At 44.3% G+C, this 144,179-nt stretch overlaps 2 protein-coding genes and 1 pseudogene across 5 annotated transcripts; 2 read left to right on the forward strand and 1 right to left on the reverse strand.

Annotated features, from left to right (window-relative positions):
* The first annotated feature begins 9,243 nt into the window (after positions 1-9,243).
* LOC130361063 (uncharacterized) lies at positions 9,244-14,301 on the forward strand. The gene is made up of 6 exons (XM_056563625.1): positions 9,244-9,351; positions 10,531-10,589; positions 11,582-11,718; positions 11,907-12,185; positions 12,302-12,432; positions 14,113-14,301. The coding sequence occupies exons 1-6, from the start codon at positions 9,244-9,246 to the stop codon at positions 14,299-14,301; spliced, it is 903 nt and encodes a 300-aa protein (XP_056419600.1).
* A 6,614-nt stretch (positions 14,302-20,915) lies between these two features.
* On the forward strand, positions 20,916-102,054 carry RRBP1 (ribosome binding protein 1). Of its 4 annotated transcripts, XM_056567607.1 has the most exons (25): positions 20,916-21,051; positions 48,637-49,593; positions 49,642-49,882; positions 58,083-58,231; positions 59,498-59,620; positions 61,775-61,927; positions 63,987-64,105; positions 65,643-65,796; positions 66,987-67,125; positions 69,482-69,669; positions 72,933-72,976; positions 75,139-75,229; positions 77,678-77,770; positions 79,844-79,936; positions 81,339-81,428; positions 83,141-83,230; positions 83,880-83,972; positions 84,515-84,586; positions 89,655-89,750; positions 90,710-90,793; positions 90,940-91,005; positions 93,028-93,096; positions 94,700-94,789; positions 99,559-99,702; positions 101,606-102,054. In XM_056567607.1, exons 2-25 carry the CDS (start codon positions 48,658-48,660, stop codon positions 101,642-101,644), a joined length of 3,456 nt encoding a protein of 1,151 aa, XP_056423582.1. In that variant the 5' UTR covers positions 20,916-21,051; positions 48,637-48,657; the 3' UTR covers positions 101,645-102,054. The 4 variants fall into 4 exon arrangements, with proteins under 4 accessions (XP_056423582.1, XP_056423581.1, XP_056423585.1 ...); XM_056567606.1 differs by having other exon boundaries at positions 48,637-49,882; XM_056567610.1 differs by lacking the exon at positions 99,559-99,702 and having other exon boundaries at positions 48,637-49,882.
* Positions 102,055-109,898: 7,844 nt separating this feature from the next.
* Positions 109,899-109,990, reverse strand: LOC130363216 (U2 spliceosomal RNA; annotated as a pseudogene).
* Positions 109,991-144,179: the final 34,189 nt, after the last annotated feature.

Genomic DNA, 144,179 nt, shown 5'->3' on the forward strand with positions numbered 1-144,179 from the left:
ACGATCTGATTACATTCCAGCCGCAGCGCCCGAAAGAAACCCCGGCCGCAGCGCACAACAGCAACCCCCCCCCCCCCCGTGAATACAAGACGTCCGTAGCACACCGAAACAACCGCCCCCACCCCCCTGTTATCAGAAGCCGGCCAGCAGACAGAAGAAGGGCGGAAGTGAGCCCATGCAGGCTTCAGCTGATGTCACGCCTGCCGGGCCACTCCCCCTTCATCTCTCAAAGAAGGCAGGGGACTGAGCAACAAACTGATAATGATGTAGGTAGGATCTTTACAAAATTGAACACAGGCTGAAACCAGCCTTAACCCCTTAAGGACTGAGAGCATATCCATATGCCCCCATTTTAGAATCCTTAAAGACTGAGGGCATATGGATACACCCATGGGAATTCCGGTCCCCGCCACTAGCCGGTTGGGGACCAGACCAGGATGCCTGCTGAAATCATTCAGCAGGCATCCTGGCACATCGCTGAGGGGGGTCCTGAGACCCCACATGTCGGTGATCGCCAGAAATTGCCGGTCAATTCAGACTGCCGATTTTCGGCGATTCCGGTTACCGTCGCATGCCGGGCGGGGACCGGAGCCGGATTCCTGTTGAAATCATTCAACAAGCATCCTGGCAAAGTGCCGAGGGGGATCCTGAGGATCATCCATGACGGCGAATGCTGCAGATCGCCGGTAAATACTAAGCGTCAATCTGTGGCGATTCCTGGTCACCTGGGTCACGTGTGACCCGATGACCTGGATAAAGATGAGGATCGGTGGTGTAATATACACCACCAATCATCATCCATACTGTACTGGGAGGTGGCAGTGTTGCCACCCCCCAGTACAGCTGTGATTGGGCAGCCGTAGTGACCGCACCAATCACGGCAGTATGGGGAGGGGGGTGAAAGAGCATGTTTCTCCGTTCTGCCCACCATTACTGTGAGATCTGGTGTGCAGGACAGAGCCCCATGCTGCCATCTCCCCCCCTCATAGTAAAAAAAAAGTCCCCCCTTGCCCCCTTTTTCTTGCCCCTTGGCACAGAAAGCAGTCAGGGACAGTTTAGATTAGGTAGGTACAGTTAGGAGTTAAAAAAAAAAATATTTTTCAGCGTACTATCTGTAGGTGTCCGCAGGTCCACAGCACCTTTAGCTGCGTGACTCTGGCCCTACAGGGTCGCTGCGGTCTGCTCCCAGCATTTTTTTGAGGGCGCAGACCGTACTGGCAAACTTGTCTCGACTCAGGAATCAAGATTGACATTGTCGGGTTCACTGAAATGGACTATTTCAGTTTTTTTTTCAGTGACAACTTTGTCAATCTGATGGTTGGCCAGACAAACCTGTACGCCCAACAGTTCATCGCCGCAAACCCGGGCTCATTTTTAGCTAGACCCAATGAGTGGTACCCAGTCAATGCAGCCGAAATGAGGACCTTTTCGGGCCTCGTGCTGCATATGGGTCTGGTTAAAAAACCCAGTGTCCGGCAATACTGGAGTGGGGACGTCCTCTACCAGACCCCACTCTACAGTATGGCCATGGCACGTCCCCGTTTCGAGACCATCTGGAAATGTTTGCATTATGCTGATAATGCGGCATATCCACCCCCGAAGTTATCCCGCCTATGACCGCCTGTATAAAATCAGGCCGGTCATCAATCGCTTCGGGGTTAAATTCTGGGAGGCCTACATCCTTAGGCGGGAGGTCACTATTGATGAGTCTCTCATCAGCTTTAAGAGGAGTCTCAGCTTCCGGCAATACATCCCAACCAAGCGAGCACGGTATGGCGTGAAGATGTATAAACTTTGCGAGAGTACCTCAGGGTACACTTGCAAGTTTATGGTGTATGAGGGACAAGATTCCCATTTTGTATGAACCCCCTGAATGTCCCACCACTCTGGGTGTTATCGGGAAAATCATTTGGGGCCTTTTGCACCCATTGCTAGATAAAGGTTACACCCTTTACGGAGATAACTTTTATACTAGTATCTCTCTCTTCACATCCCTCGCTGCCAGATCCACAGTCGCTTGTGGGACAGTCCGGAAGTATCAAAGAGGCCTTCCGCCCCATCCCCTACATGCTCTTATCCCCCAGGGTGAGTCTTTTCCCGTGCCTTTTCCCATGAAAACCTGTTGCACGTCAGGTATAAGGACAAGAGGGATGTCCTAATGCTCACCACAATTCATGGGAATGCCAGCACCCCTGTCCCTGTGCGAGGTACTGCGGGACCGATCCTCAAGCCCCATTGTATTCTGGACTAAAATGGGTATATGAGGGAGAGTTGATCTTTCTGATCAAGTCCTCAAACCATATGATGCCATATGGAAAACACGGACATGGTACAAAAAAGTTATGGTCTACATGGTACAGGTTTCCATGTATAACTCTTTTGTACTGTTCCCGCACGCTGGCAACACAGGGACATTCCTGCAGTTTCAAGAGGAAGTTCTAAAGGCCCTCATCTTTGGTGGCCGCCAAGGAGTGGGTAAGAGCACCTCTGGAACTGTGGGCCCCCGGATCGCTCCGGCCAACACTTTCCAGGTGAGGTCCCCCACACTGGAAAGAAGGGACGATCCCAGAAAAAAATGCAGAGTGTGTCACAGGAGGGGGATTCGGAAGGACACCACCACATGATTGTCCCAATCATCTGAGCCCCTGCATTAAAAACTGCTTCAGTGAGCATTACACTTCCATGGAGCACAACATTTTTAATCTTTTTCCCTAATTTTAATTCCCCAGAATTATACCCCAATGTACCAGTCCAGAGTAGTCTTCAAAATTTTAAAACCAAAACAACCCCCCCCCCCAAAAAAAAAAGACAGCCACACACATCACATTCCCAGAACAATGATTCAGAGCATAGGGTTTGGGGCGGGCATCATTTTTACTTTTGGCTATACTTTGGGTCATCATTCTGGGAATTGGCATATCAGTATTAAAATTGCAATTTTCATTCCCGCCCTTCCCCCCCCCCCCCCTCCCGGGTACACTTCATCCATTCCTGGAAAATAAATTTAGGGAACGCCCGTTTGTTCGAACTCTCCACTTCCCCCCTATACACCTTCCCAAGGGGGTGTACTGTCTGTAATAGGCCCACATCTGGGTGTTCCTTACTTGCATTTTCCTCTGAATGTATGTAACTGTTATGTCTGTAAGAAACATCGGCCTCCAATGCGAAGAGTTCTCGGTCTTGAGCAGAGCATAGGTTGAAAGTTGCAATTTTCAAAAGCTACCCTTCATCGATTCCCGGAAAAAAAATTTAGGAAACAGACGTGAGTTCAAAATGTCCTCTTTACCCCTATACCCATTCCTCAGGGTTGGTACTTTCTGTAATGGTTTCTTTTTTGTATTTTCCTCTGAATGTATGTAACCGTCAGCTACTGATATGCCATAGGCCTCAAATGCAAACAGACCTCTATGACTTCTGAGCCCTGTTTTGCCCCCCCCCCCCCAGCACATTACCCCATATGTGGTTGTGTTTCCATCGTCAGGAGAAAAAGCCCTCCAAAATTTGTAACCCAATTTCTCCAATTACCCCTTGTGAAAATGTAAAAAATTGGGTAACCCCAGCATTTTAGTGTAAAGAAAAATCAACATTTTCAATTGATGGCCCACTGTGCAAAAAACCTGTGAGGTGTAAGTACTCACTGTACCCATTGTTAAATTCCTTGAGGGGTGTAGTTTCAAAATTGTGGTGATTTGCCAGGGTTTTTTTTTTTTTAGATTTTATGTCAGAACCTCAACCATTGCAGTGTAAAGCACCACTTTAGGCCTCAAATCTCATCGGTGCTGTCTCACTCCTAAGCCCTGTTTTGCACCCGCTTTACCGCCATATATGGGGTATATCCTTATTCTGGAGTAATTGGGCTACAAATGTTGTGGAGCTTTTTTTCTCCTACTACTTGTGAAACAAAAATATTTTGGTTAATACCAGCAATTTAGTATTAAAAATATTTTTTTTTACTTTTGCAGCCCACTGTTCAAAAAAATCTGTGAGGAGTAAGTACTCACTGTAACCCTTGTTATATTCCTGGAGGGGTCTAGTTTCCAACCCCCCAAATGGTGTCACATGTGGGGGGTTTCTGCTGTTCTGGCATCATGGGAGGTTTGAAAATGCACATGGCCCCTGATTTAAATTTCAGCAAAATTCTCTCTCCAAAAGTCCAATGGCGCTCCTGCTGTTCTGAGACCTGTAGTGTGCCAGCAGAGCACTTAACATCCACATATGGGGCATTTTCTTAATCAAAAGAAATTAGTATTTAAATTTTGGTATCCATTTTCTCCCATTACCCCTTGTGAAAAAGAAAAATATTAGGGATGTAAGAAAAAATCGATTCTCGCGATAATCGCGATTTTTCATTTGCCGATACAGAATCGATTCAAAATATTTTTGAATCGATTCTTTTAGGGATGTGGAATTTTTATCTGCGGACGCCCGGAACAGCATGTCATGTCCTGGGCATCAGGAGATAAAAGTTCCACATTTGTGGAGGCGGGCAGGCCGGATCTGACACGGCTATGGAGCGGGCTCCGACTCGTGCCCACTCCGTACTATGCGACCCCCGGCTGATTTCAGTAGCCGGGGGCCGCCGCTAATCGCCAGCATGCGGCAATCGCCGCGGCTGGCTATTAAAGGAGTATCCGGTGCACACTTTTCTCATTTTATCCTATCCAGGCTGCAAAATAAAACGCACTTTATCTTACCTGCCAACGAGCCCCCGGAGCTCCGGTACAGGTGTTCGGTCCCCGGGCTGTATTCTTCTTACTTCCTGTTAGTCCGGCACGTCACATGGAGCTTCAGCCTATCACCAGCCGCAGCGATGTCCCGCCTCCGCTGGTGATAGGCTGAAGCTCCATGTGACGTGCCGGACTAACAGGAAGTAAGAAGAATACAGCCCGGGGACCGAACACCTGTACCGGAGCTCCGGGGGCTCGTTGGCAGGTAAGATAAAGTGCGTTTTATTTTATTTTGCAGCCCGGACGGGATAACATGAGAAAAGTGAGCACCGGAGTACTAGGTCGCCGCTGTCAAAGCTGACAGCGGCGTCTATTGGGATCTATGAATGCTTCCAGGTGGGCGATATATTGCGATATATCGCGATGTATCGTCACCTAGACGGTATCGCGATATATCGGGATATATCGAATCGCCACACTGGTATCGCGATTCGAATCGAATCGCCAAATTCTTGGCGATTCACACCCCTAAAAAATATGGGATAACACCATCATTTTAGTGTTAAAAATAAAATTTTCCATTTTCACGTCCAACTTCAGCGCAAAGTCGTCAAACACCTGTGAGGTGTTAAGGCTCACTATGCCCCTTGTTACGTTCCTTTAGGGGTGTAGTTTCCAAAATAGTATGTCATGTGGGTTTTCTTTTTTTGCTGTTCTGGCACCCTGGGGACTTTCTAAATGCAACATGCTCCCCAAAACCATTTAAGCTAAATTCTCTTTCAAAAAGCCATATTTTGCTCCTTCTCTTCTGTGCATTGTAGTGCGCCAGCAGAGCACTTAACGTCCACATTTTCGGGCATAATGGGCATTTTCTTAATCGGGAGAAATTGGTCTTCAAATTTTGGTGTCCATTTTCTCCTATTACCCCTTGTGAAAAAAGAAACATTTGGGGTAACACCATCATTTTAGTGTTAAAAATCTAATTTGTTACATTCCTTGAGGGGTGTAGTTTCCAAAATAGCATGCCATGTGGGGGTTATTTTGCTGTTCTGGCACCATGGGGTTTTCCTAAATGCGACATGGCCCCCCAAAACCATGACAGCAAAATTTATTTTAAAAAATCCCACAGTTGCCCATTCACTCTTGAGCCATGTTGTGAGCCTGCAGAGCACTTTATATCAACATATGAGGTATTTCCATACTTGAGAGAAATTAGGCTACAAATTTTGGCGGCTTTTTCTCCTTATACCACTTTTAAAAATGAAAAAAAAAAATGGGGCTACCAGAACATGTTAGTGTAAAAAATGCAGATTTAGATTTTTCTCCTCCACTTTGCTGCTATTCTTGTGAAACACCTAAAGGGTTAACAAACATTCTGAATGACACTTTGAATACTTTGAGGGGTGTAATTTCTATAATGGGGTCATTTATGGGGTATTTCTCACAGAAAGTCCCCTCAAATCCACTTCAAACTTAATTGGTCCTTGAAAAATTAAGATTTAGAAATTTTCGTGAAAATTTGGAAAATTGCTGCTATACTTTGAAGCCCTCTAATGTCTTCAAAAAGTAAATACATGTCAACTTTCTGATACAATCATAAAATAGACATATTGTATTTGTGAATCAATATAAAATGTATTTGGAATATCCATTTTCCTTACAAGCAGAGAGTTTCCAAGTTAGAAAAATGCAAAAGTTTTAAAGTTTTCATGAAATTTGGGGATTTTTCACCAAGAAAGGATGCAAGTAACAACGAAAATTTACCACTATGTTAAAGTAGAATATGTTTAAAAAATAAACAATCTCGGAATCAGAATGGAAGGTAGCGTCCCAGAGTTATTAATATATAAAGGAAATACGTTTTTTAAAATATTTTCTACATCATGCAACTACTTAAAACGTAAGGACTAGTCTAGTGTAAGTGTAAGGCCGGCAAGTTGACTCCAGCCGATAGAAGCACCCACCCGGTTGTAAACCCCTATATTAAAGGGACAATGAAGCAGGAAGTGATCCATGCTTTCCAGCGTGTCCCTGCACTCTTCTCAGGGACATCCCCGGTCATCAGAGTTCCTGTACTTCAGGTTGTCCCTTACATATAGCTTCACCTGAAAGCAGCGCCAGGCCAAGTCCCAAAAATTCTGGGGGATCCGTTTCATGTTCAAAAGATAACACCCCACCCTCAGATCCCGACCTGGGCAGTCCCTGAACGCCAGAGGCTTCTGGAAGTGGGTCAACAGAACCCGTTTGTCAAAGAACTGCCTTGACTGGGTCCTGATCTCCCACACTCCCAGACCCCACCGACGTATCACCTTCAGAGTCAGGGTAGCGTAAGCCGGAAGATATCCATGGGGTGTACGGAGGTCCTTCACTCGCCCTCCTCTCTCCCATTCCTGGAATAATGTCCGAAACCATTCCCTGCAGGAGATTACCCACAGAGGAGCCCTCTCCGACCAGAGGTTTGAGATGTTGGCTTTCAAGAAGGTGTTCGTAAAGAACACCACAGGGTTTACCATAGATAAACCCCCTAGTCTCCTCGTGCGATATGTAACTTTCCTCTTGACTAGGTTCAACCTGTTCCCCCATAACAGTTTGAAAAACAGGCTGTAGACCCTAGTGTAGTAAGCCTCTGGCAAGATACATACACTGCCCAGATAGATAAACAAGGGGAGCAGGTACTATTTGATCAGGTGTACCCTTTCCCTGAGGGTCATAGACCAATTTTTTCCACTGGTCCACCTTCTGAGTGGCATCCTGGAGCTTACCATCCCAGTTTTTGGTGGGATAATCATACTGGCCGAATGTGATGCCTAGTCGTCTCTTCTTTCTTCCTTTTACTTCTCCTCTTCCTCTTGCCCTTCACCTCAGTTTCTGGACCCAAGTCATTTCCAGATAAGAAGTTCTTAAAGTGGGTTGGAGATTCCTGGAGCACAATTGCCCTCAGCAACCCACCACCACTTAACCCATTGCTGCTGCTGCTGTTGTCGCTGTCGTCCAAACTTTCAGGTAGGGCTACCTGAGCTGGATTTATATATGCACTTTGTGAAGTGTCCTCCTCCATTTCACTCTCTTCTGCACCACCATCTTCATCCTCTTTACCACCTTCCTCAGCACTGTCTTCTCTTTCTCCCCCACCATCCTCCTCTACACCATCCTCCTCTGCACTGCTTTCGCTTTGACTGACCTCCTCCTCCTCTCCTTCTGGGCTCTGAGTTTTTCCCTGAAAATGCCAGCCCCTTCCACGATCTCCATCCTCACCCTTTCTACCTCCTCGTCCTCTTTTTTCAGAGTGCGCACTTTTGCTGCATGCACTGACATCAGATTCCTTGAAGTGTGTTCGGCCTGGTAACGGGCAAATTTCAAATCCTCCCTTGGGCCACGAAGAGTTTTGCCGAGACGCTCATACTCTGCCATTTTAGCTTGGAGTCGGGACCCGAAAGTGGCCAAAGACTCCCTAGGACCCCTTACCCCCCATTGCTGGGGCTCAGAGGTACCAAGGGAAGTCCCTAATGGTGAAGTCTTCCTGTGCTTTTCCTCACCTCCATGCAGGCCTTTTCCTGCAGCCTTGTTAGTAGCCTTGCTTGTAGACATGCTTGCAGCCTCGCGGCTTCCAGCCATGGATGGGGGGAGTGGGCTCCGCATTGCTGCGGACCCTGGTGGACCTCCTCACCCCCTCCTGGGAGTTGGCCGTTGAAATGTCTCTTCCACCCCCCACCGGCCTAGTATGGGTGGTGGAGGTCTGGCGCTCCTGGGGCTCCATGCAGAGAGGCCCTTCCCCAAAGGCTGCCACAAACCTGGGGAAGGGCTGAAGGAAATCCTGCTGTCTGGAAGAGGAATGATAGGGAAAGCCATCTCCGGGCCCGGCTCTAACACAGGGAATCTCCGCAATAGCACAGCGCTTGCGGCGGGCCTTTTCCCCGGGCTGGGGTCGGGCAGGGGTGCTAAAAGAAAAAACTCAGACCACGTCCTAATGGACAGGCCGGTCAGTCCGCCCCTGCACACAGCTGAAGGCAACACTGCTGTAAATAATAGTTATACAAACACTGTACCCACCTACCCTTGTTCCGACCTTCCCAGGATTCCTTGCCCCATGTCCTCACATGTGGATCCGCCATTATAGATGCCCTGGAGCCTGGACCGGACTAAATGGAGCAATGTATCACATGCAAACGCATATTAGTATCTAATATTTTTTAGCCTTTTTCGCTGCTAAAATTGTTCCGCGCAAAGAAGGAACATGTTCATACTTTGTGCGGAAGTCCGCGAGCACTGTATAGCCATCAATGGTGACGGCGCAGTGCCACGAGATCCTACTGCTGAAGTATTTTCGCCCGTGGTTGCCAGATGGAATCTCCGCCTGCAGTATTCTGCGAGCGGAGATTCCGCAGTGTGTATATGCCCGAAGTTGTTACTCTTCATTGAAGTGAATGGGGGTTCCAGTAGCCTGTGAATGAGAGTTCTTGAAGTTTATGTAACTTGTGTGAATTTAAATATAGTGTGAAAATGTTAGCTGCCAGTCCTAATGTTTTGTTTTTGCTGAGCCATAGGAATAATTAATTAAAATGATAATTGTTCTAAGATGATGAGGTCCCTCCAGCGTCAGAAAAGTCAGAGATACATTTTTGTTATTAAAGACAAAGCCTTCTACTTTTATGGAATTCAGAAGATGTTTGTGTTTGCAGCCCCGGTATATGGCCAACTTTTCATTTTGGAATAGGACCAGTGTTCGATCCATAACGCCCTGGTGGTAATGTTCTATAATAGGGTCGGACAGGGGAAGTAGTTCTGGAAGGAAAAGGTTAGTATATTTTTATTTACTATAGAAGTTATAGCAGCAACAACCAATTGTCACCAGAGGGGAATCCATGGCCCATCCTTGGCAAAAAATCTATCACTGGTTCTTTTTCATAAGACATCCTTAATGCACTAAATATGAAACATTCTCTTGGTAATGCTTGATGTTTTCTTATGTCATTGTGTTCCAGCAGTACTATCAGAGTATGTTCACACATGTATATTTTGGTTCAGATTTTCCGCAGTGGATTTTGCTACCTGTTGAGGCCATTAGATAGAAAATTAGCTACAGAAAATATGCAGGAAAATATGCACATGTGAACGTACTCTAAATGGTTTGCGGCAAATAGCACATAGATGAGAGGGCAGTAGGCTGTAAAATAGCATAAAATACCAGGGGTTGTAAACTCAGTAACAGTCTTGCAGGAAAACATACCTTTTTTTTATCATGACAGCTTTAAGAAACATTAAGTTAGCCCTTGGGGGGGAAAGTTTTAGTATTTTAAGAATGTTTTCAGAACAGAGCCTATGAGGGAGATTTATCAAAACCTGTCCAGAGGAAAAGTTTCTGAGTTGCCCATAGCAACCAATCAGATCGCTTCTTTCATTTTGAAGAGGCCTTTTCAAAAATGAAAGAAGCAATCTGATTGGTTGCTATGGGCAACTGCACAACTCTTCCTCTACACTGGTTTTGAATAACAAAATGTATAAGAGAATAGAAGTAGAAATGATGGTCCTGATTTACTTAGGTTGCTGCATCACAATTTCATCTTCAGAATTTTGGTGCACACCAATTAAGGCACATTTATTATGAAAAGAACAAAAACTGCTCCCAACCTGACAAGGGTGTGGGGTTCATCGAGGAAGAGGGGTGCTTTGGTATGTTTTGATGTAAAATAAGCTCAAAATTGGTCTAAACTTAGATGAGAAGTGCAAATTTAGACTGGACAATCTACAGATTCATCAATCAGCCTGAGACACTTAGATACCTTTTCCACATTTGAAGACTTCGGGAGTAAATCATCAAGGTCATGCACCTTTTTTGGCATAATTTTGACACAAATGTTTGCAGAATTTATTTTATTCTCAAAAAAATATTGACTTATGGAACACAATGAAGGAAATCATATAGTAAGATTCGCTTTGTTGCCTATAGCAACCAAAGTTCAGCTTTCATTTTGCCAGAGAAATATGAAAAATGAAAGCCGAGCTGTCATTGGTCTCAGACAAAAGACAAAATTTGATTCAATTTTTAAATAGCCTCAACTTCAGAGCAGACTTAAATAGCCTCCTCTCTTAGTTTGCACTGTTTTAGCAGTGGTTTAACTTGAAGACACTAAGCCCCAATGCAAAGACTGTTAAAGGGTTCCCAGCTATAATGCATCATTTCTATCACTTGTTTACTCCTACAGGAAGGAGAAACCTTATGGGCCCCTCAGGCTCCTGGGAAAGGATGGAACAGCACCATCTGTATCCCCTAAAGTAACACCACTTGGAATTAGAAATTATTAGTAAATATGGGCCAATATTTCTGGTCTCTATGAATGGCACATCCACAGAAGGGGAACTATTGGCTTAAAGAGTACTTGTCATCAAACCATATTGTCTAAACTTTACTAATCCTGACACTCTCCTGCCCTCTTTTTCTGAGATTTTAAAAGCTCTGTATCATACCTTTCCCCTTGCTTGCATTGTGTGAGCTCCTAGCAGGAGAAAGTGGGCGTTCTCTATATAAAAACAACAATTATTATGACCCTTCAAGACACTGTGCCCACTGTGAATAAACCCTGCCACACACTGCGCCCCTTAATATAACCCTGATAAGTTATCCTACAGACTCCTCTGTTCCCAGACCCCTAAGTCCTATCCAGGCTCCTCTGTTTCCCTCCCCCCTTCCCCCTAAGTCCTGCTCCTGACATCTCTGCCACCCTCCCCCTAGGCCCTGCTTTTGGCATCTCTGCCCCCCAATGCCCCTAAGTCCTGCTTCTGTTATATCTGCCCCCCCCCCTCGCAATCCCCTAAGTCCTGCTTCTGACATCCCCTCCTTTCCCCATCCCCTTAATTCCTGATTCTGGCATCTCTGAGTCCCTCTCTAGTCATTGGCTGCAATCTTCTTCTTTCAGTGATATCCTGCCTCGACCAGTAGGACACTCTGGGCCCCAACATCACTCTGGGCCCAAGCGTTACACTTCAACTCAGGTAGAGGATCCCAGCTGGGGACCAATGCAGGACACCGAAGGGCATCATGAAAGCTCTGGTGGTTAGTAGATGTTTATTATTATATACTGTAGAATGTGCATTCTTTGCCCTCATGCCCCCCCCAGGATAACCCCCTTTAAGGCTAAGTTAATGTTTGGTAAAGATACAGTGACATGCAGTAATCAATGGTAACTAAGAGCTTGTTTAAAGGGGTACTAATGTCTCTACTGACACCCCTGTCCATTTTAGGAACTCTCTGGAGGAGGATAGGCTTGCTAGAGGGGGAGCATCCATTACTGTACCCCCATCAGTCAACTCCAAGCCGCTGCAGCACTTCAGCAATCACCTTAAAAGGGAAAGCACCTTATTCGGCGAAAGCGACAGTTCACTCAAAACTCAACAAGATGTCAGAACCCAGCTCTCCATATCAAACAGGCGACAGTGCTGCTTCATCTCCAGCAGCGAGGTCATCACCTGCATCTACCTGCAGTCAGCATCAACAGTCCTGGTGTTCCTGCGTCTGCACCGGTATTCATGGGAAACCATGTCCTCCTTACCTACAATGGAGACCCCTTTACCCTGAGGGATTTCAAAGAGAGAATCCAAAGTTTGTTTGTCTTTTACTTTTTCCTCCTAATCTACAGGTGCAATTGCTCACAGGACAACTCCAGGGACCAGCGCTAGAGGAAGTCTGCACCTGGCCAGCCTCCGAGAAGGCAACTGTAGAGCAGTTGAAGGACTGTATCAGGTATTTGAGTCCCATTCTCCATCAGCGGTACGTCTCCGGCTGTATGAAAAGCGACAAAAGCCAGGTGAGACCTTGAGAGCATATGCCGTAGCCCTACAGAATGCCCCAGAGACTGTCCCAAACTAGATGGTTTAACTCCCGAGCAGGACAGATTTATTGATGGGGTTCATAATAAGTGGGACAAAGCCCAGCTGAGAATGTTAGTGGTCCAAACCCCCAACATGTCATTCCCCGCTTTCAAAAGACTGTCTGTCCAAGGGATTGAGTCCGGAACTGAGTTAGAGGAAGTTTGTACACCCCTTACACCCATTCCAGAGCCACTAGGGACAGTAGCCAGACCTATACCACCACCACCACCACCGCCGCAGCATCAGATTAGAGTGTTTGGCAGGACATTGAACAACTGACTAAGGCTGTGAATGAGCTTGCCACCTGGGCCGCTCCACCAGACCGTTAACCACCCCTTCCTAAGAAACCTGCTCCTTCTCTTGTTTCCCGCAATTACTGCAATCCTCCGCCCAATAGACCCTCGGGGACTCAAAGACCCTTTTGTACTTACTGTAATAAGTCAGGACATTGGAAAATGCAGTGCTGGGATTTAAAAGGATTACCCCTGAGGTCGGGGACTGGCCCTCAGGAAAACAGTCATCAGGTCCAATCCCCGAACGACCTAAGTCAGGACTCTCACTTTATGTCACCTCCTGCCCCTATGTAAAAGTTAGAAGATGAACTGTTGGAGGCGTTGATAGATACAGGGTCATAAGTGTCTTCTATACCTAAAAGTGTTCTATCAGCATTGGGATGCTAGTTTATTGTGTGAGTCTGATGATGTCAACTTCCAAGTAGTTGCGGGTAATGGGCAACCAGTCCCCAGACATACTGGGAGCCAACCATTCAGTTGGGACAGCATGTACTTAGCGGGCAGGGAGTGATTGTAACTAATGTGACAGATAAGGGGTCTGCTGAGTTTATCTTAGGGATGAAAATTATGAAGACTTGTTTTGATGAAATATATTAGATGCCTTGCATGCCTCTCTTCCCCATCTGTCCCCTTCAGGCCAGCGGGCTGCGCAGCACCACTTGAAAGTCCTACAGGCGGAGCAGAAGTTTGCCAACAAGCAAGGAGAAATCTGCAGAGTACGAGTTCAAGACATCAGGTCGATGACCTTACAACCCAACACAGAAACCATCATCTCGTGTGCACGTCCCGGAGTCAAGAATAGGGACTATCAAGCCCTGCTGGAACCTATGCAATTGGAAGGTCATCCTCTTGTTCAAGCTGCAAGAAGTCTTGTCACTGTCACGAACGGGAAAGTCCTGGTGCGGTTAGTAAACCTGTCTGATTTTGCTACTGTCAAGTGGCTGAAGGATCCGGTACAAGTCCTCCAGAGTTGGAGATGAAACTACCCCAAGCGACCAAGTCAGCTGAATCAATAATGTTGCCAAGAGGTACCATGAGGCTTTCAGCAAGCACCCCTCAGACTTTGGGCAGACTTCAATGATCTAGCACCGTATCCTCACAGGTGACAGCCCACCTATCAAGGAAAGAAACCACCAGGTCGCACCCGGCATGTATCAGACTGTCAAGAAGATGCTGGCCGACATGAAAGAGGCAGACGTGATCCAAGAGAGTCAGAGCCCCTGGGTGGCGCCACTTGTCCTAGTCAAGAAAAAGGACAGAACCATACGCTTCTGTGTCGACTACAGGAAATTGAACAATGTCCCACACAAGGACTCTTATCAATTGCCAAGGATCGAGGAGTCAATCACCGCCATCGGGTCAGCTGCTTACTTCTCCACCCTAGACTTAACCAGTTGATATCGGCAAGTGCCTATGGCCGTGAAGGATCGGGAAAAGACCGCCTTCATGACGCCTATGAGAGTGTTCGAGTTTAAAAGTATGCCATTTGGGCTGTGCAACGCTCCTGCTACATTACAGCGTTTGATGAAAAGGTGCCTGGGCCATCTGAATTTTCAAAGTGTCCTATTGTACCTAGATGATGTAATTGTGTATTCCAAGTCCTACCAGGAACACCTCAGTCATCTTTCAGACGTCTTCCAAGTCCTCATCAAGCATGTGCTGAAGATCAAGCCGTCAAAGTGTCATCTGCTTAAACATCAGGTTCTCTACTTGGGTCATGTTGTCAGTGCCGAGGGAGTCCAGCCCAATCCTGAAAAGGAATTGGAAGTTGTCAAGAACTGACCTACCCCGCGCACAGTGAAAAATGTCAGGAGCTTCCTGGGATTTTCCGGCTACTATTGCTGCTTCATTCCCCACTTCACCCAGATTGAAGAAACCCTCACAGCACCCTTATGGGGTACGGCGAAGGAGAACTACAATGGAAGACTACCTATTGAATGGGCCGAAGAGCAAGAGACAGCATTCCGAGCTCTTAAACGTCTGCTGATAGAACCCCCATCTTGGCGTATCCAGACTACAGTCAGCCGTTCCAGCTATATATTGATGCCAGTTTTGAGGGTCTGGGAGCTGTCCTGTCCAAGTCCAAGAGAGGCAAGAGAGAGTAATTGCCTACGCCAGTCGCAACTTGCGAGGGGCAGAGAAGAACAATGCAAATTACATCTCATTCAGGTTGGAACTTCTCGCCCTGGTATGGACCGTGACCAAAAAGTTCAAAGACTATTTGGCTGCCACGCCCTTTACTGTCTATATGGATAATAACCCGTTGGCCCACCTAAACACTGTCAAGTTGGGTGCAATCAAACAGCGTTGGGCTTCAAGATTAGCCAATTACAGTTTCACCATCAAGTACAGAAGCGGCAAGTCGAATGTCAATGCCGACGTACTGTCTGGGATGACCCCTGGTGAAGAACCCCCTGACAAAGATGTGTGGGGAGACGTGAAGATGCCCCCATTTTACCAACGTTTCGTGAACCAGAATGTTGTGACCGCCCTTATGGATGGTGAACCCGGGCCTGAAAAGGTTAAAGAAGACCTTTACACCTGGAAGACTCTTCAAGATGAAAGTCGAGTCATGGGGGATCTGTTGGACTACCTTCTGGTGAAAAAAGTACCAACCCGTCTACGGCGGGCTCAGTGTGACTATGAGCTGAAACGTCTGTGGTGACAGAGGAAGTGACTGTTTGTTCACAAAGGACTGTTGTACCGAAATTCTTTGGATCTGGTCTCTGGTGATCGACTTCATCAGATTCTGGTTCCCGAAGAGATGTGGCGATGGTCCTCAATGCATACCATGATCAGTCAGGACACGTTGGAGTCCACAAGACCGAAGCTACTCTCAGGCGAAGATTCTATTGGATCGGAATGCGGAGCAACATTGAAAAATGGTGCAGTGAATGTGCAGTCTGTAACATCACAGAGAATGTGACCAAGGATGCAAGAGCACCCCTCCATTCCATCCAGAGTGAAAGGCCTAAGCAGTTGGTCACGCTAGACCATGACAAATTGTCTCCTACCCCATCCAGGTACAGTTATGCTCTCACCATGGTGGAACACTGCTCCAAATGGGTTGTCGTTGTACCTATCAAAAATCTCACAGCCAAGACAGCGGTCCAGATGTTCTACTCCAATTGGGTGCAAACCCTTGGGTGTCCGGAGTCTGTCCTAACGGACCGTGGAGCGGCCTTCGAGGCCCAACTCTTCCAAGAGCTGTGTCAATTCCATGCCTGCAAAAAACTCCAGACTACTGCTTACCAGCCCTAGGGGAACGGGCTCTGTGAGCGCATCAATCAAGTCTTTATCCACATGTTGCAAGCAGCTTCTGTCTCCAGACATGAAGAGTGGCCCCGGTTGCTGTCCGAGCTATTGGAGATCTATAATAACACTCCATTGTTCTATGGGGTACACCCCATTCTACTTGATGATGGGGCGACATGGGAAGCTGCCTAAGGACCGAGCATTTGGTCTCCAAGCTCCATTCAACAACTCTACGCAAGCCTGCCTGGAGTGGGTCTCTGACCACCAGAGAAGAATCCAAGAAGCCCAAGAAATTGTCTGAAAGAAGATGGGCGAGGCTCAGCAAAGACAACAACAGAACTATAATTGCCATGTCTCTGCCAAAGCACATCAATTGGGCGACAAAGTATGGCTGCGGAAGTTTCCAAGAACCCATAAGTTAGACTCTATCTGGGAGACAGAACCGTACATGGTGACAGCCATTCCCTATCCAGATTCCAATGTGTACGAAGTACAAAAGCATGGGTAAGAGACGCAAGTTGTTCACCGAAACCGAATCAAGTTGTGTCTAAAAGAAGATCTACCAGTGCTCCCAGCACCATCTCCTCCAGCCATCAGACCTGTGAGAGAGTAAACCCCAGGTGAAGAGATCCATCCATCTATGGATTTGCCCAAATTTATTCCGAGTCAGCCTGCGATCTTCTGTGTCTCACCAACCTCGGGGCCGGTCCAACTGACACTAATCTCCACACCCCAGTCCCGGTCTTGTCACCGTTGGCTCCAGGTTATGCCGCCGTCTTTTGTGTGCCAACCCTGTCACCAGTCTCTCCACCACTGCTGGCAGCGACTCCGAATCCAACTAGTCCTGGACCAGTACCAGCTCCCGAGTTCGCTGAGGAAGAGCCAGCTGCTGTTCCAGAGGATCCAAGAGCTCCCGAAGACAAAGGCGTTCCAGACTCTCCAGAAGTGGTATTGTGCAGGTCCCAAAGGTCAACACAAGGACAAATTCCCGCAAGGTACAAAGATTAGCTCACAATATGGTGTATAAGGTTATGTACCACACATAATCAGATCATATGTAAACACTTAAGTTAGGACTGTAACATTACTTGTAGTCCCAGTCCACAAATGTCCAGTGCATATATATCTGTCCAACATTTTTCTGTCCTTGTGTACAGGGTCCTCTACTGGCCAGAGAGTTCCCCTGAAACTAAAAGTAAGATACATATGGAGGCAGAGTACATTATGTAGAGGTAAAATAGTTATATAGTATCACACTACTTGCTGAGTTCTGGGGAGAAGTGTTAGGAACCGAAGGGGCCCCAGCAGCCAAAGCATTGGGTAGATAGCCTCCGGCAGCCCAAGCAAACTTGTGTGTATTATGGTCTAAAATGTGTTCCTAGAGCAGTTACAAAGCTCATTAATCCCACATGTTTACATAACCAAAGAGCATGTATGGACATTTATGGTCTATTCAGATGTACAGTATTCTGTGCAGATTTGATGCACAGATTTGATGCACAGGATTTTCTGCTGCAGACTTCAATCTACACTGAATACAGATTGAAATCTTGCGCATCAAATCTGCACAGAATACTGTACCTGTGAAAAGACCCTTACAGTGCTACATGGACTTGTTTCTACCTTGTTCTATAACCAGACCTGTGACATTTTGCCCAAGGAACTGTCACTAGGCTCCAGTGGCCACTTCAGTCCTCCGCCCTCCAGGACTGGGCATCAAGGACAACTGCCCAAACTTTTGGAGACACCATTTTTTAGTTTTCTGTTATTTTGGAAGTGTAAATGATGGAAATAAAATCTAACTTTTGTTGACATATTATAAGAATGTCTAATCTGTAATTTGATGCCTTTTGGAGATTTTCCATCTTTCCTTGGCTTCTTTATGCACATTAATACAAATTTTTACCTTGGGTGCCCAAACTTTGATCCCCACTGTATGTTCTGCAGTGAGGTATTGCATGTAATTGTTACCCAGGAGGTACCAGTGACCAGGTGATCCCAGGGGTGACCTATGGGCTCCCTGCTAGTCTCCCCCATATAAGCCCTGGGAGGAGTTTACTCTCTCTCTTTCCTTACAAGTATTTGCTGAGGTCCAGTGCAGTCGTGCCTAGTGTGTGTGTCCAGAATCCTCAAAGTCAATTCCTGCAGCCACCATCATTTCAAGTAAGCTAAAGTCACAGCTTTATGAGTCAAGTCAAGTCAGTCCTTGTCATCTGTCAAGTCAGCGTGGTCTGCACTCAATTGTCCAGTCCTACTACAAGTCCCAGCAAGCCCTTAAAGGGGTTATCCAGCATAAGGTGATTTTAGTACGTACCTGGCAGACAGTAATGGACATGCTTAGGAAGGATCTGCGCTTGTCTTGGGGCTAAATGGCTATACTGTGAGATTACTATAACACTGTGGCTAGCTTTTTGTGAACTGGTATTTCCTGCTTGACTTTTTTTTTTTACTACAGATCTCACAATTACATTTTCCTCCCTCCCACACATCAGCCACCCCACCCATAGAAACATAAATGAGCTGCATCCATTCAAACCAGTGTGGTTTTCAATCAGGGTGCCTCCAGCTGTTGCATTAGTTGCAGATTGATCTCTCCACCCATTGAAGCAGACAGGCTTCCCGTCATCAGCTGACTAGTGAGTCAGGTCTCGGCCGCATTGCAAGCTGGGAAAAAAGACAGCAGTCATTTTGTATGCTGGTAAAAATAAATATTGGAGTGAAAATCACAGAAGAATTGTGAGAAAACCGTCACACACAGGTACAAACACTATATTATGAACTGCACTAACTTTACAGCCCCTGTAGCATAGTCAAATAAAAAAAATCCTGGAATACCCCTTTAAGGTCTCTGCGTCACTGGTCACCTCCTTGGGTCCTGGCTGAACTGTATAGACTTTACCAACTGTCTACCCTCATTAAAGCTGCCGTTGCCCGTAACTTGGCGTCGTAGTCTTTATACGGGGACATTTATCAAAGCACTTAGTACGTTTTTTTTGTTTAAAATTGGCACAAAAAAGTCGCATGTGCTACTACTCTATTTTTTGTGCAACTTTTTGATTGTGCAGTGCCCTAAGCAAAAAGAAAAAAGAAACTTGCTTACTAAAGCAAAAAGTGATTTCTGACTTGCCATGGTCGCATTGCATGAAAAAACCTACAAAATTTACTCCAGCTTAGCCATGGAGCAGAAAAAGTCACTACCAAAGCAAAAAAAAAAAATTGCTTACTTGAAAGAAATGTATCAACAGGCTGAAACCAGTTGATAAATAAGTTGCACATAAGCAAAAAAATTATAAGGATAAAAAAATAACAAAAAAAAAGTAATAAATAAGCAAACATTGATAAATGCCCCCCATAGGGACAGAAGGTTGATCCAGGGATTTATTCTGATGCCATATTTGGAGTCGGGAAGGAATTGTTACCTCTAGTATGAGAGTTTTTTGCCTTCCTCTGGATCAGTTCAGTAGGGACTCATTAGGGTTATAGGTTGAACTTGATGGACTCTGGTCTTTTTTCAACCTTATGAACTATTTAAAAAAAAAAAATAGTTTGAACATTTACGCATATGTTAAATATGTTTTTTTTGTCAAATGGGAAAATGAGGGTGATTGCATTCACTCAGGCCCGGCGCTTGCATCAAGCAGACCATGCGGTCGCTTAGGGGCGCACGGAGCAGGGGGCGAAAAAATCAAGGACTTTTTCTTTTTTTAAACTGTGTTGCGCCGCCCGCTGCGCATCATGAGCAGGCCTGCAGACTTCATGGCTTCAAGTCTGTGCAGTGGCGTAGCTCCGCAGCCCCCCCCCCCCCGTCCTCAGTGGTCCTCAGCTTCCCCCCCCCGGTCATGGGCGTAGGCATTGGGGGGGGGGGGACACACACATCCCCCCCAGAAAATCATACGGGTAGGACAGATTATGGGAGAATCCCCCCAGGTCTGCCCGTGCGGACCGCACCAGGTTACACCATAACCCATGTGCGCCTGTGCATGACAAACTCCCCGCCAAAATGGAGCTTCGCTTGTGTAACCAGAAATCCTTGCACCGGCCCTGCATTCACTTTATAATGCTCTGCCAAACTACATCAGTGAGTCGGCAATCGGTAAGAGGACCTTTCTCCGTCATTTTACCTCACAGATCCCCCGCAATCACGTTGCAGGGTTCAGTGAGTTCCTTTGAGCTTTCTCTTTAGAGGCCGTGATAGGCATTGATCACAGCGTCTAAAGGGTTAAAAGTCGGGCAGCGGCTGTTGGCTGTTCAAAGATGCTGGGGGTTGTAGTTTTGCAACAATGGCATACTAATGTGTAACTAAGGGTACGTTCACTCTATGGAATTCCGCGGTGTGAACTTAACATTAGTGTGAATGGGTCTCCGCGAGTCCCGATCACACTGCGGAATTTCAGCGGCGGACAATTCCTCCGCTAAAACTGTTCCGCGCAGAGAAAAAGCATGTTCATTCTTTGTGCGGATTCCGCGAGCACTGCATAGCCGTCAATGGTGCACCGCGGCCCTAGCGCTGAAGTATTTCCGGCGGCGGCCGCCAGACGGAATCTCTGCTCCCTGAATCCAGCGAGCGGAGATTCCACAGTGTGAACGCACCCTAATAGTACTAATCCAGGATCCACAGCAGTGGTCTACAAACTGTGGACCTCCAGATGTGTCAAAACTTCAACTCACAGCATGCGGAGTTATGGTTCTGCAACATCTGGGGCTCACTTGGGTTTCTTTTCCTTAGCAGTGCAGACATGATAGCCTTTATTCTCCCCGTTCACATTCTTCAGCACTTTTGTCCGCACACTTGTACAATAAAGTTTCATTGAAGAAAAAAAAAAGGGAGTGAAAAGAAAAGTGCCACGACTCCAGAGAGTCAGTGTAGAGGCTGAGCCGGCTCGGAGAGAGGAGTCACTGGCTGGAGGGATCCCGGCGGCACATTGTCACAGGACGGTCAGTTCCCAGCACGTCTGTCAGCTCCACAGCAGGTAAGTGTGTGCAGGAGACGCATAGTGTGCACGGTGCCGATCAGTGGGGGGCACACTCAGGCTGCAACCATCTGCCAGCGGTCACAACGATCGCACCGATTATTATCACTGGATATAGCCATAGTATGTATATATATATATATATATATATATAGCTGCCCCATGCTGACAGTGCCGAGCTCCGATCACATCTGTCTGCATCTGATTTCCGTCTGTCTAATTAGAACAATCATTCATTGCAGCATATAAATCTGTGTAGGACTACAAGTAGCAGCATGTCAGGGAGATTGCATTTACAGGGCATGCTGGGAGCTGTAGTTCCCCCAGTTCAGTTCTTTTTATGGGTCTGATCAGTTTAGGGATGAGACTGGGTGGGGGGGATATATTGCTAGGACTTCATAGGGGGGGATCATGTATGAATTTGGCATGATGTGGAGCAGGGAGGGGGTGGTGTCTGCTCCCTCTACGTGTCAGTCTGGGGAGATCCCCCCCCCCCCCCCCACAAACAAAAATGTGCAGAATTGAATCGATTGATCTGCGACTTTTTGAAAAGTTTTTAAGAATCTTCTGAAACGTCCATCATCTCTGTTTATTATTTATCTTTCTGTATTTGTATTTCTGTACATTATTGTATCTCTAGTCAGAATCCGATGTGTGACAGACTAGATCTGCAGATCACATGAAGAAGATCTGATTGTAGCTACTTTACATCTGTTCATAGAAAGTCTGAGGAAGAGTTCAGCTCTGGAGGAGGCTTACGTGTCCACACTGTGAGGGACACGTCTGCTTAACCCATCTAGCGGTCTGGAAAGATCCTGGTAATCTCCACCAGAGCAGTCACAGCCGGGGGCTGGGCCACATTACCATAGGGGCTGGGCCACATTACCATAGGGGCTGGGCCACATTACCATAGGGGCTGGACGAGCCTTCCAGATGAGCCTGCACTGATTCCCATCAGCTTTCATCTCCCTTTCCCCTCATATGGAGGAATTGCTGGGTTTTCTGAGTATCTTTGTGGCTTCCCTGCCTCAGGGTTCAGAGGATTCCTGATTTCTGCAGACTACCTTACTCTTCCCCCTAAATCATATATGGCTTCACACTACAGAAATCAGACTGGCTTTACCTACAGGAAGCTGACATTGTGCTGCACCTCACACCTACAGTATACATGCTATTTAGAATACATAGACAGTGGTCCCTCAAGTTACAATATTAATTGGTTCTGGGACGACCATTGTATGTTGAAACCATTGTATGTTGAGACCAGAACTCTATGGTAACCTGGTAATTGGTTCTGAAGCCACCAAAAGGTCATCCAAAAAATAGGAAAAAGTGAGGATTAAAGAAAAATAAGTAGAGAACTAATATAGATAAAGCAAATCCTTATATATAAAAGTAATAAAGATCTGCTGGGAGCTGTAAATCACGGTCTATGTCAGTGTTTCCCAACAAGGGTGCCTCCAACTGTTGCAAAACTACAATTCCCAGCATGCCCGGACAGCCGTTGGCTGTCCGGGCATGCTGGGAGTTGTAGTTTTGCACCCTGGTTGGGAAACAATGGTTTATGTAGAGGACAGGAGCTTCTTCAGGGTCCTATACAGTACACACAGTGTCCCAAATGGAGCCGCCATTACTTGGTGTCCAAAAGGAGCAGGTAACCCTGGCACAGGTAAGGAGTACAGAACATGTAATACCTCCCTGGACTGTACCAGACAGCCAGTCAGTGCATGCACTTCAGTAATAGAGGTGATTTACCAGTGAATGCCCATTCTGATTGGTCAGTTCCTCCAGTTGTGACACGTTTCACAGATCTGGACTGTCCGTAGCATTGTATGTTGAGTCTGGTTTCAAGTCACGATGGTCCAGAAAAGAACATTGTATGTTGAAACTATTTGTATGTTGAGGCCATTGTAAGTTGAGGGATCACTGTATTTTAACAAAAAATCATTATACAGTTGTAAAAGGGCATACGTGTAGCAGGATTCTTAGGCAAGTGTCTAGAGATGAGCGAACTTACAGTAAATTCGATTTGTCACGAACTTCTCGGCTCGGCAGTTGATGACTTTTCCTGCGTAAATTAGTTCAGCCTTCAAGTGCTCCCGTGGGCTGGAAAAAATGGATACAGTCCTAGGAAAGAGTCTCCTAGGACTGTATCCACCTTTTCCAGCCCACCGGAGCACCGGAAAGCTGAACTAATTTATGCAGGATAAGTCATCAACTGCCGAGCTGAGAAGTTCGTGACGAATCGAATTTACTGTAAGTTCGCTCATCTCTACAAGTGTCTAGTATGTCTTTATTCCTTGTACCATATGGCACTGACACAAAATGCTTCTCTATGGGGCAGCTTTACCTGCAATGTCACCAGCAGTACTGATCATTTTATTATAAAAGTATTCAGCCAGTGCTCAGTTACATTCTGCTGAGAAAAGCTTTAAAATTAAATATCATAGTTATAAAAAAAAATTAAAAAAATTAATGAAAAAAAAAAAAAAAAAGAAATATATATATATATATATATATATATATATATATATATATATATATATATATATTCAGGGATCCCTCAACTTACAATGGCCTCAACATACAATAGTTTCAACATACAATTGTCTTTTCTGGACCATTGTAAGTTGAAACCAGACTCAACATACAATGTTACAGACAGACCAGATCTGTGAAACGTGTCAATGGCCGAAAGATCTGACCAATCAGAATGGGCAATTTACTAGTAAAACCCCAGTATTATTGAAGCGGATGCACTGACTGGTGTCTGGGAGCGCCCTCTACAGTACAGGGAGGTATTCTGTACTCTTTACCTGTACCAGGGTTACCTGCTCCTTTGGACACCAGGTGAGGGCGGCTCCTTTTTACTTTTGTAGGACACTGTGTACTGTACAGGACCCTGAAGAAGCTCCTGTCCTCTACATAGACCAGTGTTTCCCATAGAGGGTGCATCCAGCTGTTGCAAAACTACAACTCCAAGCATGTCCGGACAGCCAACGGCTGTCCGGGCATGCTGGGAGTTGTAGTTTTGCAACAGCTGGAGGCTCCCTGCTTGGGAAACACTGAAATAGACAGTGATTACAGCTCCCAGCAGATCTTTCTTACTTTTATATGTAAGGATTTGCTTTATCTATATTAGTTCTCTACTTATTTTTCTTTAATTCTCACTTTTTCCTATTTTTGGATGACATTTCTGTGCCTTTAGAACCAATTACCAGGTTTCCATAGAGTTCTGGTCTCAACATACAATGGTTTCAACATACAATGGTCGTCCTGGAACCAATTCATATTGTAACTTGAGGGACCACTGTATATGTGTGTGTATGTGTATATATATATATATATATATATATATATATATATATATATATATATATATTAATTTATTTATTTCTGCATTGCATACAGGTTATGCACAATGGGATGATCATTTTGCACGGGGCTGTCTGATTAAAAATAAAATAAAAAGTCATGTGAACAATCCATTTAGAAAGTTTTCAGACCATTTTACTTTTTCGCATTTTGTTATGTTACGACTTTGTGCTAAAATAAAGTTCCCCCCATCATTGAACCCCATAATGTCAAAACAGAGTGTTCGGGTCTATTCACACGGCGGAATTTCGCCTCAAAAATGAAAGCCCAATACACTTCTATGGGATTCCGCACTCCCAATCACATTTCGGAATTTACCCTAGTGTGAATGGGAGTGCAGAATCCCATAGAAGTCTATTGGGCTTTCATTTTTGAGGCGAAATTCCGCCGTGTGAATACACCCTTAGGGGGGAGATTTTTCACAACCAGTACAAGGGAAAAGTTGCCCATAGCAACCAATCAGATCACTTCTTTCATTTTGCAGAGGCCTTTTAAAAAATTAAAGAAGCGATCTGATTGTTATGGGCAACTGGGCAACTTTTCTTTTTTCATTTTTTCCTCCTCACCTTTTAAAAATCATAACCCTTTCAATTCTGCACCTAAAAATCCATATTATGGCTTATGTTTTACGACACCAATTTTACTTTGTAAGGACATCAGTCATTTTACCCAAAACGGAAAAAAAATTATAATTGTGCGTCAAAATTGAAGAAAAACGCCATTTTGTAAATTTTGGGGGCTTCCGTTTCTATGTAGTAAATTTTTTGGTCAAAATAACACCTTATCTTTATTCTGTAGGTCCATACGGTTAAAATGATATCCTACTTATATAGGTTTGAGTTTGTCGCACTTCTGGAAAAAATCATAACTACATGCAGGAAAATTTATAGGTTGAAAATTGTCATCTTCTGACCCCTATAACTTTTTTATTTTTTCGTGTACGGGGCGGTATGAGGACTGTTTTTTTTTTTGTGCTGTGAGGTGAAGTTTTTAGCGGTACCATTTTTGTATTGATCGAACTTTTTGATCGCTTTTTATTAAGTTTTTCATGATATAAAAAGTAAGCAAAAATACGCTATTTTGGACTTTGGAATTTTTTTGGCGCGTACGCCATTGACCATGCGGTTTAATTAACTATATTTTATAACTCGGACATTTCTGCACGCGAAGATACCACATATGTTTATTTTTATTTACACGCTTTTTTTTTTTTTTTTTATTTATTTTTTTTTTTTTTTATGGGAAAAGGGGGGTGATTCCAACTTTTATTAGGGAAGGGGTTAAATGATCTTTATTAACTTTTATTTATTTTTTTCCCTTTATTTTTTTTTTGCAATGTTATAGCCCCCATAGGGTAGGATAACATTGATCGATGATTCTGCCGCTTGACTGCTCAAGCCTGGATCTCAGCCACTGAGCAGTCATTTGGCGATCGGACACCAGGAGGAAGGTAGGGGGACCCTCCTCGTGTCCTACAACTGTTTGGGATGCCGCGGTCCCGAACAGCCCACTGAGCTAGCCGGGAGCAATTTAGTTTAACTTTAGACACGGCGATCAACTTTGAACGTTGCGTCTAAAGAGTTAATAGCACGCGGCACCGCGATCAGTGCCGTGCGCTATTAGCCACGAGTCCCGGCCGTTGCTAGGTGCCGGGCCCAACCCTCTATGACGCGGGGCCACGCCGTGGCCTCGTGTTATAGAAAGGGAGCGGACTCAGGGTTTACACGTAGGCCCTGTGTCCTTAAGGGGTTAAAGGGTACTTTGGTGGAGAATATATATATATATATATATATATATATATATATATATATATATATATAATTTTTTTTTTTTTTTGTAAATTAACTGCAGATAGAAAGTTAAACAGATTTGTAAATTACCGGTACTTCTGTTTAAAAATCTTAATCCTTCCAGTACTTATCAGCTGCTGTATGCTTCTAAGGAAGTTCTTTTCTTTTTTAATTTATTTTCTGTCTGACCAAAGTGTTCTCTGCTGACATCTCTGTCCATGTCAGGAACTGTCCAGAGCAGGATAGTTTCTGACATAGACAGAGGTGTCAGCAGAGAGCACTGTGGTCAGACAGAAAATAAATTCAAAAAGAAAAGATCTTCCTCTGTTGTATACAGCAGATAAGTACTGGAAGGATTAAGATTTTTGAATAGAAGTAGCCCCGCGTTATAGAAATGGAGCGAACTCAGGGCACACAGATACGTCCTGTGTCCTTAAAGGGGTTCTCCACCATAAGGTGATTTTAGTACGTACCTGGCAGACAGTAATGGATATGCTTAGGAAGGATCTGCGCTTGCCTTGGGGCTAAATGGCTATGTCATGAGATTACCATAACACTGTGGCTAGCTTTTTGTGAACTGGTATTTCTGTTTGACTTTTCTTCTTTTTTTTTTTTATTTATTTTTTTTACTAAAAATCCCACAATTCCATTTTCCTCCCTCCCACACATCAGCCACCCCACCCTTTGAAACATAAATGAGCTGCATCCATTCAAAAAGACCTGTGGTTTTCAATCAGGGTGCCTACAGCTGTTGCATTAGTTGTAGATGGATCTCTCTCCCACCAAGCGATCCCTCCCCCCATTGAAGCAGACAGGCTCCCTGTTATCAGCTGACTAGTGAGTCAGGTCTCGGCCGCATTGTAGGCTGGGAAAAATCTGAGACAACAATCATTTTGTATGCTGATAAAAATAAATATTGGGGTGAAAATCACAGAAGAATTGTGAGAAAACCGTCACACACAGGTAAAGACACTATATTATGAACTACACTAACTTTACAGCCCCTGTAATATAGTCAAATAAAAAAATCCTGGAATACCCCTTTAAGGGGTTGACACTTTTTTTTTTTTTTTTTTTGTATAACTTTAACGGCCGTTCTCATAACGAGGTGCAACGGGCAACAACAAGTCCCGGCGGCTCCCGTTTACTAGTATGGGGGCTGCTGGGACCCATTGTTTGTTGATGGGTATTGCAGGAGAAAGACAGCTCTTGCAGTACTTTTCTCCCTGACGCCTGCCACACTGCCATGTCGTAACGTGTAGCCTTAGGGTACATTCACACATCCCGCATCTGCTGCAGATTTCATCCTGTGTTCAACTATTTATTTGTATTAAATTTAACAGCATGAAATCTGCAGCAGCAAATCCGCAGCTGATAGGGTACATTCACACAAACCATATCTGTTGCAGATTTTCTGCTGCAGATTTCATGTTGTTAAATTTAATACAAATACTTAATCAAACACAGCATCAAATCTAATCTGCTGGGGATCCGTGGAACCTCATGTATTTGTGAAAATCTTTCGATCTGCTGCAGATAAGTAGCAGATCTGCAGTGTGAATGCATCCTTAGGCTATGTTCAGACGGTTCCGGCTCTAGGAGTGCTGGGAAATGCGCTATGTTGCTGCGGAATTCTGCACCAAAATTCTGCCATGTGAACATACCCTTTTTGAAGTCAATGTGGGAAATCTGCTCCTATTCTGTAGCATTTCTGCAGCATAAATTGACGTTCTTTTTAATGCTATTTTGATAGTATTTGGGGGGAGATTTATCAGAACCTGTGCAGAGGCAAAGTTGCCCATAGCAACCAGTCAGATTACTTCTTACATTCTTAACAAGGCATGTGAAAATTGAAAGAAGCGAGCTGATTGGTTGCTATGGGCAACTGGGCAACTTTTCCTCTGGACAGGATTTGATAAATCTCCCCCTTCATGAGCATTTTTTTTTTTTTTAACTTTAACACATCATGTGAATGAGACTACGAATCCATCCATTTTGCTATTAAAGGGGTACTCTGGTGAAAACCTTTTTTCTTTTAAATCAACTGGCTCTGGAAAGTTAAACAGATTTGTAAATTACTTCTATTAAAAAATCTTAATCCTTCCTGTACTTATTAGCTGCTGAATACTACAGAGGAAATTCTTTTTTTTTTTTGGAATGGTCTCTGATGACAACACGAGCACAGTGCTCTCTGCTGACGTTATAATAATAATAATATTATTATTATTATTAAGTCTTTATTTATTTATTGTTGTCCTTAGTTGGATTTGAACCCAAGGCCCCAGCACTGCAAGGCAGCAGTGCTAACCACTGAGCCACCATGCTGCCCTTAGCATACATCTGCTATGCACGGTTGCTAAAATGGACAGCGATGTCAGCAGAGAGCACTGTGCTCGTGATGTCATCAGTGTTCCAAAAAGAAAGGAATTTCCTCTGTAGCATTCAGCAGCTAATAAGTACTGGAAGGATTAAGATTTTTTAATAGAAGTAATTTACAAATATGTTTAACTTTCTGGCACCAGTTAATTTAAAAGAAAAAAGGTTTTCACCTTTTCGATCTCGCGGGCGTCCGCCATTAACCCCTCAGGTGCCGGGATCAATACAGATCCCGGCATCTGCGGGAGTTCGCGATTTAAATGAACGATCGGATCGCCCGCAGCGCTGCTGCGGGGATCCGATCATTCAGAACGCCGCACGGAGGTCCCCTCACCTTCCTCCGTGCGGCTCCCGGCGTCTCCTGCTCTGGTCTGTGATCGAGCAGACCAGAGCAGAAGATCACCGAAAACACTGATCTGTTCTATGTCCTATACATAGAACAGATCAGTATTAGCAATCATGGTATTGCTATGAATAGTCCCCTATGGGGACTATTCAAGTGTAAAAAAAAAATGTTAAAAAATTTAAAAGTAAAAGTAAAAAAAAGTGAAAAATCCCCTCCCCCAATAAAAAAGTAAAACGTCCGTTTTTTCCTATTTTACCCCCAAAAAGCGTAAAAAACATTTTTTTATAGACATATTTGGTATCGCCGCGTGCGTAAATGTCCGAACTATTAAAATAAAATGTTAATGATCCCGTACGGTGAACGGCGTGAACGAAAAAAAAATAAAAAAAAGTCCAAAATTCCTACTTTTTTTAATACATTTTATTAAAAAAAAAATTATAAAAAGTGTATTAAGTTTTTTATATGCAAATGTGGTATCAAAAAAAAGTACAGATCATGGCGCAAAAAATGAGCCCCCATACCGCCACTTATACGGAAAAATAAAAAAGTTAGAGGTCATCAAAATAAAGGGATTATAAACATACTAATTTGGTTAAAAAGTTTGTGATTTTTTTTTAAGCGCAACAATAATATAAAAGTATGTAATAATGGGAATCATTTTAATCGTATTGACCCTCAGAATAAAGAACACATGTCATTTTTACCATAAATTGTACGGCGTGAAAACAAAACCTTCCAAAATTAGCAAAATTGCGTTTTTCGTTTTAATTTCCCCACAAAAATAGTGTTTTTTGGTTGCGCCATACATTTTATGATATAATGAGTGATGTCATTACAAAGGACAACTGGTCGCGCAAAAAACAAGCCCTCATACTAGTCTGTGGATGAAAATATAAAAGAGTTATGATTTTTAGAAGGCGAGGAGGAAAAAATGAAAACGTAAAAATTAAATTGTCTGAGTCCTTAAGGCCAAAATGGGCTGAGTCCTTAAGGGGTTAATAATACTCTGCAGGTTATCTGCCTGTAAATCTGCTGTGTATAATGTCCTCACCATATCTGCCCTGTAGGAACATACCCAAACAACTTTTTTTAATTTAAGTATTTATTTAAAATAGATATTCTCATTCTGGAAAGCGGCAGCATACTGTGAAAATTAAAGTGCAATCCCATTGCCTGAGATTAGCAGCGAAACTCGTGATCAGACGGACTCTCGGACGTCCCATAGATTTGAATGGGACATTCAGGAGGAGACTGCATGACGTCCGATTGAAGCCTATGGGTCTTCTAGGATGGGGGTGTCCTTTTGTCTAATTTCCATACAGCACCACCACAGGGAAAATGCAGCATTTACAGTCGGAGAAAAGATGGCGCTTATTCTTCCATAGATACTCTATGTGCTACCGGCTCTGTTTAATTGATGGAGGTCTGAAATGATTTACTTTATCAATATATACGCTGCTCAAAAAAAATAAGGGAACACTAACATAACACATCCTAGATCTGAATGAATGAACTAATCGTATGAAATACTTTTATCTTTACATAGTTGAACAACAAAATCACGCAAAAATGATCAATGTACATCAAATGTATCAACCCATGGAGGTCTGGATATGGAGTCACGCTCAAAATCAAAGTGAAAAACCACATTACAGGCTGATCCAACTTTATATAATGTCCTTAAAAAAAGTCAAAATGGGGCTCAGTAGTGTGTGTGGCCTCCACGTGCCCGTATGACCTCCCTACAACACCTGGGCATGCTCCTGATGAGGTGGAGGATGGTCTCCTGAGGGATGTCCTCCCAGACCTAGACTAAAGCATCCACCAACTCCTGGGCAGTCTGTGGTGCAACGTGGTATTGGTGGATGGAGCGAGACACGATGTCCCAGATGTGCTCAATCGGATTCAGGTCTGGGGAACCTCGTCTTGCATTAGGAGTAACCCAGGGCCAACAGCACCAGCATGTGGTCTCACAAGGGGTCCTCTACATCTTCTGATGTACTGGCCTGTCTCCTGGTAGCGCCTACATGCTCTGGACACTACGCTGACAGACACAGCAAACCTTCTTGCCACAGCTCGCATTGATGTGCCATCCTGGATGAGCTGCACTACCTGAGCCACTTGTGTGGGTTGTAGACTCCGTCTCATGCTACCACTAGAGTGAAAGCACCGCCAGCATTCAAAAGGGGCCAAAACATCAGCCAGGAAGCATAGGAACTGAGACGTGGTCTGTTGTCACCACCTGCATAACCATTTCTTTATTGGGGGTGTCTTGCTAATTGCCTATAATTTCCACCTGTTGTCTGTTCCATTTGCACAACAGCATGTGAAATTGATTGTCAATCAGTGTTGCTTCCTGAGTGGACAGTGTGATTTCACAGAAGTGTGACTGACTTGGAGTTACATTGTGTTGTTTAAGTGTTCCCTTTATTTTTTTTGAGCAGTGCATACACTGATTGTATATAGCTAGGATATGCCATCAATTTGTGATCGGTGTGGGTCTGACATCTGGAATCTGTGTCATAGCATAATAGAGAGTAGTTGGTTTTGCCCTGTGATTGGCCAGACAAGTAAGGGCAAGGAAGTGCTTTGTTTGTACTGGTGGCATATGTCATGCAGCCCCAAAACTAGAAAATATAAGAAATAGATGTGCATCATGGAAAGGACTCTGTGGCTGAATAACAGCATTAAGGGCTTCAATATCACCTTGTAACCACTATGATGGGTTAATATAACAAAACTATGCAGATCTTTTGTAATTACAGGTATGTGTAGAGGTTTATATGATTCTGTTCTACAGTTATTGAGCGAGGGCAAGGGAATAGATATACTCATATTAGAATAACTTCTTTAGTCTCTTTTATGGAAGGATGGGCCCTTTTCAAAGTAGTAAAACCAGAAGAGAGAATGTGATTCCAATTGACAAGTTGTGGAGGAGTCTGACTACATGGAATTAGAACCACGCAGCTTGATGCAGTTGCACTGGTGTCTCTAAATAATAGACTTTACTTTTAGCCTAAAGCCACTTACAGGAGTTGAAGAAGATGGTCACATAAGTCGCACATGCCCCTAAGCATTTTTTTGTGCGACTTTTGTGTATAAGCAAAAAGTTACAAACAGCCTTACCTAAGCAAATTTCAGTGTTCACTTTGCAGTGATCAGGTATTTATGATGTGCGAAAGTCGCAAGTCTGCTCCAGGTCTGCCCAGGAGTACAAAACTCCCATGCGTGAGCAAATTCAAAAAGTCACCGCCGATCATCCCTTTGCCCCCCCCCGTTGCTCATTTCTCCCCCCCCCGTTGCTCATTTCTCCCCCCCCCACTGCTCATTTCTCCCCCCCCCCACTGCTCATTTCTCCCCCCCCCCCACTGCTCATCCCCCCCCCCACTGCTCATCCCCCCCCCCCCACTGCTCATCTCTGACCCCCTGTTGCTAAACTACAACTTCCATCACGGGAGTTGTAGTTTAGCTACAGGGGGGCCTCCAGCTGTTGCTAAACTACAGCTCCCATCATGGGAGTATTAGTTTAAGAATGGGGTGCCTCCAACTGTTGCTATACTACAACTCCCATCATGGGAGTTGTAGTTTAGAAACAGTGAGACTCCAGCTTTTGCTAAACTGGAGGCTCGCTGTTGCTTAATTACAAATGATGGGGGTTGTAGTTTAGCAACAGTTAGAAGCTCCTTGTTTGGAAACGCTGGTTTATGGTCGTTTCACTCCGGTCGGCTCATTGAAATACATTACATATGGGCCGCCTAAAACGTGATGTGAACCCAGCCTTATAGACGGAATCCATTACTAAGCCGGGGCTTAGTTAGCCCCAAAACCAGCTAGTGATAACTCTCATTTATTACCCTGGTACCCACCGCCACAGGGGTCCTGGGAAGAGCCAGTACCAACAGGCCAGGAGTGTCAAAAATGGTGCTCCTGGGCCTAGGCGGTAACAGGCTGGCGTTATTTAGGCTGGGGAGGGCCAGTAACAATGGTCCTCGCGCACCCTGGTAACATCAGGCTGTTGGTATCTGGCTGATACTGAATATACAGGGAACCCTATGCGTTTAAAAAAAAAAAAAAAAAAAAAAACGCATAGGGTTCCCCCTTATTTTCATTCTTAGCCAGATACAACCAAGCAGCAACAGCCTGATGTTACCAGGGTGGGCGAGGACCATTGTTACTGGCCCTCCCCAGCCTAAATAACGCCAGCCTGTTACCGCCTAGGCCCAGGAGCTCCATTTTTGATGCTCCGGGCCTGTTGGTACCGGCTCTTCCTGGCACCACTGTGGCGGTGGGTACTGGGGTAATAATTGGGGGTTAGTGCTAGCTGTTTTTGTGGCTAACGATAAGCCCAGCTTAGTATAAGACAGCTTCAATTAAAAAAAGAAAAACGTTTAAAAAACTTTTATTCCAAAAAACACTCCCCTACAAGCCCTCGTTTTTTAATTAATTTTAAACAAAAAAAAATAAAACGCAAGTCATCATAGTCCACCAAATCTGAAGAAGTCCACAGGATACACTGATCTGAAATGAGAAAAATATAAAAAAATTAAAATAAAAAAAATGGGTTAGTAATGGTATTCAAAATAGATTTCTTGGTTTTTGCTTATATAAGCCAAATTTATCAACCCCCTGTGATAGTATAATAAATACGTTGCACATAAGCAAAAAAAAAATAAAAAAAATGCCTACAGAACTCTCTTACCAAAGTAGCGATGATAAATGTGCCCGATAGACTTTACTAAATCTCGTAATAGCTGAAGGAAATTGAGAGATGTCATGTAAACTAAATTTTTGCTGTCTATTAGACTGCCTGTAAAAATCTAGGCACTCGATTATCGACCATCGTAAAGACTTTTAGAGATCAGTGAGGTAAGTGTTACATAACCAAACTCTACAGCAGTGCTTCCCAACCAGGGTGCCTCCAGCTGTTGCAAAACTACAACTCCCAGCATGTCTAGTATATCCTATTAACTTAGATCAGTATTTTCCAACTAGGGTACCTCCAGCTGTTGCAAAACTACAACTCCCAGCATGCCCGGACAGCCAACGGCTGTCCGGGCATGCTGGGAGTTGTAGTTTTGCAACAGCTGGAGGCACCCTGGTTGGGAAGCACTGCTCTACAGATTGCACGTCAGGGTATGTTCACACTACCTAATTCCCGCGGAATGCCGCGAACGGAATTACGCGCTGTGAACATAAACATCAGTGTGAATGGGTTTCCGCGAGACCCGTTCACACTGCGGAATTTCAGCACAATTCCGCCGCTAAAATTGTTCCGCGCAAAGAAAGAACGTGTTCATTCTTTGCGCTGAAGTCCGCGAACACTGCGTCAATGGTGATAGCGCAGTGCCGCCCGGTCCTACCACCGAAGTATTGCGGCGTCTGCCGCCAGAATGGAATCTCCGCTCGTGGAATTCTGTTAGCGGAGATTGCGTTCATATGCGGAAATGCGTAGTGTGAACATACCCTTATAGAGCAAGAGACTCTCTATGGTTCATGCATAGGGGTCTGCTCTGAGCTGTATCTGACCCGTTAGCTTTATGCAATGGGAAATCACAAATGGCGTCACAGTACACATGTTGCATGGGCGTTTAGCTTCTCTTAATATGGCAATTGCTTTTTTTCGTTATAATTATTATTATTATTTTTTTAATCCATGATAATATTGAAACTCAATAGAGAGTTTTTATTTCATCCAACACCGTGGCCATATAAAATAACTGGCACAAGTAGGGGTAGAGCCAGTACCGGGTATAATGTAATGTTCCAGGCAATTGTTACGTTAGTGAAAGGGCCCCCAACAAAGGCCTTCAGTCTGCGCAGCACGCTTAGTCTAACGTTGCCTTCATATATATTGCCAGTCTCCTTGGACTCATTGGGACGTCTCCTGGGTTTTCCACCTGGTGACAGTAATGTCGTACTGCTGCTGTAACCTAAAAAAGAAGTAAAAGGGCATGTTCACACGGTGTGTTTTTGCGGACGTTCCACTGCAGCAGAGTTCCTATGGACTTCAAGGTGATTCTGTTGCACTTTTCACAAGGCAGAATTTCTGTCCCAAATGTTTTTGCTGCAGAAATTCTGATTCCGGTGTTCGCCGAAAGAATAAGACATGTCTATCCTTTCTGCGGAGTCCTCAAATGCATTGCTGTCTATGAGATGGCGCATTACCGATCGGTCAAATGTGTGGAATGTCCGCACATTTTCGGCTCAACCTAAATTTTTCATGTAACAGCCATTTTTTTTTCTTTTCTTCTTTTCTTGTGTTTTTTTTTTTTTTTTTTTTATAATTTTTTTTTAAGTCCCATATATAAATTCATGAATCAATAGATTGATTCATGAATTTTCTTTTCATTTTTTATTTATTTGATAAAAACTGTTGTACATTGTTGCACAGATGATCAGAACTTTTAAAGGGGTACTCCCACCCTAGACATCTTAGGCCCTATCCAAAGGATAGGGAATAAGATGTCTGATCGCGGGGGTCCCGCCACTGGGGACCCCCCGCAATATTGCATGCGGCACCCACCTGTTTCTTGTCCGGAAGCGCTGGAGGGTCTCGGTCGCGACCACGGGAACGGAAGTCATTGACGTCAGGACTCCGCCCCCGTGTGACGTCACGCCCCGTCCCCTCAATGCAAGTCTATGGGAGGGGGCGTGACGCCCCCTCCCATAGACTTGCATTGAGGGGACGGGGCGTGACGTCACACGGGGGCGGAGTCCTTACGTCACGTCCCCCTCCCATAGACTTGCATTGAGGGGACGGGGCGTGACGTCACACGGGGGCGGAGTCCTTACGTCACGTCCCCCTCCCATAGACTTGCATTGAGGGGACGGGGCGTGACGTCACACGGGGGCGGAGTCCTTACGTCACGTCCCCCTCCCATAGACTTGCATTGAGGGGACGGGGCGTGACGTCACACGGGGGCGGAGTCCTGATGTCACGGACTTCCGTTCCCGTGGTCGCGACCCAGACCCTCAAGCGCTTCCGGACAAGGAACAGGTGGGTGCCGCATGCAATATTGCGGGGGTCCCCAGCGATCAGACCTCTTATCCCCTATCCTTTGGATACGGGATAGGATGTCTAGGGTGGGAGTCCCCCTTTAAGTTAAAGTGTTTAAAAGGAAGTAAATATCACAATGTAATGCCTGTACACTTGTTTGCATAGACATGATCATATTGCATAGAAATGAACGATCCCTTGTCACGTAATAATTGTTCCTTGAGGAGCGTTCAGAAAGATAATCTGCGCCTGTAAACATGAGTCAGTAGGTGTAAGATGGGCAGGATGGGAGATAGGAGACTGCTATGGACCTTCCGACATGGAACTTTACTATATTCTAACCTATTTACTTCTAATAGATCTAAGACACTTGTTTGACTTTTATAGTTTATTATTTAACAGTCAAATAATTAATTTTTACATTTCAGTTTGACTAATTCTATAAAGGATTTAAATAAAATTATCAAAAAAAAAAAAAAATCACAGTGAACGTGGCCTCATGCACAGTCTGAGGCCATGGTGTAGTCTCATGTATTTGCTGCTTTAAAGGGGTACTCCGGTGGAAAACCTTTTTTATTTTTATTTTTTTTTAATCCACTGGTGCCAGAAAGTTAAACAGACTTGTAAATTACTTCTATTAAAAAATCGTAATTCCTTCCAGTACTTATTAGCTGCTGAATACTACAGAAGAAATTATTTTCTTTTTGGAACACAGAGCTCTCTGCTGACATCATGACCACAGTACTCTCTGCTGACACCTCTATCCATTTTAAGAACTGTCCAGAGTAGGAGAAAATCCCCATAGCAATCATATGCTGCTCTGGACAGTTCCTAAAATGGACAGAGATGTCAGCAGAGAGCCCTGTGTTCCAAAAAGAAAATAATTTCCTCTGTAGTATTCAGCAGCTAAGAAGTACTGAAAGGATTAACATTTTTTAATAGAAGTAAGTTTTCCACCAGAGTACCCCTTTAAATGGGAACTGACAGCCGGTTCACCCGCATTAAAGGACAAGTATCATTAACAAAAAAAAAAAGATCCCCTTTCCGAAGGATAGCGCTGAGGCCCCCACGATCTCCTGTTTAGAACCCCAGCTCTCCTATACATCATTACATCACGACCCCCACCTGAAGCTGGGACCACCACGCCCCCTCTACTATTATAGTTCTATGGGAGAGCAGAAGATTGCCTAACTACTCTCCCATAGAGCTATATGGAGGGGGTGAGAGTTGTGACGCGTCACTGTATAAGAGAGCCGGGGCTCCAAACAGGAGATCGCGGGGCGCCCCAGCACTTGGACCCCCTGCGATCTAAAACCCATCCTTACCCTTCGGATAGGGGATATGTTTTTTAACATGATGCTTGTCCTTTAACTGCGAAATTACGCAGAAGAATTTGCCAAAACTTACTGCCCATAGACATTAATGGGATTCTTCTGTGGAATTCAAACAGCGAAATTTCTTTGGCCACAATTCTACTGCGGAAAGACCTGTCTTTAAAGGGGTATTCCAGGCAAAACCTTTTTTTTATATATCAACTGGCTCCGGAAAGTTAAACAGATTTGTAAATTACTTTTATTAAAAAATCTTAATCCTTCCAATAGTTATTAGCTTCTGAAGTTTTCTGTCTAAGTACTCAATTATGATGTCACGTCCCGGGAGCTGTGCATGATGGGAGAATATTCCCATAGGAACTGCACAGCTCCCGGGACGTGAGTCATCAGAGAGCAGTTGGACAGAAAACAGCAACTCAACTTCAGAAGCTAATAACTATTGGAAGGATTAAGATTTTGTTAATAGAAGTAATTTACAAATCTGTTTAACTTTCCGGAGCCAGTTGATATATAAAAAAAAGTTTTGGCCTGGAATACCCCTTTAATTTTGTGGAATTCCATTGAAGTCAGTGGGGCTTCAAATTTCAGTTTTGAGAACACAGATTTCTCCTGCAATTCCACTGCAATTTTGCCGCAATACTATTCCGCAATTCTGTTGCAGAAGTGTGGATATTTAGCCGTGTGAACATAGCCTAGGGCTATCTTCCCCTGACAGCAAAACACTGGCAGAACATGCTGGCGCTAGGGCCGCTCAGAAAAGATTAGAGTCAAAAACTGCAGGAACTGTTCACATTGAGAAATTGACGAGCAATCATGTCGATCAGGTAATTCATCAAATCTACTATCTTCTGCTAGGCGCGGAATTTAAAGAGGATTTTGACACACAATTTTGAAGGGGAAATCTGGAGGAGGATCAGTACTACAACCACCAATGTGTGGCGCTGAATTCTCCTATAGAAAATTCTGTGTAAAAATTCCTCATCAATTCCACTTCAAACTCATTTCGTCAGAAAAAATTAAGTCCCATTGACTTTAATTTCTGAGCGGTCCTAGCGCCGGCATGTTCTACTGGCGCTAGGACCGCTTAGAAATGTGCTGTCTCATAGACAGCAATATATTTTTATGCGGACCACGCAGAAAGAATAGACATGTCAATTCTTTCTGCCAACACCGGAAGCCAGATTTCCGCAGCAGATGTATCTGCTGCATAAATTCCACCGTGTGCACAGAGCAGCAGAATCCTATTGATGTTTCTGCGGAATCTCCTTGCCGAATTCCGAATGAAAATTCCATTGTGTGAACATACCCTTATAGTGCAGGTGATCCTGAATAAAATGATATATAACTTACCAAAATTAACAGTTTTTTTTTAGGCTATGCTCGGCTTGTGGGAAATGTCTGCCCAGAAAAAAATCCCATCCTTTGGCTGGAAATGGACTTAAAATTTTTGCCCAAAAATGCCATAAATTTGTGTTTTTTTGTTTGTTTGTTTTTTTTTTTTTGGTCCTAAAATTGCGGCAGCCAGATCTTAATTAGGGGTCAATAGGGAAATAATTCTTTTTGGCATTTTTCGTCCGATTCTGTTCACACTGAGGAGTTTCCTTGGACAAAATTCCGAGGTGGAATTGTATTTTGCCAGAAAATTGAAAATGTTTTATTCCTTTGGGGGAATCCTCGGGTAAAAGCCCATTAAAGTCAATGGGACTTTATTTTTTCTGACAAAATGAGTTTGAAGTGGAATTGATGAGGAATTTTTGCACAGAATTTTCTATAGGAGAATTCAGCGCCAACACATTGGTGGTTGTAGTACTGATCCTCCTCCAGATTTCCTCTTCAAAATTGTGCATTAAAATCCTCTTTGAATTCCGCGCCTAGCAGAAGATAGTAGATTTGCTGAATTACCTGATCGACATGATTGCTCGTCAATTTCTCAATGTGAACATACCCTTGCAGTTCCTGCAGTTTTTGACTTTAAAGGGGTATTCCAGCCATAAACACCTTATTCCCTATCGAAAGGATAGGTAATAAGATGTCTGATCGCGGGTGGCCCGCCACATTGGATAAGGGATAAGATGTCTATGGGAGGTATACCCCTTTTAAAAAATGCCTGATTTACAGATCATCTTGGTTCGGTGCATTCACCCCACTTTATTCAATACGGCAGCCAGGAGAATTTTAAAAACTGTCCGCTGCTGCGCCGCACCCTATTCTTTTCAATGACTGCCGTTTTCAGTCCGTCAACAAAACCACATACGGTCCAAAAATGAGCCGACCGGAGTCACTATCTGACTGTCCGGCTCATTGAAAAGAATGGGGTGCGGCAGTTGGCAGTTTTCCAGGAGAATTTGTAAAACTGTCCGCTGCCGCGCCGTACCCCATTCTTTTCAATGACCGCTGTTTTCAGTCCGTCAACAAAACCACATACGGTCCAAAAATGAGCCGACCGGAATCGCTATCTGACTGTACGGCTCATTGAAAGGAATGGGGTGCGGCGTGGGTCCGGCAGGGATACAGCAGTTGGCAGTTTTCCAGGAGAATTTTAAAAACTGTCCGCTGCCGCGCCGCACCCCATTTTTTTTTCAATGACCGCCGTTTTCAGTCCGTCAACAAAACCACATACGGTCCAAAAATGAGCCGACTGGAGTCACTGTCTGACTGTCCGGCTCATTGAAAAGAATGGGGTGCGGCAAGTTGGCAGTTTTTAAAATTCTCCCGGCTGCTGTATCCCAAAAAAACGTAGTGTGAATGCTCCCTTACACAGTCATAGGAAATGTAGTGCACGCTAGTGGTATTAAATGGGAGATCGCTAATTCTGTTACGCTTTGTGGTTACCACAGGATGAACTTGTCTTTTGGTAAAAATCTTAAGACAGTATTCTGTATTATTTATAAATAAGTTGTGTCATGGGGGGAGATTTATCAAAACTTGTGCAAAGGAAAAGTTACCCAGTTGCCCATAGCAACCAATCAGATTGCTTCTTTCATTTTGCAGAGGCCTTGTCAAAAATGAAAGAAGCAAGCTGATTGGTTGCTATGGGCAACTGGGCAACTGATGAATCTCCCCCATTGTGTCTAGTATATCCTATTAACTTAGATCAGTATTTTCCAACTAGGGTACCTCCAGCTGTTGCAAAACTACAACCCCCAGCATGCCCGGACAGCCAAAGGCTGTCCGGGCATGCTGGGAGTTGTAGTTTTGCAACAGCTGGAGGCACCCTAGCTGGGAAACATTGACTTAGATCATGACGTCTTATTACCTAAGGTTTTTATGGAATTAGCATTAATCTGCTGTATGCAGCATAGCCAAGTTATAGGGTATGAAAATATTACTAGCCCCATCTTACATAGTCAGAGAGGCTGCTGTCCTCCGTCATGGCGGATCTTTCTCCTCTGAGCTGCATATGATGCTAGGTGACTAATTGAATATAAAGCGGCGTAAATCACTGGAGACTCCTTAATTACCAGGGCGCCGCTGCTCCAGTGTTTACAGACTGCGCTGGAGATCATAAAAGGGAAAGTTAGCGGGACTTTATAGCCTTATAACTCACACATCATTATTGTCGCCCGCCTCTGTGGAAGTCTTCATAGCTGGTGATTAAAGGGGTTATCCAGGAAAAAAACTTTTTTTTCATATATCAACTGGCTCCAGAAAGTTAAACAGATTTGTAAATTATTTATATTAAAAAAATCTTAATCCTTTCAGTACTTACGAGCTGCTGAAGATGAGTTGTTCTTTTCTGTCTAAGTGCTCTCTGATGACACCTGTCTCGGGAACTGTCCAGAGTAGAAGCAAATCCCCATATCAAACCTCTTCTACTCTGTGCAGTTCCCAAGACAAGCAGAGATGTCAGCAGAGAGCACTGTTGTCGGACAGAAAAGAACAACTCAACTTCAGCAGATGATAATTATTGGAAGAATTAAGATTTTTTTTATAGAATTAATTTATAAATCTGTTTAACTTTTTGGAGCCAGTTGATATGAAAAAAAAAAAAAAAAGTTTCTTCCTGGAATACCCCTTTATGGACAACTGCATGAAGGAATGCAGATCACAGGTCCATGCAAAAACGGGACATTTGAGGTTTAATCCATTGGGATTTTGTATTGATGACTATTGAGGTTCGCAACATTGATTTAGAAGTAATATTCTGTCCAGTATGCGGTTGACATTGGTGGATAAGATTGCCTGTAACTCACAAAAGACAATTATTGTAAATGCATTAAAAATAAATGAATAATAAAAAATATATAACTAGATGAGATTCAATCAGCCAAATAATGAGCGCTTGCATGGACTTTGAATAGGAAAATGCATGAAAATTACATGTATGAATGGACACCAACCACTGCCACTTAAAGGGGTTATCCACCATAAGGTGATTTTAGTACGTACCTGGCAGACAGTAATGGACATGCTTAGGAAGGATCTGTGCTTGTCTTGTGGCTAAATGGCTATGCTGTGAGATTACCAGAACACTGTGGCTAGCTTTTTGTGAACTTGTATTTCCTGTTTTCAGTTTTCTTGTTTGCCTACAAATCCCACAATTCCATCTTCCTCCCTTCCACACATTAGCTCCACCCATTGAAACACAAATGAGCTGCAGACCTGTGGTTTTCAATCAGGGTGCCTCCAGCTGTTGCATTACTCGCAGATTGCTCTCTCCACCCATTGAAGCAGGCAGGCTCCCTGTCATCAGCTGACTAGTGAGTCAGGTCTTGACCGCATTGCAACCTGGGAAAAATCCGAGACAGCAGTCATTTTGTATGCTGTTAAAAATAAATATTGGGGTGAAAATCACATAAGAATTGTGAGAAAACAGTCACACACAGGTACAGACACTATATTATGAAGTACATCAACTTTACAGCCCCTGTAGCATAGTCAAATAAAAAGAAATTCCTGGAATACCCCTTTTAAGTGCTTCAGCAGATTAGGCTTAGTGGAGTCTAGCGAGGTAAATTAGTTCACCAGGTGCAGTGATGAGACTCCATACCCTCTCTTCTCAAAGGCAGAGGATTCATGGGAAATGTAGTCAGAATGGCTGAAAATTCAAGCCAAATCAGCAAATCTGCTATGTTCTACTTGGAGTGGAATTTAAAGAGGATCTTGATACACTATTTTGAAGAGGAAATCTGGAGGAGGATCAGTACTACAACCACCAATGTGCTGGCACTGAATTCACCTTTAGAAAATTATGTGCAAAAATTCCTCATCAATTCCACTTCAAACTCATTTTGTCAGGAAAAATAAAGTCCCATTGACTTTAATGGGCTTTTACCCTCAGATTTTACCAGAAGAATAAACATTTTCAATTTTCTGGAAAAATACAATTCCACATCGGAATTTTGTCCACGGAAATTCCACAGTGTGAACGGAATCAGCCGTAAAATGCCAAAAATAATTATTTCCTTATTGACTCCTAATTAGATCTGACTTCAACAATTTTAGGTCCCAAACACAAATCTTATGGCATCTTTTGGCAAATAATTTATGTCTATTTCCAGCCAAAGGCTGGGATTCTTTCTGGGCAGACATTCCGCACAAGCTGAGCATAGACTAAGAAACAGTTCATTTTTGGTACGTTATACATCATTTTATTCAGGATCATCTGCACTATAAGGGTACGTTCACACGCTCTTTGTTTTTGCGGGTTTTCCGCAGCGTATTTGAAAGGGGCGGGCTCTTCTCGGCTGTCCATAGCAGATTGTATGCGGCGGAATTTGTGTCCCTACTGACTTCAATGGGGCTTGCGGCGGATTTTTCGCAGCTTAAATTCCTCCGTGGAAAATCTGCTGCGGACAGCCGAGAAGAGCCCGCACCCTTTCAAATACGCAGCGGAAAACCCGCAAAAACAATAAGCGTGTGAACGCACCCTTAGGGTATGTTTACACAATGGAATGAGTAGAAGTGCCCCGGGAGTGGTGACCCCATGTGCTGGAACATACTGCTACGGGATTTTGCTATGGGAAGGCACTTTACATGCACTTCTGATCAGGGTTGGGTCAAAGAGTAGGGTCAAAGCTTGCTGAATAGAATTGGGGCATTACAGCCAAATTTGCCGGAATTTCTGTGTTCCACAATTACGCTACGTTCCGTGTTAATACACCCCAATGGGATTCTGCCGTGGAATTCTGCAAAATACAAGACTGGTCTTATATTTTGCTGAATTGGATAGCGGAATCCCCCCTCATTGAAGGGAATGTACAGAAGATTTTGGCGGAACTCTTCCGCAAAATTCTGCCGTGTGAACATAGCCTTACTTTCATTTCATGAATTTACTTCTTAAAAGTCAGTACTGTATATTAAATAGTCACTCAGAGCATTCATAACCCAGTCAATAGATGAATATTAATTTAAAAAAATGTTCCTCTCAAACTATTTTGTTCTTATATGGCCACCCAGGGTACAAAGTAGCACCTACTGAAAGAGGAAAATATTTAGAATATCTATAATCTCTGTAAAATTAGAACCGAAGACTTAAAAGAAGAAAATACTTTAATGCGGAGGCCATGCTTCATTTTGTTTTCAAGTCTCCAAATTTCATTTTTCTTCGATTGCCTTGAAAAGTGAAAATATATTAAATATAATTGAGTGGCAGGTAGAGGTCCATGTAAAATAGCATGTGTCTGCTTTGGCGGCATACTAAAACAGGCCGGTGTTGGCAGACATGTCTGCTTCCAGACAAGGCACAGTGCACCTAGTGTTTCCATTTTCAGGAAAAAGTCCGGGGTTTTCCGGTGTAGGTCAACATTTCCCTGTCCAGGAAAAAAAGAAGAAAAGCAAGCCTTGAAAGTGAAGAGACTGATGTGCTGACCTGGTTAAACAACATAGACCCTGTCATTGACCTGGAGCTTGCTTATAGACCAGTGTTTTCCATCCAGGGGGCCTTCACCTGTTAAAAAACTACAACTCCCAACATGCCCGGACAGCCGTAGGCTCCATGTGAATTACAAGGGTCTGTGTTGTTTAGGCTTGGGTCTGAATGTGTATTTGAGGATATATATATATATATATATTACAGACCACACGTTTGGACACACCTTCTCATTCAGAGTTTTCCTTATTTTCATGACTATGAAAATTGTAGATTCACACTGAAGGCATCAAAACTATGAATTAACACATGTGGAATTATATACATAACAAAAAAGTGTGAAACAACTGAAAATATGTCATATTCTAGGTTCTTCAAAGTAGCCACCTTTTTGCTTTGATTACTGCTTTGTACACTCTTTGCATTCTCTTGTTGAGCTTCAAGAGGTAGTCACCTGAAATGGTTTTCCCTTCACAGGTGTGCTGGTGTGGAGGAGGGGTTGTGATGGTGTGGGGGTTCTTTGCTGGTGACACTGTTGGGGATTTATTCAAAATTGAAGGCATACTGACCCAGCATGGCTACCACAGCATCTTGCAGCGGCTGCTATTCCATCCGGTTTGCGTTTAGTTGGACCATCATTTACTTTTCAACAGAACAATGACCCCAAACACACCTCCAGGCTGTGTAAGGGCTATTTGACCAAGAAGGAGAGTGATGGGGTGCTGCGCCAGATGACCTGGCCTCCACAGTCACCGGACCTGAACCCAATCAAGATGGTTTGGGGTGAGCTGGACCGCAGAGTGAAGGCAAAAAGGGCCAACAAGTGCTAAGCATCTCTGGGAACTCCTTCAAGACTGTTGGAAGACCATTTCAGGTGACTACCTCTTGAAGCTCATCAACAGAATGCCAAGAGTGTGCAAAGCAATAATCAAAGCAAAAGGTGGCTAGAACCTAGAATATGACATATTTTCACACTTTTTTTGTTATGTCTATAATTCCACGTGTGTTAATTCATAGTTTTGATGCCTTCAGTGTGAATCTACAATTTTCATAGTCATGAAAATAAGGAAAACTCTGAATGAGAAGGTGTGTCCAAACTTTTGGTCTTTACTATATATATATCTCAACAGAAGAATGCAGCAGCACACTGCCAGCACAAGGATATAGGTGAAACATAAAAATGCAGATAAACCATGGAGAGCTATAGAGCTATGGTATAATAGATGCAAATGTGAAACTATGAGATAGTGAGGCACTTAGCTCGCAAATTTGTCTCCGCCGGCGGTCAAATAGCTTGGACCGTCCCACCGCGATAAGGTGGCCTCATTGGGACGGACCCTACACTGTGAATATGCCTCTGTGTGAACAATTCAGTAAGCATGGCAGGGTCTGGAACATCCAAGACACCTTATATACACACCTGATAGAGGTGGGTGGGGTGCAAGGCCAACATGGAGGTAGCCACTCCCCCGTATGTGCAATACAGACAAAGAATAAGTCAGCCAGCACACTGCCAGCACAAGGATATATATATATTATAATATAATTATATAAAATTTATCATGAATTGCTGCACCCAAGGGAGTATGTGCCATAGGAACAGACCATGCAGCTGCTATGGGGCCCTTAGAGAGCAGAGGCCTAACCCTGGTTGGCACAATTCCTTTAGCTACTGATGGAGAAACTATGCAGGACTTTTTCTCCCCAGGTAATGGGGTATTTATCTAAGGGTCATAGGGGGAAATTTTTCAAAACTTGTGTAGAAATGAAATAAGCAATCTGGTTGCTATGGGCAACTGCACCACTCTTCCTCTACGCAGGTTTTGATAAATCAACACCGAAAAAGCCATGATGAAAAAAATGACAAAAAAGCACAATGTGAACACAGCCTTAAATGGGCACAGTCAGATTCGAAAACTTTCATGTTTTACATCTTGGCAAAACATTAACTTTTCTAATATACTTCTGTGGTAATGGTGGGGTATGTGGTGCAGGGCAGATGTTGTTACGCTAGGGGCAGATGGTATTAACCTCTTTTGTTTGTGACGCCAGGTTTAGCCTTAACCACCTGTGCCCAGAGCCCTGCTTGTCCTTGGTGCCCAGAGCCCTGCTTGTCCTCGGGGCCCAGGGCCCTGCTTGTCCTCGGGGCCCAGGGCCCTGCTTGTCCTCGGGGCCCAGGGTCCTTCTTGTCCTCGGGGCCCAGGGCCCTGCTTGTCCTCGGGGCCCAGGGCCCTGCTTGTCCTCGGGGCCCAGGGCCCTGCTTGTCCTCGGGGCCCAGGGCCCTGCTTGTCCTCGGGGCCCCGGGCCCTGCTTGTCCTCGGGGCCCAGGGCCCTGCTTTCGTTACTTCCGTTATAAACGTCTGTCATGAAAATCGGCCGTTAAACGGTCATTAGAAAATCCCATTATAGTCTATGGGATTTTTCTAATAGCCGTTTTAACCCATTATCGCCAGTTATTAATAACGGCCATTATTTTGTGACTGACGAATGAACGGGAGAAATAGTGCATGCACTTTTTCTCCCTTTACTATCTTCCGTCACAAAATAACGTCCGTTATTAATAACAGGTTAAAACAGCTATTAGAAAAATCCCATAGACTATAATGGGATTTTCTAACGGCCGTTTAACTGCCGATTTTCAAGATTTTTATAACGAACGTTTCTAACGGAGGTATTTTTATAGTGTGAAAGCTGCCTAATAGTTGGAGGGGAAAAAAATTACACATTTTTGTACAAATGTATATTACAAATATACATATAATGTTATCTGCATGATATAAAAAGTTTTAGCAAAAGACAGGTACACTTTTTAAACCTAATTTCGAGAACACAGTGAAGCATGGATCGTTGATTCTGGAGGACACCATAAAAACCTCAAATCTCCTGAGGATCTAACAGTGAATGAACTTGTATTTGCGTATTGTGCTATCTGCCAGTACAGTCGGATCATACACATGTGCACGACACTCCTATGACCATCTGTACACACGTGCACGACACTCCTATGACCATCTGTACACACGTGCACGACACTCCTATGACCATCTGTACACATGTGCACGACACTCCTATGGCCATCTGTACACATGTGCACGACACTCCTATGGCCATCTGTACACATGTGCACGACACTCCTATGGCCATCTGTACACATGTGCACGACACTCCTATGGCCATCTGTACACATGTGCACGACACTCCTATGGCCATCTGTACACATGTGCACGACACTCCTATGGCCATCTGTACACATGTGCACGACACTCCTATGGCCATCTGTACACATGTGCACGACACTCCTATGGCCATCTGTACACATGTGCACGACACTCCTATGGCCATCTGTACACATGTGCACGACACTCCTATGGCCATCTGTACACATGTGCACGACACTCCTATGGCCATCTGTACACATGTGCACATGACGTTCATATGACCAGCATTCTTCTGACTAGCATTGGGCTTGTATACAATATGGGAGTAAACCAATACAATTTTCTCATTTACTTCTGCACATTGCACAGTATTTACATATTTACCTATTGAAATGAATTGGCAGGTGTCCTATCATTATGTTTTATGCCGTCGCTTATACAGCAATGTGTTTTAGTGTTCTCATGCAAATGTGAAGCTCTTGCAATGTTAACACTTGCTGTCGAAACATGCCAGCAGATGTGTGCTGCAGTATTTATGGAAGTGATGCTATGAGTTTGTGCTTTATAAGTAAAAAACACACAACCCCCACAAAATAAAAAAAACACCAAAACACCACTGCCCAGATTCCCACCATACATGAAATATCAGCAATCACTGGTCACACATGCACAGTTGTTCGCAAAGTCATTTCAGCAAATCCTCCAACTGTGTGTGCGTTGTAAATGAGAATTTGGGGTGTAATGGGAAATGTAATCATTACGGTAATGTATGGTGTATAGTCAGGCCTTGCCGTCAAAATGCTTTTATATTTGCTGTATTATCTAGATAAAAAATATCAATAAAGATGTAGTTTTTGAAGACACTGGCCAACTCTTAAAATTGGCAATGTCACTAGGAAGGACTTTTGACATGTCCCAGACATAGTTTTATCACCCTCTAAATGTTCTTAACGTAACTGCCTCATTTTCCTGGACTATCAGTAAACTTAATAAGAGATGCCCTCAGTCAAGTGGCATGGCTTTAGGATTTCTACTACTAAAAAATATATATATATATATATATATTAGATTAGAAAATTTGGGTTAAATTTTATTTTTAATAAAATATACAAACCTCACCTTTGCCATACATAGTTTCCAGATGCTTCTTTTTAGGAGGCAACATGTGCAAAATGCTTACTTCTGCATAGTGTAAATTCTAATAAAATACCAACCCGCAAATGACCTTTAGTTAGATCAGTTTAATTTCCTGACATACAGAGTGCTCCGGGCCTTGGAATGTTCAAAAATTTGAATGCAGGCTAAAAACATATTTATTAAATCTCATATTAGCATATCTTGATTTCCCCCCCCCCCCCTCTTTATGACTGTTTTACTGAATTGACTCTCTTTCTGTTTAAGGTATCCTAAAAGAAAACCAAAATGGATATATATGATCCTCAGACGTTAGGGGTGATGGTGTTTGGAGGCTTCATGGTTATATCTGCCATCGGTATGGTCATGGTGTCCACCTTTTCTATGAAGGAAACATCTTATGAAGAAGCTTTGGCCAAGCAACGTAAAGAGCAAGAGAAGAGCCAACCCAAAGTAGATAAGAAGAAGAAAGATAAACTCACCGAAAAGAAAGCAAAGTCAAAGAAAAAAGAGGACAAACCAAATGGCAAATTACCTGTGCATGAGCCTACTGGGGAGTCTGGTGAACAGAAAAAAGTTGAATTAAAACCTCAAGTTGTGGTGGAATTGGTTAAAGCTCAGAAAACCCCTGTAACACAAGTTGTGGCCCCAGTTCCTGAAAAGGCTACAGACACTTCCTCTCCTAAGGACAAGAAGAAAAAGCAGGATAAGAAGGTCCAGAAAGTTGAACCATCTCAGGCTCAAGTAGCCAAGGCTCCTTCATCTCCTGCGGCCAAGGGTGCAGCGGCTCCAGCGGCCAAGGGTCCTGCATCTCCGGCGGCCAAGGGTCCTGCATCTCCGGCGGCCAAGGGTGCAGCGGCTCCGGCGGCCAAGGGTGCAGCGGCTCCGGCGGCCAAGGGTGCAGCGGCTCCGGCGGCCAAGGGTGCAGCGGCTCCGGCGGCCAAGGGTGCAGCGGCTCCGGCGGCCAAGGGTGCAGCGGCTCCGGCGGCCAAGGGTGCAGCGGCTCCGGCGGCCAAGGGTGCAGCGGCTCCGGCGGCCAAGGGTGCAGCGGCTCCGGCGGCCAAGGGTGCAGCGGCTCCGGCGGCCAAGGGTGCAGCGGCTCCGGCGGCCAAGGGTGCAGCGGCTCCGGCGGCCAAGGGTGCAGCGGCTCCGGCGGCCAAGGGTGCAGCGGCCCCTGAGGCCAAGGGTGCAGGGGCCAAGGGTGCTGGCGCCCCTGAGGCAAAGGCTCCTGCGCCTCCTGCGACCAAGGCTGCAGCAGCACCTGTGACCAAGGTGGTTTCAAAACCTGCAGCCAAAGAAGTGCCTGTGGTTGCTGTCTCTCCAGTTGGAGCAAAGCCAAGCACAAAGACTGTTCCTCCGGGTGGAACAAAGTCAAACACAAAGCCAAGCACCTCAATTCCTAATAATCAGTCTCAGCCTCCTGAAAAAGCTGAACTTATTGTAAACCATGAAGAGCACAAACAAGAGCCAACTCCAAAGAAAAAGAATGTGCCAAAGAAGAAATCTGAGCCAGGTGAGTGACAACGTGCTGATTTCCTTAAAAGAACCTTTCAGGTCCCTTGTGCCCACTCATTGACCCAAGGACCAGACAGATAATGAGAACAGCATTATTATCTAAGTGATGCTGTAAACTGCAGTAAAAAACTTTGGTGCGTGCACCATATGCCAATGACCGGTAACCAGTTACTGGGAAGTAGACGTGTCGGGAATTTAGGTGCACTACTGTGGTAGATGTAAACAAGGACATTGGCTAACCCTCCAAACTGATGTTAAAATTGAGACATTAGCCAGTATATCCTTATGTGAAGGACATACCTGAGCCCGCACACCAACGCCAACGTTTCTCAAGTGGCACTGGACCTAACACTAACCTACCTGTGCATGATAAGTAAAACCAGGGGCCAGTGGGCAATTACAGCAGCATTAGGTCTGACTGACATCCTACTCCCAGGTTACCTCCAGTGTGGCTGCGCACACATACAATGGGAGGAGGGAGGCAGACTATAAGCCCCACCCAAGTTGGCTGATATGTTGCCGGCCTCACATGTGGACCTTAATGCTGCCTATAATAGTGATCAAGACGCATTAAATGTGGAGTTTATTCCCCTCCAAGTATAAGATTTAAACAAAGACTTAGTCTCAAATGGCAGGAGTGTGGATGTGTAACAATTAGAATATAAAACACATCCACACTGTCTATCTGGTGTAGGATGCCATTGTGGCACTTGTGGTCTGCTGCAGCCATCCCCCATTGTATGCATTTTATGTTGGGAATTGCCCTTTGCAACAGACTACAAGGGCAGGATCTGCTCCCCCAGTATAAATTAACAACTGCATTTGGGGTTGAGCACCTCCTGCCATTTGAGACCACGTCTTTGTTGTTGAGTAGACGTGTCGCACATGCCACACCACACCCCCTGGTCTGGCTTTATTCGCAGCTGGATAGCCGCAGTTTGCAGCATCACAAAGAAGGTAGGAACAAAGTGAGAACTCTGTTTTCTACTCTATGAAGTCCAAGGGATGGTGTGTGGGTGAAGGGTATAATTGTTTATTATTTAAATTGTCATTTTATTTTGTATGTGTACTGGGGATCGACCAATTATCGGTTTGGCCGATATTATTGGACGATATTCACAATTTTGGGCGTTATCGGTAAAGTAATTACCTTGCCGATAATGCCCCGCCCCCGCACCGCGACCGACCAACCCCCACCGACCCACCGCATCGCCTCCCACAGCACCGCGTCGCACACCCCCACCGCCCCGACCCCATTGCCTCCCCCATCCCTGGTATTATAATTACCTGTTCCCGGGGGCCGGGGTCCACGCTACTTCTGGCTCCTGCTGCATCCTGCGTTACGCTGTGCGCAATGACGAGTGACATGAGGTGACATCACCGTCAGTGCGCACAGTGACAGCTCAGGAGGACGCCACCGGAGCCAGATGTAGAGTGGACCCCGTGCCCCGGGAACAGGTAATTATAAAACATGGGGTGGGGGAGGCAATGGGGCCGGGGTGGTGCGGTACGGTGGTGGTGGGGCTGGGGTGGCGCAGCATGGTGGTGGTGGTGGTGGGGGGGCGATCGCGGTGGCGGTGATAGGATTCAGGAGGACCCCCGGACAGGCAGGGGGAGCGAAGCGGGTGGCTGCGGCCTATGGCACCGCAAAAGCCGCTGCAGTTCATTGATTTAAAGCGCCCGCTTTAAATCGATGATCTGCAGGGGTGTCGCGGGGGGGGGGGGGGGGGGGGGGGGGGGGGGATATAAATAGCCGATAATTTATACCGAAATATCGGTATAAGTTATCGGCTATCGGCCCTAACCTCCACAGAATATCTGTATCGGCCCTAAAAAAAATCGATATCGGTCGATCCCTAATGTGTAAATGATTTTCGTGTAGGTATTTGATACATCTGACATAAGGAATAACTACAGAGTGGGCCATTTATATGGATACACCTTAATAAAACGGGAATGGTTGGTGATATTAACTTCCTGTTTGTGGCACATTAGTATATGTGAGGGAAAAACTTTTCAAGATGGGGGGTGACAATTAGGGGTGTGAATCGCCAAGAATTTGGCGATTCGATTCGAATCGCGATGCCAGTGTGGCGATTCGATATATCCCGATATATCGCGATACCGTCTAGGTGACGATACATCGCGATATATCCCGATTCTGCCTAAAAAACAATGTCTTTTACACTTTCATTAAAACTTTATTTTTATTTTATTTTTTTTTATACATTTTATTAGTCTTTTAGGAATCATTAGATTCCTCAGACAGATGAATAGATTCTATTGAACTCCCATTTATCTGCGATCCATTGATAGAGCCTGGTCCAGCGAGGTAAGCCCTCCGTCTACCTCCACAGTGGATCGCCCGCCCGCAATCGCGCTGCGGGGGGGCGGTCTAGCCCACCAGGGAGCATACACATGTCCCTTTAGACGCCGCTGTCAACTTTGACAGCGGCGATCTAAAGGGTTAATAGCCAGCCACGGCGATCGCCGCATGCTGGCTATTAGCGGCGGCCCCCGGCTACTGAGAACAGCTGGGGGCCGCAGAGTATGGAGCGGGCACGAGTCGGAGCCCGCTCCGTACACCCAGAGCGCCGCAGCCGCGTCAGATCCGGCTGACAAAATGTGGAAGTTGTATCTCCTGATGCCCGGGACATGCTGTTTCGGGGATCAGGAGATACAAATTCCACATCACTAAAAGAATCGATTCAAAAATATTTCTAATCGATTCAGTATCGGTAAGTGAAAAATTGCGATAAGCGCGGGAATCGATTTTTTTCTTACAGCCCCAGTGACCATGGCGGCCATTTTGAATCCAACTTTTGTTTTTCAATAGGAAGAGGGTCATGTGACACATCAAACTTATTGGGAATTTCACAAGAAAAACAATGATGTGCTTGGCTTTAACATAACTTTATTCTTTCATGAGTTATTTACAAGTTTCTGACCACTTATAAAATGTGTTCAATGTGCTGCCCATTGTGTTGGATTGTCAATGCAACCCTCCTCTCCCAATCTTCACACACTGATAGCAACACCGCAGGAGAAATGCTAGCACAGGCTTCCAGTATCCGTATACACTGCTATATACTACTATATACACCGCAGGAGAAATGCTAGCACAGGCTTCCAGTATCCGTATACACTGCTATATACTACTATATACACCGCAGGAGAAATGCTAGCACAGGCTTCCAGTATCCATGTACACTGCTATATACTACTATATACACCGCAGGAGAAATGCTAGCACAGGCTTCCAGTATCTGTATACACTGCTATATACTACTATATACACCGCAGGAGAAATGCTAGCACAGGCTTCCAGTATCCATATACACTGCTATATACTACTATATACACCACAGGAGAAATGCTAGCACAGGCTTCCAGTATCCGTATACACTGCTATATACTACTATATACACCGCAGGAGAAATGCTAGCACAGGCTTCCAGTATCCGTATACACTGCTATATACTACTATATACACCGCAGGAGAAATGCTAGCACAGGCTTCCAGTATCCGTATACACTGCTATTTACTACTATATACACCGCAGGAGAAATGCTAGCACAGGCTTCCAGTATCCGTATACACTGCTATATACTACTATATACACCGCAGGAGAAATGCTAGCACAGGCTTCCAGTATCCGTATACACTGCTATATACTACTATATATACCGCAGGAGAAATCTCTGTTATTGTATGGCTAGCTTTGGTTATATACATTATAATGGGCTAAGAGCATCTGCCATATAGGGTTATAGTACAGAGCTCCTATACAGCAATTTTTCGAACCTCCCTGTCTACACTGATGATGCTCATTGGTGAATTACAGCAGGGGCAGACACAGACAGCAGAGGACCCCTGTACAAAGAATGTGCCTGCCCCCCCCCCCCCCCCCCATATACGTCAATTGTTCAGGAACCCTTCCCTTCATATGTCACTCAGGTGGACCCCCATATTTCTCTTGCTCAGGAGGGCCCCCACCCATATCAGTTCATCAGGAGACCCCCCCCCCCAATATAATTTATTTATTTAGGCCCCCCCACATTAGGTAGCATAGTTTCCACACATTAGGTAGCATAGATTTCCCCACATTAGGTAGCATAGATTTCCCCAGTTTAGGTAGCATAGTTCCGAAAACACATAGACAGACACACACCTGGGCTGCGCAGCACTTCTCCTCCCCGGTGGCGGCCTGACGAGTGACTTCACTGATGTCCTGCTGCACAGGTAAGCCGAGGTGCGTCACTTACCCGATGTCCCTCGTCAGACGCCGGTTGGCCAGCTGCAGACTCACTGTCTAAAGTGCCTGCTGTGCTATTATGTGCCACGGCCGCTTTAGAACAGTGAGCAGCAGCGGCAGGGCCGGCCCTTCCATAAACCTATTAGGCACAAAAGGAAAAAAAGAAGGGGCAGCAAGGTGCTGCTTCTAAAAAGTGCCACCTGAGACCAATGGAAAGGGACCTGGAAAGGGCAGCGGGCCCCCTCACACTCTGGGCCCCTGTGCAGCTGAACCGGCTGCACAAGCAATATGTCCGCCCCTGAATTACAGGTCCCAGACTTCAGGCTTCACAAAATGTTTCATTTTTTTTATTTATTTTTTGTTGCATCAGTCTTAAGTCCCTTGTTCTACATGGCGTATATATAACCAGGGACAGATGGGAACTTCCTTTCAGGACCATGACAGGTCAGCAGAACCGGCCAAGCGTTCCTGTGTGAATGCCTTGGCCCACAATGTTCTTTCCTAATATAAATGAAAAGCTATTTAGGGACAGATAGAAGCCACGCATTAATGTGTTCTATTTACAGATCATTTGACTCTATATTTGGGTTAATTAGATTTTATTACAATGGTCCCTTAAGACTTTGTGCAAAAAAAATTATGTTTTTTCAACCTGTGACCTTTTTTGACATTGGATGGAATTGAAGACCATAAAGTGATACATTGTGTTCAGGAATATAAAGGTATAGTGTCAACCTCAACAGGTAGGTAGACCAAGAGCAGGGGTGTCACATAAAATTAAAAATTGTTTGAATATTTTTAATTTAATTTTTTAGAATTTTTTTGAATCAGGATTTCTGACTTGGCGGAACAAAATGACTAACATTGTATGTTCCTACATAATTTTCCTCCCCCGTTTCCAGCATATAAGATTACACATGTTACCTAGACAATAATTCAGGGTCTGAGACGGTTTGCAAAAACATAGAAGCCTTTCATTACTAAAAAAAAGACCAAGCAAGAAGTGGAGTGTAATATTTGCGACATTGTAATTACCTAACAACTATTTTCAGTGCTACATTGTATTAACCCTGAAGCAGCACACGTTTGTGGTGCATTATTTTTATTTATATTTTACTTTTACGGTGTCAGCTAAACAAGCAACCCTCAAGTAGTCAAAATATTGCAATGTGTGACCAGACAGAAAGCTGAATATGCGACTGCAGGTTTTAGATTTCATGACACGGTCACAGCACTAGCAGTTTCAACATCACGTTGGTGCAATGCAAATTCAGCCTTATTCTGTATAAATCCAGACACAGCGAGAAGACTTTCATCACATGGTTAATGTATTGGATTATTAAAATGATTTAGACACCAACAATGTCTGAATGGCCTTATGCTGGGAGAAATCATTGGTTTGGTATTGTGGTTACCGTATATACTCGAGTATAAGCCTAGTTTTTCAGCACGATTTTTCGTGCTGAAAACGCCCCCCCCCCCGCCCCCCTCGGCTTATACTCGAGTGAACTCTCCGCCTGTCAATCTCTTATCAGTGGTCTTCAACCTGCAGACCTCCAGATGTTGCAAAACTACAACTCCCAGCATGCCCGGACAGCCATCGGCTGTCCAGGCATGCTGGGAGTTATAGTTTTGAAACCTCTGGAGGTCCGCAGGTTGAAGACCACTGCTGCCTTCGTCATCATCCAGACCCCCCTTTAGTTTTCTACTCTCCTCCCCTTGGTGGGAAGGAAGGGTGAGCTGGTCCGGGCCATCTATGCTGCAGCGACTGTCCGGTGGGGAGGGTTAGTCGTTCTGGGCTGTCCATCTTCACCCGGGGGCCTTCTTCTCCGCTCGCTCCGGGCCGGCCCCGGAATAGTGACGTTGCCTTGACGACGACGCACAGGGCCCGGAGTGCGGAGAAGAGGGCCCTCCCGGTGAAGATGGACAGCCTGGAACGACTAACCCTCCCCACCGGATGGTCCCTGCAGCATAGATGGCCCGGACCAGCTCACCCTTCCTTCCCACCGAGGGGAGGTGAGTAGAAAACTAAAGGGGGGGGGGTCTGGATGATGACGAAGGCCACAGTGGTCTGCAACCAGCGGACCTCCAGAGCTTTCAAAACTACAACTCCCAGCATGCCCGGACAGCCGATGGCTGTCCGGGCATGCTGGGAGTTGTAGTTTTGCAACATCTGGAGGTCCGCAGGTTGAAGACCACTGATGAAGGGATTGACAGGCGGTGATGATGACGGGGGTCTGGATGATGACATGGGGGGATAATGTATTTCCTACCCTAGGCTTATAGTCTAGTCAATAACTTTTCCTGGGTTTTTGGGGTGAAATTAGGGGCTTATACTCGAGTATATACGGTAATATGATGTATTAGGATGTGTTTGCAGTCACTTCAATCTCTAGTAGAAGATATAGAGCAGTTCATCAGATCAACCTGTCAGGCTGATGCTTTAGTCGCACACTGTACTTGCCTCCTCCAGGTTCCATCTAACCTAAGGTCGGCCCACTGTGTAGGGCAGGGATTTCTGTTGTCCTTACTATAAGGATATATTAACATCTTTCAGATTTGTTGTAGACATTTTTTAAACTAATCTGCCTCGTGTGAATGTACTTTTAGGCTGTGTTTCCACCTGGCGTTTTTCTGGAAAATTTCTATCATAGTTCTTGAGCCAAAGCCTCATAGATCCGCTTCACACATATCGTATCTGCTGCAGATTTGCTAAATAATACAGATAAATACAGATAAGTAGTTGAACACAGCAAAACAAATCTGCAGTGGATCCAGCGTGTGTGAATATACCCTAAAGGTGGCACCTTCTGCTATATTCTGGGGCGAAAGAGAACCTAAGTTGTGAAGCAAAGATTCAGAAGCGAATTTGCATTAAAGGAAATCTGCATTGTAAGACACTTATCCCATATCCTCAGGGTAAATGTCTGATCATGGGAGGGCTGAACGCTGGGACCCCCTGCAATCTCCTGTATGGGGCCCTGGCTCTGTGTACCTCTATGGGAGAGGCGGAGATGCAGTGTTCATGCATCCCCGCCTCTCCCATAAAGCTGTATTTTTTCTGGAGTTCTTTTAGAGGGGTACTCCACTGGTCAGCGTTTGGAACATTTAGTTCCGAACGCTGTGCTCACTGCGGGGGTTGGCCACAAGGGGGAGAGACTGACCCCCGCCGCTCGAACACAGCGTTCGGAACAAAATGTTCCGAACACTGGCCAGTGAAGTACCCCTTTAAGTCTGACCACAGTGCTTTCTGCTGACACCTCTGTCCATATCAGGAACTGTCCAGAGCAGGAGAGGTTTGCTATGCGGATTTGCTTGTACTCTGGACCGTTCCTGATATGGACAGAGGTGTCAGCAGAGAGCACTGTGGTCAGACTGGAAAGAACTCCAGAAAGAAATACAACTTCCTGTGTAGCATACAACAGCCGATAAGTACTGGAAGGATTAAGATATTTAAAAAGAAGTAATTTACAAATCTGTTTAACATTCTGGTTAAAATTGTTTAGTTTTCCTCTGGAGTACCCCTTTAATGAATGCAATGTAGTCAGCCAATGTTTGCGCTCAGACCCTAAAGTGTGGATTGCTTCTCTTTCAGCGTCCGAGTAAAAACACGTATACAATTAGAAAATGACCTGAACATAGTTCCTAGCTGAGTCCATGGGTCCTGTGCCTATCTGTGCTCAGATACATCCGCTTCCTATTTTGATAGGTTGGCAACATATATATGTGCCTCAGAAAACACAATCCGAGTGTGCACTTGGCCTCCCCAAGCACAGCCACTACACAACTGGTGGAGTTCCAGGTGTCCGCACCCTAATAATAAGAGGACAGGCAATCAATGAAGGTCCCAGGAAAACCCATTTTATACCTCGTAATCGAATGTTGTAATTTGCAAGTTGCTGACATCCCTTTTTTTGATTTTCCATCTCCTTTGTCTTGCAGTTTCCAATGAACTGGATGGTGCTCTTTACCTTCCATACAAGACCCTTGTTTCTACCATCAGCAGTATGGTGTTCAGTGAAGGAGAAGCGCTGAAGCTTATCGAAATCCTGACCGAGAGAAACGGCATCAAGCAGGATACCTGGCACACAGTACTGATCTTATTTCCTATATTATACTGTATCCTAGTATTAACCGAAACCTATCTGAATATCTTAGGGAACTGCATAAATAGAGTGATATTTTATTAGTTGCTTATTTAAAAGGGTACCTTTCATCAAAAAAACCTTTTGATATACTATAGATTAATGTATGCAGAATAACTTTCCAATTGCATGTTATAAAAAAAAAATATTCTTCTTTCTACTTAATTTTCCACTTTGAAAAAAGACCACTAGAGGTCTCCCTACCAGTCCTGGCTGCAAACCCTTTTTATAGATTTCGGAATCATGCTGGAGTCATAAATCTCAGACTGCAGCCGGGACATAGACGAGCTCAGCTCTTCTCCTCTCGGTTTACAACTGCAAGAAGAAAGATCGGAGCTCAGATAGTAAAATGAATGAGGGCATGCAGTCTGATTGACAGGCAGGGAGCAATGCTGAGCTTGTCTGTGTCCCAGCTGCAGTCTGAGATTTAGCACTCCAGCATGAGTCTGAAATCTATAAAAAAAAAAAAGGGCTTGCGTCTAGGACTAGTAGGGAGACCTCTTTTGGGGGTATATTTTTCAAAGTGGAAAATTAAATAACATGCAATTGGAAAATTATTCTGCATACATTAATCTATAATATATCAAAATTGATTTTTTTTTTTAAAGAAAGGTACCCTTTAAATTTTGTGCCCCTGGTCTATTAGCGATGGATAACATTTTGTGGAATTATTGTAGGGGTATTCCTAACTCTCAGGGTTATTCCAAACTAATTTGTGGGGATCTCCAAGTGGAGAAAACTAGTCTGCGGAATAAGGGCACCATGCACGTGCATCCAGATCTCAGTGTTTGGCGATGTTCTGAAGACCCATAGTGAATGAATGGAGCGCTGGCCTAGCACACGCAATGTGCTCTATTTATTCAGGAAATAGTGTTCCTCCATTCTTGGGATTGGTGGGGGCTTCCAGTGGTTGGACCCACTTTGATTGTGCAGCTTGTTTTCCCCTATTCTAGGATAACCCATTTATTTATACTAGCCATATCCTCATGTAGTCTTTACAATGGGTTGGGTATGGCCTCATTTACACAATGCAATTTTGGTTAGTATTTGAATCCGTTATTTTAAGCCAAAATCCTTAGTGGACACAAAGAAAAGAAGTATAAATCTTTCCATCATCCAAAATGTTGCACAGTTGTCGAGTTTTTTTTTTTTTGGTAAAAATTGTCATAGCCTGAGATCTGTATAGGCCAATATCTTCTGATCCTATTTTAGGCCACTCAGAAGGGAGATCCAGTTGCAGCTCTGAAAAAGCAACTAGAGGAAAAAGAAAAATTGCTGTCGGCCGAGCAAGAAAACGCAGCTGCTGCTAAGAATAAGCTGCGCGAAATTACTAAGGTGAGGTCTGTGTACGGCATTGGCACCCCAAATGTCATTGTTTCTGAACTATAGAAGAACATTTAAATGGGCACTGTCATATTTAAAACATTTTAATTGTAGATAATAACATTATATGTATATCTGTAATATACACTGGTTAAAAAAAGTGTATATTTTTTGGTGAAAAAATGCTGTCCCTGCAGCTATTGTCTGTGTAAAGAGGACAAGCAGGGCTCTGTACACTGAGGACAAGCAGGGCTCTGTACACTGAGGACAAGCAGGGCTCTGTACACTGAGGACAAGCGGGGCTCTGTACACTGAGGACAAGCGGGGCTCTGCGCACGGAGGACAAGCAAGGTCCTGTGCAGTGAGGACAAGCGGGGCTCTGCGCACGGAGGGCAAGCGGGGCTCTGCGCACGGAGGACAGGCGGGGCTCTGCGCACGGAGGACAGGCGGGGCTCTGCGCACGGAGGACAGGCGGGGCTCTGCGCACGGAGGACAGGCGGGGCTCTGCGCACGGAGGACAGGCGGGGCTCTGCGCACGGAGGACAGGCGGGGCTCTGCGCACGGAGGACAGGCGGGGCTCTGCGCACGGAGGACAGGCGGGGCTCTGTGCACGCCCCTGGCTCACACAGCAGGCTGATTTACAAGTTAGGAACCTGCACATTGCCCTGATTGTCCCGCCCAGACTTTCTGTATTTTGTCTCTGTACAGAGACACAGGCAATAGCTGCAGGGAAAAGACAGCGAAAAATTCAATTTTTTTTTAAACTAATCTATAAAACAAATACATATAATACCTAGATATGTTTTTTTTTTTTTACAAATGACAGGTACACTTAAGTAGTAGACAGGCAGATGACCCTTAACCGGTTGCTTTCTAAGGATGAGCCGGCTCGTCCTGAGATGGCAACCGTTGTATGGTGCTGGCTCCTGACTCAAGCCTGCGCCATACAGGCCGGCCCCCGCTGATTCCTGTAGCTGAGGGCCGGCGTTAATAGCCGATTGCCGCAGCCAGCTATTAACCCTTTAGAAGTTGACAGCGGCGTCTAAAGGGACATTTAAACCATCCCTGGTGGTCCAGTGTGGTGGATGGGGCCCCCCTGCTGCGTGATTGCTTACCTCAAGTCCTGTGCTGGCTGCAGGGCTGTGAATGGTAAAGCAAAGATCAATGTGGTTCTATGAATCCACATTGATCTGTATGGGGAATCTAAAGATTTAAAAAACATTCATTAACCCCTTCCTTATTAAGTTTAAATCGCCCACCTTTTCCCAAATTCCATATAAAAAATTTCACCATAATAAAGATAAATATGTGGTATCGCTGTGTGCGTAAATGTCAGCTATAAAATTATATTGTTAATTAAACCGCACGCACAATGGCATACGCGCAATAAAATTCCAAATTCCAAAATAGCGTATTTTTGGTCCCTTTTTATATAAAAAAAAAAAAAAAAAAACGATCAAAAAGTCTGATCAATACAAATATGGTACCGCTAAAAACTTCAGATCACGGCACCAAAAAATGAGCCCTCATACCGGCCTGTACGTGGAGAAATAAAAAAGTTTTATAAGGGTCAGAAGATGACAATTTTAAATGTATACATTTTCCTGTATGTAGTTATGATTTTTTCCAGAAGTACGACAAAATCAAACATATATAAGTAGGATATCATTTTAATCGTATGGACCTACAGAATAAAGATTTTTGGGTAAAATGACTGTCATTACAAAGTAGAAGTGGTGGCGCAAAAAATAAGCCATTATATGGATTTTTAGGTGCAAAATTGAAAGGGTTATGATTTTTTAAAAGGTAAGGAGGAAGAACGAAAGTGCAAAAACAGAAAAAGGCTCTGTCCGTAAGGGGTTAAAACAGATTGGTCAGTCATAGAACTGCCTGCCTTGTAAGAAAATATCAAAATGCGACTTTGCTATTGAAAATAATGGAACAGTGACATCTAGTGGTTGTATGCATACATTACCTCCTGCAGAAATATATGTATTGTTTAACTAATGTATATCAAGCTTCTGGTTTAATATTTATTAGTATTGTTTGTTTATTTTATTTTATCAGTAGAAATACAGTCTACTTTCTTGCTGCATTATCATTGCCTGGTTGTTTGATCATCCTTCTAGTTCTCATTTATAGCATTCTGTATTTGTTTCTTATTAGGAGTTGGCCGCAGAGAAAACCAAAGTGAATGGCGTCGAAGCCAAACTCAAAGAGCAGATCGTATCTCGGGACCAGGAGATCAATGCTCTGCAAGCCCGAATGCAGGCCAGTTACAAAGATCACATGGCGGAGATCCAGAATCTACAAGGAAAGGTATATACTTTATAGTCATACAGTCACTGTGTGTTGTGTACTGGAACATTCCTATAGCCAGATACCCATCTGTGTTATTAAATATTCTGGACTGTGACACTGTGAAACCATATTACAAGGTCCCAACACTCTATTCCAGTGTTTCCCAACCAGTGTGCCTCCAGCTGTTGCAAAACTACAACTCCCAGCATGCCCGGACAGCCAAAGGCTGTCCGGGCATGCTGGAAGTTTAGTTTTGTAACAGCTGGAGGCACACTGGTTGGGAAACACTTATCTATTAGATGTATAATGTGAATTTATGGTTTTTGATGATGAATCGCACCTTTCTGCAGTCTGCTGCTCTACAGTACGTGTAGTACGGTGGGGATTACCTTAAGTTTCATTTCATGTTTTCTGTGCACTGCTTCCTGGTCTGGGTGTGGCTGAAAATAAAGTAATGGAACAAGTCCTGACATTGACGTAAATAGAGATAAATGAAAGAGGTGAAGACAGGTGCATTTCAAGGAAATGCAACTGGTGCACAGTTACGCATGTGAAATATTCTGGGCGTGAGTGATTAGATGGCACGTAAACCGCACCCGGGGTCACTTAATGGGGTACTCCCCTGGAAAGCATTTTTTTTTTAAATCAACTGGTGCCAGAAAGTTAAACAGATTTGTAAATTACTTCTATTAAAAAAATCTTAATCCTTCCAGTACTTATTAGCTGCTGAATACTATAGAAGATATTATTTTCTTTTTGGAACACAGAGCTCTCTGCTGAATCACGACCACAGTGCTCTCTGCTGACACCTCTGTCCATTTTAGGAACTGTCCAGAGTAGGAGAAAATCCCCATAGCAAACATATGCTGCTCTGGAAAGTTTCTAAAATGGACAGAGATGTCAGCAGAGAGCACTGTGTTCCAAAAAAAAAAAAAAAGAATCTCCTCTGTAGTATCCAGCAGCTAATAAGTACTCGAAGGATTAAGATTTTTTAACTTTATGGCACCAGTTGATATGGGGTACCCCTTTAAAGGAGATATCCAGCGGTGGAAAAACGTATCCCCTATCCGACAGCCCGCGGGAAGGGGGCGTGTTGACCACCGCACAAAGCGGCGGCTGACACACCCCCTCAATACAATTCTATGGCAGAGCTGGTGCGCTGCTTTCGGCAATCTCCGGCTCTGCCATAGAGTTGTGTTGAGGGGGTGTGTCAGCCGCCTCTTCGTGCGGTGGTCAACACACGCTATCTGACCCCGTACAGGAGATCGCAGAGGGCCCCAGCGGTCGGACCCCCCCGCGATCTGAAACTTATCCCCTATCCTTAGGATAGGGGATAAGTTTTTCACCACTGGACTACCCCTTTAAACAGATTTGTAAATTACTTCTATTAAAAAATCTTACTTACCAGTACTTGTCAGCTGTTTTATGCTCCACAGGAAGTTCTTTTCTTTTTGAATTTTTCTGTCTGACCACAGTGCTCTCTGGTGACACCTCTGTCCATTTTAGGAACTGTCCAGAGCAGGATAGGTTTGCTATGGGATTTGCTCCTACTTTAGACAGTTCCTAAAATGGACAGAGGTGTCAGCAGAGAGCACTGTGGTCAGACAGAAAGAACATTTCAAAGAGAAAAGAACTTACTCTGGAACATACAGCAGCTGATAAGTACAGGAAGGATTGAGATTTTTAAATAGAAGTAATTTACAAATCTGTTTAACTTTCTGGTACCAGTCGATTTAACAGAAAAGTTTTCCAGGGGAGTACCCCTTTAAGAAATACACGGCTACAGACAAGTGTAACCAGTTACTTTAGACACAAATAAGTTCTAGAAAAAAGCGCAGCAGCTGCGGAGCTAGTGCCCTCCTGATATTACATACTGAAGATATAAAATTGGTCTCTATTTATGAAATGTATAGAAGGGATATTCTGCTGTAATTCTCTGTACATGCAGCACAGGTGCAATATAATGGATCGCCATATGGAAATGTATTCCGTGCGGACATGAGGCTCAATACCAGGGTATGATGCCAGGTTCGCTTGAGGACATTCTTTCAAGTTTTTTATGTATTTTTCTAAACAGATCCGGACTCTGCAAGATGAACTTGAAAATGGCCCAAAAGCACAACTTGCCCGTCTACAACAGGAAAATTCTATTCTTAGGGATGCACTAAACCAAGCAACAAGCCAAACTGAGAGCAAGTAAGTCTTCTTTGGCTATCTGTACATATAATGTTTGTTTGTTTATAGTAAAAAAAAAAAAAAAAAAAATACGCACTCGGGCACAAAATACAAAATAAATTCCTGCTTAGGCTGGGTTCACACTACGTTTTGTCCCATACGGGACCGCATACGGCAGGGGGAGCTGAAAACTTGCGCTCCCGTATGCCTTCGCACGCGGTCCCGTATGTAATTCATTTCAATGAGCTGACCGGAGTGAAACGCTGACTCCGGTCGGCTCATTTTTGCCCCGTATGTGGTTTTCCCACAGCACCCAAAATCGTGGTCGACTACGATTTTAGGTCCGGTGGAAAACCGCATACGGGGCAAAAATGAGCCGACCGGAGTCAGCGTTTCACTCCGGTCAGCTCATTGAAATGAATTACATACGGGACCGCGTGCGAAGGCATACGGGAGCGCAAGTTTTCAGCTCCCCCTGCCGTATGCGGTCCCGTATGGGACAAAACGTAGTGTGAACCCAGCCTTATCTAAATGCTATCTGTACAATCTATCTTCCCTATCTATACAGGTGGCTTACTACCAGCCACCCAACAAAACGGTCATTACAAACACTTGTCAAAATGTCCCCAAGATGTCAGGATTCCACCTCCTATTGAGGTACAGGTTCCTCTTAGCCTGCAGACTGAGTTATTCCTTGTTTTAAAACCCAATTACCAGCTGTCTTCAGTTACCTGTGCTGATTTGGGCCACTCTGAATGCCTTTACTGGTCAGGAAGGTGATACAAGGCCCCATTGCCAGCCTGACTTTCATTTTATAAATATCCAGGCAGGAACATGGACTTTAGAAGACTATAACTGCTAAGGAACCTTTGGTAAAGATTTAACCTGGATTCCCCATATGTTTCCCAGCTTTTCCAGGATGAGATATGCGCTTCCTGGTTGCGACAAAACACAGGTATCTTGGGGAAATATAGCGATCCCTGACTTTTCTGTCACTTCCTCACAATAGATGAGAGAAAAAATAAATAAATAATATATATATATAAGAGATGGTCGCAGCACTCCAGATAAGTGAAAAAATGGTGGCTTTATTCCATACAAAAAACATCAGCAACGTTTCGGCTGCTCATGCTCGAGAAAGGCTACACAGGCTTCATTGCCGCTGTTTTTTGTATGGAATAAAGCCACTATTTCTTCACTTATCTGGAGTGCTGCGACCATCTCATTTTTTCTCTGTATTTGGGGTCCGTGACCAGGACCAACTGGACGCTTGCACCCAACTTCACTGCACCTTTTGCCTGGTTGTGCTGCTTATCCACTATTTTTCTATATATATATAATGTATACTTTAGATTTTTTTCATCTGTAGCTGAATACATTGTATATTGCCTGTCTGGTTTACTGTAGCTCAGTTCCTATTGAAGTGAATCATGGAAGTTGTAGTGTTGCAGGTTATGAGGAGCACTGCCATATTCAGTGTCCACCTATCGTCATGATGTATGTCTTCATTACATGCTGCAATATATCACAGTGGCATTGTTCATATTGCTGCTTGTAGGCAGAATGCAGAACTGGCCAAGCTCCGTCAGGAATGCAGCAAACTGTCCAAAGAACTCTCTGAGAAGACAGAGGTGCTGCAGCAGGAGGAGCAGAGGAGGAAGAGTGTGGATGGGAAACTCTCTGCCTATGAGAAACAAGTGTCCCAACTGCAGGTACAAACGAAACCACTCACCATGCTACATAATACTATTTTTAGTTTTCGATTTAGCTTTTTCAGCTTATGGCAGTAGTGGATGAGTGGATTTGATAGGAACAGGAAATATAAAGGACAGACTTCTACGTCTCCATACTGCTGCATCCACATCTGGCTTTGGCTTAAAACTGCATCAAAACTTTAGTGCCACTACCCCTGACCCCCCCCCCCCCCCCCCCAAAAAAAAAAAAAATGTAAAACTAGGAACGACTGTGTGGGAACCCACCCTTATAGAGTTATTATGCTCTGTACATCTCATGCAGGGTTATCTATCACTATCGTTTCCTGATACATTCATTACTTATAGAGTTGCACACAATTTGTTGCATTATAATACAAGAATTCTTTTGGGATTATTATATGTTTACTGTACTGAATGTAATCTTCCTAAAAACAGTGTGTTTGGTGCAATATGAGACATAACTCAAGTACAAAGAGAAGTTGCCCCTTAGACCTCCTTGGTTTCTGCTAAGATAACTGTTTCCCAATGAGGGGGCCTCCAGCTGTTGCAAAGCTACTCCCAGCAAAAGGCTGTCCATGCATGTTGGGAGTTGTAGTGTCGCAACAGCTGTAGGCACACTTGTTGCAAAATACTGTCTTACATGGTATCTAGCTTATTTATTGCGCTTCATGTACTTGTATGCAATAAGCATAGGCTAGAGGGGTCATATGGACTTTGGTTAGGGCTTAAGGATTTATTTTAGGATTTATTTTACTCTCAGGACACCATGCATTGGTTTATAAGGAAAGGTTAAAGGGGTATTCCGGCTTTCTACATCTTATCCCCTATCCAAAGAGGATAAGATGTATAAAGCCGGAATGTCACGCCTCCTCTCATGGGCATGAATGACATAGTAGGGGGTGTGACAGTGATGTCTTGGAGGCAGCGCCCGACACAGAATGCCGGGGGGCTTCACCGATATTACGGGGGTCCCCAGCGGCAGGATCCCTGCGATCATACATCTTATCCCCTATCCTTTGGATAGGGGATAAGATGTATTAAGGCGGAATACCCCTTTAAAGTAGCAGGTGTGGTACATGACATATTAGTATTGCGGTTACCAAGAGCTTGTTAGTTCCAGTTGCTAGCATATCATCCTGCATTATTTTTTTATTATGTTATTTAAAGTTTTTTTTCTTTATTTTTAGACCCTACAACAGGAGAGTGAAGCTACACTACAAAAGAGACTGGATGAAGTTAGTGAAGAGCTGCGCAAGTCACAAAATACTTACAAAACACTACTTTCAGATACTGAAAAGGCCAAAGGAGAACAGACGAACGTTGCAGGTAAAACTAGCTAATGGATTTCCCTGACTTCATAAGAGTTCATAAGCCTCTTAAGGATGTATTTACACGGAAGCGCATCCGCAGCATATTTGACATTGCGAATGCGCTGCCAACACACACAGAGTTATGGCAGCTCTGTGTGTCTGCTCTTGAGTACTGGCAGGAAATACTCATCACAAGCGCATGGATGCACACAGAGCTGCAGCAGCAGGGAAATCGCTCTGCCGTAACTGTGTGTGTGTTAACAGCGCATCCGCGGTGTCAAACTATACTGTGGATGCGCTCCCATGTGAATACACCCTAAATAGATATTGCCCCTGTCCAACCCACCACCCTCTTTCTTTTTTTTTCTGTGTATTGTCACATATTAACGCTGTATAGATAAAGGACTAAGACAATAATCCATCTATCTTGTTATGTTACTATAAAGACTTAAAGCCCATGTAATGAGGATGTTACATTTAGACAAGATTGTGTTGGGTATTTACCTACCCCATTAGTATTTCTATATCTAAATGTCCTGTTCATGTTTCCTAAAGATATTGTTGGTTAAGGTGCCAGCAAGTTTTTTTTTTCTCCACACAAACTCAGCAGCTCATACAAGTTATATCCAAAAAGTGACTTAGTGCCCCCTCTTTGCATTGCTGTCAGCAGCACTGATGTCCTGAACTACAGAATGAACTACTTCATAAATGGCATGGAAAAGAAGGGAGGGGGGGACACTTCCAGGATATACTTGTACATGAGATTGGAGCCGGTGTTTCTAGCAAATCAGAGGTTCCTGATGCCCAAATGTCCCTGAAAGCATTATCTAACATCAGCCCAGCCAGTTGTGCCAAAACACTGTGCTATATTTAAAACCATTCACACTTACTGACAGGCTGCACCCCCTCGACAAGCAAGGTGCAAACACACCAAAGTCTCTAAAAAGCACATGCATGATCTTAGCCAGTGTATTCTGCCTTGTGCTGGGTGAGATGGGATGGTAGGTGACTTTTGCTATTTACTAAAAATGTCTTCCGGGCCATCTCTAACCGGTTGCAGCCACCAGAGATGGTTGAGATAAGGAGTCAGCTGTCTTGCGCAATTTGTCAAACTTTACCACATGGGAAAACACCTTTTAAGGATATTCTTCTTGCTTTCAGTCCCCATGTCATGCATCTCTGCCTTAATCCTACAGGTATAACATTTGCCAGTCTGTTTTGTTTGTAATGTTCCTTTTACAATCTACTGTATTAAATAAGCAGAGGTGGAAGGAATTTACATAAAAAGCCACAAATATGTATTACTAGTATGTAGTCAATGGCGAACATAGAAAATATAATCTGGGTGAAGAATTTATCAGCTCTGTTTCTTGGTATTCATTTAGCCTGAACACAAATCGGACTTTATTTTAGTAGGTTGAAAGGGGTACTCCGGTGGAAAACTTTTTTTAATCAACTGCTGCCAGAAAGTTAAACAGATTTGTAAATTACTTCTATTAAAAAATCGTAATCCTTTCAGTACTTATTAGCTGCTGAATACTACAGAGGAAATGTATTTTCTTTTTGGAACACAGAGCTCTCTGTTGAAATCATGACCACAGTGCTCTCTGCTGACACCTCTGTCCATTGTCCAGAGTAGGAGAAAATCCCCATAGCAAACATATGCTGCTCTGGACAGTTCGTAAAGTGGACAGAGATGTCAGCAGAGAGCACTGTGGTCATGATGTCAGCAGAGAGCTCTGTGAAAATAATTTACTCTGTAATATTTAGCTGCTAATAAGTGCTGGAAGGATTAAGATTTTTTAATAGAAGTAATTTACAAATCTGTTTAACTCTCTGGCACCAGTTGATTTAAAAAAAATATATATAATAATAATAATTTCCACCGGAGTACCCCTTTAAGTACTTTATTGCTCTATGTAATGCCCCCTATTAGCCTTTAATGCCCTTTTAAAGGGTGGTCTGACAAGATGAACATATAGGTTGTCTTTATGCTTTCCTTCTTCTTTTCATGTAAACTGTCTGCTCTGGTATCTTCACCCCAAAGTCCTGTCCGGTGTATATCCTGTAAGGGACTTTCTCTTCCTATTTACAGGACACTCTAGCCAGGAATGCAGCCAACTCTATCTTCTTTCCTAAATGTGGGAGGGGTTATTGTCAAGAAAGGGTAGTAAGATCCAATGTTGTTATGGTTCTACATCAGTTAAGGCCAATTTCTCATCCTTTTTTTTTTTTCTTCATCATGAATAGCATGAAATGCAAATTAATGAATACAAAGAAAATAAGAACATTTTTTATTGTCTATGAAGAGTAACTAAATGCCAGCTTATATTTTTATCTGTTGTTTTTTTTTGTTACTATTGTTCTCAAAGATCTTCAAACTAAACTGATGTCCTATGAAGCTGAAGGCAAACAAAAATCAGAAGAGCTAGAAAAATCAAACCAAAAACTGCAGGAGGTCACCAGTGAAAACACAAAGCTACTGGAAAGGATAAAATCCATTGAAGCTTTGCTGGAGGCAGGACAGAGCCCTGATGGAGAGAAAGAGAAACTGCAGCAGGTAGGTGATATGGCCCTGGACATGTGACTATTAAAAGTACTGTCACACGATTACATTTGTAAGGGTATTCCTGTTCCATAAAGTGATAATTATTGCTAGGATATACCATTATTTTGTGATCGGTGGGGGTCCAATTGGGACCCCCACTGTTCCTGAAAATAAATTGGTCCCTTTACAGTCCTTCTCTGCACAGTGGCCCCCGGCTGCTTACGGAGCGAGGAACTGCAGCTCAGGTCCATTCAAGTGAATAAGGTCAGCAGCAGTCTCCTGCACAACATGACCCCATGACTCCTCAAGAGACCTGGGACAGCATCTTGGGTAAATGACATGCAGGCACACTACATTAGAAGTTCTTTGTTAAGCATAATACAGTGGTCCCTCAAGTTACAATATAAATTGGTTCTGGGATGACCATTGTATGCTGAAACCATTGTATGTTGAGACCAGAACTCTATGGAAACCTGGTAATTGGTTCTAAAGGCACCAAAATGTCATCAAAAAATAGGAAAAAGTGAGAATTAAAGAAAAATAAGTAGATAATTAATATAGATAAAGCAAGTCCTTACATATAAAAGTAAGAAAGATCTGCTGGGAGCTGTAATCACTGTCTATGTCAGTGTTTCCCAAGCAGGGAGCCTCCAGCTTTTGCAAAACTACAACTTCCAGCATGCCCGGACAGCCAAAGACTGTCCGGGCATGATGGGAGTTGTAGTTTTGCAACAGCTGGGGGCACCTTGCTTGGGAAACACTGGTCTATGTAGAGGACAGGAGCTTCTTCGGGGTCCTGTACAGTACATGCAGTTTCCTAAAAAAGTAACATGGAGCCGCCCTCACCTGGTGTCCAAAGGAGCAGGTAACCCTGGTACAGGTAAAGAGAAAATGTAATACCTCCCTGTATTGTAGGGGGCGCTACCAGACACCAGTCAGTGCATACGCTTCAGTAATACAGGGGTTTTACCAGTGAATGCCGATTCTGATTGGTTGGTTCTTCCGGCCATTGACATGTTTCACAGATCTGGACTGTCTGTACATTGTATGTTGAGTCTGGTTTCAACTTACAATTGTCTTTTCTGGACCATTGTATGTTGAAACTATTGTATGTTGAGGCCATTGTAAGTTAAGGGATCACTGTACTAACAATACATGATACATCATGTCATTTGATAGGGACATGTTTAGAAAGCTATAGAATAGCAGTATAAGGATTGGTTACATTTATTTTGTTGTCTAAAATCTAATGACTTGTTCTTTTTAAAAATAAACTGTGGTCAGTCTTAACAATGGTACATTTTTACAATGGCAGCTTCAGCTTAAAGTGATCCCTAAAAAGCCTCCGAGAAGGGGAAAGCACTCATACCTTTCTTCTTGGTCATGCACTTTGCCTTACCGAGGAAACTGTGTTTGAATGTCCTTGCTGCAGCTAATGATAGGTCCAAAAGAGGCTCTTTTCCCGGGCTCCCTAAAAGACGGACAACTCCAGCATCCAGACAGAAAACCGCTAGAGCTGTCAATCTTCAGGGAGCCCAAGAGAAGAGCCGCTTCATGGACCAATCAGCAGCTACAGCCTGGACATTCAAGCACAGTGTTCAAAGTGCGTGACTGAGAACAAAGGTATGTGCTCTGTCTTCTTTCCAGTGGCTTTTTAGGGCTTTTACCGGTTTTGCTACTACAAGTCTGGTGACAGATTTACCGTATATACTTGAGTATAAGCCGACCCGAATATAAGCCGAGGCCCCTAATTTCACCCCAAAAACCCAGGAAAAGTCATTGGCCCTCATTTACTAAGAAAATCGGGTTGTAAGTCTATGTTGCTTTCTTACCCGATTGCTTTTTTCCCCTGGTATTTATTATTATGTCGCATCCTGTTTGTCGCACGTGGGTTTTGTAGGTTTTGGTTTCCAACTCCTCTGAGCTGTCGGGAAAAAATCCACAACAATTCAACAAATTCGGGTTGGAAACCTTAATAAATACGTGGGAAAGCTCAGAAATGTCGGGTTACGCCCCTTTTTCGGGTTTGGGAGAATCCACATCGGGTCTGTCGGGAAGAAATGTCGCATAGTGTCGCAGACTGGCGCACGGTGTCTGCGACATGGCGCAGACAAAGATGCGACAAAAAAACCCGACAAAAGAGGTCGGGTTTAGAATAGTAAATGAGGGCCATTGACTTGACCTAGGGTGGGAAATACATCATCCCCCCCCATGTCATCATCCAGGCCCCCGTCATCATCCAGACCCCCGTCATCATCACCGCCTGTCAATCCCTTCATCAGTGGTCTTCAACCTGCGGACCTCCAGATGTTGCAAAACTACAACTCCCAGCATGCCTGGACAGCCATCGGCCTTCGTGAAGACCACTGCGGCCTTCGTCATCATCCAGACCCCCCTTTAGTTTTCTACTCACCTCTCCTCGGTGAGAAGGAAGGGTGAGCTTGGCCGTGCCATCTATGCTGCAGAGACCGTCCGGTGGGGAGGGTTAATCGTTCCGGGCTGTCCATTTTCACCGGGGGGTCCTCTTCTCCACCCTTCGGGCCGGCCCCGGACTAGTGACATTGCCTTGACGATGCACAGGGACGTTCATGCACAGGCTGCGAATGAACATCCCTGTGCGACGTCAAGGCAACGTCACTAGTCCGGGGCCGGCCTGGAGCGGAGAAGAGGGCCTCCCGGTGAAGATGGACAGCCCGGAACGACTAACCCTCCCCACCGGACGGTCCCTGCAGCATAGATGGCCTGGAACAGCTCACCCTTCCTTCCCACCGAGGGGAGGAGAGTAAAAAACTAAATGGGGGGGGGGGGGGGGTCTGGATGATGACGAAGGCCGATGGCTGTCTGGGCATGCTGGGAGTTGTAGTTTTGCAACATCTGGCGGTCCGCAGGTTGAAGACCACTGAGAAGGGATTGACAGGCGGAGAGTTCACTCGAGTATAAGCCGAGGGGGGGGGGGGGCATTTTCAGCACGAAAAATCGTGCTGAAAAACTCTGCTTATACTCGAGTATATACGGTACTTTAAAATATTTATTATCGTTTAAAGTTATGTTGGGTAGGAAATGTCAAACATCTAATAGATATGGCTCCCATTTCCAATCCCCCACCTGTTTAGACCGGGGTCCCGTGACCCCCCATTGTTTCAAGTAAAATGGTTTATGGTGGCTGAGTTAGGGAAAAGAAGGAGAGAGCTGTCTTATAGGAATAACAAGAACGTCATAACTAGAGCTAAAAGACTAAAAACTGCTGAATTAATCTTGGATTTTTCTTTTTTTAGGAAAGTAAAGAAGCAGAAGAAGTAAAGAAACAGTTACATGCCAGGTAATAAACTAAAGCAGAGGGATGCTCAAATACAGGAACACTAAACATAAATTTGGGAATGTATTCATCCATGTATGCCAGTTTTTGGTTTTCAAAATAGGATGGGGCTTGAAGGTGGTGTTCCTGCCCACTGTCCGACACACCTTCGAAAATTCATACCAGAAAATTGGCATCACACACCAGAAATCCACGTCGGCTCTTAGCTGGCTCCTTATCTGACTCCTTTATTATTAGACCTGTGCCTTTTACATTTGAGGCCTACTCCAACATGTTTTCAATAAAGACCTGGATGCACAGTGCTAGTTTTTAATTCATTCTCCCCACAGCCTAGATAAAGGTCAGTCCTAGTCACACACATGTATATAAATATTTCTGGAGATATATGTAGTAAAAAAAAATAATAGTCCTCATAGTTGCAGATATTTATCTTGACATCTTAGGAACACAGTCAGCAAGAAATATTGGACAACTAACCAATTGTGCCAAGAAGATGCATGGGGCCTTATTACACATGGTGATTATTAGTCAAACAGGCTGATATCGCTCTGGGTAATAGGTCCAGTGATCAGTCGATTTGTACAAATACTTGTTCATTGGGTGATTTGGTTGTTTTGACCTGTCAGGAAAACCATAGCTCAACGGCCGAATGTGGCAAGAAAGGGCTGCATAACAATACACTCATCGTTTGTGCTGCCCTGCGCAGTGGTCAGACCTTGTAATGGGTGCCAATCTAGGAAATCAATGCTTGTTAACAAAGAACATTGGCAAATTAATACGACACCAACACACATTTGTAGGTTGACAAGAAGTTGAGGACAAATTTAAGCCAGGATCAGACTACACTGTGGTTGTTTGTAGTCTGTCACTATGGAGACTCCCGATTGTAAGATATATTGTTTAGTAATTAAGACCATTTATTTGCCTTATTTATTGTCCTTGGATACATTGAAGCAGTAAAACATTTTGTTGCAATGCTTTTTATGCCGATTCTCAGTATTGTAATCCCTTAAGGAATTTAGCAAAGTTGTTTAAATTAAAGGAAAGTCCCCATCAAGGAAAATTAAAAAAATCCTGTTCTTTAGTCTCAAAAGCATTTTATGAAGTTACATCAGAAATACTTCCTTTGTAGGGATCGACCGATTATCGGTTTGGCCGATATTATCGGCCGATAATCACAATTTTGGACATTATCGGTATCGGCAATCACCTTGCCGATATGCCGATAATGCCCCACCTCCCGGCCAGAGACGACTGTCGCCGCCCCTGCCCCATTGCCTCCCCCCATCCTCTGGCCACATGCCGCTGCCCCATCGCCTCCCCCTCCCATCCTCTGCCCACACACCGCCGCCGCCCGCCCCCCATCCTCTGCCCACATACCGCCGCCGCCCCATCGCCTCCCTCCATCCCCGGTGTTATAATTACCTGTTCCCGGGGGTCCGCGATCCTTCTGGCTCCTGCGTTATTGCTGTGCGCTGCGTAATGACGAGTGACGTCCCCAATGCGCACAGTGACAGTGCAGGACGCCGACTGAGCCAGAAGGATCGCGGACCCCCGGGAACAGGTAATTATAACACCGGGGATGGGGCGGCGGCGCTATGTGGGCAGAGGATGGGGGGGGGGGGGGGGCGATGGGGAAACTGTGGTGGTTAGACTGAGAATCCCCCCCCCACGGCTTCTGTCCCACCGGGGGGGGGTTTGAAATAGCCAATAACTTATACCGAAATATCGGTATAAGTTATCGGCTATCGGCCTGAAAGGTGACAGATTATCGGTATCGGCCCTAAAAATCGATATTGGTCGATCCCTATTCCTTTGTTGTAATGAACAGTACATTTATAGAAACAAAGGTTTTATGGGTGTTTGTGTTGTACAGTATAGGAGCAAAGGCGAAGCAATCCCATCATAGTACAATGACATTTCTTTGAAAAGACCACCCAACATTGCATTGAAAATTGCATTGGTCTTTATTAGGGTGGTCTTCTTAAAGTTAAGGGCCTCTATCCAAAATAAATGGTGAACTTAAAATCTGAATAGGGGGATGGTCTTTTTCAAAGTGGTTTTACTGTATGGATTATAATACCTTTTTCCAATATGAGGCACAAGTTCTTTGCAGAGCAGCTACTTTTCGATATTCATTCTTTGTTTCCTTTTTTTTTCCTCAGACTTCAAGAAAAAGAAGCTCAGATCTCCTTACTGGAGAAAGAGGCGGTTGAGTTAAAGGATACGATTGAACAACAGAAAAATAAAAACAATGTAAGTCTCTTATCTCCCAGTCATTCATTTGTTTAGCTAAATTCCTACTAACAAACCTGAGGGGAGGATGTATTACCACACGACAAAGGAACCTTAACTGTTACTACATTTTGGTTTATTTTACATACGGTTTATACGTATTATAAGAGTTTTCCTCAGGAGGTACTGAAGAACTACCGTATTTTTCGCCGTATAAGACGCACTTTTTTTCTTCTCCAAAACTGAGGGGAAAAGTTGTTGCGTCTTATACGGCAAATACCTGTCCTATCGCGGCGGTCCCTGCGGCCATCAATGGCCGGGACCCGCGGCTAATACAGGACACCACCGATCGCGCTGATGCCCAGTATTAACCCTTCAGATGCAGCGATCAAAGCTGACCGCCGTGTCTGAAGCGAAAATAACACTAACCCGACTGTTCAGTCGGGCTGTTCGGGACCGCCGCGGTGAAATCGCGGCATCCCGAACAGCTTACAGGACACCGGGAGGGACCTTACCTGCCTCCTCGGTGTCTGCTCCGTGCTGGGATCCCCTGCATTATCCCCTCTCCTTCGTTGTCGTCGCGCACGCCGTCCCGTCATCCAATAGGAGCGGCGTGCGTAGTGACGTGATGGCGGCAACGGAAAGCAAGGATACCGGGCAGCAGAGACGTTCCGGAGCGACGGGGACACCCCGGGGACACGGTGACAGCGATGGAGGGCGACATCCAGGGTAGTGGTGACGGGTCCGGAGCAGTGGGGACACGTGAGTACTACCTCCTATACCAGTGGTCTTCAACCTGCGGACCTCCAGATGTTGAAAAACTACAACTCCCAGCAACGGCTGTCCGGGCATGCTGGGAGTTGTAGTTTTGCAACGTCTGGAGGTCCGCAGGTTGAAGATCACTTTCCTATACTTTACATTGTATTTGGTTCAGAATCTTTATTTTCTAGATTTTTAGCCTATAAAATTTGGTGCGTCTTATATAACGAAAAATACGGTACATAATACTATGTAGGGAACAACGTCTTGCAGTATTTTGTCTTTGTTCCTAGTAAGGGAGCACAGCATACCTAATGCACCATTCTGCCCGTCACTTGTGCTAAAAGGCTGCCTAATGTTGTAAGCAAGTGTGAAATTAGTTTACTACTCAGATGGGTCTCACTAATCTATTAATGATCTAATAAATACCCAATATACCAGTATGCTTTAAACAGCCGATACCACCAATATTAAAAACAGACTGCAGAGATAAAGTATTAAAGGGGTAGTCCAGTGGTGAAAAACTTATCCCCTATCCTAAGGATAGGGAATAAGTTTGAGATCGCGGGGGGTCCGACCGCTGGGGCCCCCTGCGATCTCTCTGTATGGGGGCCAGGCTCTCCGGCCAGATATCGGGTGTCGATCTCCGCACGAAGAGTCGGCCGACACTCCCCCTCAATACATCTCAATGGCAGAGCCGGAGATTGCCGAAGGCAGCGCTTCGGCTCTGCCATAGAGTTGTATTGAGGGGGCGTGTCGGCCGCCGCTTCGTGCGGAGGTCAACACGCCCCCTTCCCGCGGGCTGTCGGGGCTCCGTACAGGAGATCGCAGGGGGCCCCACCGGTCGGACCCCCCCCGCGATCTCAAACTTATCCCCTATCCTTAGGATGGGGGATAAGTTGTTCACCACTGGGTTCATCACTGGACTACTCCTTTAAATATAGCTTTTATTTATAGATTATAACTTTTTATTTATTTGCTATGTGAAGGCAAAAATATGGCGCACACACAAATAAAGGTAAGGACAAGTCTACATAGTGCATATATTGCTAGTTATACACACCGTGCGACATCCCTCCCAAGGGGCAAAAGAGACCTGTTTCACGTCAGCTGTGTCAGAAGGGATATCTGTTTCTTATGTGGAACTCTTTATATAACTAGCAATATATTCGCCTGAACATATCAGTAGGGCTAATAGTTTGCATGCAAAAGACTGCAAAAACACGTATGGCCCTTCTAAAATAGACATAATACACCTATAAAAAAAATAAAGAAAATGAGAACACTATTTACCAAATGTCGAAAGAGAACAAGTCCTTATTGGAAATTCATAACAACCAGGAAATTAAATATTCATAATTCATTGCTAAATGTTAATTCCCTGGTTATGTTCTTGTAATAAAGGGTTATTAACTTTTACTACATTTAGAGACTCGTGGTTTCCTTTTCTTTTTTTATAGGTGTATTATTCTATCTAAGCACAGCCACAGGGCCTTGTTTAGCACTTTTATGATTCATAGCGGAAGGATATATATTCCTAACTACTGTACGTGTATTAAAGGATAATGAAACCAGTCTATGCCAACCCCAAATGGAAGTTTTCACTTGTATGTCTATCAGTGTAGTCAAGCTGCTTCATGCATTAGTAAGACCCCGATAAGGCACATTCTAAAGGAAAAGTTTGGTCATTGGGGAAATTGTTTTTTGCAGGAACTGCGAGAGAAAAACTGGCAGGCTATGGATGCTTTGGGCAAAGCAGAAAAAACATGTGAAGAGAAGCTGAGCTCCGAGAGGAAAGCAAAGGTATTGTCCACCATGTTTGGGCTTGTCATAACATATTAACTTTTAACATTTAAAATGTACCGTATTTTTCGCCGTATAAGACGCAAAACTGGGGGTGGGGGGGGGGGAAAGTTGGTACGTCTTATACAGCGAATACACACCTATCGGGTCGGTCCCTGCGGCCATCAACAGCCGGGACCCGCAGCTAATACAGTACATCACCGATCGTGGTGATGCCCTGTTAAAACCCTTCAGACACAGCAATCAAAGCTGAACGCCGCGTCTGAAGTGAAAGTCGGGCTGTGGCGTCCCGAACAGTTTACAGGACACCGGGAGGGACCTTACCTGCCTCCTCGGTGTCTGCTCCGTGCCGGGATCCCCTGCATGGTTGGCGCTCTCCTTCGACATCATCACGTCATCGCTCATGCCGTCCCGTCATCCAATAGGAGCGGCGTGCGTAGCGACGTGATGACAGCGACGGAGAGCGTGGATCCCGGGGAAGAAGACGTCCGGAGCGTCGGGGACACCACGGGGACGCGGCGACAGCGATGGAGCAACATCCAGGGCAGGTGACAGGTCCGGAGCGGCGGTGGACACGTGATTACTACCTCCTATCCAGTGGTCTTCAACCTGCGGACCTCCAGATGTTGCAAAACCACAAGTTGTAGTTTTGCAACATCTGGAGGTCCGCAGGTTGAAGATCACTGTTGGGTGCAGAATCTTTTTTTTCTAGATTTTGCACCTTTAAAATTGGGTGCGTCTTATATGCCGGTGCGTCCTATAGGGCGAAAAATACAGTACATGGCAAATAGGGAAATCCACTTAAAAAGGGGTTTGTCCTGTTATGAGGGTTTGTGTGACTTTTGAGCGACCTCCTAATGTAGCTTTTCATATGATGTCAGACGATAACTTGAGGGATCTAATACCTAACACAGTCCTTACTATACAGTTACATTGACAGGGGGCCCCATCCCTCATAGACAGATTTTTATCCTCTTGAAGTAAACACTGAAGGTTCTAATAGACTGAACTTGTATTTGTTAAAACTGTAGTACCCCCTTTAAGTCGACCTGTCAGGAGGTTTTTAGGGTATAAAGTAAAGCATGGCTGTATAGGGCTTTTGAGAATATACTGGTACAGTATTTGGCTCACCTCTAAAGGCCACTGTGCATGGACCTGCACTGGCTAGATCCGTGGGACTTCATATGGCTTTTGGCCCTGACCCTGCAAGCTTAGGCTGGGTTCACACTACGTTTTGTAACTACGGTTCCCGTATACGGCTGGGAGGAGGGGTGGGGGGGCTTAATCGCGGCGCCCGCACTCAGCCATATAGGGGAACCGTATTTAATGCATGTCTATGAGCCGACCGGAGGGAACCGCAGCCTCCGGTCGGCTGCTTTTTCGGCCGTATGCGGTTTCCCGACCGTAGGTAAAAACGCGGTCGACCACGTTTTTGCCTGCGGTCGGGAAACCGCATGCGGCCGAAAATGCAGCCGACCGGAGGCTGCGGTTCCCTCCAGTCGGCTCATAGACATGCATTAAATACGGTTCCCCTATATGGCTGAGTGCGGGCGTCGCGATTAAGCCCCGCCCCCTCCTCCCAGCCGTATACGGGAACCGTAGTTACAAAACATAGTGTGAACCCAGCCTAAGCTTTGGAGCCAACTTGATGCCTGCTAAAGTCCAGCAAAGTTCAGTCCTTAGTGGCTGTTAATCAGGGGTGGTCAATGGTGTGACCAGCGCACAGAGGGGAGTGATGAACTGGTGAAGGGGTTGAACTTTGAGGGGGGAGCTGGTCTATTAACTAATAATAGGTATATAGGGTTTGAGGGTCAAAAGCCCTTCATAGCCAGGCCCTTACATGATACCTTAAAAACCTGCTGACCGATCAGTTTTGAAGAAAGCCTATCATAAAAATGCAGTTAAATCTGTCAGCGTCATCTTATGGAGCAAAATTTTCTGATCAGTTTGATTATATAGTTTTGTGCTATAAGATTATGTATTACTTGTGACTTGTTCATTGGAAACCAACCCTGAAGCATGCCTTTTTTTTTGTGGAAAGCACATGACCTTTTTATGCTCTGGTTATTACAGGATGATCTGGGACAACAGCTCAGCCAAATTCAGACTCAGGCCAAAGAAACCCTGATGACCCTTTTCCCACAAGTGTCTGTAGAGTCTCACCAGGTACAAGTCTTGAATCTTCTATATATATTAAGACATTGACCCTGATCAATCAAACTTTGTGACAACTGGAGAGATTGTCCCCCAACAACCAATCACAGCTCAGCTTTCATATCTTAACATGCTCTGGTAAAGTGAAAGCGGAGCTGTGATAGGCTGCTGGGGGAAATCGTACCCAGTTTGATAAATCTGGGCCATTCGGTCATCATGCCCTCACACGTAAGGCTAAGTTCACATCTGCATTGTGTCATCCCATTGGAACTGATCCATTAAACAGAAATAAGTACTGTGTGCCACAGTTTCACATATTTTAGCCGTTCAAAAAAAAAATGGACAACAGACGGAACAGATGCACCCTGAGATAAACTGATACAAAATACAAAAACTATTGAAATCAACGTGTTTTAGATTATTACCATTTTTCTGATGCTAGAAAGAATTAGACGAAGGGGAAATGACAGGCACAGGTGTGAACACACTGTTCTAGCTTAAAGCGTACCCGTCAGATCCAACAAAAAAAACTTTTTTTTTAAATACATCACTCAGTACCTAATCCTGACCATGTACATGTAATTGTTATGTGTCTATCACCTTTATTTATTTTTGATTACACTTTTAATTTAGCTCACTAGTCTGAATTCCTCTCAAAGGGAGGGGGCGTGGCCTCACTGTGCAGGTCTCCGCCCCCTCTATCAGTATGCTGTCTGCTCACATCTCCCCTAGCATTAGCAAAACTACAACTCCCAGCTTGTCCTCACTGACAGTAGCGGGACACAAGCTGACAGTGGGAGGATTTTTCCTCTAGCTCTGAGCCCTGCACTCACAGCTGTCAATCAAGGAAGTGTGTCCATGACATAGGTGATGATGCATGGACACAGCAGGACTAGTATGTGTCCAAGCAGGCAGGGGGGGGGGGGTAGTTGTTTGACTGTATTTTTCAGTATGAAATACTGAAGATTTTCTAATGAAAGAAATTGCAAAACCTATTGGTTATACATGCTTTACAACATATCAAAAGGTTTTGTATCTGACAGTGACCATTTAAGTGAGGATTTGACATGGTTTTCGGTAAAACTAGAGCCACCTGCTTTCAAGTACAATTTGTTTTCATATATTCGTGATGTGTGACCTAACCCTTGTTGAGTGTTTATGGGAAAAATTGTAAGATCTCTGATAACAAAAACATTGTCCACATGGTGCAATATTTTCTGCTTTTGAGATACTTTAGAACACTGACGGCATATAAAAGGGAGGGGGGGGGGGAGTTCATTGTGAGTATTGCACATCTTTGAAATGACATGTTACTAGCGCCAAGATGCATGCTCATAGAAAACCACTCCGAGACATGTCACTATATGATACATTATGACAGTGATTGACAGATTTCTCATCCCTTCCTTTCCAGCTATACGGGGAATGGCTTCAGGAATTCAGAGAAAAGTCATCAGATATACTTAAACAGCTGAGCCAGCCGTCAGACCAGACAGATTCTGCAGTAAGTATTCTACTAGCTCCTGTAGACGTAGATGCTGCTAGTAACCAATTTGCGCAATCTGATATGGGGGATGAGATGGCAGAAATCCACATTGTTACAAGATGACTAGTCTGTTTAATAGGAAGGTACATTTTTACAAAGCAACCAGCCTTGTCCAAATGCTATATATACCTACAGTACGCCAAAGCGTAACTCATGTGCCCCAATGAATAAATAATAAAATATAATTCGATATATAAAAAAATATATATAATTTTATTAAATTACAGGACATCAGTCTAAAAAGTATGCATAGTAGACAGAAATAAAATACACAACCAATATATCTAAAAAAGGTAGTAGTCAAAAAAAAAAAAAAATAAAAAAAAAAAAATATATAAAAACTCATCTCAAAGTACAACAAATAGTTGATGCAGCAGGATACAGAGGAGGGGGAAGGAGATCCAGGTATATAGTAGGAGTGCCACACAATAGATACCCGTGCAAGGTAGCCAAGTGAATGTGGTAAACAGTGTAACACTGCAGGGGATCGCCCCTCTGGGTTAAATGTCCCTTTAGATGCTTTGACAGTGGTGATCTAAAGGGTTCTAATAACGCCGGCCCACAGATACAGAAATCAGCTGGGGGCCGGTCGGTAGGACGCGGGCTCGAATCGGGAGCCCACGCCATACAACGATTTCCCTCTCAGGATAAGACAGCTCGTCTTTAGAAAGCAACCGGTTAAATATGCTTAACGGAGAACAGGGGATACTGTCATCTGCAGACAGCAGGGGTGTACAGCTATTTTGTACTTGGTACTTCGATTGACCTTCAAGGCCTGTCTAAGTACTAAGAGGTACGAAACAGCTGTAGCCACTGTTCTGCATACAGCAGGGGTGTACAACTGAAGACTGCATCCCCTGTACTCTGTTATGCAAATTTGATGTAATAAAGTGGAACAATGAAGGATGGTGAGTGCCGCTATTTCATTTCTCTCATTTTGGATTCCTGTATAGTCTTATCCTGCAGTCAGATCAGTCTCGTGGGTATTCGTAAGGAATACCATTTTAAGCAAATTAGAACAATAAAACGGATTGGCTGCAAAGGTGAATCATTCCTTTGCATAGTTAGATAGTATAGAGTATAATTTCTGTGGCTACATTTTTTCATTCCGTACAAAGTAGCCGTCTGGATTGGAAATTAGTTCAACCAGAAATCAGCTCTTGGGAGCCACAGGCATGTAGTGAAGATCATTCATTGATTCTCAATACAAAGGCTAATTTTTACCCTTTGGTTCCACCTATGACCAATGACAGCTGTGGCTCCCAGCAAAAGAAGTCAGCCTGTGGGTGACCCGTGAGCCAGACAGCAGGTGGCGCCCTTTGCACAAAACTTATAGGAACTTTTTTGCTTAAAGATGTTGTCAAGGGAAAGAATAATTGTTAAAAAATAAAGTAAAAATCAAATAAAGGATACTTACCAGCCTTATCCCCTTCTGCTGCCGATCTCCTGGCTGTTTACTGCTTCCTGGTGATGTCCCTATTGGGCATTGGGCTTTGGACATTTTACACATTAAAAAGTAACCAGAAGGCAGTGAGCAGTATAGATCAATATAATATTGGAACCACAACAAACAAATTATTATTGACCTTTTACATTACATTTTTTTTTTTTTTTTTTTTATGTTAAAATTTTCTGTTTATAATATTTTTTTTTTTACCCTTACTTTTTAGGATTTATCAGCTAAATTAAAAGAAGCAGAAGAAGCACAAGCCTCATTGCAGGCAGAATGTGAACAATATAGAACTATTCTTGGGGAAACAGTGAGTTGTACTTTATTGTTTTTATTTCTATAATCTAGATTCATTATCACATAAATGGTGGTATGACGTTAGCGTTTTCATTTTAACCTCTTCCTGTCACTTGGGCTTAGTGATTCACTTCAGATAGTGTGGGGTGTAATGTGCAGTCAGCGTCCAGCTCTAATGGTTAGGATTTGCTATAATTCCAATCCTAGATGTTAAAGGGGTACTCCACTGTCCAGCGTTCGGAATTAAATGTTCCAAATGCTGTTTTTATGCTGCGGGGATCGGCCACACCCCTTGTGGCGTCATGGTAATGCCCCCTCAATGCAAGTCAATGGGAGGGGGCGTGACGGCAGTCACGCCCCCTCCCATTGACTTGCATTGAGGGGGCATTACCATGACGTCACAAGGGGCGTGGCCAACCCCCCGCAGCGCGAAAACAGCATTCCGAACGCTGGCCAGTGGAGTACCCCTTTAAACCGCTACGGCTGTGGGCAGTAGTAACTGTGGCACCTAAGAAGTTAAACTCAGTGGGCCCAACGACTGGTAACTCAGCCATGTTTTTTTTGCATGAAATGGTAGAGGCTATCAGTAAGTATTACTGCATGTAACTAATTGTATACTAATGTATACTAGTACTATAATGGTCGGTGTGTTTTAATAATAGGAAGGAATGCTGAAAGACCTACAAAAGAGCGTAGAAGAAGAGGAGCAGGTGTGGAAAGCCAAATTGGAAGTATCTGAGGAAGAGCTTAAAAAGGTGAGTACTATTTAGGTTTTCTACCTTTTTCCACTGGCAGTTGTATTAGGGCTTATTGTGGGACAAGTTGTTCTTTAAGTGGTATTTTTTCGGGGGGTTCACCATGCTGTTTACTTTTAAAAAATAAAATAAAAAGGAAGGACTACGGTTTCCAGCCAACGGCATGCTGGGAGTTGCAGTTTTGAAACAGCTGGAGGCCCACAGGTTGGACGCCTTAGAACTATAGTCTGTGTCGGTTGTGTCCCATCTGTGCTGTTATGTGGCCCTTAGATCATTTGTCATGTATTCATAATAGCGTAGCAACGTGTCAGATGTCTTCGTTTATTTGCTACGAATGGCACCAACTGTTTTGGCCTCGTGTACCTTACATGGCGCTGAGCTTGGCTATATTTTAAAGGCATCATAGAGAATGAATACATCTGTGGATTGGGGATAACTTTAAATCTTGGGATCACCAGTTTAAAACAAAGAAATATCACTAGCGTTATAGTTACTACTTATGTACCATTTTTTTTATTTATTTTATTTATTTATTCTTACAGTCACACATTCAATTGAAATCTTTAGAGGAGATCGTGGAAAGACTGAAATTAGAAGTCCACAGTACTGACCAGGTATGACTGATAACTGGTGCAAGCATGAAGCACTAGGGCCGACATCTATCATTGTCTTTAGACTGTTTTTTTGTGTCTAGAAAAGGTGCAAAAAAGGCGCAAGCAGGGTTTATTTGCGCCTTTTTTGCACCTTTTGCTTTACACATTTCTGCTGATTTTGAGTTGTAATCCACTGATTATGGCAATACACATGATATAGAAGGGATTTATGAACTGTGCCTTCTTGTGAAAAGGCACAAAAAAGGCACAAAGCCACTGAAAAGTCTCTAAAACTACACCAGCCCAGACTTGCCTTAGCTTTTTGGTGTATGTGAAGATTGAAATTTCAGAAAATGTGATCTGCACAAAATTTATCAAAGGCTCTGCGACCATTTAATAAAGTTGGTGTTCCTAAACATTACCAGCACACAAAAAAAAGGTGTAGAAAAATGCTTCACTTACACCTATAATGATACATGCTTCACTTACACCTACAATGATAAATGCTTCACTTACACCTACAATGATAAATGCTTCACTTACACCTACAATGGTAAATGCTTCACTTACACCTACAATGGTAAATGCTTCACTTACACCTACAATGGTAAATGCTTCACTTACACCTACAATGGTAAATGCTTCACTTACACCTACAATGGTAAATGCTTCACTTACACCTACAATGGTAAATGCTTCACTTACACCTACAATGATAAATCCCGGCCTATATGCTCTGGATTTAGTCACACAACAGTCTTCCATATTTGGTTTCTGTGACAGTGGTATTTAAATATGTTGTCTTTTACTGGTATAGATTTGTTGTACATATGTTGTGTATAGTTTTGATGTATACTTTGTTGTGTACATGCAGATTGTGTGTTTGTTTATTTTCTTTAAACTTTTTTGGTATAGTACAGTAATGCAAATTTTTACTATGTAAGCAGTGCAGTATTTACAGTCCATGCTATCCTAGACACTAGGTCTGAAAATAACCCTCTGTTAAAGGCATTTTTGAGCATGTTAGTCATGGATTAAATGCCCCCCCCCCCCCCCCCACCACACACACACACACTTTATCTTTGTGGAAATCCAACACTTGATCTGTCTTTCACAGCCAGGAGGTTTTCTTCCCTCTACTTTAGAGCTAGGTTTACCTGGTGTTGTTTTCCTAGGGAAGAATATGCTGTGCAATGTGTGGCAGACATTGTTAGGGTACCGTCTGATTGTAGTAGCTGTCACTGATGCAGATTAGTCCCATTCAGTGGGATTGACAGCAGATTCCTGAGCTCAGGTGTGTATTCCGATTGAAAAAAATGGTTAGGTTTTTTGTGGTGTATCATGCGAAATGCTTAGTGAGAGGGCTGAAAGCAAATTTTCTAGGGTATTCCTTTAACCCATCCCGCTATAGGACTAACATACGTCCCAGCACCCGACACGTTCGTGCGCTGGGACGTGTGCATATGTCCTAGCGATCTCCTGCACTGCCGCGGGATCCGGCGGTCAATCACAGCCGGTGTCCCGCTACAGTTGTCAGGGCCGCGATCGCGACGGTCCCGGCAGCATTAACCCCATAGATGCTGTGATCTATGGTGTTGACAGGGGGAGCATGCTTGGTTACATAGTTACATAGTTACATAGTTAGTATGGTTGAAAAAAGACATACGTCCATCAAGTCCAACCAGGGGATTGAAGGGAAGGATGTAAGGGGATAAGGGAAAGGGATGTAGTTTTATAATTCTGCATAAGCATTAATGTTATTTTGTTCCAGGAATGTATCTAACCCTGCTTTAAAGCTGTTAATTGTTCCTGCTGTGACCAGTTCCTGAGGTAGACCGTTCCATAAATTCACAGTCCTCACGGTAAAGAAGGCGTGCCGCCCCTTTAGACTAAACCTTTTCTTCTCCAGACGGAGGGAGTGCCCCCTCGTCCTTTGGGGGGGTTTAACCTGGAACAGTTTTTCTCCATATTTTTTGTATGGGCCATTTATATACTTATATACGTTTATCATATCCCCCCTTAAACGTCTCTTCTCAAGACTAAACAATTGTAACTCCTTTAATCGCTCCTCATAGCTAAGATGTTCCATGCCCCATATTAGTTTAGTCGCGCGTCTCTGCACCCTTTCCAACTCCGCAGTGTCCCTTTTATGAACAGGCGACCAAAACTGAACAGCATATTCCAGGTGAGGCCGTACCAATGCTTTATAAAGGGGGAGTATTATGTCCCTGCCCCTCGAGTCCATGCCTCTTTTTATACATGACAATATCCTGCCGGCTTTGGAAGCAGCAGCCTGACATTGCATGCTATTTTGTAGTCTGTGATCTACAAGTACACCCAGATCCTTCTCTACCAGTGATTCTGCCAGTTTAATCCCCCCTAAGACATACGACGCATGCAGGTTATTAGTACCCAGATGCATAACTTTACATTTATCCACATTGAACCTCATTTGCCAAGTGGATGCCCAGACACTTAGTCTATCCAAGTCATCTTGTAACTTATGCACATCCTCTATAGACTGTACCGTGCTACAAAGCTTGGTGTCATCTGCAAAGATAGAAACAGAGCTGTTAATACCATCCTCTATATCATTGATAAATAAATTAAACAGCAGCGGGCCCAGTACTGAACCTTGGGGTACACCACTAATAACCGGGGACCAATCAGAGTACGAATCATTGACCACCACTCTCTGGGTACGATCCATGAGCCAGTGTTCAATCCAGTTACAAACTAAAGTTTCCAAGCCCAAGGACCTTAACTTACCTGTCAGATGTCTGTGAGGGACAGTATCAAATGCTTTGGCAAAATCCAGAAACACTATATCCACAGCCATTCCTCTGTCAAGGCTTCTACTAACCTCTTCATAAAAGCAAATTAGATTGGTTTGACAACTTCTATCCTTAGTAAACCCATGCTGGCTATCACTTATAATACTATTATCCCCTATGTATTCCTGTATGTAATCCCTTATAAGTCCTTCAAACAATTTACCCACAATGCACGTTAGACTTACCGGTCTATAATTGCCTGGCGAAGACCTAGAGCCCTTCTTGAAGATTGGTACCACATTAGCCTTGCGCCAGTCCCTTGGCACAATACCAGACACCAGAGAATCTCTAAATATCATGAACAAGGGTACAGATATTACTGAACTTACCTCTCTAAGAACTCTTGGGTGTAGTCCATCCGGCCCTGGAGATTTGCTTACATTTACTTTACTTAACTTACCTTGTACCATCTCTACATTAAGCCAGTTCAATACATTATATGATGTGTTACCAGCACTGACCTGACCAATGTCAGCTCCTTCTTCCATAGTATATACAGAACTAAAGAACCCATTCAGTAGCTCCGCCTTCTCTTGATCGCCCGTGACAACCTCCCCATTATCATTATTAAGGGGTCCTACATGCTCTGTCCTTGGTTTTTTTGTATTTATATATCTAAAAAAATATTTAGGATTAGTTTTGCTTTCTTCGGCCACCTGTCTCTCATTTTGAATTTTTGCTGTTTTTATTACATTTTTGCAGATTTTATTAAGCTCTTTGTACTGTTTAAATGTTATAGCTGACCCATCAGATTTGTATTTTTTGAAGGCTATTTTTTTGTTGTTTATTGCTCTTTTAACCTCATTTGTCAGCCATGTAGGATTTAGTTTTAATCGTTTATATTTGTTCCCCTTTGGTATATATTTAGCTGTATAGTTATTTAGAGTAGATTTAAAGATGTCCCATTTACCTTCTGTATCAGTATTTGATAACACCTCCCCCTAGGTTGCTAGGTTAGATCATGACCTCCTGTCTGCCTGCTACAGAAGCCTGTGAGATCCAGCAAGAGACTGCAGTACTTTTATTGAAGAACTTTTTATTAAATTTTTTACACTTTTTGCAGGTTTTTGCACTTTTTGCAAAAAGTGTAAAAAATTTTATAAAAAGTTCTTCAATAAAAGTATGAAGTGTAAAAAAAAAATATAAAAAGCCCCTTTCCCAATCAAAGCCCTGTAATATCACCATAAAAGATCAAAAACACAAATCATATACATAATAGGTATTGCCATGTCCGTAATGACGTGTTCTATAAAACTATAATGAAAATTATCCCGTACGGTGAACACTGTAACAAACAAAACAAAAAAAAACCCCGCAAAACTCACCAATTTTGGTACAAATAGCGGAATAAAAAAGATCAAAAGGTAGCACGTATCGCCAAAATGATACCAATGAAAAGTACAGCTCATCCCGCAAAAAATAAGCCCTTACTAACTGGCGTCAGACAAAAAAATAAAAAAGTTATGGCTGTTGGAAAATGAATGGCAGAAAAAGAATTTTGCTCAGAAATGGAAAAAGAATAGAAAACTGTATAAAATGGGTATCGCCATAATCGTACTGACCCACAGAATAAATATAACTTTTACCGCACAGTGTACACCATAAATTTTTTTTAAAAAGCCAGAAATTTTCCAGTTTTTCACAATATTTTGGAGTTTTTCACACACAATGCTGCATGTTTCAACAAAAAATGCACCACTTATATAAAGTACAATATGTCACGAAGAAACAATATCAGAATTGCTCCTCTCAGAAAAAGCGTTTTACAGTTATTACCATTTAAAGAGACACATGTCAAATAAAAAAATAAAAAAAGATCCTGGTCATTGAGGTAAAAAATGGGTCCGTTCTTAAGGGGTTAATATCCATTATGGTCCAGTAGAAAAACAGCAGAGGAAGCCTAATGACAAATCTGATCCCACTTTGGGACAGTTTTGTGACCTCATTTGTGTCACTGGATGTGTCCTAAAAGAGGAAATAAAAGTTGTGCGGAACATTTCTCTGTGCACTTGTTTTCAACTTTGTCACCGGTTGTGTCAAGTTTCGGCATAAAACGAATGACTGGACACAACCTCATATATGTGAACGCAGCCCAACGCTAAGTTCACACATCGAAATATTTACCAACATATTTTATTCTACACACACACACACTTTCATCTGTAATAAGCAAAAAGGGACATTTTTACGGACATAAATGCACAAGTAAAATAAAATAAATGTTAGAAGAATTGTCTTATCGTTTTGTCTTTTAGTTGAAGGAATGTATCGCACTTATGGAGGCCCAGCTGGAAACCCAGATGAATACATCCAGCACAGAGTGTCAGACGTACTCTAAAGAGGTGGAGAGTGTATGTATCCTGACTATATAGACCCCCTAGACCAGGGTTTCCCAACCAGGGTGCTTCAAGCTGTTGCAAAACGACAACTCCCAGCATGCCCGGACAGCCTTCGGCTGTCCGGGCATGCTGGGAGTTGTCGTTTTGCAACAGCTTGAGGCACCCTGGTTGGGAAACACTGCCCTAGACCCCTTACTTGCATCCAAAATAATTCATCCTATATCCGACAGTATACAACATATCAATTAGAAAGGGAGGAAAAGGAAAAAAAGATGCGGGGCGCTCTCTGGCGTAGTAAGTTTTGTACCTCTTGAATAGAAGAAGAGAGATAGAAAGGACCCCACCACCACACCTGTGCAGTGGTACTGACCTCTAAGAGCAGTACGGCATATATGGCGCTGCTCTGGAGTAGTGTGGGGCGGGTTATTACAGCTTGCTGCTTGGTACCCCCTTGTCCGTTACGTCCAGGGCAGGGCAACGGAAGAAGCTATACGAAAGGAAGTACAGAAAATGCGGGGGTTCTGTACCCAAGCGCTACTGTAAAGTAGAGTTGGTAGGCCAATAGGTACACAGGAGGTTTTTTATTTAATTCGTACATTAAAAGTACAACTGGACAACGCGTTTCGGCGTGATCTCGCGCCTTCCACAGGTCCACAATATAAATTTTGTGGCGTCCTGTGAATGGGTACCTGTGTCCTGGCGGGTTGCCGCCAGGACACAGGGCGCCACAAAATTTATATTGTGGACCTGAGGAAGGCGTGAGAGCATGCCGAAACGCGTTGTCCAGTTGTACTTTTTATGTGCGAATTAAATAAAAAGCATCCTGTGTACCTATTGGCCTACCGACTCTACTTAACAGTAGCGCTCGGGTACAGAACCCCCGCATTTTCTGTACTTCCTTTATATATAACATATAAATTGGAGTCTTCTTATTGGTTTTTAACAATTTTTTTCCATGTTCGCTAATACAGTTGAGGCAGCTTCTGTCGGAATCACAAGAACAGCTGGAATCTACAAAAGCAGAAGCCAGAAAACAGAGCAAAGAGCTTTCTCTGGTAAGGTTTACAATGACATTTAGTGATGATTGCAGTTAGAGGAACAATCTGTAACTCCGAGGAGTTCGGCTACTGTGGTCATACTACATTGTGATGTCCATGTCTTACTACACCAAGCCTTATACTGGATCTCCTTTGTTATACAGCTCAGGCAGCAGTTAAGTGAAATGCAGAATCATGTACATGACTCTCACAGCTCAAATGGTCACCAGGTTAGTAAACCGCAAAGAACTTGGCAAACAGCATAAAAAAAAAAATTTAATAAAAAGTGCTATCACTGTCCTTGTCTATTTTTTATTATTATTTTTTATTTCAAATAAAGAGAACCTGTCAGGCAGCATAAAACACAGGCACTGATCTATTAGGCCATGTTCACACAACGGAATTCCGCGGTGTGAACTTAACATTAGTGTGAATGGGTCTCCGCGAGACCCGTTCACACTGCAGAATTTCCGCGGCTGAAATTGTTCCGTGCAAAGAAAGAACATGTTCATTCTTTGCGCGGATTCCGTGAGCACTGCTTAGCCGTCAATGGTGACGGCTCAGTGCCCCGCGGCCCTAGCGCCGAAGCACCGTCGGCGGCGGCCGCCAGGCGGAATTCAGCGAGCGGAGATTCCGTAGTGTGAACGCACCCTCATACAAAAAAAAGATTCAGCTCACCACTATAGCAGAGTAGAGGACTGTAAATTCACTTCAGGTATGGAGAGCAGGGCAAGCAAGCAACGGGCCTTATCCTGGCGAAAGATATTGAAGAGGGCAGAAAAACAGGGACCTCCAGCTGTCCAGAAGATAGTGATAGAAAGGTGAATTAAAACTTCACTTCAATTCAATTCATTAAGTTAAAACCAAAGGATATCCATGGAGAATAAAAGAACACACACGAAACACTGATGCGTTTCGAGCCGTAGGTGGATCTATTATGCCTTCTGAATGGCTGCCATGTCTCAAAGTAGCCGAGCTCTGAGAGGTCCGCGGGCCTGACTTACAGGACAGGGACTGCCTTGTTGACTTGGAGTCCAGGTCCTTGCCCAAGTTCTAACTAGGACTGCTTGGAGAGGGTACAGCTGTTCCGAGTACACAATAAATCACTGTGTACCTCTAATCCTGCTGTAGGATATATCCAGAAATGTTATGGCGGCTTCTGATCGTATGACTGACTTACAGATTATCGCAATCTGGAGATGGAATTGCCAGAAGTCACCTAAAAGTCTATGGCACTGCCGGCAACTCCTGTCTCCAAATTGCGATAGTCTGCAAGCAAGTTATGGGATCAGAAGCCGCCCTGATATTTTTGGATATATCCTGCCAATGGAAGCATGATTAAAGTAAAGGTACCCTTTTAGCGACAGGTTCCCTTTATTTTTATTTTTTGTTTTGCTTTATCTATATTCGTTTTCTACTTATTTTTCTTTAATTCTCACTTTTTCCTATTTTTGGATGACATTTTGGTGGCTTCAGAACCAATTACCAGGTTTCCATAGAGTTCTGGTCTCAACATACAATGGTTTCAACATACAATGGTCGTCCCAGAACCAATGAATATTGTAACTTGAGGGACCACTGTATATTGGCTGTCAATGATGAGGGAATCTCATAACTGCTTTTACCTCTACATTCTGCACTGTATACTTCTACTTTCTTTCACCATTTAAAGGGGTACTCCCGTAGGAAACTTTTATTTATTTTATTTATTTATTTATTTATGTTTAAATCAAGTTAAACAGATTTGTAAATCACTTCTATTAAAAAATCTTAATCCTTCCAGTACTTTTTAGGGGCTGTATACTAAAGAGAAATACAAAAAAAGAAATGCATTTCCTCTGATGTCATGAGCACAGTGCTCTCTGCTGACCTCTGCTGTCCATTTTAGGAACTGTCCAGAGCAGCATATGTTTGCTATGGGGATTTTCTCCTACTCTGGACAGTTCCTAAAATGGACAGCAGAGGTCAGCAGAGAGCACTGTGGTCTTGACATCAGAGGAAATGCATTTCTTTTTTGGATTTCTCTTTAGTATATAGCCTCTATAAAGTACTGGAAGGATTAATATTTTTTAATAGAAGTGATTTACAAATCTGTTTGACTTTCTGGTACCAGTTGATTTAAAAAAAAAAAAAAAAAAAAAAAAAGTTTTCCACAGGAGTACCCCTTTAAGTGACATTAGTAGTTGGCAGTATTGTTGTCAAATTTCAGAAATAGGCCTCACAACAATATTTTTGAATACTTTGTTACCTAGCTGAAGGTTCCACAGTCCAGTTTGGATGAACAAAATGAAGGGCAGAATATATCGGAAGAGCTGGAAGAGGTAAATATGTCTCCATGTGTAGTGTTGATGGGTACGTGCATGACATGTAGCTCACAGACAACATAACGTCGAGCATAGAGGGTCACTAGATTGCAGTGTTTCCCAACCAGGGTGCCTCCAGCTGTTACAAAACTACAACTCCCAGCATGCTCGGACAGCCTTTGGCTGTCCGAGCATGCTGGGAGTTGTAGTTTTGCAACAGCAGGAGTCACCCTGGTTGGCAAACACTGGTATATTGGATTCAAGTAGAGTTCCAGTTCTCTTAGGGTGCATGCACACCACGTTTTTGCTATACAGTTCCCGTATACGGTTTCAAGTTAAAAACCGTATGGAACTGTATAGAAAACCGTATGCATTGTCTTAACATTGTAAACCGTATGTCAAAGGCATCATCCAGTTTAGTCCGTTTTGCGTCTTATCCGTTTTTTTCCCCGTACCCAAAAACGTAGTCTACCACGTTTTTTTGGTCCAGTTGAAAAACTGTATTAAATTGTATATGTTTTTTTTATTTTTATTTTTTTAACATGGGAGTCAATGGGAACTGTACAGAACTGTATGTGCGTACGGTTCCATCCGGTTTTCACCATATGGTTTTTGACTTTGCACAGTTTTTTTTTCTCTTGGAATTTCAATCAAACAAGTGAAACTTTATTCAAAATGGAGTAAAAAGTTAAAAACGTATAATTTTTTTTTTCTTAAAAAACGGATGCAACGGGACATCATTTTTCAAACCGTATACAGTTTTTAACTGTATACGGGTTAAAATTTGTACACACGTTTTGATACAGTTTAGTCAGGTTTTGAGGAATCCGTTTTTCATCAAAAACCTGATACGGGAACTGTATTGCAAAACGTGGTGTGCATGCACCCTTAGGGTGCATTCACACCACGTTTTTGCAATACAGTTCCCGTATACTTTTTCAATGTGAAAAGCGTATGGAACCGTATTAGAAAACGTATGCATTGACTCTCCATTGATAACCGTATGCCAAAAGATGCATCAGGTTGCGTCCATTTTGCATCCTGTACAGTTTTGTCAGTTTTTTTCCTGTACCCAAAACCGTAGTCTACCACGGTTTTTGGTCCGGGTGAAAAACTGTATTAAACCGTATACGTTTTATTTTTATTTTTTACATGGGAGTCAATGGGAACCGAGCAGAACCGTATGTGCATACAGTTCCATCCAGTTTTCACCATACGTTTTTGGACTTTGCACAGTTTTTTTTTCTTGGAATTTCAATCAAACAAGTGAAACTTTATTCAAAATGGAGTGAAAAGTTAAAAATGTATATGTTTTTTTTCTTAAACGGATGCAACTGGACATCATTTTTCGAACCGTATATGGTTTTCAACCGTATATGGGTTAAAATTTGTGCACAGGTTTTGATACAGTTTAGTCAGCTTTTGAGGAATCCGTTTTTGATCAAAAACCTGATACGGGAACTGTATTGCAAAAACGTGGTGTGAATGCACCCTTAGTAGGAGGGTATGATAACTAGTACTCAGTATTGTGGATCATCTAGTGACAAAGAACCTACATTGAAGTGATGACGCACAACAAAGTGTTAAATCCCGACTTGTTTCTTATATTCTCATTGAACAGAAATCCATGTACAGCTTGCAACAGGAGTTGGAGAAACTAAAAACTGCAGAAGAGACCTCAACTGGTATAGAGGAAGCCCAGCAGCTGAAGGTGAGGGCGGCGCCATTTTGTTTCATGTTTTTTATTGTTCTGTAGAGATAGTGAGGGAGATTTATCAAAACCTGTCTAGAGGAAAAGTTGCTGAGTTGCCCATAGCAACCAATCAGATCGCTGCTTTCATTTTGCAGAGGCCTTGTCATATATGAAAGAAGCCATCTGATTGGTTGCTATGGGCAACTCAGTAACGTTTCCTCTGGACAGGTTTTGATAAATCTCCCCCTCAGTGTAGGGGGAACCTTTCACTTTAGATAAAGCCATTTTATGTGCTAAACCAGTATATTGCCTATTTCGATATTGTGCTATATTTTCAAGGGTTTATGTCAGCGAATGATTCTATCCATTGCAGGGAGGTCAGAAATTGAGATGAGATTTGCCTGGACGTATTTACCGAACCGTAGTGGTCCTTTTAGCAAATGCATTTATATGATTTTTTTCTTTTTCCTACAATTTTAAACACTTGAGATTGCTTACTTTTCATCTTTTCCTTGTATCTCCTCTAACAACCAGCATACGACTGTTTTACATGAGGGAGTTTAAGGGGTACTCCGCTGCCCCAGCGTTCGGAACATGTGCGGGCGGCAGGGGTTGTGATGTCATGCCACGCCCCCTCAATGCAAGTCTATGGGAGGGGCGTGACTGCCGTCACGCCCCTCCCATAGACTTGCATTGAGGGGGCGTGGCCGTGACATCACGACCCTCGCACCCAACATTCTAAACGAACGTCGGGTGCTTCACATAGATCGCAGGGGTCCCATCTGCGGGACCCCCGCGATCAGACATCTTATCCCCTATCCTTTGGAAAGGGCATAAGATGTCTAGGGGCGGAGTACCCCTTTAATGTGTCACTGTCATTTGAGACTTCCTAAGATCACAAGCTAGAACTGTAAAGTGCATGACAGCCCACTCCACTGACTCTCTGGATACCAAACCGACTCATTCACTACATTAGATTCTATAGGGAATGAGTCTTGAGTGACAGCCGGGGTGTAAGGCCCATGTAACTTTGTAATCACGTGTCTGAACGACATGCCAAATGAGTTCATGCTGACTGTGGGTTTACTGCACATTTACATTCTTCCCAATTATTATACAGTAATAACCCTGTGCAAAAGGACCTTTTAACCCCTTAACGACCACGGACGTAAATGTACGTCTTGGTGCGGCGGTACTTGGCGCACCAGGACGTACATTTACGTCCTGTGTATGACCGCGAGCATCGGAGCGGTGCTCGCGTCATACATGGCAGGTTCAGGCTGCTAGCAGCAGCCGGGGCCCACCGGACATCCGCAAACGCGCGGATGTCAGCCATTAACCCTTCAGATGCCGTGATCAGTGCAGATCACGGCATCTGCGGCAGTGTGCATCTTAAAATAGAAAAATATATATATATATATTGGGAGATAGCTGCAACCGAAAATGTGATTATATGGAATTATCTGCCAGATGAGTACTCACGCCGAGGTTGTGTATCCCATACAACCTTATTTACAATGTGTAGGAGAAATGTATATACTGATTGCGTATTTTCTCAAATCTGGGCTTATATAGTTAGTTTAATACTAAATAGTTGTAAATAATACATTTATTTATATATGTTGGTGGTAATTGGTGAAAGAAAAGAAAAGGATGTTATATATATATATATATATATATATATATATATGCAGATGCAAATCATAAAATGTTGCAGTATCTTGTAATACCTTTTTTATTGGACTAACAGCATTTTGTAGAGACGCTTTCGGGATTCCTCTCTTTATCAAGTCCAAAGCAAATCTAAGCTCACAAGCAGAAGACACAGGTTACATCTCACAGATATGCAGGGGTTAAGACAATAGATGTGGAGAATTCCCACTAAGATGGGCCATAAATTGTCCTGTTATGGGAACATAGACTACATAGATAAGGATGAGAAAAAGGGGGAGGGAAGGGGGAGCAGGGGAGAGACTGGTGATAAGCAGTTGAAGCCAAAACGTGGTAAATGTGGATACCGGTATCCACGTTTTACCACCACCGATACTTGTTCAAATCCTTGTGACACTAACAATCTAAAATTGGACACTAAACTATCTTCATAAACCGGATACAAAGTATAATACTGCAATGTTATTTAACACTATTGCCTTGCATCCCGGAAAGCGAACAGTAGCTGGTTTCCATATATATATATATATACACCTGTATATATATGTATACGTTTTTACTATTAATTATTTGTCAAAAAGATATACATTTTAAACTAATTTACTATTATTTGTACTGTTTTTCTACCCTATGCAAGGGCCCTGCAGGGGTAGACAGTCATAATTATTATAAATAAATATTGAAATATACTGAATTCTCCTAAATCACTTATTTTACCACCCATTCACATACATCACCTAATCACTCTTTGTATTACCTACACAATATCTATACATATTCTCTACTCATACATATACTCAGGTATATATATATATATATATATATATATATATATATATATATAACATCCTTTTCTTTTCTTTCACCAATTACCACCAACATATATAGATACATTAATTATTTATAACTATTTAGTATTAAACTAACTATATAAGCCCAGATTTGAGAAAATACGCAATCAGTATATACATTTATATATACACTTCTCCTACATTGCATCTTAAAATAAATGATCGGATCGCCCACAGCGCAGCCGCGGTGATCCGATCATCTGTAATGGCGGACAGAGGTCCCCTCACCTGCCTCTGTCCGTCTCCCGGTGTCTCCTGCTCTGGTCTGAGATCGAGCAGACCAGAGCAGGAGATAGCCGATAATACTGATCAGTGCTATGTCCTATGCATAGCACTGAACAGTATTAGCAATCAAAGGATTGCTATAGATCAGTGGTCTCCAACCTGTGGACCTCCAGATGTTGTAAAACTACAACTGCTATAGACCACTGCTATAGATAGTCCCCTATGGAGACCTAAAAAGTGTAAAAAAAAATAAAAAGAAAAGAAAGAAAGAAAAAGAAAAATTTTGAAATAAATAGTAAAAAAAAAAGTTAAAAATCCCCTCCCCCAATAAAAAATGTAATTGTCTGTTTTTCCCATTTTACCCCCAAAAAGCATAAATTTTTTGGTATCACCGCGTGTGCAACAGCGTAAACGTAAAAAATAAAATAAGTCCAAAAATGCAGCTTTTTAGTCACATTTTATTCCAAAACAAAGAAAAAATGATCTAAAAGTTTTATATATGCAAATGTGGTATCACATACAGATGACAGTGCAAAAAATGAGCCCTGATACCACCCTATATACGGAAAAATGAAAACGTTATAGGTGGTCAAAATAGGGCACAAGTAGGATCCCACTCCTTAAGCTCATAAGACAAAAAGTTGCAGTTAGGTGATTTATTTCATCTACAATCCACAAGGTTAATAGATAACGTTTCGGTCAAACATTGACCTTCATCAGATCTAGAATCATACAACATAGATGTCATTAAGTATACATATGCACAAAGTTGTGTATAAAAAGGATGTCATTTAATGAAAACAAGTGGACAAATAAACAGTGCCCTGTTCTAAATCAAAGGACATCCTTTTTATACACCACTTTGTGCATATGTATACTTAATGACATCTATGTTGTATGACTCTAGATCTGATGAAGGTCAATGTTTGATCGAAACGTTATCTATTTACCTTGTGGATTGTAGATGAAATAAATCACCTAACTGCACCTTTAAGTGCCAAGTCTTTTTGTCTTATAATACAATATTCATATAACCTGTAATAACATGTTGCATTTAAGCCAAACTTCGTTTCCTGGCAAACCATGCCCAGTCATTCTAGGCCATATTCCTAGTCCATATTATGTTAAACTTAAAGGAGTACTCTGGGATGTAAAAATTGTGTTTTCAGACTGCTGGCAGTAAAAAAAAAAAAAAAAAAAAAAAAAGGGATACATACCTGCTCGGCCTCCGCCGCGATCCTCTTCCTGGTTGCCAGTGGTTGGTGAGTCATACTGCACTCTGGTCTTCTTTCTGGTGCCGGGACCAAAAACGTCCCACTGCCGCTCAGCCTATCGCCAGCTGAGGTGGGAATTCGCTGCAGCCAGTGATTGGCTGAGTGCAGTATGACTCACTGACCAGGAAGAGGATCGCGGCGGAGACTGGAGCGGGTTACCAGAGGCACCGGGGGAGCGTCACGTGTATGTACCCATTTTTTTTTTTTTTTTTTACTGGCAGTCTGAAACACAATTCTTAAATCCCGGAGTACTGCTTTAACACACTGATAAGATGAATGTCAGGGGAACATGAAATGGTTTTTGGGGCAGCTAGACATTTCCTTCCAAAACACACTGTGGTAATCTTTATTAATGAAGTTAAAGGGACACCGACAAGTAAGTTAGTGTAACAAAGATATGAGTACCAAGTTAAATCCAAGAATGCCAACTTTTCTTCCCTGCTTGGCCTTGTTGTCAATGGATCTATATGGTGGTAAATGGAAGGACAGAATATACAGAGCCCCCAGAAATAAGACTTCATCCCTGCAGGAGGCTCTGGACATTCTGTCCTTCCGTTTACCACCATATGGGTCCGTTATGAACAATGCCTGAGAGAGACGAAACATTGACATTATTGAATCTAACTCTGTACTTTTATTTATGTTCTACTGACCTACCTTAACCACTAAGATTGTTGCGCAAATCGCACTTCAGTACAGGGCATATGTATGTCCTCACAACCTGTCTGGATACAACTAACCTTGTCCTTCTATGCAAATATTATAGGAGAGGCTTGAGAAGGAAAAAAAACTAACACGAGATTTAGGTCAAGCAGCTAACAAACTGCTACAGCTCTTGAAGTCTTCTCAGGAACAACTATCTAAGGAAAAGGAACACTATAAACTGCTGCAAAACAGACTACAGTTACCGGTACTAACTCATTCTCCTCATTCTTCCTCCTGTAAATTTCATGTGTTGGACCATAAATCTCTGCAAAGGCAACTGCTGGAACCCCAACAATCACAAACATGGGGTCCCGAGTCACTGAGTTGAATAGTGATGGTTGAGCATGGAGCTGTGGTGTGCGTGTTCGACTGCCACTCCATTCAAACTGAGGAAATGGGACACTGCTCATGTGCTTGTGGGGGTCAATGTGGTCAGATCCCTATTGGTCACACATTGAGCTTCTGTTTTGTGGTCCAACTCCTTTTAAACTTACCTTAACTCACTAACATCTATCCAATTTTCCCACTTATGTATATTCTTTCTAGGCAACCTCTCGTCACTCTTATGCTGCCTGAACCCCGAGTCATTGGGGCGGTCCTTGGAAACTTCTGTCTGCCTAGCCGGCCTTTATTGATAGACCTCTCCCTGTCTATACCCAAACAAGGAGAGATCTATCAATCGTGGCCAGTGTCATGTGAAGAAGCTGCCAGGGACTGTCCCAATGATTTGTGGGTCAGTAAGCTTGATGACACGTTCCCTTTTAATAACTTTCAACATCAATTGGTTAACTGTAGATGCCTGTGTGGAAAAATCCACTAAACTGTTTAGACGATCAATCGCCCATATAGAAAAAAAATCAAAACAAAAAAAGTAGACTACCCAACAGGAGACAGCAACTTAAAGGGGTACTCTGCCCCTAGACATCTTATCCCCTATCCATAGGATAGTGGATAAGATGCCTGATTGGGGGGGGGGGACCCACTGCTGGGGACCCCCGCGATCGCGGCTGGGGCACCCCAGACATCTGGTGCACGGAGCGTACTTCGCTCTGTGCCGAATGACTGGCTTTGCGGGGCCGAGGCTCATGATGTCACGGCCACGCCCCCTCGATGCAAGTCTATGGGAGGGGGCGTCATGAGCCTTTGGCGCTGCCCCCCAATGCTCTAAACGAATGCCGGGTGCAGCAAGAAGATCTATTTTAGTGGAGGAATAGTGTTTCAGAAGATGTTTCTTTGAGCCCATACCCTGCTCTTAAGGCGTCCCTTGTAAATTCTCAAACTGAATTAATAGTAGTAAAAATAAATCAGCGAAATTATTAAAGTGGCTCTCATAAAAGTAAGTTAAAGGGTAGTCCAGTGCTGAAAAACGTATCCCCTATCAGATTGCAGGGGGGGGGGTTCCGACTGCTGGGGCCCCCCGCGATCTCCTGTCCGGGGCCCTGGCTCACTGGCCAGATAGCGGGTGTCGACCACCGCACGAAGTGGCGGCTGACACGCCCCCTCAATACATCGCCATGGCATAGCTGGAGATAGCCGAAGGCAGCTCTCCGGCTCTACCATAGAGTTGTATTGAGGGGGCGTGTCGCTTAATTCGGTGGTCAACACTCCTCCTTCCTGGGGGCTGCCGGGCCCTTTACAGGAGATCTCGGGGGCCACAGCGGTTGGACCCCCTTGATCTGAAACTTATCCCCTATCCTTAGGATAGGGGATACATTTTTCACCACTGGATATCTCCTTTAATACCAATGTAGAGCAACCAGCAGTCAGTTGCCATCTGAGGTAGAAGCTACCATTATGGGTTCAATTGCCTTGCAGCGCTACCACTGGGGAGATAAGGAATTACAGGATGCCCACTGTAACCAGTGTGTTGTCTGTGTAATGCATGGGCAGGATGGGTCCTTTGCTGCAAAGACTCTGCCCCCCCCAGTCTGACTATTTGATGGACCCCACTTTACTAGATCCTGATTTGTGGAATTATCCTGATTTCATGTACCCTGACGCCCTCCTGGAGTTGTCAGAGTACATGAAAATAGGATAATTCCATGCACTCTATAGAATGCATTTTTTTAACCAATTATGTTTCTTACCATTTTCATGTTTTCTCCTAGGAACAAGATCCCAACATCACTGGTGGAACATCGGTTTGATCCAAATGTTTATTTTTTTCTTTCCTTACCACAATGCCTTAAACATTCCTTTTTGAGATTTGAATAATAATATTTTAGTGAGCCAAAATACTTCCAAAGGTTTTAGTTTAAAGTTCCTATCCATGTTTTGTTAATCTGAAGAGGAAACATTCCATGATGAAACCACTGACTGTGTCAGTATGCCATATCTTCACATCTACCTTATAGACCCATGGGCTAAATCGTGTGCTTGGCCTATGAAAAGGGACAGACTGTGGACTCTATGTATGAATCAGTGCAATTTCTTTATTGTGAACAATGTATGGATGAAAAGGGCAGGAAATAAGATGAGAATGCCATATTGTAACTGGTCTCCAGTATAAAATCATGTGACTTGATGGTTGCTGAAATGACATTAAAATATTGATGTAGCCATAAAGAACGTTTCGCTCTCTTCTTTCAAACTGATGTAAAAATGCAAATGTTATACAAACAGGAAAACTAGAAAAGACTTTATTTATAGCAAAAACTTGTTGCCATTACAGCGTCATTAGCATTTGTTCCATCAGATGAATGGCTGTCCACATAGCTCATGGATGGGCCAGGCAGGCAAGAGTGATGATTGTTTGCAGATGTTTTCCACTCTGCCATGTCCTGCCATGGTATAAAGGAATAGTCCTGCAGGAGGATATGGAAAGGGCTTTTCAGGGAGGCAAATTAGTTTTTTTTAAATAATCTGGGATAAAAAAAAATAAAAAAAAAATTAAACATACTCACGGGCTCTGATCCCCTCCCCCACTTCTGCCCTTGATCTCCATTGCTCTCGAATACCAAAGTTTTTGTGCTGCACGATATGAATTTTAACCCATACGCAATACCGGTTTGGCCCCTCCCCCTCGGGAATGAATGAATCAGCCCAGCGCTGCGCTGTCCCCACATCGGGGAACTAATCCTATGTGACCCGCGAGCGCTGTTCTGCCCCCCAATTAATTATTAGCCCAGTGCTATCCCCATCAGGGTACTACTCACATGTCACCCGCATGCGCTGCCCTTCTCGTCCTGTTTGTTGTGGCTGCTGGTGCTAACACTCTATACCAGTGGTCTCCAACCTGCGGACCTCCAGATGTTGTAAAACTACAACTCCCAGCATGCCCAGACAGCCAACGGCTGTCCGGGCATGCTGGGAGTTGTAGTTTTGCAACATCTGGAGGTCCACAGGTTGGAGACCACTGCTCTATACTGTACGGTATCCCTATGCCCGGGCTGCAAAAAATAAACAAAATAAACTTTCTCACATCCCGTTGGTCCGGTACCGGCCTCATCTGTTTCCTGGGGACGGGAACGTCGGACAGTCGTCAGCCTATCACCGGCCGCAGTGGTGTTCTGCCTCGGCCGGTGATAGGCTGAGCGCACTGTCATGTAAGAAGCCGGCTTCTTACATGACAGTGGGCTCAGCCTATCACCGGCCGAGGCAGAACATCTCTGCGGCCGGTGATAGGCTGACGGCTGTCCGACGTTCCCGTCCCCAGCGTAAGGCCGACGTAGGTGCGTTAAAGTTTATTTTGTTTACCTTCTGCAGCCCGGGCATAGGGATACCGCACAGTATAGAGTGCCAGCGCCGGCAGCCACAAAAAACAGGACGAGGAGGGCAGTGCATGCAGGTGATATGTGAGTATTTACCCCGATGGGGATGTGGGCTGATAATTAATACGGGGGGGGGGGGGGGGGCGTTTTATATACCTGGAACTGCCAAAAGTAAAAATATACCGTGATACACACATTTGGTCATACCGCCCGGCCCTACTGTCAATGTGTAATGTGTCAGATGTTGATTTACCAGAGCTGCGACCAGCATCAGCCAGTGACAAATTGAGTCGCCATTTCCTGTGAAGTGGACACCTCAGTGGAAGTGGTGAGTGAGCGGCAGGTGCCAGGCCCTGTTGGAACAGCGGTAATGGGGAATCGGGGCAGTGAGGGTGCTTTGTTTTTTTGTTTTTCAAGCACCCTGACTCCATTATAAAAATGTAATAAATAATTGCCTATAGCTGAGCTGAAATCCCATACACAACCCGTGGACAGGTATGATGCCGCTTCATCATGCGGTGCTTTATGTGTGTATCTTGTGCTGAGTGTATCTTGCGCTGTATCGTCATACAGCACTGTACAGTATACGTACATCACATTTTATCACTCACTTGCCCACATTTTATAATCTGCCCAGTGCATGATAGGTAGGTATTGCTTCACATGCACAATTGTGGGTTTATTATACTATGTATATCCACTAAGTGTACCACTAGGTGTTATACATTACAGAAAACAGGAAGAAAATGGAATGTCTGTGGCTGAAGAAACAAGGCTGCAGGTATAATGTATGCCACATGCACTGCAAAACCTACACTCAATTTTGGTTGATTTTATTATAAATTCAGAGTGCAGACATTTCTCATATAAAGTGAAAACCTTAAAATGCCGAATATCTCAGTTTTTCTATTAATAACTTGACCAATCTGTGGTAGAGATGAAAATTCACTCCACAGAGAAGATTTTTCCAAGTGTCACCTGAACAATTTTATGGATACCTGATTCTGAGACGACCTCCTCTCTAGTCCATTACCTACCCTGAATGGAAATGGTGTATGGCGTACATTGACTAGATGATTCCTGTACCTTATGTACTTTCAGTAAGCCACCATTTTAGGTCTCCCCAGAACACACAAGCTGGGCTCAAAGGCAGCAAAATTAAGAAATGTTTAAATAGGACACCTGGCATCAGAGCAAGAAGAATTGCACTGATGGGTCAGAAATACACAGCCATTGTGCTCCTGGTTAGGTAAGGGAATATTTCATTTTTGGGAAGTCCTTTTTTTTTTTTTTCCCTTATGTTTCGCAGTAGACGTCATCTGATAACATACAAGCTGCAGAGAATTCCATGAAGATCATTTCCAAACTTGCCTGCACACAACAGACTGGCTGCATAACAACTTCATGCATTTCATGCAAGAAAATCTGCAGCATCCAATCCACAACACTGAGTGCAGATTATATTCAAAGAAACTCAAATTCCACAGTGCAGCTTTCCCTGCATGAAATCTGCAGTGTATACAGTATGTGTGAACATATCCTAAATCATGATGGCTATTTTAAGAAATTCTTGTGCAATCCGTCAAAAGATGTGGGCTCTAAAGGTGCCCATATACCTTAGAATAAAGTAGATAAAAGTCTTCAACGTAAACAAAAACAATGACTTACCAGCTGAAATTTGAGAACAATCATTTTTAGCTGACCGATGTTTAGTGAAACATTCCCGGAAAGATTTTTTATCCTTCACCTGTGTAATTGATCATGTACAGTTCCTTTTTGTACAGAGCCCTAAAAGGCATGCAGGTTAAAAGAAATATGTCAGCTTTATACAATTCTAAGAGCTCAAGTATGAAAGAGGCTGTACTATAACACAGCATGCATGCCTTCTCCCTCCCCCATCCCTTACTTACTTGACTGATTAATATACAGTGTTCAGTGTTTAAATACGAACCTTGTAAGTAAATAAAGGCAAGGAGGTGTGGGGGGCCTGCATGTCCTGCGTTAGCACGCCAAATGTTCATGTGTTCTCTTTGGGCCAGGCAGGGGTAAGCCGCAGCCAAGAAGGGTTAGGTGGTTCTTCACTGTAATGTAGCCAACCCCCCTGAAGGATCTCATAGCCCACAACTTTCATTTCCAGGACTCTTCCCGTGTCCTGTCTTATCTGGGCGTGAAACTCACTCCTGCTGTTTCCTCTCTATACCGTTGCAACTACACCCCTTTATTTACTTCTATTCGTTCAGGCTTAGCTAAGTGGAACTTTCCCTATCTCTCATGGACGGGGCGAATCAATGTGATCAAAATGGTGATTTTACCCAGGCTGCTCTACTTGTTTCGCTCCCTCCCTATCCCTATAGTAAAACGTGATATCCTTGCATTGCAAAAAGATGTTTGCTTATATATGGGCTTACAAGCGCCCTCGTATTGCGCGCTCTATGATGTATTTCAACAGGATAGTCGGGGGCTTGTCAGGCCCCAATTTCCTCAAGTTTTATTATGCAGCTAGGATAGCACAGCTTGCTCTTGATAATCTACCTGCTGGTGCTCCATGTTGGGTCGCCTTGGAAAACTCCCTCCTTTATCCATATTCCTATTGCGCGTTGATGTGGACCTCCTGTCCTCTAGCTGACCTTCTCCCCTCCTCGGCGTTGGTGGTTCTCTATTCGCTGTCTCTCTGGCGTCAGGTCTGCTTTAAATTCTCCCTTCAATCCCCCGTGTCCCCTCTCCTTCCTATCCTTTCCAATCCCCTGTTTCCTCCTGGCCTTTCTACTCATAACTTCTCTTGGTGGGCACAGCACAAACTACTCCGTCTTCATGACTTGCTAGTCAGACGCCAGCTGCCCACATTAGAAGTCTTTAACACCACACACCTCCCACCTTCTACTGAATTTCTACGCTCCAGACAGGTTTTCTCCTTTCTCTGCTCACAACTGCCCACCTCCGCACCCTCCAACCCTACCTTTTTCGAGGCTTGCGTGATCTACTCACCTGATAGACCGGGTATGCTTTCCTTGTTGTACTCACATCTGAATGCCCCTCCTACCGACGGTAAACTACGCTTTATGGAGGACTGGGAACGGGACCTGGGTACCGCCCTGACGCTGTCCCAATGGGGGGATTGTTGTACCACCCTAAGCCAAGGCAGTTGGCAGGTGTCCTTAATGGAGACTGCACTAAAAGGGCTGCATAGAACTTACTTTGTCCCGGCTAAACTTCATGCCATTTACCCATTAGTCTCACCTATGTGCTTCCGAAATTGTGGGGTGTGGGGGACGATGTATCACGTATGGTGGGCATGCCCTGTAGTGGCTAAATTGTGGGAGGATATTTTACGTCTTCTTACTTCTTTATTTTCCTGTCAAATCCCTAGGACACCTTCCTTCTGCTTACTAGGCTTTAAACCCCCTAGAATGAAATTTAGGGCATTTCGCTTAGTACAACTGATTCTGTTAGCTGCCCGAATCCACATAGCCTCACAGTGGAGAAACCCTGTATTACAATTTACCACTGTTATACAAAGAATTAACCTTATTATGCTTTATGAGAAAATTGCTGCTATATGAGAGGATTCGGTGGAGCGTTTTGAGGCAGTCTGGGAGCCGTGGCTTTCGTCTACTCATTGTCCCAACATGCAACACTGCTTCTCTCTTTAGTAACATGCTGGATCCCCTGGGGCCTACCCGGGTGAGCACTTCTGTACATGTCTTATTGATGTATCTTTTTAGGATGCCTGTGTTAGTTTTACGTATCATTACTTGTATGTACACCACTTGTTGTTCTCCTTGTATTTGGCCTTGTTGGCCGGTTCCTTTGATGTATGACTAGCTATCGTCATGTTTTTCCTGCTTGTATTCTCTCAATAAAGGATTCATGGTTTGACCTTTAAAAACAAATATTAGGGCGAAAATCACATAAGAATTGTGAGAAAACCGTCACACACAGGTACAGACACTATATTATGAACTACACTAACTTTACAGCCCCTGTAGTATAGTCAAATAAAAAAAATCCTGGAATATCCCTTTAACCCCATAGTATTTTTAGATTTTAGCTGCAGTTGTAATTTTGGCTCACTTGCCTAGTGGGAGGAATTTATCAATTCCATCTGTGCACAGTCTTTTTTTCAAGACTTCTAGTTTCAGACATATTTATTATTTTGGAGCAGGGCACATAATAAATTTGTCCTATTCTCAGTGCGCCAGAAATCTGTTTATTTGTGCAAACTGTTTAGGCCATTTTCATTATGGTCTACTCTGGCACATAAATATAAGACATAATCGAGTTTTCACTGAATGATAAATGTTTGCTATACACTACTGCCTAAAATATTATACAGAAGCATGTTTTCTGGAATTAAATCATAAAAATGTGTTGTATTTACAATTTGCACTTAAATGTGTTGTATACTAATTGATAAATTCCCCCCAAAATGTTATATGCTAGGCCCAGGAACTTTAGTAAAGGGGTACTTTTTTTTTTTTTTTTTTTAAATCAACTGGTGCCAGAAAGTTAAACAGATTTGTAACTGACTTCAATTAAAACATTTTAATCCTTCCAGTACGTGTTAGCTGCTGAATTCTACTGACCAGAGCAGCATATATTTGCTGTGGCGATTTTCTCCTACTCTGGACAGTTCTTAAAATGGACAGAGATGTCAGCAGAGAGCACTGTGCTCGTGATGTCAGCAGAGAGCTCTGTGTTCCAAAAAGAAAAGCATTTCCTCTGTAGTATTCAATGGCTAATAAGTACTGGAAGGATTAAGATTTTTTTAATAGAGGTAATTTACAAATCTCTTTAACTTTCAGGCACCAGTTTATAAAAAAAAAAAAAAAAAAAGTTTTCCACCGGAGTACCCCTTTGAAGGGGTATTCTGGCCAAAAACATGTTATCCTCTTTCCAAAGGATAGGGGATAAGATGTCTGATCGCAAGGCGCCCCTGGCGTGATGGCACATCTCCAGTTGCGGAAACACAGAGGTTTACCAGACTGGAGCAGCAGACTTGCATAGAATGTGGGTGCTGCACTGAGATCGCTGGGGGTCCCAGCGGCGCCCCCTCCCCCTTATCCTTTAGATAGGGGATAAGATGTCTTTGGCTGGAGTACCCCTTTAAGATTGTTTTATAACTTAAACAAATGTCTTGCTACTATTAAAAAATGTTTGTTTGCTTTTAAGAGAAAAAAAATCTAAAATATTTAATGATTTAAAAAGATTCCATATTAAACTTGTAACGAAATAAAACAAAACAAACACTGTCTAGGGATGTAGATTGTATTCTACTGTTCTGTGCAAAGACCAAGCGCCTTCAATGTGTATGAATAATTTAGTTGTGAGACAGTTGGAAGGCGAAGTCTAACCCCAGCACCGGGTGTAATAGTAGACGCTGGCAGCTGATATAGTAACCAGCTCTCAGGGCAGATACAGCTGATGTATGGGGAGAAAGCAAAAATGTAGAGTAGGTGACTAAAGAGGACTATACTATAGTAAACTAACATCTTAAGACCTATGACTCGGTTTTCTCACATGTAGCAGAGTGGAATTTGTTATTAAGCAATAGTGTTGAGTGTAAATATTCGAAATGCAAATTTTTAATGCGAATATCGGCATTTCGCGAATATGCAAATATTTGGGAATATGCAACTTTGCAAATAGCGGCACTTCCAGTCAGAGGACACTGATCCCTCCCTTCTTTTAGGTGAAAAATATAATCTCGCATGCGCACACTGCGGATTTCATTACGAATTTTCGCTTGGAAAAGAAAAGAGAACGAACATAGCAAATATGCAAATTTCACAAATATAAGATGAATATTTGTATAAAAATATATGCGAAATATCGCGAATTTGAATATTGCCCCTGTCGCTCATCACTATTAGGCAAGGTATGATGTGATTTTTTTTTTTTTTTTTTAATAGCGGAGGCAAGTGCTCTCTGTCACCCAAAGTGCAAGAAAAAGTGCAGACGTGTCGCACTAAAAAAACGTGCACAAAGGATGCAGTCTATCGCCAAGCCCTTCTCCAACAGTAGAGAGGCCTCCCAACAAACCTACCCTTCACCTCTGGGCCAAAAGGCACCTGCAAGGATCCAGGTTCGATGCCCCTTTTTGCAGAAGCTACTAAGGGGCCGAAAATGCTCCTGGCTTCAACCTAGGCATTAACCAAGGTATCAGCCAAGGAGAATACTGATAGCATCTTGACCGAAGCCAAGATGCCCAGGGGTTGCAGGCAGGTGAGGAACCTAATGGCCACACACACCTCCCCTAGACCGCCAGGAGGGACACCGAGAAGGGCTACTGCATCCTGACAATGCTGTGTACAATAACAGACTCATAAAAGTGGCACAGGGACAATCAAAAAATAATAAATAAGTGGACGAGTGCAGATATACTGCCCGGTCATCCGGCCGGATCTATAAAAAATTCCCTGATTCTAGCCAGAAGGCCGGGATACCAAGGGGGAGTGCCAAAGGTGAAGAGTAATGGTGCAGTGCGTTCAGTGAGTTATAACATCCAGTGAGTTTCGGCACCTTGGGGTCACCACTCCCCGAGGCACAGGAGTACCTCGGATCTACACCCCCCCCAACCTCATGGTGAGACCAAGGAAACAGGTCACATCAGGACAGCCGTTGAGCTGATTCTTCAGAACCAGCCCCGGAACGCCCTGGTACACCTGCTCCCTACCATGCAGCACCCATCCCTACCAGCTCCACACCGGTGGGACTTCTCCACCAGTATGAAACTGATAAGAACAGATACTACACTTGATCTTAGCCAAAAGGCAGAGAAGCAAGAAGCAAGGTATCATGTGATGTCACAAAGTTATACTATAGGACTCCAAGTAAACCTGACTTTAAAGGAAATCTGTCATCAGTATCACCCACACTAACCTGTCATACAGGCTTGGAGTGCAAGTGATACTGATCAAAAGAATACTTACTGTTCCCCGAACCTTCACTCCGTTCCGCTATAGCTCATCTTTTTAGGTATATGCAAATTAGTTGCTTGGGGCAGGGGCGGAGATGCGAACCCTGGGCACTGTGACAACATCTTCTCCAGGTGGGCTGCACCCGGCTCCTCCATATTCATAATCCCCCTCCATGCTCGCTCGGCCTGTACTGTGTATGTGCAGCTTCCTGGGTACAACCAGAAGTGGCGTTCGGCTGAGATTGGCTGCCGTAGAAGATGTTGTCACAGTGTCCAGGGTTTATAGCTCCGCCCAAGCAACTAATTTGGATATACCGAAAAAATAAATTACGGTGGAATGGAATGACGGTTCGGGATGCGGTAAATATCATTTTGATCAGTATTACCCGCTCTACAAGCCTGTATGACAGGTTAGTAGGGGTGATACTGATGATAGAATTCCTTTAAAGGGGTACTCCGCCCCTAGTCATCTTATCCCCTATCGAAAGATTAAGGGATAAGATGTCAGATCGCGGGCATCCCGCCGCTGGGGACCCCCGGGATCTCGGCTGCAGCACCCACCTGTTGCGGCTTTCGGCAGCGTTGGAGGCTCTCATCCTAACGGCTCCCGACCACGGTGACGTGAGATCATGACGTCACGACTCCGCCTCTGTATGATGTCACGCCCCGCCCCATAGACTTGCATTGAGGGGCGGGGCGTGATGTCACACGGGGCGGAGTTGTGATATCACAATCTGACGTTACCGTGGTCGGGAGCCGTTAGGATGAGAGCCTCCAATGCTGCCGAAAGCCGCAACAGGTGGGTGCTGCAGCCGAGATCCCGCGGGTCCCCAGCGGCGGGACCCCCGCAATCTGACATCTTATCCCCTATCCTTTCGATAGGGGATAAGATGTCTAGGGGCAGAGTAACCTTTTAATAGTGCACAAACTTGTAGGCATTTGTATTCTGAACCTTTTTAGAGACAAACGGGGGTATTCATGAAGAGTAGTGTAGGTGAATGTCTTCTTACGCCATCAATTCATGTAGTGTATACTGCGTACCTGTACCAAATGTATTACATGGCGCAGGGCATGTGATGAATATGATTCTGATCACATTTCTTACTTCAGTACTCCACTTTGTATGAGGCTTCTTTGGCGACTGTCCACAGTCAGTTTACAAGCCAAGTCAGGACTGGAGTAGATTTGCACCCCAGTTAGCACAGGTGCGCCAAACGATGCAACAAACTGAAAAGTCGCACATCATAAATTCCTGACCGCTGCATGATACCAGCTGAAATCCCCACTTGGTATGTTCTGTTTAAACAAATGTTCTAAAGCAAAAGTCGCATTGAAAGGTCTCTAAACAGCATCTGAGACAAACTGTGCGACCAATTTACCCCACAAAACCAGGGTAAAACCAATGATAACGTCCCCCCAAATGCTATAAGAATTGGCTGCAGTAGAAGGCGGGTGTTTCTGTATATAAGCTTGTCTGTTCGGTGGTTTCCATGTATTGGAAACATTCTCACATCTCTGCTTATATATCCAATGCCCAGAACCACCTAAAACCTAATAGTATTTTAAGAAAGTGCCTTCTACCTCCTATACTGTGCCATTTTTCTTGTCTAAAACTGAGGGGTTCTGACCAATAGGAACCTAAAGCCTGAATAACTCAGTGCTATACACAAGCACAGTGCTGTACTCGAGCATACAGTATTTCTCAAACTTCTATTCCCACATATTGTTAAAGTTTCCATAAATTTACATATTCAAGTTTCCATAAATATCTAATATAAAATGAACCACTGTTTGAGAACTGCAATGAAAGAGTGCATACAGAGATAAATTAAAGTGCATAACACGTAGCCTAGGCTTGTCAAAATCCTCGCTGAAGGCATCTGGTTCTTAAATGGGCACTGTCAGATTCAAAAACTTTTTATATGTTGCACATGTTGGCAAAACCTTAACCTTTTTAATATACTTCATAAGAAAATTTTATTTTATTTTTTATAGAAATCATGACTTATAAAATCATGGCTTTGTCCAAGCTTAAGCACAGGCATTGACAAAGTCCGGTAAGTGAGGGTGAGCTAGCACTCCTCTGTGCTCTCTCCTGTCTGATAGGACAGGCAAGAGCACAGAGGAGTCCTATCAGACAGGAGAGAGCACAGAGGAGTGCTATCAGACAGGAGAGAGCACAGAGGAGTACTATCAGACAGGAGAGAGCACAGAGGAGTACTATCAGACAGGAGAGAGAACAGAGGAGTCCTATCAGACAGGAGAGAGCACAGAGGAGTCCTATCAGACAGGAGAGAGCACAGAGGAGTCCTATCAGACAGGAGAGAGCACAGAGGAGTCCTATCAGACAGGAGAGAGCACAGAGAAGTGCTATCAGACAGGAGAGAGCACAGAGGAGTCCTATCAGACAGGAGAGAGCACAGAGGAGTACTATCAGACAGGAGAGAGCACAGAGGAGTCCTATCAGACAGGAGAGAGCACAGAGGAGTCCTATCAGACAGGAGAGAGCACAGAGGAGTACTATCAGACAGGAGAGAGCACAGAGGATTCCTATCAGACAGGAGAGAGCACAGAGGAGTGCTATCAGACAGAAGAGAGCACAGAGGAGTGCTATCAGACAGGAGAGAGTACAGAGGAGTACTATCAAACAGAAGGGAGCACAGAGGAGTGATATCAGACAGGAGAGAGCACAGAGGAGTCCTATCAGACAGGAGAGAGCACAGATGAGTCCTACCAGACAGGAGAGAGCAAAGAGGATTCCTATCAGACAGGAGAGAGCACAGAGGAGTCCTACCAGACAGGAGAGAGCACAGAGGAGTCCTATCAGACAGGAGAGAGCACAGAGGAGTCCTATCAGACAGGAGAGAGCACAGAGGAGTACTATCAGACATGAGAGAGCACAGAGGAGTGCTATCAAACAGAAGGGAGCACAGAGGAGTGCTATCAGACAGGAGAGAGCACAGAGGAGTCCTATCAGACAGGAAAACCCACAGAGGAGTCCTATCAGACAGGAGAGAGCACAGCGGAGTCCTATCAGACAGGAGAGAGCACAGCGGAGTCCTATCAGACAGGAGAGAGCACAGAGGAGTACTATCAGACAGGAGAGAGCACAGAGGTGTACTATCAGACAGGAGAGAGCACAGAGGAGTGCTATCAGACAGGAGAGAGCACAGAGGAGTGCTATCAGACAGGAGAGAGCACAGAGGAGTACGATCAGACAGGAGAGAGCACAGAGGAGTACTATCAGACAGGAGAGAGCACAGAGGAGTACTATCAGACAGGAGAGAGCACAGAGGTGTACTATCAGACAGGAGAGAGCACAGAGGAGTGCTATCAGACAGGAGAGAGCACAGAGGAGTACGATCAGACAGGAGAGAGCACAGAGGAGTACTATCAGACAGGAGAGAGCACAGAGGAGTACTATCAGACAGGAGAGAGTACGGAGGAGTAGTATCAGACAGGAGAGAGCACAGAGGAATCCTATCAGACAGGAGAGAGTACAGAGGAGTACTATCAGACAGGAGAGAGCACAGAGGAGCACTATCAGACAGGACAGAGCACAGAGGAGTCCTATCAGACAGGAGAGAGCACAGAGGAGTCCTATCAGACAGGAGAGATCACAGAGGAGTCCTATCAGACAGGAGAGAGTACAGAGGAGTGCTAGCTCACCCTCGCTTCCTGGACTTTGTCCATGCCTGTGCTTCAGCTTTGACAAAGCCATGATTTTATAAGCCATGGTTTCTATAAAAAATAACATAACATTTTCTTATATATATTAAATATATATATATATATTAAAAAGGTTAATGTTTTGCCAAGACGTACAACATATAAAAAGTTTTTAGACAGTGCCCATTTGAGGCCTCTTTCACACTGCCGTTGTGCGCCGTCAAGTGTCAGGGTCAGGAATGAAGAAATAACAGTCTTGTTGAAAGCTGGCAAAACTAGAGGTTTATAACAATAATGTGGTGTCCCAGTACTGGAGTTGTGCCCCCGTACCCTTGCTGCCCTGTTAGGCAGCCTCCTTGCAGTGTCCCCTTATGTATATATTGTTTGCCATGTGTTATACTGTATAATGCATATAGAAAGTGTTATTACTTTAAGAGTGGTTAACATGTGATCACCAGTTGTCATGTGAGTTGTCATGTGAGTGTAACCCAGGAGGTATCAGTGACCATGTGACTTAAGGGTAACCTATGGGACCTCTCCCAGTCTCCCCCATATAAGCCCTGGGAGGAGCCTCTGCTCTCTCTTCTGTTTCTCCTGAGTTGCAGTCCAGTCAAGTCCTAGAGTGTGTCTGGAGTCCATAGGTGGCCTCAAGTCCAGCAGCCACAATTCTACAAGTAAGCTACAACCACAGCATTGTCAGTCTCAAGTCAAATCAGTCACAGTCATCTATTGTCAAGTCAGAGTGGTTAGCACTAAAATTGTCCAAATCTACTTCAAGTCCCAGCAAACCCTTAAGGTCTCTGAAGTCACTGGTCACCTCCGTGGGCCCTGGCTGAACTGTATAGACTGTACCATCTGTCACTCAGTAACGCAACCGTTGTCCGTAACTTGGCGTCAGAGTCATTATTTCCCCCGTGCCTAGCCCAGGATCCAGCGGTATACCTTCAGGTGGTATTGAGGATAAACCACACCCTGGCATCATGAATACAAGGGGTTAATGCCATCTGCCCCTAGGGTAACACCATCTGCCCTCATCACACCCTCTACCACAATAAGATAACTTGGTCCAGAGTAGTAAGCCACAAAGGGAGAAAAATATATTGAAGAAACAGAGAGAGGAGAGCGGAAAAAGGAAGGAGCCAAGGTGAGTCAGGCCAACAATATTTTGGCAGATTCATTTTGAAGTTTCATAGACAAATAAAATATTTTTTAGTTGAGCACATATTTTTTTAGCATGCTGATCCAATGTGAAATCAAAGGAGGATTAGTTGTTTGGCTCATGCATAGTGCTCAGCCCAGCAAAGGGTTAAAGCATAAGCTGCACCCCCAGCTGTCTGTGGGCACAGCTTAAACGAGCTGAACTGTGCAATGTTCAAAAGTTTGGCGAGCCGTGGTCCTCCCGAAATTCAGATGGAATGTGGGTTCGGGAGTCTTGGCTTGCTCAACTCTACCATGTTGCTTTCTGCCAGAACGCGACCTATTACGTAAGGGTGAATGCACACGAGATGAATTAATTGTCGGAAAAATATGCCGCAAATCTGCTTGAAGAGCTGCACGGATCTTGGAGTGGATTTTTATAACAATGGGGATATGCAACATAAATTGACAGACTGCAGATTTTAAAATTCGCACCAGAAGTCAATTTCCGTTGTATGTAAATGAGACTTAATCAATCATAGGCATCACCAATCTTTGAGCCGTGTAAAGTGGCTATATTGTGCATGTGGACATTCTTCTGCCCATTTATTGGTTAATTGATATTTACCATAGTTTGGAGGGGATGATGGTTATAGAGACCCCTATGTTAGAGTCTAATCTTGTAGATTTAGTAGCTATTATATGCATTAAGTGCAGGTTACTTACATCCCTATGCAAGCGTGTAAACAATTAATAGTAAGTGGGTAATGGGCAGCAGGCAATGAATGTAATACTGTATTTCCAGAATTAAGTTCTTAAAGTGGCTTCTTTGTGTGTATTGTAGTCAGCTGTGTTCTTTTAAGCCCAGACTCCTCAGCGATGCATTGTAGAGACTAGAATGAAAACACTCTCCAATAACTCATAAACTATTCATTATATGCACAGGACATAGATACGTCATCCCTAGCAACAATGTAGTAATTGTAACTTAAGCTAAACTTGCTACCGTATGAAAAAAAAAGTGCACGGATCCCAAAGAAAGATGGGGGGGGGGGGGGGGAGTTCAGTCTTTTACAACTGCTAACATATATATAATAACTGGATAAATCATGCAGCTTTATTCCTCGAGACACAACGGGTACAGCAGGTACGCAATAGAGCAACGTTTCACCAATAGGCTTCTTCCGGCTCACTGGTATGACGCGGTGCCGGCGCGCTAGATATGCGTCTGCGACGGCCGGCACCATGACAACCAGAATACACAAACCTACAGCGCAAGCGCAGACAGGCGCTGACACCGAGGTATCCCGTTGGCGCATGCGCCAACGGGAACCTCGGTGTCAGCGCCTGTCGGCGCTTGCGGTTTGTATATTCTGGTTGTCATGATGCCGGCCGTTGCAGACGCATATCTAGCGCACCGGCACCGCGTCATACCAGTGAGCCGGAAGAAGCCTATTGGTGAAACGTTGCTCTATTGCGTACCTGCTATACCCGTTGTGTCTCGAGGAATAAAGCTGCACGATTTATCCAGTGAGTTGCCATCTATTCTATCTTTGCTGTGCTATCATTGACTTTTGGTCTGTTGGACTGAACACCGCTGGAAGCGGGACCCGAGACGGTGTATATACAGTGCCCTGTACGTGGATAGCATTTGACTGCTAGTTGTCTGCTCGTTGGCAGTATTGGTGCCAGCCTGACTTCTTCATTGCCCGATATATATAATAACTTCCTTATACGCGGTGCAGGTCTAGTGTTTCGGGGACTATCATTCACATTACCGCCTTTAGGGGGTCATGTTGTAACTTATTATCCATTAAATGTTCAAGTCTTTTTTAGAATTTGACTAATAATTAGAATTAATTATTTTCCCCCATGCAACAGTGCCACTCATGTCTACTGGCTGCATCTGGTATAGATTTAGTATAAGGGAATAATCTGCAACCTGCGTTTTCGAAGGGCATTGCTGAACGATATGAATGGACTATGTAACATTTATCACGACATATTTAAAATGTGGGTGCAATAAAATATGTGCCGCAATTCGGCATGTACAGTATGTTTGTCTTTGGGATCAGTGGGGTACCAGTGGTAAGACTCACACTGATCCACTAGTTAAAGGGGTTATCCAGGTAAAAACTTTTTTTTATATATCAATTAGCTCCAGAAAGTTAAACAGATTTGTAAATTACTTCTATTAAAAAATCTTAATCCTTTCAGTACTTATGAGCTTCTGAAGTTAAGGTTGTTCTTTTCTGTCCAAGTGATCTCTGATGACACGTGTCTCGGGAAACGCCCAGTTTAGAAGAGGTTTGCTATGGGGATTTGCTTCTAAACTGGGCGTTTCCCGAGACAGGTGTCATCAGAGAGGATTTAGACAGAAAAGAGCAACCTTAACTTCAGAAGCTCATAAGTACTGAAAGGATTAAGATTTTTTAATAGAAGTCATTTACAAATCTGTTTAACTTTCTGGAACCAGTTGATATATATATATATATATATATATAAAAAAAAGTTTTTTCCTGGAATACCCCTTTAAATAACTTTTTGAAATGACAATACCCCTTTAAGGTGCAGTTTTTTTTTAGCCAAAGCCAAAAGTAAATCCAGCAGAAAGGAGATGAGTAAGGTTGATAACAGACACATAGAGGGGAATTTATGATGGGCTGACACAGATTGGCCAAAATTTTGTGTCATAAAATTTTGTTTAATTTGCGTTGCACTCGCCAGGCGGATGGGGCTTCATGAGGAGGAGGTATGGCCTCATGGTCGACTGTTAGGGAGAATAACTTGTAGTGAAAATCTATGGCAGCTCCGAGCTGGTGTAGATTCTGCGGCACGGGCAGCCTCACATGTACCTAGATTTATTACGAGAAATCTCCTGATAAATCTGGCTCCACTGTTCACTGGCGAAGGTTTATCTAAATGGGCTCTCTCAGATTCAAAAACTGTTTGTATGCTGTACATCTGGCAAAACTCTAACCTTTCTAATATATACTTCATAAGAAAATGTATATATATATATATTTTTTTATAGAAATAATGGCTTATAAAAAAAAATACCACCAGTGGTCCTCATACCATCCAGAACATAATCCTGTCTGGCTGCAGCACCATTTTATCCCAGCTGAAGCTCAGGCAAGGACAAAGTCCAGGAGGTAACAAAGAAAAAGAATGTGTCGGCAGATAAGGACCATTCAGCCCATCTAGTCTGCCCAATAATCTGAATACTATCAATAGTCCCTGGCCCTATCTTATATGAAGGATAGCCTTATGCTTATCCCATGCATGTGTAAACTCTTTCACTATATTTGCAGTGACCACTTCTGCAGGAAGGCTATTCCATGCATCCACTACTCTCTCAGTAAAGTAATACTTCCTGATATTACTGCATAAACCTTTGCCCCTCTAATTTAAAACTATGTCCTCTTGTGGTAGTTTTTCTTCTTTTAAATATTATCTCCCCTTTTACTGAATGGATTCCCTTTATGTATTTAAACTTTTCTATCATATCCCCTCTGTCTCTTCTTTCTTCTATACATGTTAACCCCTTCCCGCAGAATGTCATATATAAACGCCGGGTTGTGCAGTGCGTTCGCGCATCCCGGCGTTTATAAATGACATGCAGTTAACCTGGCGATGCGCAGCATCGCACGGGTTAACTGGCAGAAGTCCCGCTGTTTCCAGCAGGGGACAACTTCTGCTTCACCCCCAGGACCATCAATTGATGGTCCTGGTCAGCGATCACTGTGATTGGTCCCTGTGGACCAATCACAGTGATCTGGGGTGAAAGTTCAGATCCCCCGCACTGCCCGCCCCTGGAAGTCGGGCAGAACGGGGGACGAAGGCTGCAGGGGCTCGCGGGGACCTGCGGCATTCGGGGGGAACACGTGGGGACCGGCGGACTTACCTGATCCAGCGGCGGGACCGAGGAGCAGCGCGGGACCGGCCACGTGGACGAGCAGCGACGGGTAAGTATGTGGTCCTCAGAGGCAGCAGTGAAGATCTTCACTGCTGCTTCTAGGAGTCTGAAAACTACAACTCCCAGCATGCCTAGACAGCCTTTGGCTGTCTGGGCATGCTGGGAGTTGTAGTTTTGCAACATCTGGAGGGCCTCAGTTTGGAGACCATTGTATAATGGTCTCCAATCTGTGCTCTTCCAGCTGTTGCAAAACTACAACTCCCAGCATGCACTGACTGTCCAGGCATGCTGGGAGTTTTAGTTCAGCAACATCTGGCCCTTCAGATGTTGCCAAACTACAACTCCCAGCATGCCCTTCAGCTGTCTGGGCATGCTGGGAGTTGTAGTTTTGCAACAGCTGGAGACACACTGGTTGGGAAACATTGTTTCTAACTCAGTGTTTCCTAACCTGTGTGCTTCCAGCTGTTGCAAAACTATAACTCCCAGCATGCACTAAAAGACCATGCATGCTGGGAGTTGTAGTTTTGCAACATCTGGAGGGCCTCAGTTTGGAGACCATTGTATAATGGTCTCCAATCTGTGCTCTTCCAGCTGTTGCAAAACTACAACTCCCAGTATGCACTGACTGTCCAGGCATGCTGGGAGTTTTAGTTCAGCAACATCTGGCCCTTCAGATGTTGCCGAACTACAACTCCCAGCATGCCCTTCAGCTGTCTGGGCATGCTGGGAGTTGTAGTTTTGCAACAACTGGAGACACACTGGTTGGGAAACATTGTCTGTTTCTAACTCAGTGTTCCCTAACCTGTGTGCCTCCAGCTGTTGCAAAACTATGACTCCCAGCATGCACTAACAGACCATGCATGCTGGGAGTTGTGGTTTTGCAACAGCTGGTGCAAGCCCCCCCCGCCCCGCCACCCCCGTGAATGTACAGGGTGCATTCACATGGGCGAGGCTTTTACAGTGGGTTTCACGCATCTTGAGATGCAGCAAATTTTGCGCTGGGAAACTCGCTGTAAACCCCCGCCCATGTGACTGTACCCTAAAAACACTACACTACACTAACACAAAATAAAATAAAAAGTTAAAAACACTACATATACACATACCCTTACACAGCCCCCCTCCCCCAATAAGAACGTCCGGTACACCACTGTTTCCAAAGCAGAGCCTCCAGCTGTTGAAAAACAACAACTCCCAGTATTGTCGGACAGCCGTTGACTGTCCAGGCATGCTGGGAGTTTTGCAACAGCTGGAGGCACCCTGTTTGGGAATCACTGGCGTAGAATACCCCTATGTCCACCCCTATGCAAATCCCTAATTTAGGCCTCAAATGCACATGGCGCTCTCACTTTGGAGCCCTGTCGTATTTCAGGGCAACAGTTTAGGGCGACATATGGGGTATCGCTGTACTCGGGAGAAATTGCGTTACAAGGTTTGGGGGGCTTTTTCTTCTTTAACCCTTCATGAAAAGGAAATGTTGGGGTCTACACCAGAATGTTAGTCTAAAATTTTTTTATTTTTTACACTAACATGCTGATGTTGCCCTATACTTTACATTTTGACAAGAGGTAAAAGGGAAAAAAGCCCCCCAAAATTTGTAACGCAATTTCTTCCGACTACAGAGATACCCCATATGTGAGCGCAAAGTGCTCTGGGGGCGCACAACAAGGCCCAGAAGGGAGAGCGCACCATGTACATTTGAGGTGATTTGCACAGGGGTGGCTGATTGTTACAGCGCTTTTGACAAACGCAAAAAAAACAAAACCCCACATGTGACCCCATTTCGGAAACGACACCCCTCACGGAATGTAATGAGGGGTGCAGTGAGAATTTACCCCCCACAGGTGTCTGACGGATCTTTGGAACAGTGGTCCATGAAAATGAAAACTTGTACTGCCCACTGTTCCAAAGATCTGTCAGACACCAGTGGGGGGCAAATGCTCACTGTACCCCTTGTTACGTTCCTCAAGGGGTCTAGTTTCCAAAATGGTATGCCATGTGTGTTTTTTTTTGTTGTTCTGGCACCTTAGGGGCTTCCTAAATGCGACATGCCCCCCGAGCAAAATTTGCTCTCAAAAAGCCAAATATGACTCCTTCTCTTCTGAGCATTGTAGTTCGCCCATAGTGCACTTCAGGTCAACTTATGGGGTACCTCCATACTCAGAAGAGATGGGGTTACAAATTTTGGGGGGTATTTTCTGCTATTAACCCTTGCAAAAAGGTGAAATTAGGGGGGAAACACACATTTTAGTGGCAATTTTTTTTTTTTTTTTTTTACATATGCAAAAGTCATGAAACACCTGTGGGGTAATAAGGCTCACTTTATTCCTTATTACATTCCTCAAGGGGTCTAGTTTCCAAAATGGTATGCCATGTGGGTATTTTTTTGCTGTTCTGGCACCATAGGGGCTTCCTAAATGCGACATGCCCCCCGAGCAAAATTTGCTCTCAAAAAGCCAAATATGACTCCTCCTCTTCTGAGCATTGTAGTTCACCCATAGTGCACTTCAGGTCAACTTATGGGGTACCTCCATACTCAGAAGAGAAGGGGTTACAAATATTGGGGGGTATTTCCTGCTATTGACCCTTGGAAAAATGTGAAATTTGGGGGGAAACACACATTTTAGTGAAAAAAAAATTTTTTTTTTTACATATGCAAAAGTCGTGAAACACCTGTGGGGTATTAAGGCTCACTTTATTCCTTGTTACGTACCTCAAGGGGTCTAGTTTCCAAAATGGTATGCCATGTGAGGGTTTTTTGCTGTTCTGGCACCATAGGGGCTTCCTAAATGCAACATGCCCCCAAAAACCATTTCAGAAAAACGTAGTCTCCAAAATCCCCTTGTCGCTCTTTCCCTTCTGAGCCCTCTACTGCGCCCGCCGAACACTTTACATAGACATATGAGGTATGTGCTTACTCGAGAGAAATTGGGCTGCAAATAGAAGTATACATTTTCTCCTTTTACCCCTTGTAAAAATTTAAAAATTGGGTCTACAAGAAAATGCGAGTGTAAAAAATGAAGATTGTGAATTTTCTCCTTCACTTTGCTTCTATTCCTGTGAAACACCTAAAGGGTTAAAATGATGACTGAATGTCATTTTGAATACTTTGGGGGGTGCAGTTTTTATAATGGGGTCTTTTGTGGGGTATTTCTAATAAGAAGACCCTTCAAATCCACTTCAAACCTGAACTGGTCCCTGAAAAATAGTGAGTTTGAAAATTTTGTGAAAAATTGGAAAATTGCTGCTGAACTTTGAAGCCCTCTGGTGTCTTCCAAAAGTAAAAACTCGTCACTTTTATGATGCAGACATAAAGTAGACATATTGTATATGTGAATACATTTTTTTTTTATTTGTAATATACATTTTCCTTACAAGCAGAGAGCTTCAAAGTTAGAAAAATGCTAAATTTTCTAATTTTTCATCAAATTTTAGCATTTTTCACAAGGAAAGGATGCAAGTTACCACAAAAATTTACCACCATGTTAAAGTAGAATATGTCACGAAAAAACACTCTCAGAATCAGAATGATAACTAAAAGCATTCCAGAGTTATTAATGTTTAAAGTGACAGTGGTCAGATGTGCAAAAAACGCTCTGGTCCTTAAGGCCAAAATGGGCTTGGTCCTGAAGGGGTTAAGGTCCTTTAACCTTTCCTGGTAAGTTTTATCCTGTAATCCATGTACTAGTTTAGTATCTTCTCTGATTTTTCTCCAAAGTATCTATATCATTCTGGAGTACTGCGCACAATACTCCAAGTGAGGTCTCCCTAGTGCTTTGTACAGCAGCATGAGCACTTCTCTCTTTCTACTGCTTATACCTCTCCCTATACATCCATGATCACTTCCCTCTTTCTAATACTAATACCTAGCAGTGAGGATGGGACTAGCACTCCTCTGGCTCACTCCTGTCCTATCTATCAGACTCTTGTCTGAAAACAGAGAGGAGGGGGTGACAGAGCAGCCTGCAGTGATTGGATAAAGAGAGCCAGCACAGCAGACTCAGGGAGCAAGTGAATGCATGATGAGTGAGGGCGGGCTCAGTGCTAGCCTCGGACACACCCCTTACTGAGCAGTGGATGTCAGAATGAGTGAGCAGCAGAACAGAGGGAATTGTGAGCCACATACAGAAACTAGACACATTAAAAAGACATGTAAAAAATCTGCCTGACCTAGTGAGTAACATATAAAAGCATTATTTTTTCCATATCGTGGCGTTAGGACCGATGTGTGAAAAGCCAGTCTTAGTAAGTCCATAGTTTTTGATGCAGTTAGAGGGGCAGTTTTTAGGATAATGCCAGAAGTATTGGAAATGCAAAGGAAGAGCTTATACTTTCCTGTTGGAACAATGTGCCCCTTCATCTCTGACCAACTCTGCTTGGCTTTCCACAAAGAACTGTGTGAGTGCTGTATGGATTCATCAGGTTTAGGATATGGCATTTGGGGGGCAGATAGGAAGGGGCACAGTACACAGCAGAATGATCTGCCTCTTGGTTTTAGCAGGCAGTGGGGGTTTCAGTTCGTCTTGGACACACACCTATGAATACTTGTGATGCGTCACTGACATATTGGAGGTCTGATAAAATGATAGCCATCAATCTATGTTTTATATATAATGCTGTATATTGCTCAGTAATATAGTAAAGTAAAAAAATATATATATTAGGCTAAGTTTCCACTTGTTTTTTTTTTTTCTGGCAGTTTTTGGAATACTGCCACTGCAGTTTTTGAGCCAAAGTCAGAAGTGGATCCATTAGGGAGGAGAAGTATAAGTCTTTCCTTTATATGTCCTATTCCTTTTGACTTCTGTCTTTGGCTCAAAAACTACAGTGGCAGATATCCCAAAACTGCCAGAGAAAAAAACCAAGTGGAAACTCAGCCTTACTGTATTTTTCGCCGAAACTTTTTCTTCCCCCGAAACTGTGGGGGGGGGGAAGTTGGTGCGTCTTATTTGGCAAATACTCAGTAAAACCTGTCCTATCACAGCGGTCCCTGCGGCCATCAACGGCCGGGACCCGCGGCTAATACAGGACATCACCGATCGCAGTGATGCCCTGTATTAACCCTTCAGACGCGGCGATCAAAGCTGACCACCTCGTCTGAAGGGAAAGTGACACTAACCCGGCTGCACCGGGAGGGATCTTACCTGCCTCCTCGGTGTCTGCTCCGTGCAGGGATCCCCTGCATGGCCAACGCTCTCCTTCGTCGTCATCACGTTGTCGCGCATCCAATAGGAGCGGCGTGCGTAGCGACGTGATGGCGGCGACGGAGAGCGAGGATACCGGACAGCAGAGACGTTCCGGAGCGACGGGGACACCCCGGGGACGCAGCGACAGGGATGGAGGGCGACATCCAGGGCAGCGGTGACGAGCGGGTCCGGAACTCCTATACCAGTGGTCTTCAACCTGCGTACCTCCAGATGTTGCAAAACTACAACTCCCAGCATGCCCGGACAGCCAACGGCTGTCCGGGCATGCTGGGAGTTGTAGTTTTGCAACATCTGGAGGTCCGCTGGTTGAAGATCACTGTGACCTATACTTTACATTGTATTCTACTTTTCCTCATTTAAAATTGGGTGCGTCTTATATGCCGGAGCGTCCTATAGGGCGAAAAATACGGTACATAATACATTAAGTACATTATCATCTTATACTGTGAAATGATATGTAGACTTTTAAACTCACAAACCAGTCTTTTTTTTATCGCAGTGACTTTAGTCTTAAGTTGTACATTGGGATGGTTGCACTTTATTCTTAGATAATATTCAAAATGACTTGAAAATCTCACGTAAAAAAAAAAAACCCCATAACATCATAATAGCTAAACAGGTAATTCATCCTGTACAGCTGCGTCTCCTCCTCTTTCGTTCTGAATAGCCTGTAAGCTAGTGACACCGCTGCGTGACTAAGAGCCGTGCCTAGTGATAGGCTGTCATCTGTGATATTGTGTGACCCTCCAGAGCACTTCACCTGCATCAACAGGCGCAGCCACAAAGCACCGCGCTGCCACCTCCAGTCCTTCACAAGTTCATCTTCCTGAACCACAGCCAACATGGTGAGTAACAATACAAGAAAAGAAAAAAAAAAGAATCAAAATATACTTATGTCTCATTTTAAACTTCATTTCATACTTTTTGGACATCAAAGAGTTAAACGTATTTATTTACAATATTTTATTTTTCCTAGAATAGAATAAAGTGTACAAAATACATTCATTTTAACACTGAAAAAAAAAAGTCATATCATCACAATTGTTGTATTTACATTGTTTGGTTTATTATATTAATCGTGTTATGTTAAATGTTAATAATAAGAAATAAATAGGTGAAAAATGTTTACAAACAAAACTCTTTAAATAAGCAAATATAATGTGTTTTTAATGTGAGAAGAGCAGTACAGTAATTCAATAATTCTGACAACGTAAAAAAAAAAAAGTCAATAGAAAATGTAGAACAGTTTATTTTTACAGTTAAAATATTTATATTCATTCATTTATGTTAAATAGGAGAGGTCATCCATATTGGGCTCCATATTGGGCACCTTACATGTATTAACCAACTATGCCCCTTATTTAAAGTATTCTTACATAAGCCTGTCGCCTGTTCTATATTGTAAGGGCCATTAGAGAAGTACAGCTATATATATATATACACATTAAATTGCTTTATTAGATTGACAAGGATGTTTTTACTGCTCTTTAATTTTATATTATTAATAATAATTTGTTTATTTTTATAGCACCAGCTTATTCTGCAGCGCTGTAGAGAGATTGTCCCTAGTGGGGCTCACACTCTATGTTTTAGAGTGTTGGATAAAACCCATGGAAACACGGGGAGGAGATTATGTAAATTCTTTTCAGATCTTGCCCTTAGTGGGATTTGATCCCCAAACCTCTGTGTTCCATGACAGAGGACCAAATATGGCCAAATGACACAAAGTGCCTTCAATTTGTGTACCTGTGTAAGTTGTATGTCGAATTTTTTTTATATATATCAACTGTCTCCAGAAAGTTAAACAGATTTGTAAATTACTTCTATTAAAAAATCTTAATCCTTTCAGTACTTATGAGCTGAGGAAGTTGAGTTGTTCTTTTCTGTCTAAGTGCTCTCTGATGACACCTGTCTCGGGAACCGCCCAGTTTAGAAGCAAATCCCCATAGCAAACCTCTTCGACTCTGTGCAGTTCCCAAGACAACCAGAGATGTCAGTAGAAAGCACTGTTGCCAGACAGAAAACAAGAACTCAACTTCAGCAGCTGATAATTATTGAAAGGATTAAGATTTTTTAATAGAAGAAATTTACAAATCTGTTTAACTTTCTGGAATACCCCTTTAAAGGTACAAAATCTAACATAAGGTAGTTATTGTAGATTTTGATCAAATGTTGTAAGCTCACCTGCCAACTTCTTTTGCAAGTGGGTCCTTAAAGGGATACTACTGGTATTAAAAAACATTTTTTTTTTCAGACCAACTGGCTCCATAAAGTCAAACAGATTTGTAAATTACTTCTATATAAAAATCTTAATCCTTCCAGTACTTCTCTGCTGTTGAGGAAGTTGAGTTGTTATTTTCAGTCTGACCACAGTGCTCCCTGCTGACACCTCTGTCCATGTCAGGAACTATACAGAGCAGGAACAATTCCCCATAGCAAAGCTATCCTGCTCTGGACAGTTCCTGACATGGACAGAGGTGTCAGCAGAGAGCACTGTGGCCAAGCAGAAATGAACTATACAACTTCCTCTGGAGCATACAGCAGCTGATAAATGCTGAAAGGATTAAGATTTTTTAATAGAAGTAATTTACAAATCTATATAGCTTTCTGGAGCCAGTTGATTGAAAAAAAAAAAAATATATATATATATATATATATATATCTTTTTCACCAGAGTACCCCTTTAAGCTAATGGGCATAGTACTGGGTGGTGAACACTAATGCCACAACACCAGCGCCCACAGGGGAGTGACCCAGTAGTCCAACAACATGACTTTCACCAGTCTAAACCCCCGGCTCTTGGCCACAACACTCCACAGGCACTGCTGCATAGCACCGTACCAAGTTAACAGATCACAAAAGCTCACCTTTCCATGTTGTTCTGCCAAGCTGGCTGAGAGAAATTAGATATTAACCCTTATACAATCTCCTGCTAGTTTAGAAACACCAAAAAGAGGGGAAGGGGGGGGGGGGGGGGTATAGGTACCAAGGCAAAACACCCCAAAAAATTAGGGCCAGATATTAAGTTACAAAGCTAAACATGGCCTTTACACACATATTCCAGGAAGCCATTATACATTGGACACCACAAATTAAAGGGTTCGTCCCAACTGTCTCTTCTCCTTGCTGTGCTGTTGTAGGCTCAGTGCAGCTTCTTGGTTTGGCCCTAAAATGTGTGGGCAGTACCGGGCACATACACATACGCACTCACATAAATACACACTCAAAGACAGATTCACCCACTTCAATCACCTTACTAGTTCTTATCTTGCTACTTGCACTTAACCTGACTGTTGTGGACTTTTGATCACATGATTAAAGGTGTACTCCACTGCCCCAGTGTTTGGAACATTTTGTTCCGAACGCTAGTGCGGGCTGCAGGGGTTGTGATGTCACCACCACTCCCCCTCGTCACATCATACCATGCCCCTTCAATGCAAGTCTATGGGAGGGGGCGTGGCAGCCGCCACGCCCCCTCCCATAGACTTGCATTGAGGGGGCATGGCGTAACATCACAAGGGCTGTGGCAGTGACATCACGACCCCTGCAGCCCGCACCAACATTCTGAACAAAATGCTTCAAACGCTGGGGCAGTGGAGTACCCCTTTAAGGTCCAGCTCTCATTAACGACAAAGACAGATATATGCAGGATTGTCCTGGAAAGCCCAGGACTACGACAGTTGTCACTAGTAAGACAGATCATATGGACAGTCAGGGCTACTGTAGTCCCCGCCTGCTTACACTTTCCTGCTATGTACAATGTAAGAGAGAGAATGATGTCATCAGCTCAAATACTGCTTTTAGAGCACAGAAGTGGTCTGTAACCTAGACAACAAATTGTCAGTAAGGGAAGTTGACAAAACCCCATAAACCTGAAAGGATGCAAGAAAAACAAATATGTGTATGGGCTGATGCTGACTCGCCTCTCCTAACACATATGGCAATAGTTCTTTCCTCAAGATAAGCCACAAGCTAGAGTGTCTGACAGAGGCTCAATCCTCTTTCCATCACAAAAACAATAAATTCGTAGTCAAACTGAGGGTACATGAGTCTTCACCCAACAGCTAATAAATCTTCATGGCCACTTTTACTGAAAAGAACATTGCATAGTTTATTCAAAGGTGTCTTTATTATATATGGCAGTTAAAATTAATTTTTTTACCTGTCCATGTGCTGTGTAGCATGTCATCTGTGATTGGATAGTGTCAGACAATGCAGGGACACGCCCCCAAATGGTAACTCCCATTTGGATATTTAGTCAAACATTTCTAGAAAGCATAACGGTGGGTGTGGGGGGGAGAAGCCTGGAGAAGCCAAAGGCCCCTAAGCAAACGTTTCACTATGAATGGGATTAACCCTTTAATAGGTTTACACCACTTCAATGTTCTAATCGTCCCTGCAAATTTTGCGCAATTGCATTTTTTGCGCAATTTGGTAGAACATCTTTCAAAGTTGTCTACCTTTTGGTGCACCGTACAACACTTTTTGCAGTGGAGCTGTATTTATTATTTGAGCAAATTAAATTTAGAAGTGTTTTTTTTTGTTTTTTGCGCAAAGCCTACTTTTTTTTGCGCAAATCTACACCACCTAGTAGGACACATACAAAAGTGTCAGATGCCAGATCACAAAGCTTAAAGGGGTACTCCGCTGCTCAGCGTTTGGAACAAACTGTTCCGAACGCTGGAGCTGGGAGTTCGTGACCTCATAGCTCCGCCCCTCATGATGTCACGCCCCGCTTCCTCAATGCAAGTCTATTGGAGGGGGCGTGGCGGCTGTCATGCCCCCTCCCATAGACTTGCATTGAGGGTGCGGGGCTATGACATCACGAGCTTCCGGTGCCGGCTCCAGCGTTCGAAACAGTTTGTTCCAAACGCTGAGCAGTGGAGTACCCCTTTAAACCTATTTCTGCCGCCCACTGGTTTCTATCCCCTTCCCGCAGAATGTCATATATAAACGCCGGGTTGTGCAGTGCGTTCGCGCATCCCGGCGTTTATAAATGACATTCAGTTAACCCGGCGATGCGCAGCATCGCACGGGTTAACTGTCAGAAGTCCCGCTGTTTCCAGCAGGGGACAACTTCTGCTTCACCCCCAGGACCATCCATTGATGGTCCTGGTCAGCGATCACTGTGATTGGTCCCTGTGGACCAATCACAGTGATCTGGGGTGAAAGTTCAGATCCCCCGCACTGCCCGCCCCTGGAAGTTGGGCAGAACGGGGGACGATGGCTGCGGGGGCTCGCGGGGACCTGAGGCATAGGGGGGGGGAACATCAGGGGACCGGCGGCCTTACCTGGCGGGACCGAGGAGCAGCGGCAGGACCGGCCACGTGGACGAGCAGCGACGGGACCGGCAGGTAAGTATATGGTCCTCAGAAGCAGCAGTGAAGATCTTCACTGCTGCTTCTAGGAGTCTGAAAACTACAACTCCCAGCATGCCTAGACAGCCTTTGGCTGTCTGGGCATGCTGGGAGTTGTAGTTTTGCAACATCTGGAGGGCCCCAGTTTGGAGACCATTGTATAATGGTCTCCAATCTGTGCTCTTCCAGCTGTTGCAAAACTACAACTCCCAGCATGCACTGACTGTCCAGGCATGCTGGGAGTTTTAGTTCAGCAACATCTGGCCCTTCAGATGTTGCCGAACTACAACTCCCAGCATGCCCTTCAGCTGTCTGGGCATGCTGGGAGTTGTAGTTTTGCAACAACTGGAGACACACTGGTTGGGAAACATTGTTTCTAACTCAGTGTTTCCTAACCTGTGTGCCTCCAGCTGTTGCAAAACTATAACTCGCAGCATGCACTAACAGACCATGCATGCTGGGAGTTGTAGTTTTGCAACATCTGGAGGGCCCCAGTTTGGAAACCATTGTATAATGGTCTCCAATCTGTGCTCTTCCAGCTGTTGCAAAACTACAACTCCCAGCATGCACTGACTGTCCAGGCATGCTGGGAGTTTTAGTTCAGCAACATCTGGCCCTTCAGATGTTGCCGAACTACAACTCCCAGCATGCCCTTCAGCTGTCTGGGCATGCTGGGAGTTGTAGTTTTGCAACAAATGGAGACACACTGGTTGGGAAACATTGTCTGATTCTAACTCAGTGTTTCCTAACCTGTGTGCCTCCAGCACTATAACTCCCAGCATGCACTAACAGACCATGCATGCTGGGAGTTGTGGTTTTGCAACAGCTGGTGCACCCCCCCCCCCCCCTGTGAATGTACAGGGTACATTCACATGGGCGAGGCTTTTACAGTGGGTTTCTCGCATCTTGAGATGCAGCAAATTTTGCGCCGGGAAACTCGCTGTAATCCCCCGCCCATGTGACTGTACCCTAAAAACACTACACTACACTAACACAAAATAAAAAGTTAAAAACACTACATATACACATACCCCTACACAGCCCCCCTCCCCTCCCCCAATAAGAACGTCCGGTACGCCACTGTTTCCAAAGCAGAGCCTCCAGCTGTTGAAAAACAACAACTCCCAGTATTGCCGGACAGCCGTTGACTGTCCACGCATGCTGGGCGTTTTGCAACAGCTGGAGGCACCCTGTTTGGGAATCACTGGCGTAGAATACCAATATGTCCACCCCTATGCAAATCCCTAATTTAGGCCTCAAATGCGCACGGTGCTCTCACTTTGGAGCCCTGTCGTATTTCAAGGCAACAGTTTAGGGCGACATATGGGGTATCGCCGTACTCGGGAGAAATTGCGTTACAAGGTTTGGGGGGCTTTTTCTTCTTTAATCCTTCATGAAAAGGAAAAGTTGGGGTCTACACCAGAATGTTAGTGTAAAATTTTTTTATTTTTTACACTAACATGCTGATGTTGCCCTATACTTTACATTTTCACAAGAGGTAAAAGGGAAAAAAGCCCCCCAAAATTTGTAATGCAATTTCTCCCGACTACAGAGATACCCCATATGTGAGCGCAAAGTGCTCTGGGGGCGCACAACAAGGCCCAGAAGGGAGAGCGCAACATGTACATTTGAGGTGATTTGCACAGGGGTGGCTGATTGTTACAGCGGTTTTGACAAACGCAAAAAAAACAAAACCCCACATGTGACCCCATTTCGGAAACGACACCCCTCACGGAATGTAATTAGGGGTGCAGTGAGAATTTACCCCCCACAGGTGTCTGACGGATCTTTGGAACAGTGGTCCGTGAAAATGAAAACTTGTACAGCCCACTGTTCCAAAGATCTGTCAGACACCAGTGGGGGGCAAATGCTCACTGTACCCCTTGTTACGTTCCTCAAAGGGTCTCGTTTCCAAAATGGTATGCCATGTGTTTTTTTTTGCTGTTCTGGCACCAGAGGGGCTTCCTAAATGCGATATGCCCCCCGAGCAAAATTTGCTCTCAAAAAGCCAAATATGACTCCTTCTCTTCTGAGCATTGTAGTTCGCCCATAGTGCACTTCAGGTCAACTTATGGGGTACCTCCATACTCAGAAGAGAAGGGGTTACAAATATTGGGGGGTATTTCCTGCTATTAACCCTTACAAAAATGTGAAATTTGGGGGGAAACACACATTTTAGTGGAAATTTTTTTTTTTTTTTTTTTACATATGCAAAAGTCGTGAAACACCTGTGGGGTAATAAGGCTCACTTTATTCCTTGTTATGTTCCTCAAGGGGTCTAGTTTCCAAAATGGTATGCCATGTGAGGGTTTTTTTTGCTATTCTGGCAACATAGGGGCTTCCTAAATGCAACATGCCCCCCAAAAAACATTTCAGAAAAACGTACTCTCCAAAATCCCCTTGTCGCTCCTTCCCTTCTGAGCCCTCTACTGCGCCCGCCGAACACTTTACATAGACATATGAGGTATGTGCTTACTCGAGAGAAATCGGGCTACAAATATAAGTATACATTTTCTCCTTTTACCCCTTGTAAAAATTCTAAAGTTGGGTCTACAAGAACATGCGAGTGTAAAAAATGAAGATTGTGAATTTTCTCCTTCACTTTGCTTCTATTCCTGTGAAACACCTAAAGGGTTAAAATGATGACTGAATGTCATTTTGAATACTTTGGGGGGTGCAGTTTTTATAATGGGGTCTTTTGTGGGGTATTTCTAATATGAAGACCCTTCAAATCCACTTCAAACCTGAACTGGTCCCTGAAAAATAGTGAGTTTGAAAATTTTGTGAAAAATTGGAAAATTGCTGCTGAACTTTGAAGCCCTCTGGTGTCTTCCAAAAGTAAAAACTCGTCACTTTTATGATGCAGACATAAAGTAGGCATATTGTATATGTGAATAAAAATTTTTTTTTTATTTTAATATACATTTTCCTTACAAGCAGAGAGCTTCAAAGTTAGAAAAATGCAAAATTTTCAAATTTTTCATCAAATTTTAGGATTTTTCACAAGGAAAGGATGCAAGTTACCACAAAAATTTACCACCATGTTAAAGTAGAATATGTCACGAAAAAACACTCTCGGAATCAGAATGATAACTAAAAGCATTCCAGAGTTATTAATGTTTAAAGTGACAGTGGTCAGATGTGCAAAAAACGCTCTGGTCCTTAAGGCCAAAATGGGCTTGGTCCTGAAGGGGCTATTATTGAGTAAAAGTCCTGTGCACATTTTTGGTAAATTTTGAGACCTGTGCAAACAATACACCAAGCAAACAGGGGTAACATCTTTCCTACCTTACACCAACATTGAGAAATGTTCCTCTTTGACCCTTTGACCGATGTTAAACTACAGCCAGGATGTCAGTACATGCTGGACACTGTAGTTTGGCAACAGCTGGAGGGACAAAGGATACAGATTACATATATCTCTAAAGTCTAGTTAAATGATGTTCTGGGAGTTGTAGTTTTGCAACATCTGGAGGTCCGTAGGTTGAAGACCACTGACGGGATTGACAGGCGGTGATGATTAAGGGGGGGGGATGATGACGGGGGTGATAATGACAGGGTGATGATGGATGACGGGGGTGTTAATGACAGGGGTGTTAATGACGGGGGTGTTAATGACGGTGTTAATGATAAGGTCTGGATGATGACAGGGGGGGATGATGACAGGCGGTGATGATGAAGGTGTGGGGATGATGATGGGGGTCTGGATGATGGCGGGGGTCTGGATGATGACATTGGGGGGATGATGTATTTCCCACCCTAGACTTATAGTCGAGTCAATAACTTTTCCTGGGTTTTTGGGGTGAAATTAGGGGCCTCGGCTTATATTTGGGTCGGCTTATACTCGAGTATATACAGTACATCTCCCTTGATGCTTTGGCAGCATAATGGCTGTAAGAGCATCATGGGAGATGTAGCACACAACATCTGCAATGCCAAAAGTTGCCCATCCCTTTTTTAGCCCAACTACAAGTTGGCTTACTTTATGCCATGACTGTGTGCCAAATTTTTATTTTTAATGCAAAACATTGCATTTAGGTCACACCCTTTTCCCAGTAAGCCAATTTTATTGAATTAGTTACAAAGGTGTTCAAAAAAGGGTCTAAAACATATAATAAATGTGGTGCAAGTCATAGAGGATAAGCCATTTTTTTGGTGGAGCAAATTGTACAAAGAATGCAGCGTACAGTATATGCAAAAGTAATACATCTGCCCTAATGTTTCTTCATAGTTTACAACCATGGAGACACACTGAATACTTTGCTGACGAATTGCTTCAGTTTATATATGAAATATATATATATATATATATATATATATATATATATATATATATATATATCTGTAATACATTTTCAGTGCTTTGGACCTAGCAGCATATGTCACACGAGTGTTAAGAAGGTGACTATGCTGCAAGGTGAATAATTTATCAGAACACCAGGTGCATCATCGATGTGGAACAAAGAAAGCATCTGCATAATTCAGGAGGGAAAATATGTATAAACTACCGTATATAACGCAGTTGTACGTACTACATCCCCTGTAAAGACATTATAAATATTATCCTATGTGTAGTGTGCATTAAGGACAAGCTACAGCCTAGAAATGAGAATGAACTTTTAGCATAGGAACATTATTTTCTTATTGCTGTGGAAACTCAATGTATGTTTACACAGTATTTGCATAGAGCAAAGATACAGTTCTCAGACTCACTGGTTATTTCAACTATTTTACAAGTAGATCTAGGAAATAGATTATTTGTGTGATATAATGTACATAGCCCAAAAGTGTGAGATTCTATCTGTCATCTATCTATCTTTTATCACTTACCAGCTGAGAATCTGGCGTTGCCCAATTTTTCCTTCCTATTCCTTGTTGGGGAGCAAAATCAGCAAAGGAGGAAGCTTTTGACTACATATCCCGTCCTCATATATTGTTGTCATATCCCAACCCCATATCCTGTCCCCATTTCCCGTCATCATATCTCAACCTCATATCCTACCTCATATCCCGTTCCTCATATCCCGTTCCTCATATCCCGTCCTCTTATCTCAACCTAATATCCCATCCTCATATCCCGTCCTCATATCTCAACCTAATATCCCATCCTCATATCCCGTCCTCATATCTCAACCTTATATCCCGACCTCCTATCCCGTTCCTCATATCCCGTACTCATATCTCGACCTAATATCCCATCCTCATATCCTGACCTCCTATCTCAACCTCATTTCCCGTCCTCAAATCCCGACCTCATGTCCCGTCCTCATAGCCCAACCTCATGTCCCGCCCTCATATCCCGACCTCATATCCCACTCTTCATATCCCGACCTCAAATCCTGTCCTCATATTCCGACCACATATCCCATCCTCATATCCCATCCTCATATCCCATCCTCATATCCCGACCTCATATCCCACTCTTCATATCCCAACCTCATGTCCCACCCTCATATCCCGACCTCGTATCCCACTCTTCATCTCCTGACCTCATATCCCGTCCTCATATCCCGTCCTCATATTCCGCCCTCATATCCCATCCTCATAGCCCGTCCTCATATCCCATCCTTATGTCCCATCCTCATATCCCGTCCTCATATCCTGTCCTCAGGTGGGACTGATTTGTAATGAAGCTAAAATATTGTTGTCACGATGCCGGCTGGCAGGAGGTGGATCCTCTGTGCCAGAGAGGGATTGGCGTGGACCGTGCTAGTGGACCGGTTCTAAGTCACTACTGGTTTTCACCAGAGCCCGCCGCAAAGCGGGATGGTCTTGCTGCGGCAGTAATGACCAGGTCGTATCCACTAGCAACGGCTCAACCTCTCTGACTGCTGAAGATAGGCGCGGTACAAGGGAGTAGACAGAAGCAAGGTCGGACGTAGCAGAAGGTCGGGGCAGGCAGCAAGGATCGTAGTCAGGGGCAACGGCAGGAGGTCTGGAACACAGGCTAGGAACACACAAGGAAACGCTTTCACTGGCACAATGGCAACAAGATCCGGCGAGGGAGTGCAGGGGAAGTGAGGTATACATAGGGAGTGCACAGGTGAACACACTAATTAGAACCACTTGCGCCAATCAGCGGCGCAGTGGCCCTTTAAATCGCAGAGACCCGGCGCGCGCGCGCCCTAGGGAGCGGGGCCGCGCGCGCCGGGACAGGACCGACGGAGAGCGAGTCAGGTACGGGAGCCGGGGTGCGCATCGCGAGCGGGCACCACCCGCATCGCGAATCGCATACCGGCTGGAGGCGGTATCGCAGCGCACCGGGTCAGTGGATCTGACCGGAGCGCTGCAGTAGCGAGAGTGTAGCGAGCGCTTCGGGGAGGAGCGGGGACCCGGAGCGCTCGGCGTAACAGTACCCCCCCCCCTTGGGTCTCCCCCTCTTCTTAGAGCCTGAGAACCTGAGGAGCAGACTTTTGTCTAGGATATTGTCCTCAGGTTCCCAGGATCTCTCTTCAAGACCACAACCCTCCCAATCGACCAAAAAAAAAGTTTTCCCTCTGACCTTCTTGGAGGCCAGTATCTCCTTTACGGAGAAGATGTCCGAGGAGCCGGAAACAGGAGTGGGAGAAACAAGTTTGGGAGAGAAACGGTTGATGATGAGTGGTTTAAGAAGAGAAACGTGAAAGGCATTAGGAATACGAAGAGAAGGAGGAAGAAGAAGTTTGTAAGAGACAGGATTAATCTGGCACAAAATTTTGAAAGGACCAAGATAGCGTGGTCCCAATTTGTAGCTAGGGACACGGAAGCGGACATATTTAGCGGAGAGCCATACCTTGTCTCCAGGAGAAAAAATGGGAGGAGCTCTTCTTTTCTTATCAGCAAACTTCTTCATGCGTGATGAAGCCTGTAAGAGAGAATTTTGGGTCTCTTTCCATATGGTGGAAAGATCACGAGATATTTCATCCACAGCGGGCAAACCAGAGGGCAAGGGAGTAGGGAGGGGGGGAAGAGGGTGACGGCCGTACACCACGAAAAATGGGGATTTGGAGGAAGATTCAGAGACTCTGAAGTTATACGAGAATTCGGCCCATGGTAGAAGATCTGCCCAGTCATCCTGGCGGGAGGAAACAAAATGCTGTAAATAATCACCCAGGACCTGGTTAATTCTTTCTACTTGCCCATTGGATTGAGGATGATAGGCAGAAGAAAAGTTTAATTTAATCTTGAGTTGTTTACAGAGAGCCCTCCAGAATTTTGACACGAATTGGACGCCTCTGTCCGAGACGATCTGCGTGGGCAACCCGTGAAGACGAAAAATGTGTACAAAAAATTGTTTTGCCAACTGAGGCGCTGAAGGGAGACCAGGAAGAGGGATGAAATGTGCCATCTTGGAGAATCGATCAACGACCACCCAAACAACAGTGTTGCCACGGGATGGGGGTAAGTCTGTAATAAAGTCCATACCAATCAGAGACCAAGGCTGTTCGGGGACAGGCAGAGGATGAAGAAGACCAGCGGGCTTCTGGCGAGGAGTCTTATCCCGGGCACAGACAGTGCAGGCTCGCACAAAATCCACAACATCCGTCTCCAGAGTCGGCCACCAATAGAAACGAGAGATGAGTTGCACGGATTTCTTGATGCCCGCATGACCTGCGAGATGGGAGGAGTGACCCCATTTGAGGATTCCGAGGCGTTGGCGTGGAGAGACGAAGGTCTTCCCTGGAGGAGTTTGCCTGATGGAGGCTGGAGAAGTGGAGATCAGGCAGTCAGGAGGAATGATGTGTTGCGGAGAGAGCTCTACTTCCGAGGCATCCGAGGAACGAGAGAGAGCATCGGCCCTAATGTTCTTATCGGCAGGCCGAAAGTGAATTTCAAAATTAAATCGGGCAAAGAACAGAGACCACCTGGCCTGGCGAGGATTCAGCCGTTGGGCAGACTGGAGATAGGAGAGGTTCTTGTGATCGGTGTAAATAATAACTGGAAATCTTGATCCTCCAGCAGATGCCTCCATTCCTCAAGTGCTAATTTAATGGCTAGTAGCTCTCGATCCCCGATGGAGTAGTTCCTCTCCGCCGGAGAGAAGGTCCTAGAAAAAAAACCACAAGTAACAGCATGCCCGGAAGAATTTTTTTGTAGAAGGACCGCTCCAGCTCCTACTGAGGAGGCATCAACCTCCAATAGGAAGGGTTTAGATGGGTCAGGTCTGGAGAGCACGGGAGCCGAAGAAAAGGCAGACTTGAGCTGTTTAAAGGCGTCTTCCGCTTGAGGAGGCCATGACTTAGGATTGGCATTCTTTTTGGTTAAAGCCACGATAGGAGCCACAATGGTAGAAAAATGTGGAATAAATTGTCTGTAATAATTGGCGAACCCCAAAAAACGTTGGATAGCACGGAGTCCGGAGGGGCGTGGCCAATCTAAGACGGCAGAGAGTTTGTCTGGATCCATTTGTAGTCCCTGGCCAGAGACCAAGTATCCTAGGAAAGGAAGAGATTGACATTCAAACAGACATTTCTCCATTTTGGCATAAAGTTGATTGTCACGAAGTCTCTGAAGAACCATGCGGACATGCTGGCGGTGTTCTTCTAGGTTGGCAGAAAAAATCAGGATATCGTCCAGATACACAACAACACAGGAATATAAGAGATCACGAAAAATTTCATTAACAAAGTCTTGGAAGACGGCAGGGGCGTTGCACAGGCCAAAGGGCATGACCAGATACTCAAAGTGTCCATCTCTAGTGTTAAATGCCGTTTTCCATTCATCCCCCTCTCTGATGCAGATGAGATTATAAGCACCTCTTAAGTCCAGTTTGGTAAAGATGTGGGCACCTTGGAGGCGATCAAAGAGTTCAGAGATGAGAGGTAGGGGGTAGCGGTTCTTTACCGTGATTTTATTAAGACCGCGGTAGTCAATGCAAGGACGTAGGGAGCTATCTTTTTTGGACACAAAGAAAAATCCGGCTCCGGCAGGAGAGGAGGATTTGCGGATAAAGCCCTTTTTTAAATTTTCCTGGATGTACTCAGACATAGCAAGAGTCTCTGGGGCAGAGAGAGGATAAATTCTGCCCCGGGGTGGAGTAGTGCCCGGGAGGAGGTCAATAGGACAGTCATAAGGCCTGTGAGGAGGTAGAGTCTCAGCTTGTTTTTTGCAAAAAACATCCGCAAAGTCCATATAGGCCTTAGGGAGACCGATTACAGGGGGAACCACAGGGTCACGGCAAGGAGAACTGGGAACCGGTTTAAGGCAGTCCTTGAAACAAGAGGAACCCCAACTCTTGATCTCCCCAGTGGACCAATCCAGGGTTGGGGAATGGTGTTGAAGCCAGGGTAGTCCGAGGAGAATTTCGGAAGTGCAATTGGGGAGGACCAAAAACTCAATTTTCTCGCGTACGTCTTTCCAGGCGGGGAGGACGGATAGGACAATCCTTCAGGAAGTGTTCGGTACCGGCACAGTACAGGCAGAGATTCTCCATGCGGCGTCGTATCCTCTCTTGAGGTGTCAGGCGAGACCGGTCGACCTGCATAGCCTCCACGGCGGGAGGCACAGGAACGGATTGCAGGGGACCAAAGGAGAGAGGAGCCGGGGAGAAAAAACGCCTCGTGCGAACAAAGTCCATATCCTGGCGGAGCTCCTGACGCCTTTCGGAAAAACGCATGTCAATGCGAGTGGCTAGATGAATGAGTTCATGTAGGTTAGCAGGGATTTCTCGTGCGGCCAGAACATCTTTAATGTTGCTGGATAGGCCTTTTTTAAAGGTCGCGCAGAGGGCCTCATTATTCCAGGATAGTTCAGAAGCAAGAGTACGGAATTGTACGGCGTACTCGCCAACGGAAGAATTACCCTGGACCAGGTTCAACAGGGCAGTCTCAGCAGAAGAGGCTCGGGCAGGTTCCTCAAAGACACTTCGAATTTCCGAGAAGAAGGAGTGTACAGAGGCAGTGACGGGGTCATTGCGGTCCCAGAGCGGTGTGGCCCATGACAGAGCTTTTCCAGACAGAAGGCTGACTACGAAAGCCACCTTAGACCTTTCAGTAGGAAACTGGTCCGACATCATCTCCAAGTGCAGGGAACATTGAGAAAGAAAGCCACGGCAAAATTTAGAGTCCCCATCAAATTTATCCGGCAAGGATAGTCGTAGGCCTGAAGCGGCCACTCGCTGCGGAGGAGGTGCAGGAGCTGGCGGAGGAGATGATTGCTGAAGCTGTGGTAGTAGCTGCTGTAGCATCATGGTCAGTTGAGACAGCTGGTGGCCTTGTTGCGCTATCTGTTGTGACTGCTGGGCGACCACCGTGGTGAGGTCGGCGACAACTGGCAGAGGGACTTCAGCGGGATCCATGGCCGGATCTACTGTCACGATGCCGGCTGGCAGGAGGTGGATCCTCTGTGCCAGAGAGGGATTGGCGTGGACCGTGCTAGTGGACCGGTTCTAAGTCACTACTGGTTTTCACCAGAGCCCGCCGCAAAGCGGGATGGTCTTGCTGCGGCGGTAGTGACCAGGTCGTATCCACTAGCAACGGCTCAATCTCTCTGACTGCTGAAGATAGGCGCGGTACAAGGGAGTAGACAGAAGCAAGGTCGGACGTAGCAGAAGGTCGGGGCAGGCAGCAAGGATCGTAGTCAGGGGCAACGGCAGGAGGTCTGGAACACAGGCTAGGAACACACAAGGAAACGCTTTCACTGGCACAATGGCAACAAGATCCGGCGAGGGAGTGCAGGGGAAGTGAGGTATACATAGGGAGTGCACAGGTGAACACACTAATTAGAACCACTTGCGCCAATCAGCGGCGCAGTGGCCCTTTAAATCGCAGAGACCCGGCGCGCGCGCGCCCTAGGGAGCGGGGCCGCGCGCGCCGGGACAGGACCGACGGAGAGCGAGTCAGGTACGGGAGCCGGGGTGCGCATCGCGAGCGGGCGCCACCCGCATCGCGAATCGCATCCCGGCTGGAGGCGGTATCGCAGCGCACCGGGTCAGTGGATCTGACCGGAGCGCTGCAGTAGCGAGAGTGTAGCGAGCGCTCCGGGGAGGAGCGGGGACCCGGAGCGCTCGGCGTAACAATTGTAAGCTAAAAATAGAAGGGAACGTGGCTTTGTGGGACTGGGCGTGATTTGCAAGCCAGACCGATACACAAAAAGGGTAGAGAATAAAAGGGTAGGGCTTAAACAGTGGGCGTATCTTTGTGAGATGGGGTGTGGCTTGCAAGCCAGACTGACACATTCACCAGGAGATGCAGAGCGGAGCTTGTGGAGTAAGGTACTGGAATCCCATCTACTTGCATAGGAATTGAAACAAAAAGCCATCTTTTCTATAAGGATGTAGGAAAGGGTTAATTTAATTATCATATATTTTTATTTGACATATAAGTAATATGTGTACCAGGTATTATTGAAATATCTCCAGCCGTACGGAAGTTATGTGGGTACATACATTTCCCATAGATTTGCATAGGACTTTAAACAAAAACCCGGACAGATGTTTGGAACAGTGGGCTGTGCAAATGAAAAATTACATTTTTCATTTTCATGGACCAATGTTACAAAAATCTGTCAGACACGTGTGGGATGTACATGCTCACTGCACCCCTTATTACGTTCCGTGAGGGGTGCAGTTTCCTAAATATGGTCACATGTGGGGGAGGGGGGCACTGTTCAGGCACCATGGGGGCTTTGATAAACGCACATGGCCTTCAATTCCAGACACAATCTCTCTCCAAAAGCCCAATGCCCTCCTTCTCTTCTGAGCCCTGTAGTTCGCCAGCAGAGCACTTTACGTCCACATATGGGATATTTATATACTCAGAAGAAATGGTGTTACAAATTTTGGGGGGCATTTTTCCTATTACCTCTTGTGAAAATGAAAAATTTGGGATAACACCAGCATTTTAGTGGAAAACTACAAAATTTTCATTTTCACGTCCAACTTTAACGAAAATTCTTCAATTGTCTGTGGGGTGTTAAGGCTCACTGTACCCCTTATTACGTTCCGTGAGGGGTGTAGTTTCCAAAATGGGGTCACATGTGGGTATTCATTTTTTTGCATTTATGTAAGAACCGCTGTAATGATCTGCCACTCCTGTTCAAATCATCTCAAATGTACATGGTGCGCTCTCACTCCTAAGCCTTGTTGTGCATCCGCAGAGCATTTTACACCCACATATGGGGTATTTCCGTACTAAGAAGAAATTGCGTTACAAATTTTGGGGGTCTTTTTTTTTCTTTTACCTCTTGTAAAAATGAAAAGTATGGGGCTACACCAGCATGTTAGTGTGAAAATTTTTTTTTTTACTTTAAATTAAACTTTACCTTTTCATAAGGGGTAAAAGGAGAAAAAGTCCACCAAAATTTGTTAGGTAATTTCTCCTGAGTAAAGAAATACCCCATATGTGACCCTAAACTGTTGCCTTGAAATACGACAGGGCTAAATTAGGGGTTTGCATGGGACAGACCCAGATGCAAAAATGACACTTGCCTCCGATACCAAAATTACCCTATGCCAGTGACTCCCCAACAGGGTGCCTTAAGCTGTTGCAAAACTCCCAGCATGCCTGGACAGTCAATGGCTGTCCAGCAATACTGGGAGTTATTGTTTTGCAACAGCTGGAGGCTCCGTTTTGGAAACACTGCCGTATGAGACGTTTTTCATTTTTATTGGAGGGGGGAGGGAGGTAACTGTGTAGGGGTATGTGTATATGTAGTGTTTCACTTTTTATTTTGTGTAGGTGTAGTGTAGTGTTTTTAGGGTACATTCACATGGGCGGGGGTTTACAGCGAGTTTCTTGCTGGGAGTTTGAGCTGCAGCAGAAAATTTGCTGTATCTCAAACTTGCAGTGAGAAACTCACTGTAAAAACCCGCCGTGTGAATGTACCCTGTACATTCACATGGGGGGGGGGGGAACCTCCAGCTGTTGCGAGACTACAACTCCCAGCATGCCCTTTGGCTGTCCGTGCATGCTGGGGGTTGTAGTTATCCAACAGCTGGAGGCTTACTGGTTGCAAAACACTGAGAGTTTGTTACTTAACTCTCAAAGCTACAACTCCCAGCATGTACGGTCTATCAGTGCATGCTGGGAGTTGTAGTTTGCAACAGCTGGAGGCAGACTGGTTGCAAAACAGGGAGTTAGGTAACAAACTCTTAGTGTTTTGAAACCAGTGTGCTTCCAGCTGTTGCAAAACTATAGCTCCCAGCATGCCGAAACTGTCCAGGCATGCTGGGAGTTGTAGTTCTGCAACATCTGAAGGGCCAGATGTTACAGAACTACAACTCCCAGCATTTCTGGACTGTCTGGGCATGCTGAGAGTTGTGGTTTTGCAACATCTGGAAGGGTACAGATTGGAGTCCACTGCACAGTGGTCTCCAAACTGTGGCCCTCCAGATGTTGCAAAACTACAACTCCCAGCATGCCCAGACAGCCAAAGGCTGTTGTTACACCGAGCGCTCCGGGTCCCTGCTCCTCCCCGGAGCGCTCGCGGCGTTCACCTTCTTGCAGCGCCCCAGTCAGACCCGCTGACCGGGAGCGCTGCATTAATGTTACCGGCGGGGATGCGACCCGCGTAGCTCGCATCCCGGTCTCCTCACCTGTCCTGTTCCCTGACGGCTCAGTCCCGGCACGCGCAGCCCCGCTCCCTAGGGCGCGCGCGCGCTGGCTCTCTGTGATTTAAAGGCCCAGTGCGCCACTGATTGGCGCCTGGTCCAATTAGTGCTCACACCTGTGCACTGGTCTTTATTACCTCACTTCCCCTTCCCTGCATTGCCGGATCTTGTTGCCTTGTGCCAGTGAAAGCGTTTCCTTGCATGTCCCAAGCCAGTGTTCCAGACCCTCTGCCGTTGCCCCCGACTACGATCCTTGCTGCCTGCCCTGACCTTCTGCTACGTCCGACCTTTCTCTTGCCTAATCCCTTGTACCGCGCCTGTCTCAGCCGTCAGTTGGGGTTGAGTCGCTATCGGGTGGAACGAACTAGGGGTTACCTGCCGCAGCAAGTCCATCCCGCTTTGCGGCGGGCTCTGGTGAAAACCAGTAACCCCTTAGACTCCGTTCCCCTGGTACGGCCCACGTCATCACCCCACTGACACAGAGGATCCACCACCAGTATTCTCACAGTATCCGGATCCTGACAGCTGTCTGGGCATGCTGGGAGTTGTAGGTTTGAAAACTCCTAGAAGCAGCAGTGTAGATCACTTTACAGCGATCTTCACTGCTGCCTCTGACGTCGCCATCGCTGCATCCACTTGCCTGCGCCTCCTTTCTGCCTCCGGTCCCCACGTGTCCTCCAGGTATCTGCGGCCAATCTCCCCCACATCAATGGCCTCTGCAGCCATCGCCACCATCTTCCCCAGCTCTGCTTGGACTTCTAGGGGCGGGCACAGGCAGAATGGGGGGGGGGGGGGGGGGGGGGGAGGGGACCAGAATTCACAAGGGTGTACAGGTACGCCCTGGGTCCTTAAGTACATGCAGGGTGTCAGGGTGTACCTGTTCGCCCTGGGTCCTTAAGGGGTTAAGGGTTAAATTAACTATCCTATATTTTAAGTGGACATATAAGTAACATGTGACCAAGTATTATGGAAATATCTCCAGCCGTTTGGAAGTCATGCAGTAACATATATTTCCCATAGACTTCATGTGGGACTTTGATGTGGGACTTTAAAACATAAACCCCTGGCCCTGCAAATGGGGGGGGGGGGGGGGGGGGGGTTGGCGAGTAAGGGTTAAATCACCTATCCTATGTTTGTTGTTGACATATAAGTAACATGTGTGCCAGGTTTCATGTTAATATCTTAAGTCGTTTGGACGTGATGCTGGAACATACACACATACATACATACATACATACA

This window comes from Hyla sarda, chromosome 3 (assembly GCF_029499605.1).
Source record: "Hyla sarda isolate aHylSar1 chromosome 3, aHylSar1.hap1, whole genome shotgun sequence".
Taxonomy (NCBI): Eukaryota; Metazoa; Chordata; class Amphibia; order Anura; family Hylidae; genus Hyla; species Hyla sarda.

Coding starts and splice junctions, on each gene's coding strand:
- LOC130361063 (XM_056563625.1), top strand. CDS start 9,244: ATGATGAGGTCCCTCCAGCGTCAGAAAAGTCAGAGATACATTTTTGTT. Junction 9,352..10,530: donor TGTTTGTGTTTGCAGCCCCG/GTATATGGCCAA, acceptor AAATGTTTGCAG/AATTTATTTTATTCTCAAAA. Junction 12,433..14,112: donor AGTCCCATTCTCCATCAGCG/GTACGTCTCCGG, acceptor TGTCGACTACAG/GAAATTGAACAATGTCCCAC.
- RRBP1 (XM_056567606.1), top strand. CDS start 48,658: ATGGATATATATGATCCTCAGACGTTAGGGGTGATGGTGTTTGGAGGC. Junction 49,883..58,082: donor AAAGAAGAAATCTGAGCCAG/GTGAGTGACAAC, acceptor TTTGTCTTGCAG/TTTCCAATGAACTGGATGGT. Junction 99,703..101,605: donor AAAACAGACTACAGTTACCG/GTACTAACTCAT, acceptor GTTTTCTCCTAG/GAACAAGATCCCAACATCAC.